A 138,451-nucleotide genomic window follows, 5' to 3' on the forward strand; every position below is an offset into this window, starting at 1 on the left:
GAGCAGGGGTACTCTGTGCATGTGGAGACAAATAGCACAGGCCTGGCATGCATGTAGGGCAGGGAGTGGTTAAAGGCACTGGCTGTCGACTCATACACATGACCTGAAATCTGCTTCTGGTTTAACCTGGCTCCATGAGCTAAGGCCTATTTTTTAGCCCTTTGGGATCTGTAAAATCAGAACAGTACCCACCTCACAGGGACATGAAAGCATTCAAATGAGCTGATGAAGATGAAGCCAGCACAGTCCAAGTGCTCACTCTGGAGTTATGGTTATCACAGGAAAGAGCCTCCTGCCCCCCCCCAACCCCTGTCACTTACTTAGCCCAAATGTGGCTGTAAGCTCCCCCAGTGGCTGGGCTTCTCTACCCAGGGTCCTGTCTGTCAGCCGTACCATACACCCCTGACCACAAGGTATCCAAGTGCACAGGGGTATGTGCCCATCAGCTGGGAAGGAGGCTGGCCTCAGATGGTGGCCTGTAGATCCCAGCTCTGCCATTTCCTGGCTGGGTGACCTCAAGCCAGTGGTCACTTACCCTTTTCAAGTCTTGTTTTCCCAGATTATGAAACAGGAAAAACTTCCTTCCTCGTGAGATAAGCACGTGCCATTAGCTATCAAGGACATTGGCACATAAATGAACTGCATGTGAATCCACACATGCGACTCCATTAAGACAGGATCACATGGATCTCTGGTGCCTTCCGGTTGGCCCCTCCTTAGGTCTGCGAGGGTAAGACCTGTCCTAAGGCTTTTGCAAATTGGCCAGAACTCATTTAACCACAGCATCATTTCATCAGAGGGCTGTATTAGAGACTGAACGTTTGTGCCCTCCGCCAGATTCCTGTGTTGAAACGCTAACCCCACTCTGATAGTGTTAGAGCGTGGTGCCTCTGGGAGGTGACTGGGTTATAAGGGTGGGGCCCCAGAGCTGTCATACCCTTTCCACTATGTGAGGTTATGGTGAGAAGACAGTCTCTGAGGAAGCTGGCACTTGCCTCACACCAAATTTGCCAGCACCTTGATCTCAGATGTCTATAGCCTCCAGCACCGTGAGAAATAAACACTTGTTTGAGCCACCCAGCCTGAACAGACAAAGACAGCTTTGATTCTTAACATATTTAATGAAACTCGAGCTTCAAAAACCAGTGAAATGCCTACCCCTATGGAGACAGGGAGCTGGTCATGGGACCTAGGTACCTGGAGGACATCCCAGTGGCTTTGAAGGCTCCAGCCAATCAAGACATTCAGTATTAGCCCTTCTGCCAACATCTGGCGGTGTGAAGCTGGGGTGGACAGTTGGCCTGATGTCGCCAGGAGTAGGATGCTGATGCTGCTATAGAGTAGGTGGGCTCCAGACCCCCGGCTTCTCACTTGCCTACTAAGCACAGCAGTCTAAAGCCTGGGACCTGGCAGGGCTTCTTTGGAGAAGGCAAAAAAGCCACAGCAGCAACACTTAGAAGAGAAGCAAGACCCTTCCCTCTCCCCACCCCATTTCCTCCTCTGAAGAAGAGCAACAGCTCCAGCTCCAGCATGGCACAGAACTCTGGTTGAGTCAGGCAAGCAGCCATGGTTGGGGCAGGTGAAGCAATGTGGGTCTCAGCAAGGAACCCCTCTGAAGGCAAGCAGTGGGTCCCAGGGCTCTGTTGCACACAGGACCCCACAACTGTGGCATCAGTTGCAATGATGTGCTACAGGGTGATCAGAGGGGCTGGGGCCCTGCCCAGCAGGAAGCAGGAAGGCCCTGATCCGGCAAGGGGAAGTAAAGGAAGTCCACAGCCACCTCTGTTACTCATTACTACTGAGACACCTGGGGACAGGCTATTCTTGGGAGATCAGGTTACCAGGATTCACAGGGCTGCCTGCTGGTGACAGGCATGTAAGTCACAGGGAAAGGCCGGGATCCAGGCCTCAGCTGTAGCAGCAGCTGGAAGAGGTAGAGCCACACAGTCACAATACACGCAGACTCAGAGTAGTAATACAAAATAGAACAGCTCAGAGCAGTCAGCTCCTCAGCGGAAGCTGTGTGGGCTGCCACTCCCTGCTTCTCCTGCAGTCACTCCATGATGTGTTCACTCCGTGATGTCTCCACCCCACCTCACATCCAGATGGGGCTGGATGGCACAGCAGATGAAGCCTGCTCCATGGCGGGGCAGCCTCACTGAAATGCATGCCTTTGTGGGGGAAGCAGGCGGATGCCTCGCCTCCCTCATGGTTCATGTCGTGGACTGCACGCGAGTCCCAGCTCTTCACCACACCCCCAGGAGTCTTAAGCGGAAATCAGTCTGAGTTCTTCAGGCAGGAGCAGCAGGAGTGGCCAGGGCAAGGAGGACCTTGTGTGAACAGAGGACCTCAGAAGCTGATGCCAAGGAGTGCAGAAGCCAAAGCCACCAAGGAAAGCAGACAGGCAGCAAGTGGCTGGAGAAGGCAGGCTCAGCACCCAGGCGAGAAGTCTGGGCCAGACTTCGAAGAAAGTTGTCTGCTGAAGCCAGCTGGGAGCCTGGGAAGGGCAGAGCTTCTGAGAAGCACAGGCTGCAGCACCAGGAGCTCCTGGGAACCCCTTCCTGCTGCTTCACTCCCCGTCATGCAGCAGGGGCTGGAAAGACAGGCAGATGCCCAGGAGTTAATGACAGGATGCAGGAGTCACACCAGGCCCAAGCCATTCAGACCCCTAACCTGCAGGGTGGTCCCCGCACAAGCCACCAAATCTCTCAGGGAAGTCCCAAGTCCTTGAGCCTGGTACATACCCCATCTCCCTACATCCCTTCAAGACCTGCTCCAAGCACTCAGCTTGTCACCAAGCACCCACCCCACTAAACTAGCCCCAAGGCTGGGAAAGAAATCACACACCCTTAGCATAGTCAAGTCCTTCCTTGGGGAAGATAAGGCCACACTTCACCTCACAGAACCACAGCAATTTGGGAGGGAAATTCTGTCTCTCAATGGACAGACCCTAGGGAGCCCCAGAGAGTTTCGCTGGGATAGGCTGTTTTAGGACCAGTGCTCCCCATCAGCCACCTGAACTCCACCCTCAAGCTACTTGGTTTCCCACTGTGCCACTGGGTTAGTCTTCTTGAGCCTTTCCTGGGAGATCCTTCTCTAGACCTGGCCCTGTCTCACCCTGGAATGTGGGACCAGAACCCATACCTGTCTGTCAGTCAGGATCCCTGGCTCTGGGCGCTTCCAAGATGAAGTCAGAAGGATGTAGAGCACCAGCAGCCCGAAAACCACCACCAGCATCCCGGTGCTGTTGGCAAAGACGGCCTCGCTGGGCAGGCTGGAGTATGACCTGTTGCTGTTTTTCCTGAAGATGACAAAACAGTGTGAGCTCTCAAGAGATTTTTCCACCTATTTCTGTCTAGTGAGAGACTCGATGTCACTAAGAGAGGGTGAGAAAACCTTCCTGGGGCCACGTGTGATCTGCAATTTTAACACCCTTTCTAAGTCCCTGCAAATATTTGTAAAATGGGCCAGGTGCAGTGGCTCACTGCTGTAATCCCAGCACTTTGGGAGGCCAAGGCATGAGGACTGCTTCATCCCAGGAGTTCGAGACCAGCCTGTGCAACATAGTGAGAGCCTGTCTCTACAAAAATAAAATTTAGATGGGTAAGGTGGTACATGTCTGTAGTCCTAGCTTACTTGGAAGGCTAAAATGGAAAGATCGCTTGAGTTCAGGAGTTTGATGCTGCAGTGAGCTATGGTCACACCATTGCTCTCCAACCTAGGCAGCAGAGTGAGATGCAATCTCTTTTTTTTTTTTTTTTTTGAGACGGATTTTCGCTCTTGTTACCCAGGCTGGAGTGCAATGGTGCAATCTTGGCTCACCGCAATCTCCGCCTCCTGGGTTCAGGCAATTCTCCTGCCTCAGCCTCCTGAGTAGCTGGGATTACAGGCATGCACCACCATGCCCAGCTAATTTTTTATATTTTTAGTAGAGACGGGGTTGACCAGGATGGTCTCTATCTCTTGACCTCGTGATCCACCCGCCTCAGCCTCCCAAAGTGCTGGGATTACAGGCTTGAGCCACCACGCCCGGTTGAGATGCAGTCTCTTATGGCCAGGGGTGGGGGTGAGGTGATAGAGAGGGTCTTGCTACGTTGCCCCGGCTGAACTCAAACTCCTGGGCTCATATAATCCTTCCACCTCAGCCTCCAAAGTAGCAGAGACTACAGATGCCTGCCACTGCATCCAGCTGTAATAACCTTTTACCCATGAGGAAACTGAAGCTCAAAGGAATGAAATCAACTTGCCCAAAGTTACATAATTAGTAAATGGCAAAGCCAAGATTGAAATCGAGGTCTGACCTCAAGTCCTAGTTGCTTTTCACTACACCCCATTGCCTCAGAATGGACAGCGGTGGCCAGGCGTGCAGGCTCTAGAGTCAGACTGCTTAACCTGTGTCCCAGCTCTGCCACTTACTAGCTGTGTGCCCTTGGGTCAGTTACATAACTCCTCTGTTCCCTCATTTTTTTTCCCCCTGAGCAGTCCTATTGCAGAATCTGTTCCCTCAACTGAAAATGGCAATGACAACAATACCAATGAGGTAGGGTGGTTGAGAGGATTAAATGTAAGGTGCTCAGGACAGTTCACACAGTAGGTGCTAAATCAAACTGATGCTCAACACGTATCTGCTGACCTACCAATTTCAACCTAAAGAAAGATCAATTCTGTTACCTTCAAGATCAGGAATGGGCCCAATCCCAAAAGATCTCCTCCCTTGGGTGAGTCCTATGATGATAGGGTGTGTCTTTTGAAGACCCTATTCCCTCCTCTTCACTTTAGAGTTGGGGACCCCACTACACTCACAAACTGAAGAAAAGCTTCTCATTGATGCCAGAAATGACGGATGCAATGGACAGAGAGAGGATGGCGGCTCCAAAAAAGACGTGGATAGGTTTTAGGAGGCTGCGCAGCCACATGGATGCCCAGGGCAGGAGGAAGACAGCAAAGCCCAGGAACCACTGTGGACAAAAGGGAGGACACACCTGACGGTGCTGTGTGTGACCACAGCACATCCGGTCACCCCACCCCACCAGTGCCTCCTCCCCATCTCCTTGGCTCTTCTTTCACAACTCACACCCTCCCACCAGCATTGCCCACCGCCAGGCATTGCCCACCGCCAGGCATTGCCCACCGCCATGCTGGCTTCCTCATTGTGGCCTGTTACCCACAAAACAAGAACAGTAAATTACAGGCTTAGCTATCATCCCACTCCCAGCAAACCCAATTGCCTTGTTTGTCTGCTTCCTTCCAGTCCTTGCTCAGAAAACTCCACACCTGCACAGGCCTGAGATCAGAATACGGAAACCACTTCTAGAATTCTTTTGGTTCACAGAGAGGTGGGAGTGGGGAAAGTGGGGGAGTGAGATGGCTGATTGAGTCAGCATAGTATGTGCCATGACAAAGTTAGCAGAGGGGGCTCTGGGAGGAGAGACAGGCAGTGGGAAGGATAAAAGGACAGGGTAAGGTCAGGCCACTGACTTCCCACAGCCCTTGAATAAATGTTGATTTGGCAGGATACGACCTGCAAGGCTCTCTCCAGGCAATAAGCAGAGGAATATTTGGTGCTCATACAAGTGAAGCCCCACCCAGAGCTCATGGCTCTGAGAACCCTGAGGAGGAGGGGAGAGAGAACCCACCTGGCAGGCGAAGAGGAAGACAGTGGTGATGCCCAGCCAGCTGTGCAGGGTGTAGAGGTTGGCAATCCTTCCATGGTTGTGAAACGTAAAGACAGCAACCAGCCCCACAACGGTGAGGACGAAGGCCATCAGGTGCAGTGCTGCATGGAGGAGTTTCCAGGGCAGCTTGGGCCCTACCCACGACTGAGGCAGACGGTACACCAGCGATGCTGCAGGAGAGAGTGGTCCCAGGGCTCAGCCTCCCCCCTCATGCCCATCCAGACATCAGGGAGTAACCCTGATAGGATCCGACACAGCTTCCCAGAAAGGGAACAGGAAATGCTAGAGCACTGGTACCAACTCCTTGGCGTCTTCTCTCGTCTAACGATTTGTGGGATAATAGCCATGTAGGGAGGAGGGGCTGGGTATGGTGGCTCATGCCTGTAATTCCAGCACATTTTGGGAAGCCAAAGTAGGAGGACTGCTTGAGGCCAGGAGTTTGAGGTTACAGTGAGTTACGATCATGCCACTGCAATCCAGCCTGGGCCACAGAGAGAAATGAATAAATAAATAGATTCAAATTAATAAGGAAGGAGGCCTGGGCATGGTGGCTCATGCCAGCACTTTAGAAGGAGTTCAAGACCAGCCTGGGCAACATAGCAAGATCCTGTCTCTACAAAAAATGAAAATAAAAAAATTAATTACCCAGGCGTGGCGGCACATGCCTGTACTCTCAGCAACTCAGGAGGCTGAGGTGAGAGGATCACTTGAGCCCAAGATTTCAAGGCTGCAGCAAGCTGTGGTCATTGCACTGCACTCTAGCCGGAGAAAGAGGGAAACTCTGTCTCTTTAAAAAAAAACAAAATGTGGCCGGGCACAGTGACTCACACTGTAATCCCAGCACTTTGGGAGGCCAAGGTGGGAGGATCATCTGAGGTCAGGAATTCGAGACCAGCCTGGCTAACATGGTAAAACCCCATTTCTACTAAAAATACAAAAAATTAGCCAGGTATGATGGTGCACGCCTGTAATCCCAGTTACTTTGGAGGCTGAGGCAAAAGTGCTTGAACCTGGGTGGTGGAGGTTGCAGTGAGCTGAGATCGTGCCATTGCACTCCAGCTTGGATCACAAGAGGGAAACTGTCTCCAAAAAAAAAAACCATGGAGGGGAAGCAGGTTTCTTGGACCTGTCATTATTCTATTTTTACAAAAATAAATTCAGCTTATTTGCAGTTTCTAGGCTAAAAAGCATTCTTACAGTCATTATTTCATCAAACTGAATTGTCACAACTGAGGCTGGCTGTCAAGAACACAGGCACTAAGGTCAGGCAACATAGGTCCAAATCCAGGCGCTGTCTCTTAGCTGTTTGGCCTCCCCTTCTAACTCTCAATTTCCTCGTCTGTAAAATGGATATAACAGTATAGCCCACCTTACAAACTTGCAAGAACAAAATGGGATGATACATGTGAACTGCACGTGGTAAACTGCCATGCATCAGTATTGCCATTTTACAAGTGGGGGAAATGAGGCTCACCTGGACCCCAAGGCACAGATTGGAAAGCATGGGGCAAAGATTACAAAGATGGATCCCACCCTAGGTGCGGTGGCTCACGCCTATAATCCCAGCACTTTGGGAGGCGGCAGAGTCGGGTGAATCACCTGAGGTCAGGTGTTCCAGCCCAGCCTGACCAACATAGTGAAACCTCGTCTCTACTAAAAAATACAAAAATTACCTGGGCATGGTGGCGAGCAACTGTAATCTCAGCTACTCAGGAGGCTGAGGCAGGAGAATGGCCTGAACCCAGGAGGTGGAGGTTTGCAGTAAGCTGAGATCACATCATTGTACTCTAGCCTGGGCAACAAGAATGAAATTCTAATCAAAAAAGAAAAAAGAAAAAAAAAAAATGGATCCCAGAAGAGCAGGCAAGTCCATGAAACGGTTCAATCTCTTGTTTTCTAGAGATGGAGTCATCAAACTACAGCTCAAAGGCCAAATCCAGCTCACGACCTACGTCTGCAAATAAGGCTTTATTGGAACATATAAGCCACACTCGTGTTTATGTGTTGTCTAAGGCTGTTCTCACAACACAGTGGCAGAGCTGAGTAGCTGCTACACAGATTACATGTTTGGCAAAACTCCATTATTTATCATCTGACCCTCTACAGAAAGTTTGCCAACTCCTGCCCTAGAGTATCTGTGAAGCCAACCTTCTGAGATGCCCCCAGTCTTAACCACTTCCTCCCCCAAATGACAGCTGGGTCCAGTGACAGCTCAACCTACCCTACCGCCATAGCCGCAAACCTAATACTGGAGAGGGAAAGTGCAGGTTGGCCCAGCCTGAGCCCTGTCCCACCTCCCTTGCTGACCTCTTACTCACCACCTCCGTAGAATACCACCATGCCAGCTACCATAAGCACTGGGTGCCAGTTGAACATGTAGATGCTGCCATTCCAGGCAAAGCCGCCACGCCAGTACTGCATCCAGTAGACAGTGAAGAGGATGCACATGGAGCCCAGGGACCCGAGCACCAGGCAGGACAGGTAGAACCATCCTGACGCCATTCTGATGACACAGTCCTAGAAGGAGGAGAAGTCACGAGCCTTCCCTGGCTCAGGTGTGCCCAGTACTCTGGCTAAAGGAGGTGACACTGATTCTGCTCCTGGCCTGTGGGATGGAATCTTTTTGCTTCAGTTCCCCTGCATCAGCCTAGGCACCGCCCCCTTGAGGCCTCAATGCCTGAGTGGGCCTGATCTTCAGTTACAATGACTGAGGCCACACCGCAGCACCTGGCAGTGCCCAGACAGAGGAGCAAGCTCAAGGCTGTGGCTGGCCCTGGAGAAGCCCAGATGCTAAAGCCCAGAGTCTTGGAATTAGTCTCCCCTCACAGGATCAGAGGATAAAGAATTACCACCTCATACCCCCCCAGGAAAAAAGGAACAAGAATCAAAGTCCAGGCTAAATCACCGAAATGCCCAGGCTCTGGGTTCTAACATGAGGAGGCAAAAATTACAATCTGAAAAGAGGAAATCCCCCACATTACACTAGACAGGAAAGAGTCCCGTGGGCTCCCACTTCCACAGAGAAGTTCTTCCCCTGAGAGTGAGCTCTATGGGGCTAGTCCTCATTGGAGAGGTAACCAAGCCTTCACTCCACTGCCCACACTCCACGCTTCTAACCAGGTGATGCCCCTCAGCTGTCTCCAGGCCTGAGACTTCTGCTTTCTCTTCCTCTGGGGAAAGTCCAGAAAAGAAAAGAGGAAGCAACAACTCATGGTCTAGAAAGCAAGAGGTTTATTTTGAGATTTCCACAAGTCCTTGATAAATCCAGAAACCAACTCTGGTTTCGGGAATGACAAATACTTAAAGCCCTGAGCAGTTGCTCTTAAATGCTAGGCAAGTGGGCAAAGCCACAGGACTGGCCCTGCTTTTAGCTAATATGTAAGCAGCTCGGGCCCAGAGCTCAAGGGAGTCACCCTGTCACATGGATTCACACCAAGAAGGCAACAATGTGGCTTCCTGCTTTGAGGCCCCTCATGCTGAACCAGCTAACAGAGAAGAAATAGCCAATAGCTCCCATGGAGGTAAAACACTTGACTGTTCACCTTTCGCCCTAATGATAGACTCAGAGAACTGGCCTGGGCTCCAGTTCCTGTGAAATGGGCACCTTGAGCAAATCACTTAACATTTGCAGGACTCACCTGCAAGAAAGCATGGCAATAAGAGTAACTGAACAATAAGAATATCGAACACCACCAGGTGTGGTGGCTCAGGCCTGTAATCCCAGCACTTTGGGAGGCCAAGGAGGGCAGATCACCTGAGGTCAGGAGTTCGAGACCAGCCTGACCATTATGATGAAACCCCATCTCTACTAAAAATACAAAAAAAAAAAAAAATTAGCCAGGTGTGGTGGCAGGCACCTGCGATCCCAGCTAGTTGGGAGGCTGAGACAGGTGAACTGCTTAAACTTGGGAGGTGGAGGTTGCAGTGAGCTGAGATCATGCCACTGCAATCCAGCCTGGACAAGAAGAGCAAGACTCTGTCTCAAAAAAGTACATATAATGAAGACACAAGATCCCATTTACTCCTCTTAACCCTGGGAGGCATATTTTCCATGAGAAAACTAAGACTCATAGAGATGAAGTAATCAGCATTAGGACCCAGTGAGTGGGTAGGGAGTTTCAAACCTTTCTATGTTTAGCCTCAAGGCCCATGATTCTTCCTTGACCACAGGTTGTTAGATCAAGTGAGTAAATGTATGTAGCACATTGTAGAAGTCAAGTATTAGAATTCTTGGCTGGGCACAGTGGCTCACGCCTGTAATCCAGCACTTTGGGCGGCCGAGACAGCTGGATCACCTGAGGTCAGGAGATGGAGACCAGCCTGATCAACATGATGAAACCCCATCTCTACTAAAAATACAAAATTAGCCAGGTGTGGTGGAACATGCCTGTAACCCCAGCTACTCGGGAGGCTGAGACAGAAGACTCACTTGAACAGGGGAAGCAGAGGTTGCAATGAGCTGAGATTGTGCCATTGCATTCCAGCCTGGACAATGAGAGTGAAACTCCATCTTAAAAAAAAGAATTTTTAGTCATTACCATCATAGCACTTGATTCTAACTGCTAACAAAAACCTGTGGCTCATGTTTCTCTTGCCCAGGCCTCTCAGTAGCCCTTAGCCATGCCATGCCAGCTATCCCCATACTAGGGGTCCACCTAATCAGGAAAAGACACCGGACTTTCACAAAGTGACCCAAGTTGGCAGTAATCTCTGAGAAAGGAAGGTCTGGCGAGGTCAGGACTGCTCACACCTGTAATACCACCATGTTGGGAGGCCATGGTGGGTGGATCACCTGATCGCCTGAGGTCGGGAGTTCAAGACCAGCCTGGCCAACATGGTGAAACCCCCATCTCTACTAAAAATACAAAAATGGCCGGGCATGGTGGCTCACGCCTGTAATCCCACCACTTTGGGAGGCCATGGCGGGTGGATCACCTGAGGTCAGGAGTTTGTGACCAGCCTGGCCAACATGAAAAATTCAGTAAGCAATGCTTAGTAGTGAAACCCCATCTCTACTAAAAATACAAAAATGGCTGGGCATGGTGGCTCACAAGAATAATCCCAGCACTTTGGCAGGCTGAGGTGGGCAGATCATGAGGTCAGGAATTTGAGACTATCCTGACCAACGTGGTGAAACCCTGTCTCTACTAAAAATACAAAAATTAGCTGGACTACATGCCTGTACTCGCAGCTACTCAGGAGGCTGAGGCAGGAGGATCACTTGAACCCAGGAGGTGGAGGTTACAGCGAGCTGAGATCGAGCCATTGCACTCTAGCCTAGGCGACAGAGTGAAACTCTGTCTCAAAAAAAAACACAAAAACAAAAATTATGTGGGTGTGGTGGCGCATGGGTGTGGTGGCGCGTGCCTGTAATCCCAACTACTAGGGAGGCTGAGGCAGGAGAATTGTTTCTTGAACCCAGGAGGCAGAGGTTGCAGTGAGCCAAGATCGTGCCATTGCACTCCAGCCTGGGCGAGAGAGCAAGACTCTGTCTCCAAAAAAAAAAAAAGAAAGGAAAGAAAGGAAAGAAAGAAAGAAAGAAAAGAAAAGAAAGAAGACGAAAGAAAGAAAGGAAGGTCCAAGGGCTGGGGAGAAGAGTTTCCTTGAAGCTGGCAGGAGAAAGTCATGCCACCAGCTTCCTAGAAGCTTTGTGACTCAACTGTGTAACTCAGAGATTTGCTACCCAGCCTCAGAACTGCCTCCTCAGTTCCTCCAAGGGCAGAGGACATTTCAGGTCACCATATATTCACCTAAAACACTCTCCATCCCTCACTGAAATATAAGAGATCTTGATCATCAGGCTCACTCATTTGACAGTATCTACCTCCACAACTGTTTTTTTTTTTTTTCTTTGCAAAAGGAAAAACTAAATGGAGTCCAAAAGGATCTGTAGCCACATAGTAGAAGCGGTCCTGGTTTACTGCTCTGTGACAGACTTAGAATAGACCCTGAACACACTTTCCTGACAGAGAGCTGGAAAGTTACATTGCTCTGCTCACAATACATAGATAAGCCCTCCTACTTCCTGAAATAGAGCAAAGCAGGAAAAAAGGAAGAATGCAGTGAAGGGCCAGCACAGTGATCCATGCCTGTAAACCCAGCATTTTTGGGGGAAGCTAAAGCAGGAGGATTACTTAAACCCAGGAGTTCCAGGCAGGGTACGGTGCCTCACACCTGTAATCCCAGCACTTTGGGAGACCTTGGCAGGTGGATTACCTCAAGTCAGGAGTTGGAGACCAGCCTGACAAGCATGGTGAAACCTTGTCTCTACTAAAAATACAAAAATTAGTTGGGTATGGTGGCATGTACCTGTAGTCCCAGCTACTTGGGAGACTGAGGCACGAGAATTGCTTGAATCCAGGAGGCAGAGGTTGTAGTGAGCCAAGATCGTGCCACTGCACTGCAGCCTGGGCGACAGAGATAGACTCTAAAAATAAATAAATACATAAATGCCCAGGAGTTCCAGGCCAGCCTGGGCAACAGCGAGCCTTCATCTCTACCAAAAAAAAAAAAAAATTAGCTGGGTTGGTGGTGTGCACCCGTAGTCTCAGCTACTCAGGAGGCTGAGGTGGGAGAATGGCTTGAGCCTAGGGAGGAGAAGGCTGAAGTGAGCCGAGATCGAACCACCGCACTCTAGCCTGTGTGACAGAGCTAGACTCTGTCTCAAAAACAAACAAACAAAAAGCAGTGAAAACTGCAAATGCTTGAAAATATCCTCTCATTTGTTCTAAGAGGTCAGTTTGGGCTGTGATCCCCGGGTGCCCTCACTTTGCAGAGCCCCAGGAGGCTCTGTTCTAAGGCAGGAGTCAACAAGCTCTTCTGTAAAGGTCCAGGTAATCAGTATTCTAGGCTTTGTAGAGCACATGGTCTCTGTCACAACTATGTCATCAATTCTGCCTGTGAAAGAGCAGCCACATACATATCTTAACAACTGAGCACGGCTCTGTTCCAGTAATATTTATTTATGGACACTGAAGCCTGAGTTTCAGACAATGTTCACATCACAAAATATTACTAATTCCTTGACAAAAAGGATTCTCCCGGCTGAGCTAAAACAGGTCAGGTACAGGGGTAAGAAATGCTAGTTCCCATCCCCTTAGTCTTAGAAAAAGGCTCTACAGCGTTACTTTTATAATTTAGAACTACAAATAAACGAAAGGGCAGAAAATCGTTGTTGCTCTCCGTCCCCGATGGACTGGGGTACTTTAAGAATCTTCAGGACCAGACTTAGAATACAAGTCCTAAACTCTCATCTTACAAATCAAAAACACTGTGACACTGGGGCCCAAAACAAAAAATTGACTTGGCCAAGGAAAGTAGCAGAGCTGGTGCAGGAATTCGGGTCCACTCCCTCTCAGCTCTGAGGATTCCTATTCTGTTAAAGTCGGAACTCAGGAGTGAGGGGTTCAATATTCCAGCCAAGGAGGCAGGTAAACAAGGTCGCCCTTAGCACCAGAATAATTACAGACCCAGACTTCAGCCTGTGCTCAGGTATGGCTCAGGTGTCCAAAGAACGGTTCCAGGCACTCGAGGGGTGATCCCTGACCCATCTGCTGGCTGCTCGTCCCAGCTAACAATGGGTGAAAACTGGGGCAAGGAGCTCCGTCTTTCTGCGCCCTCTGAAGAGCTTTCGTGCCTTTATAACCACTACCTTGGAAGAAAGAGGGCTGAGAAAGGCGCCCACTTCCTAAAAGAGAAACTTGGGCCGAGCAAGGGGGTCGCGACAGTGCGAAGCGAGATAGCAGCAGAGCCAGCATTCGAACCCAGGTCTCTGAACTCACAGCCCGGACTCTTTCTCACCCCTAACCACAGAAGGACGAAGTGGGGCCGGGATCTCTGGAACCCGTCTCTCGCCACCAGGCGCCGGAGCTACAGCTCCCGAAGATCCTAGGAAATGCAGAAGACACCTGCCCCCAACAACTGGCTGGCAATGCCAATCTAAAGCGGAGGGGCGGGCATAGCCTCGCCTTCCTATAGGCTCGCAGCATTTTCCGTGGCGCGCGAGGCCTCCTGGGAAGTGAAGTCCGGAACCCGGGGTGCCCCGCTCCCAAGACGCCAAGGTGATGGCACCCGAACTCCCGTTCCTCCTGGGCGTTTCTTCTCCAAATCCAAAGTCAGGGTCCAAGACTGCTGCGATGCATCAGCCCCGCCCCTCGTATCCCATCCTGAGGAGGCGGAAATGTTCAGGTGAACGCGCAGCCTCCCACCACTAGCCTGCCCTCAGCAAGGCCGCGCGCAGCGTGGGCGGGAGCCCTAAGTCAGTTAGTGGCTACGCCGTGAGGGCCCGGAGCAGGCCGGGCCCAGGACCGCAAAAGCTCCAACATGGCGGCCGGGCTGGCCATAGAGGGGAGAAAGACCGGACCCACGTCCGCCATCTACTTCCGGAATTTAAAGCCGGTTTCCGGAAGCCGGGAGGGTGTCCCCATGACAACCGACGTTGGGGTTTGGAGGTGAGAGTGGTTGATAAAGAGTGGGTTAAGTGACCAGAAGTCAGAATTTTTGGTGCTGTTGTTTTGGGCTTGGGCTTTATGCTTTGTTGTTGTTGTTTGCCAAGGAAGCCCCGTTTTTAAGTGGATTGGGAGGCGTGAGGAATACTGCTCCGGGTGCAAAGGGAAGGCGGCAGGTAGCGGTAGACGAATTAAAGAGCTTCATGAGCTTGCGAATCCCCACTGCCCTAAACTGGAGAGGATCGTCTTACGTAGAGAGAGCCTTGGGTGTTTCTGCATAACGGATCCTCAAAACAGCCCTAGTGAGTAGTGGTTAAGAGCAAGGGTTTGGCGTCACACTTAGTTATGAAGCCCGGTTCTGCTGACTTCAGACTTGGAGGAATGCCTTGAATTTTGACTCCTGTGTCCTTTCCTGTAGAATGGTAATAATTCTCATCTTGCAGTTGTAGGGAGGATTGAAGGGAATGATCTTGGTTGACAAGATTATCGTGGTGTGGGTACCTATTATTTAATGCGACCGGGTGCGGTGGCTCACACCTGTAATCCCAGCACTTTGGGAGGCCGAGGTGGGCGGATCATGAGGTCAGGAGATCGAGACCATCCTGGCAAACACGGTGAAACCCGATCTCTACTAAAAATACAAGAAATTAGCCAGCCGTGGTGGCACGTGCCTATAGTCCCAGCTACTCCGGAGGCTGAGGCAGGAGAATCGCATGAATCCGGGAGGCGGAGGTTGCAGTGAGCCGAGATCGCGCCACTGTACCCCAGCCTGGGCGACAGAGCGAGATTCCATCTCAAAAATATATATGTATATAAATACATATATATATATATATGTATTATTTAATGAATGTGGAAACCAGTTACATAACATCTAGTAGGTGGGATTTCACCAGCTGAGGTGGAGGAGGTGCCTTAACCTTCCAGAGCCTCTGCATAAAATGGGGATTATATGCATTATAATGGCTTCTTAAGATGGTTGTAGGATTAAGTAAGGTTAAAAATATGAAAAAAGCTTATAAATTGCGAAACATTTTACAGATGCTAATTTAATCACTAGCAGTCCAAAGCATTTTGAAATTTCTTTATAGATTTGGCACAGCAGCAGGGTCACAGGACACCTCCAGAGCAACCTGTGGGTGTTGGAATAGATGAAAAGAAAGACAGCTGCCTTAAACATAAAGCTTTCCAGGAGAGCCCTGTTTCCTCTCTGCTTTTTCTGCCTACAGCACTTCACACTTTTGTGCCAGCATTTTTCCTGCCAAAATATCAGTATATCAGTTAAAGAGACAGTTTAGTCCGGTAGTTAAGAGTACAGACTCTGGACCCAGGCTGCCTGGATCTGAATACCAGCTTTGCCACTTACTAATGATGTGACCTTGGACAAATTATTTTACCCCTCTTTGGCCTCAATTTTCTTATCTGTAAAATGGGGAAGGTAATAATGTATTATATCATCTACCTAGTGAGATTTAAATAATGTTCGTAAGGTTTAAATAATGTTTGTGCTTGTAGAACACTCCCTGGCACATTGTAACCAATGTATAAGGATTTGCTGCCATTTTTATTCCCACTGCTACTACATGACCAGGCAGTCTTTCTTCTCAGTAATACTACTAGATTCCTTTGGTTAGAGACAGCTCTGCATTTAGAAGTTTCCAGGCATGAAGAAAGGTTGCTGAAGGTCCTAGAAGTAATGACTTCTTGGGTTTTTTTTGGTTGCTGGTTTTGTTCACTAAAGTATCCCATGCAACTGGAATGGTGCCTGGCACACAGTAGGTCCTTAGTGTTTGTGGTATTGGTACATTTCTTTTTTTTCTTTTCTTTTTTTTTTTTTTTTGTTTTGTTTTTGAGATGAAGTCTCAGTCTGTTGCCCAAGCTGGAGTGCAGTGGCACCATCTTGGCTCACTACAACCTCCACCTCCTGGGTTCAAGTGATTCTCCTGCCTCGGCCTCCCAAGTAGCTGGGACTACAGGCATGAGCCACCACGCCCAGCTAATTTTTGTATTTTTAGTAGAGACGAGGTTTCCCTTTGTTGGCCAGGCTGGTCTCAAACTCCTGACCTCAGGTGATCCGCCTGCCTTGGCCTCCCAAAGTGCTGGGATTACAGGCATGAGCCACTGTGCCCAGCCCAGTCTCATACATTTCTAACCTTGCTTATCTTTTTGCCCCAACAGGTCCTTGTCTTAAAGCAAGGGAAACAGCTCTTATTCAAAGGAACTAGAAGCCTCTCCCTCAGTGGTGGGGAGATAACCAGGAGCTGTTTTCTGGGGGAATTGTGGGATGTGCCCTTGGGGGCCCAAGAAAACTGAAGGAAGATGCTCCAGACCAGTAACTACAGCCTGGTGCTCTCTCTGCAGTTCCTGCTGCTGTCCTATGACCTCTTTGTCAATTCCTTCTCAGAACTGCTCCGAAAGGCTCCTGTCGTCCAGCTCGTACTCTTCATGTGAGTGCAGTAAGGCATCTGGAAAGCTGAACCCAAGCAATTCAAAGGCCCTGACAGTCGTGATTTAGTGTCTTAAAGAGATTAATAGGCCGGGTGTGGTGGCTCACGCTCTTAATCCCAGAACTTTGGGAGGCCAAGGCAGGAGGATCTTTTGAGCCCAGGAGTTTGAGGACCTGCTTGAGCAACATAGCAAGACCCTGTCTCTACCTAATAAAATTTTTTTAAATTAGCTCAGCGTGGTGCCACACACCTGTAATGTCAGTGATTGAGGATGCTGAGGTGGAAGGATTGCTTAAGCTCAGGAGGTCAAGGCTACAGTGAGCCATGATCATGCCACAGTACTCCAACCGGGTGACAGAGAAAGACTCTATCTCAAAAAAAAAAAAAAAAAAAGAAACCAGTTATTGCTAGAACTGTATCAGGGAAGATAAAAGTTGGCATTGTCCTGGGTTCCTCCGTGGTGCATAGATAGGGTCACAGGTCCTGTTTGCATATACTTTTTTTTTTTTTGAGACAGGGTATGCTCTGTTGCCTAGGCTGGAGTGCAGTGGCGTGATCATGAGTCACTGTGACCTCAGCTTCCTGGCCTCAGGTGGTTCTCCCACTTCAACCTCTTTAGTAGCTGGGGCCACAAGCTTGCACCACCATGCCTAGCTAATTTTTTGTAGTGGTTTCGCCATGTTGCCCAGGCTGGTCCTGAACTCCTGGCCTCAAGTGATCTGCCCACCTTGGCCTCCCAGAGTGCAGGGATTACAGGTGTGAGCCATTATACCCAACCTTTATATACTTTCTAACAAGGGTTGGGGATAAGGGGAGAAGTTTACACAGGAAATTAGAGTCAGACTGCTGACCCTGTCATTTTCTCCATTTGTGAGTAGAAATGTTGTCTGCCATGAAAGAGGATTACAAAATGGCAGGACAAGCCGGGTGCGGTGGCTCACGCCTGTAATCCTAGCACTTTGCGAGGCTGGGGTAGGTGGATCACCTGAGGTCAGGAGTTCAAGACCAGCCTGGCCAACATGGTGAAACCCCATCTTTAAAAAATAAATTTAAAAAATGATATTAAAAGAAAAAAAAATGGTAGGACAACTATATTAATACTATATATGTAAAGCCCATAGGATGGAAACTGTTAGCATTAATTCTCCCCAATTTATAGACTCCATGAGGCAATCTCTAAGCTGGGCATGATCTTCCTTCATTCTACAAATATTCATTGGCCTACCACACAGTGTTCCGGATGCAGTGGTAAACCTGACAAGTTCCTGCTCTTGTGGGGTTTCCGTCCTAGTGGAGAAGGACAATGAATACCCAGAGAGAAATAAGATCGTTTCAGATAGTGATGTCATACAGTCGATATGGAGTCATTGGGGTAAGGAGAGGAGGGTTGCTTTTGGTAGTGGGGTTAAAGGAATGTCTTTCAGAACAGGGAACATTTGAACTGCAACTTGAATGGCACAAAGGTACCAGCCATGCAAAGATCAGGGAAGTACATTCTTATCTTGCTAGATGACATTGTCCGACAGGACCAGGTTATGTGACATGCAGGGCTGGCATTTTTTAGACAGAGAAGAAACCAGCTTTTCTTTCTTTTTTTTTTTTTTCTTTTGAGACAGAGTGTTGCTCTGTTGCCCAAGGCTGGAGTGCAGTGGTGCGATCTCAGCTCACTGCAACCTCTGCCTCCCGGGTTCAAGTGATTCTCCTGCCTCAGCCTCCTGAGTAGCTGGGATTACGAGCACCTGCCACCATGCCCGGCTAATTTTTGTATTTTTAGTAGAGATGGGGTTTCATCATATTGGCCAGGCTGATCTTGAACTCCTGACCTTGAGATCCGCCTGCCTCAGCCTCCCAAAGTGCTGGGATTACAGCCATGAGCCAGTGCACCCGGCAGAAACCAGCTTTTCAAAAGTGCCTAGTAGGTTTATGATTAATATGTTAAGAGTGTCAGATAGCCTGGGCAATATGGTAAGACCTCGTTTCTACTAAAAAAGAATTTTTTTTTTTGAGACAGAGTCTAGCTCTGTTGCCAGACTGGAGTGTAGTGGCACAATCTCAGCTCACTGCCCCCTGGGTTCAAGCAGTTCTGCCTCAGCCTGCCTAGTAGCTGGGAATATAGGTATGCACTACCATGCCTGGCTAATTTTTGTGTTTTTAGCAGAGACTGGGTTTTGCCATATTGGCCAGGCAGGTTTCAAACTCCAGACCTCAAGTGATCTGCCCACCTTGGCTTCCCAAAGTGCTGGGATTACAGGCATGAGCTAAAAATGTTTTTTAATGAGCTGAGTATAGTGGCACACACTTGTGGTCCTAACTACTCAGGAGGGTGAGGCAGGAGGATTACTTGAGCCCAGGAGATGAGGCTGCAGTGAACTATGATCATGCCACTGTACTCCAGCCTGGACAACAGAATGAGACCGTGTCTCAAAAAAAAAAAAAAGAGCTAGAGAATCTTCTACAGGAATAAGTATGGAAGAAATTTTTAAAAATAAAAAGAGTGTCAAAGCAGGAAAGCCTTGTCTGTGGACTGCAATCCAACTGTTGGAGCCAGTGAGTAATTTTAGCTTCCTGTCATTTGTTATCTGTGCAAGGGTTTAAGATATCAGATGCCTATCTCACAGGAAAGGACAGGCCTTGTGGTGTCCCTCAGGACGTAGGGCCTGCTCTTGGGTCCTCACGCAGGCCTCCATTGGATGTACTTTTTCTTATGTCTGCAGCATCCAGGATATTGCAGTCCTCTTCAACATCATCATCATTTTCCTCATGTTCTTCAACACCTTCGTCTTCCAGGCTGGCCTGGTCAACCTCCTGTTCCATAAGTTCAAAGGGACCATCATCCTGACAGCTGTGTACTTTGCCCTCAGCATCTCCCTTCATGTCTGGGTCATGGTAAGAGTGGAAGTCTGAATTCTTTTTTTAATTTGTATTTTAAATAGAGACGGGGTCCTACTACATTACTCAGGCTGATCTTGAACTCCTGAGCCCAAGCGATTCTCCTGTTTCTGCCTCCCAAAGTGTTGGATTTACAGGTGTCAGCCACTGCACCAGGCCTGAACTCTGAATTCTTGAATCCCTAAAGGGGTAGGGATATCTTTTCTTTGGGAACACAGCTTCATTCTTTGACATCTGACACAATCCTTCATAGGAAACAGGTGAAATGAAAGTGGTCTGGGCTGGAGCTATGTTGAAACACAGCCTTGTCTAAGAGTCACCGGACTCTTCCAGAACGTTCAGTTCACCTTTGCCCCAAACAGGCCTACCAGGGCTAAAACACGTAGTTGAATGTGTTTCATCATGAGCTATATGGGCAGGTGGATGTTGATACAGGTTATTCTTAGGCATCAGTGCCCCATGGCTAATTCTGCAGCAGTGGATTCTGGAAAGTAGCCAAGCAGGATTGCTGCTCGCCCTTGAGTGCTCCCTGCCCTCTGCCGAGTTCCCATCACTTTAACTAGGAGAACCAACCTCCAAGATGCCTCCCTTGGTTCTAACATAGGCCTCAGATCAGATCCAGTGTCCATGGTTTCAGATTTTTTCTGCTTCACAGATTTTTCCAGCTCTTTGGGTATCTCATATGTTTCTCATGTACTCATTTCAGTTGAACCCATTAAAACCTCAGGTTCTCTAGTCACTTCATTATGAAAGCCACCCAAAGCCCCTGTTAGGTTGCACGTGTGATTCTACAGAGTGAAGTAGAGCTCCCCGGAAACAGGCAGAGCAACCCCAGAGCCTCTGGTGCTTCCCCAAGAGGTTCTGTGCTCGGAGCCAAAATAGGTCCTGGCTTTACTATAAAGCCGTTAATCTCATTAAACCCTGAGTCCACCAAGGACTTTATCTGACAGGAGCTGAGCCAGCGATTTTTCAGGCAAGACAGTGACCAGCTGAACTCCTGAGATAATGAGTATATCGTTTCTCCTTGGCAAAGGTTATGGAATGAAAGAGGATAAATAACTTAGTTCACACTTCCTCCCTCAAAGTTAGAAGGATATTCCTTTTGCAGCAAAAAAGGAAGCTTGAGACTCCTTCGAGAAACACTTGTTAGAGTTGTAGAAAGGAGGGAGAGGTCAGCACGATTTTAAACCAACTGGCATCTCTGCAGCTAACCAAGTTGGAGATAATGGAGCCTCATGTGGCCATTAACCTTTCTGTGTCTCCTCATATCTCCCTCAGAACTTACGCTGGAAAAACTCCAACAGCTTCATATGGACAGATGGACTTCAAGCGCTGTTTGTATTCCAGAGACTAGGTAAGGACCAGAGCAGGGTCAGGCCTCTCTTGGGTCCCACGTCTGTCTCTTTCAGTGAGGGCCTTGATTCTGGCTTCCCAGCCCTGTCCCAGTCGGCCTGCAATGGTTGCGACAGCCGCACCAGGAACAGGAGGGATTTGTGCCTCTGCCCTTGCTGGGAGACCATGGGAAGTCAGGAGGCAGGGCTGCCCAGCCTCGTCAGGTTCTGTCTTACCCAGAAGTGACACTCAGCAGCACCCCTGAGGCTTCTCTTCTGCTTCCTCCCGCAGCAGCAGTGCTGTACTGCTACTTCTATAAACGGACAGCCGTGAGACTAGGTGACCCTCGCTTCTACCAGGACTCTTTGTGGCTGCGCAAGGAGTTCATGCAAGTTCGAAGGTGACCTCTTGTCACACTGATGGATGCTTTTCCTTCCTGATAGAAGCCACATTTGCTGCTCTGCAGGGAGAGTTTGCCCTATGCATGGGTCAACAGCTGGACTTTACAAGGAAGGTTCAGACCAGTTGTGTTCACCATTCAAAAAGGAAGATCCTCCCTCTTGCAAATTAGAGTGTTCCCCATCAGTCTCCAGTACAACATCCCTTCCTTGCCTCCTCCCTCTGTCCTACCCCTTTTCCTTCCCTTCCTTTCAGTACCATTCATTCTCCCTGACCCTTCTTTCTTGCCGAGGGTTCTGTGGCTCTTACCCTTGTGAAGCTCTTCCTTTAGCCTGGGACAGAAGGACCTCCCAGCCCCTACTTTCCTTGCACTACACACAAGTGACCAAAGGATTCGAAGAGTGATAGTTTTGTGCTCCTGACCGATCCCACCACAGACATTTAGATTTTTATACCCAAGGCACTTTTTTAAACATTTTATAAAGAGAATAAATTGAATTCTTGTTCCGTAAATGGTGGAGCCTCTCTGTCTCATGGTTAAGAGGCGTGCCAAGGTCTAACTTAGCATCTACTTGACCCAGAGGGAAGATTGAGCCACAGATGAAATACAGATCTTCATTGAGTTCCATTATGAGTACAGAGTATTTCAGCAGACATTCAAGATGGAATCTGATGCTGCATCCCCCACTCTTGGAGTTTCAGATTTCTGTTCTCTGTTCAGACTCTCCTTATCGGAAGCCTTAACTTCCCTCAGGAGAATAAAAATATTCCTTAGCCAGTTTTGGCAAGAGAAATTCTTTTTTTTTTTGAGACAGAGTTTCGCTCTTGTTACTCAGGCTGGAGTGCAATGGCGCAATCTCGGCTCACCGCAACCTCCGCCTCCTGGGTTCAGGTAGTTCTCCTGCCTCAGCCTCCTGAGTAGCTGGGATTACAGGCGCGCGCCACCATGCCCAGCTAATTTTTTGTATTTTTGGTAGAGACGGGGTTTCACCATGTTGACCAGGATGGTCTCGATCTCTTGACCTCGTGATCCACCCACCTCGGCCTCCCAAAGTGCTGGGATTACAGGCATGAGCCACCGCGCCCGGCCAAGAGAAATTCTTAAAATTCCTATGTTTATAGTATTAATCAGTTTTCTATCTCTTTTTCTTGTCTTTTTTTTTTTTTGACAGATTTTCACTCTTGTTGCCCAGGTTGGAGTGCAATAATTGGCACAATCTTGGCTCACCACAACCTCCACCACCCGGGTTCAAGTGATTCTCCCACCTCAGCCTCCTGAGTAGCTGGATTACAGGCATGTGCCACCGTGCCTGGCTAATTTTGTATTTTTAGTAGAGACGGGCATTCTCCATGTTGGTCAGGCTGGTCTCAAACTCCTGACCTCAGGTGATCAGCCTGCCTCAGCCTCCCAAAGTGCTGGGATTACAGGCGTGAGCCACCACACCCAGCTTCTATTTCTGCCTCTATTGTGTAACTGACCATCACCAAAGTTCAGGGGCACACAGCAATAAATAGCTGTCTGGCTCTCTGTCTTGGGGTTCAGCTGACCTGGGCTGAGTGGGTGATTTCAGAGGGCTCGCTCGTGTGTGTGGTCAGCTGCAGGTCCACTAGGTAGCTGTGATGGCCTTGGGATCCATTGGTGGTTGGCGAGCCTGCGTTGACCTCAGCTGGAATGACAGGTTACTCTGCTCTGGTTCACAGGATTTGCCTCCTGCAGACTAGCTTGGATCTGCTCAGACAACCGTGGCAGAGAAGGAAAGAACAAGCCCCAGTATGCAACTGCGTTTCAAGCCTGTGCTTGTATTGTGTGTCTTAGACTGAGCCCAGAAGCAAAGTGGGAACCACAAATTCCTTTTTTTGTTGTTTTTTTTTGAGATGGAGTCTTGCTGTGTCGCCCAGACTGGAGTATAGTGGCATGATCTCGGCTCACTGTAACCTCCGCCTCCTGGATTCAAGTAATTCTCCTGCCTCAGTCTCTGAAGTAGCTGGGAGTACAGGCGCCCGCCACCACACCTGGCTAATTTTTTTTTTTTTGTATTTTTAGTAGAGGGGTTTCACCTTGTTCGCCAGGCTGGTGTCAAACTCCTGACGTCAAGTAATCTGTCTGCCTCAGCCTCCCAAAGTGCTGGGATTATAGTCGTGAGCCACCGCATCCAGCCCACCAACCACAAGTTCTTAGACTCTGCTATAGAAACTGACGTGAGGCTAAAAGAGTTTGCCCAGACAAGGCTTCATTGGAGCTTAGGCCTGGGCATAGGGGACACAACACAAGTGAAAGAGAGTTCCCTCACTGACTCCAAAGAAAGCCTGCAGGGATCTTTTTCTTAGGCAAAGCGCTGGAATTGACCTTGAGTTGGGCAGGTGGGCTGGGCTGGGCAAAGCGCATGAGGGGTAGGGTGTGCAGGTCAGCATCTGGTCGTGAGGGTCATCTTGAATAATGGACTACCAGCTGGTCTGGCCAATGGCAGCAGGTCTGTATTCTTTCCTGAGGAGGGACACTCCACACACAATGTTGGTTTGATATTTTGAATCTCCTAAGGCCAGCTCCTGGAATTCTATTTTATTTATTTATTTTTTTGAAATAGAATCTTGCTCTTTGTTGCCCAGACTGGAGTGCAGTGGTGCAATCTCGGCTCACTGTAACCTCTGCCTTTCAGGTTCACGTGATTCTCCTGTTTCAGCCTCACAAATAGCTGGAACTACAGGTGCATACCACCACACCCAGCTAATTTTTGTATTTTTAGTAGACTGGGTTTCACTATGTTGGCCAGGATGGTCTTTGTTTCCTGACCTCGTAATCTGCCCATCTTGGCCTCCCAAAGTGCTGGGATTACAGGCGTGAGCCGCTGTGCCCGGCACCCAGAATTCTTTAAATAAAAGTCCTGGTTAAACATTGTGAGAGCACAAGAAGAATACAGAATCGCCATTTCCTTTGTATGACCAAAGCCTTGGCCTTAGTGGGTGCATCAGCAAGGGAGAGTTGTGGGTTTTGTGGTCAGTGGGAATACTTAGTGAAAGGATGCTGTAGTGGGCATAAGCTAAAGTCAAGCCCTGTCTCTATCTCAAAAGTACTACCAAGTTTCAGGGCCACAGGCATGGATACAGGGAGAATAAGAATAGGGGCCATTAATTCACCCAGTCTCACACCAGAAAGCTGCTCTGTGAAAGTTGTTCTTGCAACAGGTTGTTCAATGCAACAAGAAGAGCTGACGATCCCACCCAATACAGGATACATGAGACTTGTCAAGAGACTTGGACTCCCACACAGTAGCAGTGGGAGATTTCAACATCAGTATTAGATAGATCAATGAGGTAGAAAATTAACAAGGATATCCTGGACTTGAACTCAGATCCGGAACAAGTAAACTTAATAAACATTTATAGAACTCTCCACTTTAAACGCAGAAGATACACATTCTTATCAGTAACACATCACACCTACTCACAGGTTTAAATGAAATATTGGTTGGCCATTATTAAGCATGATTGATGGTATAAGGGAGATTTTCAATACCCTTTTTTAGACTGCATTCTAGCCTGGGCAATTAAGCAGCACTACCATTCTCTCTCCCCCTCGTCCTTTTCCTCTTTCTTCCTCTTCTTCATTCCTTTTTTTTTCTTTCTTTCAAAAAAAGGAAAATAAACTTGTTCTTCAGAGATGCTTTGGCAGGGTCTGCAAGCTTTTTTTTCTTTTTTTTTTTGAGAAGGGCCAGATAGTAAATATTTGAGGTTTTGCGGGTACAAACACTCAACCATGACACTGAAACATGAAAGCAACCACAGGCAGTAGGACACATAAGGAAAGGACAAACGTGGGTGATTGCAGCTGTGCTCCCTTGTGTGTGTGGCCAGCTGCAGGTCAGCCAGCCAGCTGTGATGGCCCTGGGATCCATTGGTGGTTGGCTAGCCTGCAATGACCTCAGCTGGGGGTTATCTCAGGATCCCAAACATCTCAGGACCCCCAAACTTATGCCAAAGGGAAAGTTAAGCCTGGAGACTGAGTCACAAAACATCACCCCCCTTTCCCAAATAGCTATAAGCAATTTTTTTATTTTTTTGAGACAGTCTTACTCTGTCTTCCAGGTTGGAGTCAGTGGTGCAGTCTGGGCTCACTGTGACCTCCACCTCCTGGATTCAAGTGATTCTCCTGCCTCAGCCTCCCAGATGGCTGGGACTAGAGGTGCATGCCACACAACTGGCTAATTTTTTTGTATTTTTAGTAGAGATGGGATTTCACCATATTGGCCAGGTTGGGATTCTTTTTGTGCTTTTTGGTTTTCTTTTTTTAGACGGAATCTTGTTCTGTCTCCAAGCTGGAGTGCAGTGGCACGATCTCGGCTCACTGCAACCTCTGCCTCCCAGGTTCAAATGATTCTCCTGCTTTAGCCTCCCGAGTAGCTGGGATTACAGGCACATGCCACCACGTTCAGCTAATTTTTGTGTTTTTATTAGAGATGGGGTTTCACCATGTTGGCCAGGATGGTCTCGATCTCCTGACCTCATGATCTGCCCGCCTTGGCCTTCCAAAGTGCTGGGATTACAGGCATGAGCCACCACGCCCAGCCTCAAATGAATTTCTGTTACTTCACAGCCTTGTGTCAAAGCATTATTCATTAGCCAGACCCCAGATTCCCAGGGAAAGGAAAAAGGCCTCAGGCATCCTTAGATGATGCCCTCACAAATTGTTCTGTGCAGGCTTTGAACCCTTTCAAGATGTATATGCTATAAAACAAGGACATGCCAATTGTTACTTTAGATCTGCAATCTAAGTCTAGCTCCTAAAATAAATGTTAGATTTCACACTGATGATGCTTGTGTTGATGAAAAAAGAAGCTGAACTCTAAAATATTTGAAGAGGATATTAATAAGGATATCCTGGACTTGAACTCAGTGATATTTGAAGAGACCTCAGGTGATATTTGAAGAGATTTATTATTCTGAGCCAATGTGAGGATCATGACCCATGACATAGCCCCAGGAGGTCCTGAGAACATTAAGAAGGAAGCAGGTGGTTGGGTTACAGCTTGATTTTATAGATTTTAGGGGGACAGAAGTTACAATCAGAGACATAAATCAATACACACAAGGTGCACATTGATTCCGCCCAGAAAGGACATCTCACAAGGGACACCTTGCCAGTCATAGGTGGATTTAAAGATTTCTGATTGGCAACTGGTTGAAAGGGTTAAATTCTGCCTAAAGAGTTGAAGTCCACAGAAATGTTTGCAGTTGAGATAATGAGGGGGTGTAGAAGGCAATTTTCTTGGTTTTGTTTTGTTTTGTTTTGAGATAGTCTTACTTTGTCTCCCAGTCTAGAATGCAGTGGCACGATCTCGACTCACTGCAACCTCTGCCTCCAAGCTTCAGGCAATTCTCCTGCCTCAGCCTCCCAAGTAGCTGGGACTACACTATCGGTACATACCACCACACCTGGCTAATTTTTGTGTTTTTAGTAGAGATGGGGTTTCACCATGTTGGCCAGGCTGGTCTCAAATTCCTGACCTCAGGTGATCCACCCACCTCAGCCTCCCAAAGTGCTGAGATTACAAACATGAGCCACCTTGTCCATCCAGAAAACATTCTTTCAAAACAAAACAAAACAAAAACTGTCCTTTAACAAAAGGTGAACAAGCCAGGCAAGATTGTGCCACTGCACTCCAGCCTGGGTAACAGAGTGAGACTCTGTCTCTAAAAAAAAAAAGGTGAACAATTGTGTCTGATTCCAAGCTTATTTAGAAGTCTTGCATAAAACAAGGTAAAAGCAACCAGGAAAGAAAAGAAATGTAAAGGAAGTTATAAAAACAAGGAAGTTTTTTTATTTTGTTTTGTTTTTTGGTAAGAAAGCTTAAAGAGAAATAATTCCATATGAGAAAGAATCTTGTATGGTAAATTTAGTCCTAGAGTAATATGACTGGTTGTTTAAGAAGGAAGCATGTTCAGAACAAACCAGAAAGTCCAAGCATTTCATGAACAATCTGTGTAAGTTACAATAAGAGGATTTATTTAAAGCCAAAAACTTGGCCAGGTGTGGTGGCTCACACCTGTAATTACAGCACTTTGGGAGGCCAAGGCAGGTGGATAATGAGGTCAGGAGTTCAAGACCAGCCTGGCCAAGATGGTCAAACCCCATCTCCACTAAAAATACAAAAATCAGCTGGGTGTGGTGGTGAGTGCCTGTAATCTCAGCTACTCAGGAGGCTGAGGCAGGAGAATCACTTGAACCCAGGAGACAGAGGTTGCAGGGAGCTGAGATCACGCCAGTGCACTCCAGCCTGGGTCACAGAGCAAGACTCCATCTCAAAAAATAAAATAAAAATAAAGCCAAAAACTTTTACCAGGCACAGTGGCTCACACTTATAATCCTAGCACTTTGGGAGGCCAAGGTGGGCAGATCACCTGAGGTCAGGAGTTCGAGACCAGCCTGGACAACATGGTGAAACCCAATCTCTACTAAAAACACAAAAATTAGGCAGGCAGGTGGCAGGTGCCTGTAATCCCAGCTACTAGGGAGGCTGAGGCAGGAGAATCACTTGAACTGGGGAGGCAGAGGCTGCAGTGAACCAAGATTTTGCCACTGTACTTCAGCTTGGGTAACAGAGCAAGAATGTTTAAAAATATATATATTTTTTATATGATCAAGTTGTCACATTATTATTAAGTTTTGGTATGCCTAGGAAAAAAACAGATTAAAAAAATTTTAATTAAGGTTATTACATCCACGTATCTGTCAATATGCACTTTTAAAATACTTGCAACATTAAGTTACAGGGCTTTGGCTCCTGGGTCTAAGAAGGACACCAACTCCTGCTAAATATTAAACACTGACAGCAATTGAAGCCCCACCTTCAGGCCGTATAGAAGATGCTGATCAGAGTAAACTGCGTTCTTGAAGCACAGGGCTGGAAATTAAAGCTATTCAACTCTTCAAGGCCCAGGGCCTACCAAGGAAGAGGTAGGCATATGCTATTGGAAAGGCTGATCTTGAGAGATAAAATAAGTTCAGTTTCTCTATAAATTAATCATTAATGTCAAAGGCATATGGATGCAAGACCAGCATTTGGGCCCCTGTGTCAGATTAACAAGGTTTTCTTGAAGCATTATTCCTTAATAAAAGTTATAAAGGCTTATGGAAGTTATATTTAATTGGCTTCATGCTATTTTTATTGGGGCTTATTGTTTGGAAAATTAAGTCTCCTCTCTCAAAGAATGAAGGTTTTCACTTTTTTTTTTTTTTTAGTCCTTGAGTTATCATTGGTTAAATGAATGACTTATTTTACAATGACCTGTGATAACCTTTGATATTTGACAAACTTTCCAAAATCAAATTATAAATGATGTCTTTTTCAGGTCTAATTAATCCTTTAAGATATTACTAATAGGTTCCCTAAAATCCAAAAATGACATATCTGGCTTACTTAGTATAAAAACTATAGAGGAAGCATTGTCAAATATAAAATGATGTTTTTGGTTTTATTTTGGCTGTATTTGTATAAATATGTTATTGGTATGTGTTCCAAAATTATGGGAGACTCCTAAATTCTTTTTTTTTTTTTTTTTTTTTGAGACAGTTTTGCTCTGTTGCCCAGGCTAGAGTGCAGTGGGGCAATCTTGGCTCACTGGAACCTCTGTCTATTGGGTTTAGGTCATTCCCCTGCCTCAGCCTCCCAAGTAGCTGGGATTACAGGCATCCACCACCACACTTGGCTAATTTTTGTATTTTTTTTTTTTTTTTTTTCAGTAAAGACAGAGTTTCACCATGTTGGCTAGGCTGGTCTTGAACTCCTGACCTTGGGTGATCCGCTTGTCTCAACCTCCCAAAATGCTGGGATTACAGGTGTGAGCCACCACACCCAGCCTTGGAAACTCCTATAATTCTGATATGATTTAGTGTACATTATCAGTAATAATTTTAATTATTCTGTTAAATTATTGTGTGCCACAGAGGTAACAAATTTCCTTGTCAATTTTGTCTTTGACTATGGCTGCCCTAAAACTTTTTGTCATCCATGGACAATTATTGTTTTGTTTTGGTCCTGTTTAGAAGACGGTTTTATGGTCAGCTATAAAACTCTAGGAAGGGTGCGGTGGCTCATGCCTGTAATCCCAGCACTTTGGGAGGCCAAGATGGATGGATCATGAGGTCAGGAGATTGAGACTATCCTGGGCAATAAAGTGTAACCCCATCTCTACGAAAAACATGAAAATTAGCTGGGTGTGGCAGCACATGCCTGTAATCCCAGCTACTCAAGAGGATGAGGCAGGAGAATCACTTGAATCTGGCAGACAGAAGTTGCAGTGAGCCAAGATCTCGCCACTGAACTCCAGCTTGGCAACAGAGCCAGATTCCATTTCAAAAAAAAAAAAAACAACAACAAAAAACTCATAACAGGTGCTCTTGAATACAGGTTTCTGATAACTTTGGAGATTGTGGCATCCAAATAGAGAAAAAACGTTCAGAACTCATGGAGAACTGAAATGTTCATGAAAATCAAGCAGAACAGGAATTAGGAGTCTAATAGGAGTCTGAAGTAATCTTTTTAACTTTATGCCTAAAATGTTGCTGATCCTTTGTTTTGTTTTTCAGAGTCAAGAAAATGTTTAAGCTATTTATACAGCTTTTAACAATTGAGTAAAGTATATGAACTAAACATGGAGCATATTTGTTTTCCTGGTTTCTCCAGAATTTGAAAACTATTTGTGAGTATTCTTTTTTTTTCTTTTTGAGATGGAGTTTCACTCTTGTTACCCAGGCTGGAGTGCAATGGTGCAATCTCAGCTCACTGCAACCTCTGTTTCCTGTTTCAAGTGAGTCTCCTGCCTCAGCCTCCCAAGTAGCTGGGATTACAGATGCCCACCACCATGCCCAGCTAATTTTTTGTGTTTTTAGTAGAGACAGTTTCACCATGTTGGCCACACTGGTCTCGAATTCCTGACCTCATGCGATCCACCTGCCTCGGCTTCCCAAAGTGCTGGGATTACAGGTGTGAGCCACCTTGTCCAGCTGTGAGTATTCTTAACTTATGACAATACAGTTATTTGCATATGTATAATAAGAATCTGTTATTATTTGTAACAGAATACAATTGGAGAAACTGGTTATTTTACCAAGGCTTTTCTTTAAGGAATCAAACTTGACTTTATGGAGCCAATAAAAGCCCCATGGGAAAACTTGCCCCATACTTTGTCCACACAGCCCCTGTACAAGGTTCCTGACCCGAAGCAAGTAAAGAATGTCACTTTCTGACAGGCCCAGGAACCCCAAGTTTATCTTGTGGAACCTCAAGAGGAGAGGAGCATGCAACTGATAGGTATGTGATGGCACAATTCATGGCTGCACTCGGCTTTTAAAAAGTTTTATCTGAGATTCTTTTTATGAAACTAAGTTCCATCAAAGTCACTTTAAAAGCCTATGTAAAAAATAATTAGGCCGGGTGCGGTGGCTCATGCCTGAAATCCCAGCACTTTGGGAGGCCAAGGCAGGTGGATCACCTGAGGTCAGGAGTTCAAGACCAGCCTGGCCAACATGGTGAAACACTGTCTGTACTAAAAATACAAAAATTAGCCGGGCACTGTAGTGGGCGCCTGTAATCCCAGCTACTAGGCACTTGAGCCTAGGAGGCAGAGGTTGCAGTGAGCTGAGATCGTGTCACTGCACTACAGCCTGGACGACAGAGCAAGATTCTGTCTCAAAAAAAAAAAAAATTACTCCGCCAGCCACAGTGACTCATGCCTGTAATCCCAGCACTTTGAGAGGCCGAGGTGGGTAGATCAACTGAGGTCAAGTGTTCAAAAGCAGCCTAGACAACATGGTGAAACCTCATCTCTACTAAAAATACAAAATGTAGCCAGGCATGGTGGTGCATGCCTGCAATCCCAGCTACTCGGTAGGCTGAGGTGGGAGAATTGCTTGAACCTGGGAGGCAGAGGCTGCAGTGAGCTGAGATTGTGCCACTGCACTCCAGCCTGGGCAACAGAGCGAGACTCCATCTCAAAAAAAAAGAATGTAATAAATCGTCTGTTATCTACCTTTGACCTGGAAGCCCCCTCCTCTGCTTAGAGTTGTCCCACCTTTCTGGACCAAACCAATGTACATCTTACACATACTGACTGACATCTCATGTCTCCCTAAAATGTATAAAACCAACCTGTGCACTGACCACCTTGAGCACGTGTTGTCAGGACCTCCTGAGGCTGTGTTACAGGTGTGTGTCCTCGACCTTGGCAAAATAAACGTTCTAAATTAACTGAGACCTGTCTCAAATTTTCTGGGTTCACACTAATTTGGTGATCCAAGATTTGTTTTCCTTTCACACTGGTCAGTTGTGCCTGAATTCCAAAGGGAGGAGAGTATAATGAGCATGTCCAAACACTCCTTCCAATCATGACCTGAACCAGTTTTTCAGGTTTAGTTTGGAATCCCCTTGGCTGATAGGAGAGTTCATTCAGTCTGTTGGGGTGAGGAAGGAGACCTAAGCATCTAAGACCACCTCCCCCTTGACTTACACGTTTCATTTCAACAAGAGAAGTAAAGGCAGGCAGACTGAGTGCCACCTTAATCACCCTCCTGCAGATCACAGGCATGGTGTGGAGGAATCTCTCTGGGAGGCATTGTTTTTCCTTAAACAGAATCAAACCCCCACCCCACGCCTACTCCATGGACCAAGACCCTTTCCCATGTAATTTCTAAAGCTGTAAACCTAAGACCCTTGCACGTGTAATGTCTAGAGTTCTAAGCCTTTAGAGGTGGGGGGACTTTCTTTGTTAGACGAGCTTGCTGTTAGGCAGCTACGCCGCCTTGTTCCCGGCCGAATCACCCCTTCCTTCCCAGTCCCGTGTTTGAGAGGTCTGCTTTGTGGCCTTTTTCCTGCTTCAGGGGGACTTAGAATCTTACTGTTGGTCTACACCAGGGAGGGCATGGAAACTGCCTGGCTCTTTCCTATACACTGCCCTACACATCTCTTCCATCTGGCTGTTCTAGACTTCTTTCCTTTTATAATAAACCAGCAATCTAGCAAATAAAGTTTTCCAAAGTTCTCTGAGCCATCCTAACACATTATTATACCCAAGGAGAGGGTTGTGGGAATCTCTGATTCATACCCAGTGAGTCAGAAGTACCAGAGCCCCAGACTTGTGATTAGCATTTGAAGTGGAGTCAGTCTCATGAGCCTGAGCCTTTCTTAACCTGGGGACTCTGGTGCTAACTCCATGGAGTCAGAATTGAATCGAATTGTAGGACTCCCAGCTGGTGTTGAATAATGTGTCTGTGTGGGAAAACCTCCCGCACATACCACCATCATATCTGGCTAATTTTGATTTTTTTGTGGAGATGGGGCCTCCCACTGTTACCCAGGCTGGTATCAAACTCCTAACCTAAAGCAATCCTCCTGCCTGGGCTTCCAGGAGAATGCTGGGATTACAAACATGACCCACTGCACCTGGTGGAAAAAAGCACTTTGAAAGGGCTTAGAGACTTCCATTCTTCTGACAAATGCTCTAGTCAGGAACTAGAAAAGCCAGATAAAATTTTTGTTAAAATCATATGTATATGATTTTTGGTTTGAGGCTTTTTTTTTTTTTGAGATGCAGTTTTGCTCTTGTTACCCAGGCTGGAGTGCAGTGGCGCAATATATATATACACACATGTAATATGTATGTAAAATATATATTATATATATTATACATATAATATATATATATTATACTTTTAGTAGAGATGGGTTTTTGCCATGTTGGCAAGGATGGTCTCAAACTCTTGGCCTCAGGTGATCCACCTGCCTCAGCCTCCCAAGGTGTTGGGATTACAGGCGCGAGCCAGCGTGCCCAGCCTAAATTTAAAAAATGTATATTTTTAATAGTCTCAGAGAGGTGGTGAACCAAGAGGGAACAGCAGTCTTAAAATTCTAGAGTAGGGAGAATCATAGAGAAGCTGGCAGTTGCAGCAGGATTCTCCCTGGGGCATTTGCTCATTCCGCCATTGAGCAACAGGCTAAGAATCCAAGCACTGCCCAGACAAGGTTGCAGAGAAGCCAGCTGAGCTGAGTCATCTCATAACACTGGAGGAAGAAAGTTGGGGAGTCAAAGAGCGTTTAAAACAACAGATGTTTGACTGGGCGCGGCGGCTCACGCCTCTAATCCCAGCACTTTGGGAGGCCAAAGTGGGTGGATCACGAGGTCAAGAGATGGAGACCATCCTGGTCAACATGGTGAAAACCCATCTCTACTAAAAATACAAAAATTAGCTGGGCATGGTAGCACACGCCTGTAGTCCCAGCCACTCGGGAGGCTGAGGCAGGAGAATTGCTTGAACCCAGAAGGCAGAGGTTGCAGTGAGCCAAGATGGTGCCATTGCACTCCAGCCTGGGTAATAATATCGAAACTCCATCTCAAAAAAATAAAAATAAAAAATAAAAGAACAGATTTTTCCCTTAGGATATTTACCAAATTCTGAAGCTGTGTAGAACTAGAGGCTATAAAAATCTAAACCTACGGCCGGGTGCAGTGGCTCACACCTGTAATCCCAGTGCTTTGGGAGGCCGAGGTGAGCAGATCATCTGAGGCTAGGAGTTCAAGACCAGCCTGGTTAACATGGTGAGACCCTCACTCTACTAAAAATGCAAAAATTAGCCCAGCCTGGTGGCATGTGCCTGTAATCCCAGCTACTTGGAAGGCTGAGGCAAGAGAATCACTTGAACCCAAGAGGCAGAGGTTGCAGTGAGCTGAGATTGCACCACTGCACTCCAGTCTGGGTGACAGAGTGAGATTCCATCTCAAAAATAAAGAAATGAATAAAAATTTAATCCTCAAACCACCGAAAAGCAGTGTAGGATTTTTGACTGACAGGGATGAAGATTAGAATTTAGGACCCACCAGGGCAAAGGGATGGGCAAACACACAGGGCTTTCATTTGAATGAGCAGGAGGGCTCCTTAATGGAAACAGAATGAAACTGGTGGACTGAAATTTGTCAAAATGTAGTGCAGCCTCAAACCATAAAGTCCTTGATGGGGTTAAAGTGATCCACGCCCCTTCTATCTGTCTAGCGAGGAAAGTGTGGAAGAAAAAACATCTGTAAGTTTTTATAGACAATTTCTGGGTCTAATAAAAATTACTTGCTGAGAGATAGGGCCATCTCAATAAAACAAGAGAAAAACTAGGAAATAGAAACAGGTGATCCAAATATTAAAGAAGACAGATAAGGAGTCAACTATGATATGCTTAAGAAAATAGAGGAAAACAAAAATTAGGCGCGGTGGTGCGTGCCTGTAACCCCAGCTACTTGGGAGGCTGAGGCATGACAATCTCTTGAACCCAGGAGGCAGAGGTTCCAGTGAGCTGAGATCGTGCCACTGCACCCCGGTCTGGGCAACAACAGTGAAATGCCATCTCAAAAAAAAAAAAAGAAGGAAAAGAAAATAGAGGAAAATATGGAGGAAACAGACAAAATATCATCAACCTAAAATAAAAGGATCAGAATGTGGTTTAAAGAGAGTTTATTCAAGAGCAAAATTTCTGGCCAGATGAAGCTTTGCCTAAGGTCAGGAGTTCGAGACCATGCCTGTAATCCCAGCACTTTGGGAGACTGAGGAGGGTGGATCACTTGAGTTTGAGACCAGCATGGGCAATATAGGGAAACTCCCATCTCTTTTTTAAAATTTAGTCATTGATTTTTTTTAGTAGAGACAGGGTTTCACCATGGTGGCCAGATGGTCTCGATCCCTTGACCTGTGATCACCCGCCTCGGGCTCCCAAAGTGCTGGAATTATAGGCGTGAGCCACTGCACCCGGCCAGGAAACTCCCATTTCTACAGAAAAATTTTAAAAATTAGCTGGGCGTGGTGGTTTGCATTTGTAGTCCCAGCTACTCAGGAGGCTGAGGTGGAAGGATTGCTTGTGTCCAGGAGGTTGAGGCTGCAGTAAGCTGTGACTGCACCGCTGCACCCCAGGCTAGGCGGCAGAGCAAGATCTTCAAACTGAACTGACAAAGGGGTGGTTATAAAATTGTTCGTCAGGAATTCTCATTGGTTTACAGAAGTCACGTTGGTTCGTGATTGGCCATACCTTGTTGTACTATAGGTTTATAGTATTTTATGGCTCTTTGGCGTCAGTCTAGAGTCCACATAGCAAGTGGCTTCAAGAGTTAATTATTTAGCTCAAGGGGGAATGAGACGTGAATGTGGCTATGTTTTTATATGTCTTTGTGAAATTGATAATTTAAAGAGACTCACATTCCTCAGATAAAATATTTTTCTCCTTCTCAGTTTTTTTTTTTTTAAGACAGAGTCTGGCTCTGTCACCCAGGCTGGAGTGCAGTGGCGAGATCACGGCTCACTGCAACCTCTGCCTCCCAGGTTCAAGTGATTCTCCTGACTCAGTCTCCCAAGTAGCTGGGATTACAGGTACCCATCACCACACCTGGCAATTTCTTTTGTATTTTTAGTAGAGATGGGGTTTCTCCTTGTAGGCCAGGTTGATCTTGAACTCCTGACCTCAGGTGATCTGCCCGCCTCGGCCTCCCAAAGTGCTGGGATTACAGGCGTGAGCCACTGCATCTGACCATAAAGATTATTTTTAATGTTTTTCTTTTCTTTTTCCTTTTTTTGCCATATTGGAGTTCAGTGGCACAATCTCAGCTCACTACAACCTCTGCCTCCCAGGTTCAAGTGATTCTCCTGCCTCAGCCTCCCAAGTAGCTGGGATTACAGGCATGTGCCACCATGCCCAGCTAATTACTGTATTTTTAGTAGAGATGGGGTTTCACCATGTTGGCCAAGATGGTCTCGATCTCTTGATCTTGTGATCCACCTGCCTCGGCCTCCAAAAGTGCTGGCATTACAGGAGTGAGTCACTATGCCCAGCTGATCCCAGCACTTATGGAGGCTGAGGCAGGAGGATCACTTGAGCCCAGGAGTTTGAGACCAGGCTGGACAATATAGCAAGACCTCGTCTCTATTAAAAAGAAAAAAATTAACTAGGTTTGGTGACTCATGCCTGCAAGTCCTAGCTTACTTGGGAGACTGAGGCAGGAGGATCCCTTGAGCCCAGGAGGTCAAGGCTGCAGTGAGCCGTGATTGCACCACTGCACTCCAGCCTGGGCAAGAGAGCAAGACCCTGTCTGAAAAAAATTTTTTTAATGGAAAAATAAAAAAGTATTAAACTATCACAAGAGAGGAATTAGCAGGAAGCAAAAAGGAATGTACCCAAGGAAGGACAAACTCAGTAGAGTCCCCACCCCCAAAGGCTAGAGCTCAGACTTCACTGCATGCCACTCACTTCACCGATTTGCCTGGGCCAGAGCTGGTTCATAGTTGCCAGGCAAGAAACAACTCTCAGGCCAGAAGCTAAGGCTGGTGGGAGGTGCCCAGGGCACATGGGGAGGCCACCTACCCAGAGCACACAGCACCCCCACTAGGAGGCCCCTAGGAAGCAACCTTCTCTGTCACAGGTGAGCCCTGGCTGTCAGGTAGATGCATCAAAAGAGCTGGAGTGCCCCATGTGCTTGGAGTGCACGGTGTCCACACAGGGCATGGAGGATGGGAATCAGCCCTCTGGGACGCACAAGAACTGAGATTGGTGAGCAGACGCACCAAGGAAGTTGGGGCACAGCTATGGGCACACGTTGTCCATGACTAGAGGGCTTTGGGGAAAACCATCCATGGCATAGGTAAGCCAAGACTAGAGGGCAGGTGCACAGAGTTAGGGAGCTGCCCCCCGTGTAGGGCCTGGAGCAAGTGGCAGCCTTGACAGGGAGTCCACAGCAAGTTGGTCACCCGGCGTGGACTAGATCTGCAAAGTTGCCAAGGGAGTGCCAGCTTTGGACACACAGATCTCCCAAGGCACATGCCCTGCTGATGAACTATGGAGCAAGGACCTCCATAGCTGGAGCACACTGTAACCAGAGACAAGGCCTTTCCTTCCTCCAATTTCCCTCTAGCATCCTCTGCTGACAAGGCCTAACATTGTACTCATTGTAGGGAGAAATGCTTTGAGTCCAGTTACTATCCCATAAGAGACACTGAATGGTAAATAATGAAGCTGAGAGGGAAAAAACAGGTAACTGGCAGAGACCAGGCTTTCAGCTACTCCACTACCAGCTGCACTCTTTTTTTTTTTTTTTTTGGAGGTTTCAGTGGGACGGGAGAATCACAAGGAATCAGGTGTTCAGAGGAATGTATGGAGTAGAGGTGAGGAACTAGGATGTTGAAAAGTAAAAAAAGGAGAGAAGGAGAGGAAGAAAGAGGAAGAAAAAGAGGGAGAGAGAACAGGAATATTGCTTCATTCTAAAAATGGGTATTAATAATGGCCGATCAATATTTTGTGTATTTAAAATGGAGAACTCTATAAATATTTATTGAGTTTACTTGTTCTGGATCTGAGTTGAAGTCCTGGATATCCTTATTAATTTTCTGTCTCGTTGAGTCTAAATCTCATTATGGGTCTTATGTATCTGGGTATTAAGATCTCTTATTGTTGCATTGATCCTTTTACCACTGTATCTTTGTTGCTTTGAAATCTATTTTATCAAATGTGAGAATTGCAACTCCTGCTTTTTGTTTATTTATTTATTTTTGCTCTCCATTTGGTTGGTAAAATATTCTCCAACCCTTTGTTTTGAGACTTTGTGTATCTTTGGATATTACCATTAGGTTTTGGCTGTATCTCTTGATTGGGGGATTTAGTCGATTTAAATTTAGGGTTACTGCCATTTGATGTTAACTGGCTATTTTATCCATTCGTTGATGTAAATTCTTCTTTATGTTGATGCTCTTTACTTTTTGGTATATTTTTAGAAAGGCTCATACTGGTTGTTCCTTTCTATGTATAATGCTTCTTTCAGAAGTTTTTGTAAAGCAGGCCTGGTGGTAATAAAATCTCTGAGTACTTGCTTGTTCATAAAAGATTTTATTTTTCCTTCAATTGTGAAGCTTAGTTTGGCAGGATATGAGATTCTAGGCTGAAAGTTCTGTTCTTTAAGTATATTGAATATCGGCCCCCACTCTCTTCTGGTTTGTAGGGTTTCCGCTGAGAGATCTGCTGTAAGTCTGATAGGCTTCCCTTTATGGGTAACCTGGCCTTTCTCTCTGGCTGCCCTTAGTATTTTCTCCTTCCTTTCAATCCTGGTGAATCTAATGATTATGTGCCTTGGGGTTGCTCTTCTTGAGGAATATCTTTGTGGTGTTCTCTGTATTACCTGGGGTTGAATAGTGTCCTGCTTTGCTAGATTGGGAAAATTTTCCTGGATAATATACTGAAAAGTATTTTCCAGCTTGGATTCATTCTCTCCATCACATTCAGGTACACCAATCAAACATAGATTGGGTCTTTTCACATAGTCCCATATTTCTTGGAGACTTTGCTCATTCCTTTTCATCCTTTTTTCTCTATTCTTGTCTTGTCGTTTTATTTCATTAAGTTGGTCTTCGACCTCTGATATCCTTTCTTCTGCTTGATCCATTCTGCTATTTAAACTTGTGCATATTTCACTAAGTTCTCGTGTTGTATTTTTCAACTTCTTTAGTTCATTTATGTTCCTCTCTATATTGTCTATTCTTTTCAGCATTTCATCAAACCTTTTTTCAAAGTTCTTAGTTTCTTTACATTGGGTTAGAACAGGTTCCTTTAATTCCCAGAAGTTTCTTATCATCCACCTTCTGAAGCCTACTTCAGATAATGGAACACAGTCCTTTTCCATCAGGGCTTGTTCCGTTGCTGATGAGGAACTGCAATCCCCTGTAGAGGGAGAGGGGTTCTGATTTTGGGTATGCTCGGCCTTCTTAGGCTGGTTTTTCCCTTTGTTATAAATTTATCCATCTGTCGTCTTTACAATTACCGCCTTTCTAATTAGGTTTCTGAGTGGACGTCCAATTTATTGATTCCCAGTGCTGGGATTCAAGCAACCCACTGCACCAGCCACAATAGCAGCGATAAGACTGATGGTGCTCTTCTGCCTGGGAATCTCTGGTCTGGCTTCCTTCTTGAGTCCGCAACAAGCGGCTCTGCCTTCCCGGAGCTCCAAACACCGGTCAGTAAGGGAACCGCGCCTTGGTGCGGCAGCTCTTCATGCAGAGTAAACGGTACTGGTTCTCTTTTTTTTTTTTTTTTTGAGACAGAGTCTCGCTCTGTTACCCAGGCTTGAGTGCAGCAGCACGATCTCAGCTCACTGAGTTCGTGCTTGCCGGGTTCAAGCCATTCTCCTGCCTCAGCCTCCTGAGTAGCCAGGACTACAGGCACCCGCCACCATGCGCAGCTAATTTTTTGTATTTTTAGTAGAGACAGGGTTCCACCTTGTTAGCCAGGATGGTCTTGATCTCCTAACCTCATGATCTGCCCACCTTGGCATCCCAAAGTGCTGGGATTACAGGTGTGAGCCATGGCGCCCAGCCCTATTTATTTATTTTTTTGAGAGAGTCTCGCTCTGTCGCCCAGGCTGGAGTGCAGTGGCATGATCTTGGCTCACTGCCACCTCTGCCTCCCGGATTCCAGCGATTCTCCTGCCTCAGTCTCCTGAGTAGCTGAGATTACAGGTGCCCACCACCACGCCCAGCTAATTTTTGTATTTTTAGTAGAGATGGAGTTTCACCTTGTTAGCCAGGCTGGTCTTAAACTCCTGACCTTGTGATCCACCCACCTCAGCCTCCCAAAGTGCTGGGATTACAGGTGTGAGCCACTGTGCCTGGCCTCATATGCACTCTTTACACAAGTTTTCAACTCCCCTAGTAGCTACATTCCTACTAACAAGATACCTCCTCTCTAAAAGTGAAGAAGTTCTCAGCATTCCCCCAAATGATAAGACACACAGTCCAAACAGGCACTGTATCCACAGCTGGCTAAATCAGACACGATCACATTCTACATTCTGTTACCTAAAAACTAGATAGTAAAGTTGACCTCTAACAATTTGTACATAAAAAGGGAAGCAAAAAGAGGACATGGTCAGTACATACAAATAAACACATGCATGTAAGAAGCAAAGAAGAATATGCATCGCAACTATAGTCCTTGTTTTTGGAATTGATCATTTTTGTAACTAATCAGGGTCATAGTTGAATCTATAGTTTTTAGAAAATCTGAAGGCTGGGCCAGGCGCAGTGGCTCATGCCTGTAATCGCAGCATTTTCGGAGGCCAAGGTGGGTGGATCACAAGGTCAGGAGTTAAAGATCAGCCTGGCCAATATGGTGACACCCCATCTCTATTAAAAATAGAAAACTTAGCTAGGCGAGGTGGTGGGCACCTGTAGTCCCAGCTACACAGGAGGCTGAGGAAGGAGAATCGCTTGAACCAGGGAGGCTAAGGTTGCAGTGGGCCAAGATCCTGCCACTGCACTCCAGCCTGGGTAACAGAGTGACTCCGTCTCAAAAAAAGAAAAGAAAAAGGAAAAAAAATCTAGGCCAGGCGCGGTGGCTCATGCCTGTAATTCCAGCACTTTGGGAGGCCGAGGCGGGAGGATCACTTGAGATTGGGAGTTCAAGACCAGCCTGACCAACACGGAGAAACCTTGTCTCTACTAAAAATACAATATTAGCTAGGCATGGTGGTACATGCCTGTAATCCCAGCTATTCGGGAGGCTGAGGCAGGAGAATCACTTGAACCCGGGAGGCAGAGGTTGCGGTGAGCCGAGATTGCGCCATTGCACTCCAGCCTGGGCAACAAGAGCTAACCTCTGTCCCGCCGCCCCCACCCAAAAAAAAAAAGAAGAAAGAAAAATCCGAAGGCTGCGCAGGAACCAGCAAGAGAGCCTCTTTGTTTCTGCAATAGCCCTCTAGTGCCCTCTGCTGACAAAGCTTAACATTGCACTCACTAAAAGGGATAAATGCTTAGTGTAGACCCAGTTATCATGAAACAGGTACTGGGGTTGAATCTGGAGCTGAGAGGCAATGTATTGATGACTGCCATAGGAAGAAATCACTAAATGTCCAGAAATTAAATAAGGCCGGGCGCTGTGGCTCACGCCTATAATCCTAGCACTTTGGGAGGCTGACGTGGGCGGATCACTTGAGCTCAAGAATTCGAGACCAGCTTGGGCAACATGGCAAAACCCCATCGCTACTAAAAATAGAAAAATTAGCCGGGTGTGGTGGCCGGCGCCTGTAGCCCCAGCTACTCGGGAAGCCGAGGCTCAAGAATAGCTTGAGCCTGAAAGGCAGAGGTTGCAGTGAGCCGAGATGGAGCCACTGCACTGAAGTCTGGGTGACAGAGACTGTCTCAAAATAAAATAAATAAAATAAGGCCGGGTGCAGTGGCTCACGCCTGTAATCCCAGCACTTTGGGAGGCTGAAGTGGGCAGATCATGAGTTCAGGAGTTCGAGACCAGCTTGGCCAACATGGTGAAACCTTGTGTCTACTAAAAACACAAAAAATTAGCTGGGCATGGTGGCACATGCCTGTAATCCTAGCTACTCGGGAGACTGAGGCAGGAGAATTGCTTGAGCCCAGGAGATGGAGGCTGTGGTGATCTAAGATTATGCCTGGGCAACAGAGTGAGACTCCGTCTCAAAAAACAAAAACAAAACAAAAAACTAAAGAGAGTAGGAAGAAGGAAATTATAACGAGCAGAAACCTGTAAAATAGAAAACAAATAAACAATGAAGAAAAAGAAAGTCAAAAGCTGGGGGGGTTTTTTTTGGCTGGGCAAGGTGGCTCACACTTGTAATCCCAGGGAGGCTGAGGAGGGCAGATCACGAGGTCAGGAGTTCAAGACCACCCTGGCCAATATGGTGAAACACCGTCTCTACCAAAAACACAAAAACTTAGCTGGGCATGGTGGCACATGCCTGTAGTCCTAGGTACTTGGGAGCCTGAGGCAGAAGAATCACTTGAACCTGGAGGTGGAGGTTGGAGAGAGCCAAGATCACGACACTGCACTCCAGCCTGGGTGACAGAGTGAGATTCCGTCTCAAAAAACAAACAAACAAAAAAAGAGTATCTACAAAAAATATCTCTAGTCACCATATTAACAGCAAGATACTGAATGCTTCCCCTGAGGTCAGGAACAAGACAAGACTATACATCATCACCACTTCTAGTCAACATTACACTAACAGTCCTATCCAGTGCAATCATGCAAAGAAAAAGAAAAAAATGGAAGGTATAGAGACTGAGAAGGAGTAAGTAAAAACGTCTTTATTTGCTGCTCATGTGGTCATGTACGTAACAAGCCTCCCAGAGATAATCAACTTAGCGAGGGCACTGGCTGTTGGGACAGTCTTGCATGGGTCCTAAGCATCCCTGCATGTTCTTACTGTGTCAAACCAAAAAGCCTGTCTCCTGATACTGAGCACACAAGCAATTAAGTAGACCGAAGTGACCACAGTGTGATGGCAGTGTAATTTCTCCCTCCCCAGCGGAAGGGGCCTAGCTTTATTTGCTGCTTGCTAAAAAAGGTACTGAGCTTTTGGCTCTGGGCTCCACCAAGCTGTGGCATAACTTCTTCTTTTTTTTTTTTTTTTGATTTTTAACACATCTTATTTTATTCAGATAGCAGTCTGATCACACGTGGTCCAACAACACTCAAATAATAAATCAAATTTAATCAGATGTTAAAAAGATTGGTCTTCAAACATCATAGCCAATGATGCCACGCTTGCCTATGATCTCTCCGACATAAAACCACATCAACACCTCAGTGGCCACCAAACCATTCAGCACAGCTTCCTTAACTGTGAGTTGTTTGAAGCTACCAGTCTGAGCACTATTGACTATTTCTTTCAGGCTCTGAATAGCTCTAGGGATCTCAGCAGGGGTGGGAGGAATCAGCTCAACCTTGGCGTAGTACCAAAATGTGGCCAACTGAGGCTTCGAATAAGTCACAGCAGCGTTCACCAGCGCCGGGGTCTTCTCCACAAGGTTACGGATAAATTGGGCCATGGTTCTGGGATGGAAAGTCCGTCGCCCCGAACGGCCGGCTGAATGTGGCATAACTTCTTGAGTGCAGGACCAGCTGGGCTCATTGGGAGCAGGGGCCCAGGTCGCCATGCTGATGACCTGCTGTTTGCCATGCTGTCAGTAGTCTGGCCTCACTGTCAGCTTTTGGCATCTATGAAGTTGTGGTATACTCTGACATAGGTTAGCAACATTTTTCCTAAAGGGTCAGATGGTATTTAAAGCTGTTGGCCATGCAGTCTCTGTTGCAACCAACTACTTAACCTTGCAATAACAGCATGAAAGCAGCATTATATAACATGTAAGTAGGTACTTGATGATGTTCTCCAAGACACTTTTAATTACAAAAACAAGCAGCTGGCCCACTTTCTTTCCATATGAGGCTCAGAGCAGGAACTCGTCTAACTTCTCTTGGCTTGTAGGCAGCAGAGATGGGGCTGCAGAATCCGGATCCCTTTCCACCTCAATCTCTCTGCTTTCCTACTGACCCTAAATAATGCATTTAAGGGCCTCCTTACCCTCCAGCTTGCAGTTAAGTTGTACCAGCCGGAGATACACGTAGAGATCAGAGAGCGAAGGGAGATAGAGGTCCCTGATATTTCTTCACTAGCCTCCTAGACTGTGGGGACTCCTAGTGGTAGGTAGGCCTTCTACACACAACCAGCTTCAGGGAATTGTTTCAGGCCCTTCTCTTTTAAGCCTAGAAGTACCAATTACAGCCCCATCCCATCCCAGTTAGCCAGCAGTAAAGCATTTTACTTAAAGCTTAGTCACTCTTGGTCTGACCTGGCACAGCGACTCATGCTTATAATCCCAGCACTTTGGGAGGCCAAGGTGGGCGAACTGCCTGAGGTCAGGAGTTCAAGACCAGCCTGACCAACATGGTGAAACCCCCCCCTTTGTACTAAAAATACAAAAAAAAAAAAGATTAGCTGGGCATGGTGGTGGGTGCCTGTAATACCAGCTACTGGGGAAGCTGAGGCTGGAGAATCGCTTGAACCCAGGAGGCGGAGGCTGCAATGACCAGAGATCATACCATTGCACTCCAGGCTGGGTGACAAGAGTGAAACTCCATCTCAAAAAATAAATAATGAGTAAAATGACGTTTAGTCACTCTTCTCAGGTTACCTGGTTGGAGTGTGACCTCTGTTTCCTGCACAATGGGCTAACAGCCAAGTCAGCCTGAGTCCTCTCAAAACCCTTCCTTATGCACTCCCCTGCCTGCAGCAACACCTTCCCCACCTCCTGTCCCCCTGCCCCCAGACGGAGTATCACTGTCACCCAGGCTGGAGTGCAGCGGCATGATCTCAGCTCACTGCAACCCAACCTCTGTCTCCCAGGTTCCAGCGATTCTCCTGCCTCAGCCTCCCAAGTAGCTGGAACTACTGGTGCACACCACCATGCCCGGCTAATTTTTGTATTTTTAATAAAGATGGAGTTTCGCCATGCTGGCCAGGATGGTTTCCAACTCCCGACCTCAAGTGATCCACCAACCTCAGTCTCCCAAAGTGCTGGGATTACAGGTGTGAGCTACCGCACCCAGCCAGCAACATGCTTTTACCGCTCAAAATCCGAATCAGGAGGCTTTGAAGCCCAGCTCACAGGCCGTCTTTTGGAAACTAACTTCGATTTCCATGTGGGAGCACTTTGTCCTCTCAGCTCTCACTGAACCACTTTATGTATCACGTGGTGACTCGTTTCAATTTGTGCTCCAGGAAAGGACGCTCTATTTCCCTGGTGTCTCTACCTGCTACTAAATAGGCCGCAGAAAAAAACCAATGCTGGCGGGGCACAGTGGCTCATGCCTGTAATCCCAGGACTTTGGGAGGCCGAGGTGGGTAGATCACCTGAGGTCAGGAGTTCGCGACCAGGCTAGGCAACATAGTGAAACCCCATCTCCACTAAAAATACAAAAATTAGCTGGGCATGGTGGCAGGTGCCTGTAATCCCAGCTACTCAGGAGGCTGAGGTGGGAGAATCGCCTGAACCCGGGAGGAGGTCGCAATGAGTCGAGATTGCGCCGCTGGTCCAGACTGGGTAACGAACGAAACTCCGTCTCAAAAGAAAAGAAAAAAAGAAACCAATGCTAACCCCCACCCCGCATTTGCAGAGATCCGTCGCGCACACCGTTTATCGTTTCCGATGAAAAAGGGGAATGGTGGGACTAGGACTTATTTGCCAATCCTGATCATATTGTCACAGCTGGCCACTTCCGCCCAACGCCCGGTAGCCCGAGAGCCTCTGGGGTCCTCCCCCACACCCCCGAGGTCCTGCAGACGACGGCGTCGTGGGCGGCCACTGTTTTAGGTCTGGAACTGGAACATCAAGCGAGAGTCACTTGCCGCCAGGCCCGGGTTCTTCCCGCTCGGGTTGGGCACAGAGCGCCGCGTGCGGTCGGAGAGCCCGGAAGCGCAGGCCGCTCCGTCCCCGTTTCCGGCAGCGCCTCGCTGCTCCTGGAGCCGCGGTGGTAGCGTACGCAGTTTCCATGGGGACTGAAGATGGCGCCGCGAGGTGAGATTCTGGAGGTGTGTGAGTCGCTGGTCCCTTTCCCTTCGGCCCCTCCCTCCCACCTCTGTCCCAGAGCTTGACCTAAACCCTCCTTTCTCAAGCGTTAGGGACTTGGCGCCTCCCTGGTCCAAAGCGGGCTTCCGCGGCCCCGCCCAGCCTGGGTGCCTGAAGGTCTCCGGGTGCGGGGCTCAGATAGCTACACATCCTCGGCTGGGCCTCTTCTAGGCTGGCTCAGGTACGAATATGTGGATCTCCGCGCCCCAACTTCCCCTCCCAAATAGTGACAGGGAGAGATCTTTGATCTCAGTTACCTCTTAACTTGTATCCCTGAAGCCGAAGGATCGAGTTTCACGGTGATTCCTGGGAAAGGAGGGAAGCCCCCTCCACACTCACCTCCGTACCCTCACCCCACTCATTATCAGCAACCAGAAGTGCCCCTAAGTGGCCGGTCCCATTAGTCCACTGCCCCTAGTTTTCCCCAAAGTAGATACCAACCCCTTCGAGGAGCCGAGAGGGAGCCGCCCTCCTGCCCATCCCACTTCTCTGTGCTCCTTTTTCAGGGAAACGGTTGTCCTCCACCCCCCTGGAAATCCTATTCTTTCTGAACGGGTGGTATAATACTACCTATTTCCTGCTGGAACTTTTCATGTTTCTGTATAAAGGTAAGGAAGGCTTGAGGCTTAGACACAGCATCTTTCCCCCACTTCAGGTCAGAGCCGTCTCCTACCAAGAACCTTTTTTGCCCTATGCAGTTCTTTGTCGCTGCAAGGCAGGCCTCCTCATCAGATGGCTTATTTGAGTACGATCCCACAGGTAGCCCCTCAGCAAGAATTTCTTGAATTTGGGAAACAGGGCCTTTCAGTTCTGACTCCGCCCACATTGCTGCTCTTTGCTGAGCTCAGCTGTAAGCCCATTGGTGACCCTCAGAAACTTCAGTGGCCTGTGTACCCTGTATATCCAATCATTTTGGAGAGTGGAGTCCCCAGAGACTTTTGGAGTTAGGGGTAAAATGCGGTAATAATGAGCCGGGGTTGGTTGCACTGTGAGTTTATGTATCCTGCAGCTGTAACACCCACCTCCTAACTAGTTCATGGACAGCTGAGACAGATGTCCTCTTTTTCCCAAGTGTGTGGCAGTCCTTGTGGGTGCCGTTATCTGTTGTTTGCAAACTCTGGCTTTTGTATTGGCAGGTCTCCTGCTACCATATCCAAAAGCTAACCTAGCACTGGATGTGGTGATGCTCCTCCTTTACCTTGGAATTGAAGTAATTCGCCTGTTTTTTGGTGAGTGTCGTCCAGAGAATATTTCCACTCCTTATGAGACAAACTGTAACTTGATTAACAAGAAAAGTACATAACCTAGGTTAACTATCAAAGATTGGATCTGGAGGTATATCCCTTTACTCCCTCTCTGAAGTTTCAAGTTGCTGCTTCTTAATTGGGTCAACATTTACCTGTTCGTTGCTCTCTAAGGCTAGAGATCAGCAATAGCATGGGATATTAGATGATTGATTCCTTTTCAGCTGCCTAACTGCAAGAAGAGTGCCTGGTTCCTCTCACTAGCTTTCTTGGGGAATAGGTTCAGTTATAACTCCATGTCAGGGAGGCAGTATATCCTGCACAGATCAGTCCCAAGATCCCTGACAATTCTCTGAATAAGGATCTCTCGTAGGATTTTATTTTATTTAATTGGAGTTTTGTTCTGTTGCCAAGCTGGAGTGACGTGGCATGATCTCGGCTAACTGTAACCTCTGCCTCCCCGGTTCAAGTGATTCTCCTGCCTCAGCCTCCTGAGTAGCTGGGACTAGGTAGTAGGTGTGTGCCACCACACCAGCTAATCTTTGTATTTTTAGTAGAGATGGGGTTTCACCATGTTGGTCAGGCTGGTCACGAACTCCTGACCCCATGATCCCCCTGGCTTGGCCTTGCAAAGTGCTGGGATTACAGGCATGAGCCACCTTGCGAGGACTGATTTGTGTGTTACAGGCCAGATTTGTTTGTTTTTGAGACGGAGTTTCACTTTTGTTTTCCAGGCTGGAGTGTAATGGCATGATCTTGGCTTCCTGCAACCTCTGCCTCCCAGGTTCAAGCGACTCTCCTGCCTCAGCCTCCCGAGTAGCTGGGATTACAGGCATGCACCACCATGCCTGGCTAATTGTATATTTTTAGTAGAGATGGGGTTTCTCCATGTTGGCTAGGCTGGCCTTGAACTCACGACCTCAGGTGATCCGCCCACCTCGGCCTCCCAAAGTGCTGGGATTACAGGCGTGAGCCACCATGCCCAGCCAGGACTTTTTTTTTTTTGAGACGGAGTTTCGCTCTTGTTGCCCAGGCTGGAGTGCAATGGCGCATTCTTGGCTCACTGCAACCTCCGCCTCCTGGGTTCAACAATTCTCCTGTCTCAGCCTCCCAAGTAGCTGGGACTACAGGCATGTGCCACCATGCCTGGCTAATTTTTTGTATTTAATAGAGACAGGGTTTCACCATGTTTGCCAGGACGGTCTCCATCTCTTGACCTTGTGCTCCACCCGCCTCGGCCTCCCAAAGTGCTGGGATTACAGGCGTGAGCCACCGCGCCCGGCCAGGATTTTTTTTTTTAGCATTTATTTATTTGAGACAGAGTCTCACTCTGTCACCTAGGCTGGAGTACAGTGGTGCGATTATAGCTCACAGCAGCCTTGAAGCCCTGGGTTCAAGCAGTCCTCCCACTTCAGCCCTGAGTAGCTGGGACCACAGGCGTGTGACACCATGCCTGGCTAATTTTGAATTTTTTGTGGAGACAGTGTGTTACCTTGTTGCCCAGGCTTCTCTTAAACTCCTGGCCTCAAGCAATCCTCCCACTTTGGCCTTGCCAAGGTGCTGGGATTACAGGCATGAGCCAACATTCCTGGCCTGTAGGACAAGTTTTATAACCCCAGAAATACAGAGCAAAACCGTTATTTGTTAGAATATGTCATCCCTGAAATCAAAGTTAAAGCAGAAACTTAGGAACAAAATACTTGGAACATATATAAGAAAGGATAGCCGGGCGCGGTGGCTCACACCTGTAATCCCAGCACTTTGGGAAGCCAAGACGGGTGGATCGTGAGGTCAAGAGATCGAGACCATCCTGGTCAACATGGTGAAACCCTGTCTCTACTAAAAATACAAAAAAATTAGCTGGGCATGGTGGTGCATGCCTGTTGTCCCAGCTAATCGGGAGGCTGAGGCAGGAGAATTGCCTGAACCCAGGAGGCGGAGGTTGCAGTGAGCTGAGAACGCGCCATTGCACTCTAGCCTGGGTAACAAGAGTGAAACTCCGTCTCAAAAAAAAAAGAAAGGATAAAAGAAGGCTCACATAAGTCACTAAGGAAAAGACAAAATAACTTAAAAAAATTGGCAGGGCACGGTGGCTCATACCTGTAATCCCAGCACTTTGGGAGGCTGGAGCAGGTGGATCATTTGAGGTAAAGAGTTCGAGACCAGCTTGGCCAACATGGTAAAAATACAAGAATACAGTCTCTACTAAAAATACAAAAATTAGCCAGGCATGGGTGGCAGGCGCCTGTAATCCCAGCTACTAGGCAGGCTGAGGCAGGAGAATTGCTTGAACCGGGAGGTGGAGGTTACAGTGAGCCAAGATTATCCACTACACTCCAGCCTGGGTGACAAAGTGAGATTCAAAAACAAAAAAATTGGTAAGGGACATTAATAGGTAGTTCATATAAAAATGATTACAGAGAACCAGTCAAACTTGACAAGATGCTCAAACTCACTAATAAAAATCAAATTGAAACAAAGTAACATTTTTCACCCATCAGACTGGCTAAGATAAAGATTGGCAACACCCAGTTGTGAGTATGGGGAACAGATTGTTATACACTTCCGTGGTAATTGAGCTTAGTACAACTCTTTTTGGTAATAGTTATTACCATATAAAATTTGTAGTCTTAGCCCCAACAATTTCACTTCTAAAACTAGATTAAAATAAAAAAGGGCCGGTGCGGTGGCTCTTGCCTGTAATCCCAGCACTTTGGGAGGCCAAGGCGGGTGGATCAAGAGGTCAAGATATCGAGACCATCCTAGACAACATGGTGAAACCCCGTCTCTACTAAAAATACAAAAAATTAGCTGGGCACGGTGGCGCGTGCCTGTAATCCCAGCTACTCAAGAGGGTGAGGCAGGAGAATTGCCTGAACCCACGAGGCGGAGGTTGCGGTGAGCCGAGATCATGCCATTGCACTCCAGCCTGGGTAACAAGAGTGAAACTTCGTCTCAAAAAAAAAAAATAATAATAATAATAATAAATCTTCAGGGTGTAGGGACATGGAAGCCTTTCATTTTCTTTCTTTCTTTTTTCTTTTTGTGTTTTTAGAGACGGTTTCTCCATGTTGGTCAGGCTGGTCTCAAACTCCCGACCTCAGGTAATCTGACCGCTTTGGCCTCCCAGAGTGTTGGGATTACAGGCATGAGCCACCGTGCTCTGCCTTTTTTTATTTTTGTAAAGTAGAGACAGGTTTTCCGCATGGTCTCGAACTCCTGACCTTGTGATCCACCTGCCTCAGCCTCCCAAAGTGCTGGGATTACAGAATGTGAACCACTGCACCTGGCTGAGGTCTTTCACTTTCTATATTCTCAAAAATTAAGTTTGTGTGTTGAAAAATTTTAAATGATTATATGTTTTTTTTATAATTAAAAAAAAATTTCTTTTCCCCAAATAAAGATCCTGTTGTCCCTTGAGTGGGAAATGACTGGAAGCAAGACCTCTGGATTAAGTGACTTTAATCTTGTAACTCTCCCAAAGCCTCAAACGTTTAGTACAGTGGGACCCCATTTATAAATCTGCCCACTCCCACTCAGGATCTTTTCCTTTGCCTTGCCATTCCATCACATCTCCTCCACCTTTCCCCTGGGCTAGGAAAAGCAGATCATTTGGAGATGACTCCATAGGCTGTGTCTGACAGGTACAAAGGGAAACCTCTGCCAACGAAAGATGCCACTCAGTATTAGCGTAGCCTTGACCTTCCCATCTGCCATGATGGCCTCCTATTACCTGCTGCTGCAGACCTACGTACTCCGCCTGGAAGCCATCATGAACGGCATCTTGCTCTTCTTCTGTGGCTCAGAGCTGTTGCTTGAGGTGCTCACCTTGGCTGCTTTCTCCAGGTACTGCTGCTGAGGGACCATTCACTAAAGGGTTGGGTTCCCCTCGCAGGGAGGGATTCAGTATTCTTTTGAAGCCTACGGGATCTAGAAGACTTTTTTCTAGAGGGGGAAAGGGGTGTCTATGGGATTGCCTTTCCTGTTTAGAGCAGGCAGAACGTTTCCCACTCGGGGAAGATACTCTCCCTGTTTTGGGGGGCCAGGAGGCTTGGAATATAGAACAGTTGAGTCTAGCCGCTCTCGTTCACTGGTCTTTTAACATTTTCTTTCTTTCTTTCTGCCATCAGTATGGACAGGATTTGAAGTACAAGATTTCAGCCAGCAGCCCATCAGGCTGATACCACACATATTGCTTCTGGTACTTTAGCCACACCGGTGAGAATTGGAGGGGAAAGTTGTCCTGAGAAAGGCTGTGTGGCTTTTCTTCAGCACAGACATTTGGGCAAGCAACGTGGCATAAGGCCAGTGGGTACCATCTTCTAAACCAGGATCATCAGTCCAAGAGACTCTTCTACACTCCAGTATAGGGAGGGGCAAGGTTATTCCCATCCTGGCCCTTCTCAGAACCAGTTCCCTGCTGACCTCAAGTTCTCCTCTTTGATCACCGTGGCCAGAACATCTCGTGTGGACCATCGAGGCTCCTTGGGCTTCAAGCAGGACCTGAGCCACATGCTCCCTCCCACACGAGCATAGAGAGCCTCAGGTTGGTAGGCTTCCAGAGCAATGCAAAAGCCTCTTACCCTAATCCTCAGAGACTGAGCTCTAGAACTTTTTTAGTAGCTCATAGTGTTATTTTTCTACTCTCATCATGATACAAACTTTATTTTATAATAAATACATATTTTCTGTAGTGGGGGTTGCAGCCTTTCCTTATGGCACCTGTCCCTAGAATTCATCCACTGCAAGAGAGGGTTGTGACTATCCCAGCGGTTTGTTCTCACAGGCTTTGCTTAGTGATACAATGTGGACACAAAGGCAGTGATGACCACTGATTTTCTTCCCCAGGCTGCAGCCTAAATTCGTCTCTAAATGCACTGCCATCCTCTTTATCTTCATCCAGTATCTCATCGTGCAAAAGACTGCTTATATGCCTCACTCTGCCCCAGTGTCAGCATCTTGTCTCCCTCTTCTTACAGATAATGTTAGCTCTTTTCCAGTGGGCCATGTGTAACTGGAAGAAGCATATTCGAAACTAACTAAATTGTTTTTGTTTTTTTGAGACAAGGTCTCACTGTGTCATCCAGGCTGCAGCACAGTGGCATGATCTTGGCTCACTGCAACCTTCGCCTCTCTGGCTCAAGTGATCCTCCTGCATCAGCTTCCCAAGTAGCTGGGACTACAGGCATGCACCACCATGCCTGGCTAATTTTCCTTTTTTCTTTTATTTCGAGACAGAGTCTCGCTCTGTCATCCAGGCTGGAGTGCAGTGATGCAATCTCAGCTCACTGCAACCTCCGCCTCCCAGGTTCAAGCTATTCTGCCTCAACCTCCTGAGTAGCTGGGACTACAGGGCATGCGTCATCATGCCCTGCCAATTTTTTTTGTATTTTTAATAGAGGGGGATTCACCATGCTGGCCAGGCTGGTCTTGAACTCCTGATCTCCTGACTCGCCTGCCTTGGCCTCCCAAAGTGCTGGGATTACAGGAGTCTACCACCACACCTGGCCCACTAATTTTGGTATTTATTGTAAAGATGGGTCTCACTATGTTGCTCAGGCTGGTCTCTTAACTCCTGGGCTCAAGTGATCCTCTCACCTCTACCTCCTAAGGTGCTGGGATTACAGGTACAAGCCACTGCACCCAGCTTTTTTTTTTTTTTGAGATGCAGTCTTGCTCTGTTGCCAGGCTGGAGTGCAGTGGTGCGATCTCAGTTCACAACCTCTGCCTCCCGGGTTTAAGAGTTCCCCCATGTCAGCCTCCTGAGTAGCTGGGACTACAGGTATGTGCCACCAAAGCCAGCTAATTTTTTGTATTTTAGTAGAGCTGGGGTTTCTCCATGTTGGCTAGGCTGGTCTCAATCTCCTGACCTCGTGATCCATCTGTCTCAGCCTCCTGAAGTGATGGGATTACAGACATGAGCCACTACGCCTGGAGGCTGATTTTTTTTTTTTTGTCATTTATTTTAATATTTTGAGGCCTGGCCCAGTGGCTTATGCTTATGATCCCAACACTGTGGGAGGCTGAAGCAGGATGATCACGTGAGTCCAGGAATTCGTGACCAGCCTAGGTAATATGGTGAGAACTTTGTCTCTACAAAAAAATTTTTAAATTAGCCAGGTGTAGTGATGCACACCTGTAGTCGCAGCTACTCAGGAGGCTGTGGCAGGAGGATACCTTGAGCCCAGGAGGTCAAGACTGCAGTGAGCTGTTGTGCCATTGTAGTCCAGCTTGTGCATGAGTGTGACCCTATCTCAAAAATAAAATTTTGAGTTAACATAAAAGGAACACTGTTTTCTTCTTTGAGGCAGAGTCCCACTCTGTCACCAGGCTGAAGTACAGTGGTGAAATCTCAGCTCACTGCAACCTCCGCCTTCCGTGTTCAAGTGATTCTCCTGCCTCAGCCTCCCAAATAGCTGGGACTACAGGCACACACCACCATGCCCAGCTAATTTTTGTATTTTTTTTAGTTGAGACGGGGTTTCATCACGTTGGCCAGGATGGTCTCGATCTCTGGACCTCATGGCCTGCCTTGGCCTCCCAAAGTGCTGGGATCATAGGCGTTAGCCACTGTGCCCGGCAAGAACATTTTTTTTTAAGCCGGAGAACTGTCACTCTAGATCAATGTATACTTTCTTTCTCCAAGTAAGCATCTTTAAAATTATTCCTCATCTTCCTTGGTAGTGGCCATGTTTTTTAGCCCCAAGAAGCCACGAGGAGCCATAACAGAACCCACTTCAGAAAACCTTGAGGCCCTTGTCTGCTCTCAGATAAATCCTAGATTTTCTGCTCTTACTCAAAGTAAAAAGTAACTTTAAGCATTCTGTGCTGGCTTGTAACCCTCATTTTCTATGATCAAGCGCATTCTCATCCTGAGGGGCTCTGCTGTCCGAAGGACTGATCCTTTTTGTTTCCTGCCCCTTCTGTGCCCTTGCCTCCCAGCTGCCCTTGAGGACTATCCAAAAACCAGAGTAGACAGGTCTAATCAACCATGAAACAGTAACAAAACCTTCAAACCTTCGACAGGAACTGCCGTGATAATCACAAATCCCACTAATACGAATTTTCTGCTACTGTGTCCCTACTTTGAAGAAATCACTGGTATCAATCTGGAAGAGAGCCCATTCTGTATGGCCTGTTTAATTTAGAGGTTTACGGGTTAAGCTCACCCAGTAATAGTGATAAATGATTGGAAGGCTCAATTGGAAGTTTAAAGGTGCCTTATAAAATCCATGTTAGAATTTAAAGGGACCTACCTTAGAGATCAACCAAGTCTAATCCCCTACTTTGCAGGCTTAGAGGTGAGGAAGTGACATAACCAGCACCATACACCTGTATTAACAGGTGGAACTAGAAATCTTGCCTTAGGAGTCTGTCTGGAGCAGGGAAATTCCATTTCCCCATGCTTGAGGATGAGGATGATGGGTGAAAATGAGGCTGTGATTAGGAATAGGCAGTCCCCTCACTCAGTGGGTTAAGTAGATGTTTAGTGCATTGTGCTTCCTGTGGGTTGCTTGATAAATGTTCATTTTTCCTGATGCTTGTTGGAGCCACCTGTGTAGATGCAGTTAGTCCATGAGTAGAACAGACAACAGAAACAGGCAGTGCAGGACAGGAATCAATGTAGCTAGTTTATCAGTTATCATGGTGAGAGGCTGTGCTCACTAGTCAAGGGAAGCCGCTTTACAGTCCACACAGTCCTGGAGGCACCAACTTTCTGAGACAGTGGAGAGAGCTGAGCAAAGCAACAGGCCCTGCTCATGAGCTGGCAGAGGCCCGCTCAGCTACTCACACTCATGGCTAGAACCAGCAAGTGACTGCAGTGGTCCCGCCCAGTTTAAGAAGCGTTTAGGACACAGATTCAGGTTCCAGCTCCATACCATGGCAGCAGCTTGTGGAAACTAATAATCATCCAGTGCCTGGCAGTGTATTTCATTCATACAACGATCCTATGAGGCAGAAGGAAATTAATCCGAAGTCATGTGTCCGAGGGCATTCAGCTTAGAAATGGAATTGGGATTCGAACCTAGAGTAACCCTAAGGTCCTTCCTTTTCTACACCACCATGGCACCTCCTAGATGAAGCTGAATGTATTTGCCTCTAAGCTACCAGTCCTCACAAACTGAGTTTACAAAAGTCATCTGGGGCACGAAAACCAGATGCCTAGACCTTAAGTAGAGATCGCTACAGCTCAGGAACAGGTGTTTTGGCAAGCATGACAAACTACTAAGATGTGGGTTACCATGGAACCCAACTTACATTTTGAGAGAGATTCCAAGTATTTTTTTCCTCCTTTCCTTCAAGTTTCACATCATTGTAGACTCCCTACAGAATCTCTTCTCCTAAAGCTTGTTTATACACTGATCTTGCCATTTCTGGTACTGATACACATTATCCTCTGGTCTGTGGTTCACTTTTTAAAAATCATTGAACCCTCCTGCACCTGGCTTTTTAAAGCCAAAATCTTTTCTGGAGCCCCAAGATCACCCCCACAATATACTTTCCTCATATTTAGGTAGTTTACAAAACACATTTGTTATTTCTGATGTGTGGAAGGCAGAAGTTATTTTCATCTTGCAGGTGAAAAAGACCGGGTTACGCTGCTTGTCCATATTTAGGCAGGCAGTGAACTAGCCACTAGCAGTTGGGTCTTGTAACACCTATCGAAGGATTCTTCCCTTCCTGAACTTGATGACACTGGAATTTAACTGTATAACATAGAACATTTGCTCTGAAAGTCTTAGGAATCTTGAAGGGTAAAGGATGACTTGGAAGTTTTCTTTAATCAGCTGTTTCGATGATGGCCAAGGAAAAAATTTAAACCCGAAGGAATGCCTCCAAAGGTCTGCACTAGAGGTCTCCTAGGAGGCCTCCACAGTCAACCAAAGCCATGTATATCACTGCCTGACATGCAATCCTGGCTAAGAACTTGGGGTTTCACAGTCATCCGAGTGTCTACATCAGCCCATGCCCATGCCCCAGACACCTCAACAAATCTATTCAATGCAGAATCCATAAAACAGCTCACACCCCATTTATTATTTAAAAATATTTTGTTACAAAAGGAAAAAAATACAATGCAGTATAAAAGATTGACAGCGTCATCAAGTTTATTACACAATTTTCAACCTATCAGAAAGACAAACAAATCACCGACAACAGGGGGACGGGACCTTGGCCTTTTTGAGGGGTGTTTTTTTTTCCTTTTGCTATCAGGAAATAAAACTAAAAATTGTGTCATTGAGTAAAAACAAAACAAAAATGGGGAGAAAAAAATTCTCCGGGTAAACAGCATTTCTGATATTCTATATATATTTTTCCTTAAACTGTCACCTTGTTTTTCTCTACGTTTTAAAAGACACCCGGAGTTGCTCTCAATAAGCACATCACTTAACACTTGGCCGGTTGGGTGGGGTGCCATGTTCTGAAGTGGAGGTGGGGATGGGGTTGGGGGACAGGGGAAAAAAAGCTCCAACCTGTAGCCTCTGTCCCAAGGGAATGTGCCTCTCCAACCCTGCGGGGGACTCCCTCAGTAACTGAGGGCTACATGAGAAACGTGCTGGGAACAGAGGAAGGGTTTAGTCCAATTCAGTCTCTCTCCTCTGAGCCAGAAGGGTCTCTAGTGACCCAATGTCTCACATGCCAAGTCTCATCTTAGATGCCACGTCCCATGTTAGATGTCAGATGCCCTGTAGATGCATGCAGAAGTAGCATCACCCCATGGGTACCGCAGGACCCGGGTGCTGCCTCCTCCTCCAGCAGCAACCACATAACAATTTGGATGTTATAAAAGAGCAATTCCATTTGCCTGTAGAGAAAATGGCCCCCAGAGTGGGGTTCTTAGAACTCTGAGCTGAGTTCATTCAAGTCGGGCTCCGTTTCTTCTGGCTCCGCATCTGAGGCAGGAAGTATCTCCAGGCAGAGTGAGGAGCTATTAAGCCAACAGTCAAAAGGTGAAAAGACACCAAATTTGTGACTTTACCTGCATTCTAGTGCCAGGTTATCCCACAGTAAGTAAAAGTATGTACCTGGGGGATGCAAGCCCACACTTACATCAAACCTGAAAAAAAGAAAAGCCTATGGAAGTAGGCCATATCCTGCCCAACTTGCCTCTTTCCCCATTCCTCCTGGTACTTCACAAGGGTTCTTCATTGCTGAGGTCCCAATGTCCCCATCTCCCAATGGGCAGTACCTTCCTCTAAAACAAGGAAGTAGCCTTCTGGGGGAAGGGCTCCATGTATTAAATGGAAAAGCCCCAGGGAAAGGGAACAACTAAGAGCTGGTTATTGCAAGAGGTAACCAAGCACTAAGCAGCAGAGGGTGGTAACTGGCTCTGCCAGGCTTCCCAGCAGAAAGCAACCTCATGGGCCTTCTCTGCTTAGGAGGGGCAAGTCCACTGAGAAGGCTAGGCAGCACAGAGTTGAGAGTTCAGCCCTCTGGGAGGTCAAGGAACTAAACCGTCAATATGTGAGAGGGAAAGCAAGAACAGAAGTAGCTTTTCATAAGGTAATTTCTGTTCTCATGGTCCCTCCTCAAAGAGCTGGGAAGGTAGTAAAGGAGTTAAACAAAGAAGTGGTATGTTAGCAGGGGGTTTGGACCCTCTTGGCCCCATTAAATCTAGTGCTGAGGGCAGGACCCTGGGCATATTTTGGCACACCCAGTCATTCTCCTAGATCCCACACGGAGGATCTATTTTCTTTGGGAAGGAAGTCTTCCCATCAACCTCACCATTGAAGTGCTCCCGGAGAATCAGAAACTCATACGTTTTCTTGGACAAAGCACCATTCTCTATGGAGACCAGGGGCCTGGACATGTTCTTTGCTTCCTGTCTGTCACCCCTCCCAATCACACGAAGTCTTTAGGTTTTTTTCCCCTGGCAAACAGGAGGTGTGGAATTGGGAGGGCTGCCAAACAGTTTTCAATCCTGTAGGGCAGAGGGTATTCCCTGTGTATCTGGAGGGAGTTAGGGGTTTGGAGAAAAGGGAAGGGGGTGTGGGGTGGCCTCCGTCCTTTAGTCCTGATCAAGGTGAGGAGATGCAAGTCCATTAAAAAAACATTTGCTTCCAACCAGACTCCTGCAATGAGAACATCAGAAGAAAGAAAACACAAGTTAGAGGTTACTTTCTGACTGATAGGGGCTTATATAAAACACACTGACATTATCTAACACTACAACATAAATAGTAGGGTATGCAGACACAGAATGCAAGCCTGGAAAAACAAAGCAGAAGCTACAGTAAGTAGAGATAAAAAAAAGCAGTGATATCCACTTTAAAGATTAGGTGAAAAAGCCGGACGCAGTGGCTCACACCTGTAATCCCAGCCCTTTGGGAGGCTGAGGCAGGAGGATCACCTGAGGTCAGGAGTTCAAGACCAGCCTGACCAACATGGTGAAACCCTGACTTTAAAAAAAAAAGAAGATTAGGTGAAAAAAACACAATGAAATGAGGTCTCTGAAAGTTTGACTGAAAAGGACACTTTGGCTGCAAAAGTATGGATACTGTGACATTTCAAGAAAAGCTGCTAAAAGAGAGTAAGATGAGTTTAAATACAGGTTCAGAAATCAATTCTGTGCAAGTCATAGCTTACCTTAAAGGGAAGGGGGAAAAATCTGGAAATGGGAGGTTTAGTGGTGAGAAAACGATTGTGCACACAAACAAATCCATGAATCCCCAAACACCAAAGAGGCCCTAGCAGGCAGGATGCACATACACAGGAAACTCTTAAATCCTTTTTTTCCCTTTTAAAAGAGCCCTTAAAAAGTGTCTTTATGAGTATGTGTGTGCACAAACACAGCCCCAGAGATTTTCTAAGATACAGTAAAACTCAAGAGATTTTAAGTCTTTCCCCACATGGCAGCCACAGGTGAGGAACCAGGAAACATACTAACACTAAGCCGGAGTCACGTGGCCAAGCCAGTACAGAAAGCAGAGCATGAAGAAACCTCAATGCAGTTAAGAACTTATACCCAAAAGGGTCTATTAAGTCACCTGTCACATGGCCATGAAACCAAGTTCCTAGTACACTCAAGCCCTATTCCGATGCTGCAATATGGAACACCACACTGCATTATGCAGGTGGTGGTATGGCCAGTCTGACCATATAAAACAGAATTAATAGTCAAAGGGAAAATGAGGAATTGGAATTTCTCCTAATGCCCAAACCGGCAACACAGCCTACATACAAATGTTTACTCTTTATATAAGTACTTCTGTAAAGTGACCTTACACCTACAACCTGCCTGATCCTTTTACACACTGAAATGACAGGATTTTCAGCTTGGCTCCTCAGCATCTCTATGGCCTCAGCCTTCCTGGCCTACCTAAACACTTATGCAGGCTGGTATTTGTCCCATTTTCTCTAAGGGAAAACTGAAGCCCTCAGTGCACTCAATGTCATACCATTAGGGGTTCTCAATCTTTGAATTCGATCCAAATTGAAGAGAAAGCTCAGTTTTCAATGGCTAATGAGGATAAGAATGAGGTGAGAATGACTATTTTTCAGTAGGATGGATGTCCTGAAATAATGAGATAACTGACATAGTTGAGAACTACAAATAGTCAAAGACACAGGTTGCAGAGGATTACTTGTGCACCAAGAGAAAGAAGTAAGACACAGCACTCAATTCTTAAATCTCCATAGCTACATTTTGGTGCCAATGTTGGAATGTGGGCAGAAATCAGAAATTGGCTAATTCAGTGGGCCAATCAGCCTTTAAGCCCCAGAACTAGACCCTATGCTGGGAGAAAATGGATAAAGAAGGCTACTGTTGTATTGCCACCTCTGGACAAAACACACCTTTCACTCTCAGGGAACACCTGTTCATAGAATATAAATACAATTCATTTCTAACTAAAAGGTTGCTATAAATGAGGGCCATGTACCATCTTTACAACATGAAACCTCCTAAGCCATAAGTTGGCCACTAAGATGGAATCAAGAGTCCTTAGGGTGAGAATGTAAGAAATTGACATTTTTGGGGTGCTTGATTCAGTTCTTTCAGACTGTATTATTCAGATGAAATAACCACCATATTTAAGGGGTGACTGGGAAAAGTGGGGAAGTAGAAAATCTGCCTCAGAGTTAAGTTTCCCCATCGTGTCATGGGCCTACATAAGTCCAGCTACTTTTGTATTTTTGGTAGAGACGGGTGTTTTGCCATGTTACCCAGGCTGGTCCCTGAGCTCATGGAATCCATCCTTCTTGGCCTCCCAAAGTGCTGAAATTATAGGCATGAGCCACTGTGCCTGACCCCGTTTTATAAGTAGAAGAAATAAGGCAAAGTGACAGCTAAAGACTCAGGTTGAGATGTTTAATTCTCTATAACTAGATAAAGACAGTTGCAGGTGGGAAAAAAAAGAAAAAAGACAAAAAAAGAAAAAAAGGGGAGATGTTTAATTCTCAAACTACTACTGGATTAATGGGTCTCGCTGATAATTTCCCTGTCATAAGGTTGTCAGGAGCAAAGCTATCAGGAATGGTGACATGCAATTATCTTCTAACTACTAAACTGAATGCAGCTCCAAAGATGACAGTCCATGCTCTGCACAGGTCAATCACCACCTTCCTGGTCACTCTTATCCCAGTCAGCTCCCAAGGACATACACTGTAGCCTACGTGTGGTTTTCAGCCCACAAGTAACACTAGCAACTGTGCAGACCCAAACAAGAAAAGGGAAATGTTGCTACTACTACAGATGAGACAGGACTGAACCAAGACCTACTCTAATGCCTGCCCTCCTGCCCATCTGAGACTGAATTAGGTCAAAGTTGTTTGTGGTCTCCATCTATGTTAGTGTCTGCCTTTCCAGAGGGTATGTGGTCATCTCCCCAAACTCAACCTGTTGCAAAATCTAGAAGGAAGTACCTAGAACCCACAGACTAACTGTTGATTCTACATGGGTTATCCTAGATTTCAATGATGTTCAACAGTCTAGGATTCTGTGGAATAAATGAGCAACTAACGAGAGAGACAAAAAAATATGAGTAATTTTTCATCTTCCCACTTATTTGCCTCTTTTGGAAGAAGACAAAAACAATTCCTCACTATAAATCTGTTTAAGATAATGGCTAAAGAACAAGCTAGAAGGCAGTAAGTAGCCAAACCTAAAAGGAGTATTTTGGTTTGTTAGTAGGTTGTCACTACTAAAATACTGCAGAATTTTCCAACTATTGACATTCCAGCTATTGCTCATGAACTATCCGGGCTCACAGGTGGTGACAGTTTCTTTTTTCTTCTTTGTCCAGACATCACCATCCCAAAGACACCAACACAATTCCTATGCTTTCCCCTCACCTTCCTTTTCAATTACCATGACTTTAGATCAATCAAACAGGCAAAAGATCAAGGACATCTTCTTAATGTACGTGATGTGAGACAGAAAAATGGGAAGTCCTAGAGACTTATAAATCTGCAACCACAAAACTGAGAAAAGACCCTGAAGTTACCTAGGTCATGCAGTAGCCTCCAGAAACTTCAGATAGACCCCTAGCCAGAGTCTGGCCTATTTTAAAGATTTCCATAGAAGCAGAGTCAACACCTGCTCCTGTATACTTATATACTAGAAATAATCTTTCCAGCTTTCCTTCAGTTGAGATTGCTAAGCTGGTGCGATGCAACCTAAAGATACAGCACCTCCCCCTGCCACTGACTCTCTACCAATATGGAGCCTAAGAATGAAAGCAAAAGAGAAAAGCAGAGCTGAAAGATGCAGACAGACAAAGTCTGGAAAGACACAGACAGAGCCCCTGGATGCACTGATCTTAACTGAACTTCTCCATTACTTAACAGTTTCTCTCTCAACCTTCCTGCTTTCATTTTGCTTCAAAAGAAAATATGGCCAATTGCAGCAGCTTCATGCCTGTAATCCCACAGCACATTGGGAGGCTGAGGCAGGAGGATCACCTGAGGCCAGGAGTTCAAGACCAGCCTGGGCAAAATACTGAGACTCTATGAAAGATTTGAAAATTATCCCTCAGGTGGTTAAGGCAGGAGGATCACTTGAGCCCAGGAGGCTGATGTTACAGAGCCATGATGGTGCCTGGGTTCAAGCAATTTTCCTGCCTTAGCCTCCTGAGCAGCTGGGACTACAGTCGCTTGCCACCATACCTGCTAATTTTTTAGCCAGTGGCAGCCAGGACAGCATACTCCAGCCTGGATGAAAGAGCAAGACACCGTGTCTATTAAAAAAATAAAAATTAAAAAAAAAAAAACAGGCCAGGTATGGTGGCTCATGCCTGTAATCCCAGCACTTTGGGAGGCCAAGGCAGGTGGATCACCTAAGGTCAGGAGTTCAAGACCAGCCTGGCCAATACGGTGAAACCCTGTCTCTACTAAATACACAAAACTTAGCCAGGCATGGTGGTGCGTGCCTGTAATCCTAGCTACGAGGGGGTGTGAGGAAGGAGGATCGCTTGAATCTGGGAGGTGGAGGTTGCAGTGAGCCAAGATTGTGCCACTGCACTTCAGCCTGGGTGACAGAGCGAGACTCTGCGTCTCAAAACAAAACAAACCACCTCATCAGTGAGTCTTTTCCAAAAGCGAAAACCCTTCCATTGAAGTTAATTATCCATCATAAAGCCTCTAAAGCTGTTAAAGATAATTTTTCCAGATCAGCTTTCTCCTCTCTGACTAAAGCATATTAATTTTCAAAATCTTATAAACAAATTTTTATTTATTTATTTTTTAAGAGATGGAGTCTTGGCCAGGTGTGGTGGCTCACACCTGTAACCCCAGGACTTTGGGAGGCTGAGGTGGGCAGATCACAAGGTCAGGAGTTCGAGACCAACCTGACCAATATGGTGAAACCCTATCTCTAATAAAAATAAAAAAATTAGCAGGCATGGTCGCACACCTGTAGTCCCAGCTGCTCAGGAGGCTGAGGCAGGAGAATCGCTTGAACCCAGGAAGCAGTGGTTGCAGTGAGCCGAGATCATGCTACTGCACTCCAGCCTAGGTGACAAAGTGAGACTCCATCTTGGAGGAGAGAAAAAAAAAGAGATAAAAGAGATGGGGTTTCACTATACTGCTCAGGTTGGTCTCACACTCCTGTTCAAGTGATCCTCTGGCCTCTGCCTCCCAAAGTGCTGGGATTACCAGTGTGAGCCACATCTGCCCCTCCTCCCCACCTTTTCTGAGACACGGTCTCACTGTCACTCAGACTGGATAACAGTGGTATAATCACCAATCACTGTAGCCTCAACCTCCCAGGCTAGAGCAATCCTCCCACCTCCACCTCCTGAGTAGCTGGAACCACCAGGTGTGTACCACCACACTTGGCTAATTTTTTTATTTTTTGTAGAGACAGGGCCTCCCTATGTTGCCCAGGCTGGTCTTGAACTTCTGGGCTCAAGTAATCCTCCCATCTCAGCCTCCCAGAGTGCTGGAATTATAGGTGTGAGCCACTGCACCCAGCCTAATTGTTAAAATCAATGTTGCACCTTGAAAACTAAGTAGGCAATGGCCTTACTACAATTTTCCTATTTTTTTTTTTTTTTTGAGACAGTCTCGTTCTGTTGCCATTGAGTGCAATGGTGTGATCTCAGCTCACTATAACCTCTGCTTCCCAGGTTCAAGCGATTCTCCTACCACAGCTTCCTGAGTAGCTAGAATTACAGGCACATGCCACCATGCCTGTAATGGCTAATTTTTGTATTTTTAGTAGAGATGAGGTTTCACTATGATGGTCATGCTGGTCTTGAACTCCTGACCTTGTGATCCACTGCACCTAGCCTGATTTTTTTTTTAATTGAAAGTTCCTAATAACAATGGCTATCAATTATTCAGAACTCACTATGTGACAGGTACCATGAGTGCTAAGTAGTCTACATGGAGTCTTTCACTAAAACTTAGCAAGTCATTTGGGACAGTTACTTTTATTATCTTCATTTACAAATGAAGAAACTGTGGAACAGAAAGTAATATGGCCATTAGTGGAGGAACTGGGATTCAAATTGGTGCTTGAATATACACACCACGCTCACTCAGATACCAGGTTAAGGTAGTCAAGAAATAAGCAGCAAGAGCTGAATCTCAGGGTTGACTCCCCACAAATCTGCAGGAAATCTGCCCCTACCCTTGCTGCATTTACTTTTGCTTTAGAGAGAGAGAACTCTTCACTGTAAATCTTTTTTTCATAAAAGATCCCCTAGCAGCCAGGAACGGGGCTTCTTCCCACCTTTCTCAGTGGTGCCGGTCCCGTTCTCTATCCCGGTGTCTCTCGTGCTCCCGGTTCCTTTCTTGGAAATAATCATCATGCCGATCTTCATTATGAAGCAGATCCCGGTGCCTCCTGCTGCTCTCCCGGGACCGGCTAGGTGACCTTTCCCGGGACCGATGTCTTTTCCTATTAGAAAGATCATTCAGCCTCACTCAGATGGCCTATCACATTCTTTCCAAGAGTATGGTGTTTTGGTGTCTTTGAATATTTGCCTAAGCTACTCCTCTATTACTTTATCATGGGACCACTGTCTGAGGATTTTAGCTCTTTGAGGACTAGTCTTTTTTGGGAAAATGACTAACAAATCTATTTGCTGAGAACATAATATATCAGGCATAGTGCTAATAATTTTGTATGCATTATCTGACCTAATCTTTACAACAGGCCTGTAAGATAAACACCACCACTGTCCCTTTTTTTAAAAATGAGAAAGCTGAGGCTTGGAAAGTTGACTAACTTCCATATGCAAGAAGGCCACACAGATAACAGCAGAACTGGGATTCCAATCCAAGCTTGTAGGGCTCCAAAGCCCATGTTCTTAACAATACCCATGTGTATGAGCCCACTGCCTCACCCACCAGATTCCAGATGTTACAACACTTATTAATGAAAGTATCTGATTCGTTTCTTCCCCATAAAGACATGAAGGCTAAGGTCCAGACTTGCGGCCAGATCCTTCCCAGATTCCCTGAGCTCCATCTATCCCCACTCCCTATCCTTGGAAGAGTGCTGCTCAGGGCTGGTAGGTGAGGATGCAATCACCAACTCACCTGGAAGAGCTCCCACTGGCACCCACGCTGTAGGACTTGGCTTCAATGCCATGAAGACAGTCCTTAAGAGAGGAGATGAGGACACGGCAACGCTCATCATTGGCGACCCGGGACTGTTTGATAACCGCAATGGCTGTGAGCAGCGTCTCAATTGCGTCACTGTAATCCCCTGATGAATGGGAAAGGCCAACGATGAGGACAGATGGTAAACTAACCGACCAAAAGGAGAGCTCAGGCAGACACAAACCAAGAGTAGCTGGCTGTCCCAAGCAACCACAGTAACACAGATGAGGCAGCCATTGCAGGTCTAAAACTGGATGATACCTATGCTCCAGCGGTTTAGAATCTCACAGATGTTGTCAGATGAACAAACTGACGCTGTCCAGGGGCTATTTGACAATATCTATTAAACAATGTGCATATTTTTGAGCCAGCAATTCTACTAAACATTTTTTACTTCTGGCCGGGCACAGTGGCTTACGCCTGTAATCCCAACACTTTGGGAGGCCGAGGTGGGTGGAGCACCTGAGGTCGGGAGTTTTGAAACCAGCCTGACCAACATGGTAAAACCCTGTCTCTATTAAAAATACAAAATTAGCCAGGCGTGGTGGCACATGCCTGTAATCCCAGCTACTCGGGAGGCTGAGGCAGGAGAATTGTTTGAACCCGGGAGGCAGCCGAGATTACATCACTGCACTCCAGCCTGAGCAACAAGAGTGAAACTCCGTCTCAAAAAAAATTTTTTTTTCTATTTTTGTTCACAAGTGTGTATGTTTAACAGTGTTTTAATGTTGCTTGTTATACTATCTTCAATAGGATCTGGCTATATTGGTTCTACAGAATATTACATAGTTGTTAAAAAGCAGGAGGTAAACAAAGTAATCCATGTAAAGCCCTCAGCACAGTGCCAGACACACAGTAAGGATCAATAAATATTGTCAGCTGATACAATACGTGTCCAGAATATATTAATACAAACAAGTTTCAAAACCATGTCCCGTTTTTGTGAAAATAAAAATTATATATACTGTCACATGCACAGAAAAAATTCTGGAGCAACAGATACTAAACCATACAAAGTGGTCTTATTGGTTGTCCTTGTATAAAGGACTATTTTATTTTTGAAAAGTCTTGTTTTATCATCCAGGCTGGAATGCAGTGGTATGATCACAGTTCACTGCTTTCTTGAACTCCTGGGCTCAAGCCATTGTCCTGCCTCAGCCTCCCCAGAAGCTGGGACTACAGGTGCATGCCACTGCACCCAGCTTAGTTTTCAAAATCTTCTTGTAGAGATGGGTTCTCACTATGCTGACCAGGCTGGTCTCAAATTCCTGGCCTCAAGTGATTCTCCCGCCCAGGCCTCCTAGAGTGCTGGGATTATAGGTATGAGCGACTACACCCTATGAGACTTTTTAAACAATATGTTTACAAATTACTTTTAATCAACAATAGATGTATGTGTGTATATATATGTTATATATAAAAATAAGTGTGTAGTATATGTGTGAACTAAAAAAATTATCAGGTGCAGTGGCTCACACATGTAATCCCAGCACTTTGGGAGGATGAGGTGGACGGATTACTTGAGGCCAGAGTTCCGAGACCAGCTTGGCCAACATGGTAAAACTGGGTCTCTACTAAAAATACAAAAATTAGCCAGTTGTCGTGGTATGCACCTGTAATCTCAGCTATTCGGGAGGCTGAGGCAGGAGAACTGCTTAAATCCGGGAGGGAGAGGTTGCACTGAGGTGGTATCACACAAGTGCTCCTCCAGCCTAGGCAATGGAATGAGACTCCGTCTCAAGGAAAAAAAAAATTATGCTGTCATCTAAAACTAGGCCTTTCATTTCCCAACTCTGAACAATGCTTGGCTCAGGGATAGTGGTCATGGGGTGGGTACCTGCACTTTGCTTTTCCAAGCTAAGTCAAGAGCATTAAGGACAGAAGATAATACAAAGAAAACATGAATCTAGACAGCGGTCCAGTGAAAATGAAGCCTGGCAGCTTCATCTGTGCAAGGCAACAGGGATAGAAACTACTGGAGCAACTGTCCAGTGGAGTCCCAAGAACATGAAGACTCCATCCTGGCAGGAATCGTTGCCTGTTTTTGTAGGCAACTTCAGTGAGTATTTGTGGTTTGAATGAATGTAATGAAAACAACAAAAAACGAAGTTTTTTTTCAGTTAGTGATCATCTTAGTGTGAAAGGGTTGATGAGAAAAAAGGGGCAATGAGTACTTTCTTCATACTGCTCTGTGTATTTAACCCATTACAATGAGCATATAATACTTTTAAATTTGAAAATACCTTTTTTTTTTTTTTTTTTTTTTTGCAGACAACAGTTTCACTCTGTCGCCCAGGTTGGAATGCAGTGGCACAATCTCTGCTCACCACAACCTCCACCTCCCAGGCTCAAGCAATTCTTGTGCCTCTCCTCCCAAGTAGCTGGGACTACAGGTGCATGCCACCATGCCAAGCTTATTTTTGTATTATTAGTAGAGACAGGGAATTTTGCCATATTAGCCAGGCTGGTCGTGAACTACTGACCTCAAGTGATTCACCTGCTTTGGCCTCCCAAAGTGCTGGGATTACAGGCATGAACCATCGCCCCCGGCCTAAAAAGATTACTTTAAATGTCAATGGAGATTTTTCTGGTGGGAAAAAAAATGAAGCGAACATATATTATATACTTTCTGTCTTTAACCTACTCTGTGGATTCAAGTTTGGCAAGATGATGCAAAGATGAAAAATGAGGGAAAGCAGATGATAATATTTAGGGCTAACTTCTTTTTTTTTTTGAGACAGAGTCTCACTCCGTTGCCCAGGTTGGAGCGCAGTGGCTCGATCTCGGCTCACCGCAACCTCTACCTCCCGGGTTCAAGCGATTCTTTTGCTTCAACCTCCCAAGTGGCTGGGATAACAGGTGCCCACCACCACGCCTAGCTAATTTTTGTATTTTTAGTAGAGACAGGGTTTCACCATGTTGGCCAGGATGGTATGGATCTCTTGACCTTGTGTTCTGCCCACCTCTGCGTCCCAAAATGCTGGAATACAGGGATGAGCCACTGCGCCTGGCCTTTTTTTTTTTTTAGATGGAGTCTTCCTCTGTTGCCCAGGCTGGAATGCAGTGGCATGATCTTGGCTTACTGTAACATCCGCCTCCCAAGTTCAAACCATTCTCCTGCCTCAGCTTCCTGAGTATCTGGGATTATAGGCATGTGCCACTGTGCCTGGCTATTTTTTATATTTTTAGTAGAGACAGGGTTTCACCATGTTGGTCAGGCTAGTCTTGAACTCCTGACCTTGTAATCTGCCCACCTCAGCCTCCCAAAGTGCTGGAATTACAGGCCTGAACCACTGAGCCGGGCCAGAGCTAACTTACCTCTTAAGAAATCTGTTTATCTACAAACATGTATATTCACGTAGGGGAACTCACAGGAAGGAAGTGAATATGACTAATGTCATGATATAAAAACTGAACCAGAACTCTGAAACTTCCTGTAGCCTCTTCTTTCAAAAAACAAAGGTATTATGGTCAGGGGTTTCGGAATCATGGCTGCTGGTTCTGCTCACGTAATACCGACAGTAGGGCAAAGGTTAGCTGTAAGGGCATATAATGCCTTAAGATGACACCCAATAGACTTGCCTCTTTTAAGATAGGCTACCCGCTCTGCTTAAGACTCCCAAATGTAATCAGATTTCATATCAAACCATTATCTAGGCTGGACACGGTGACTCACAGATGTAATCCCAGCACATTGGGAGGCCAAGGCAGGTGGATCACTTGAGGTCAGGAGTTCAAGACCAGCCTGGCTAATATGGTGAAACCCCATCTCTACAAAAAATATCAAAATTAGCTGGGCATGGTGGCAGGTGCCTGTAATCCCAGGTACTTGGGAGGCTGAGGTAGGAGAATTGCTTGAACCCTAGTGGTGGTGGCTGCAGTGAGCCAAGATTGCACCACTGCACTCCAACCTGGGCGACAGAGCAAAACTCCCTCTCAAAACAAACAAATTAAAAAAAAAACAACCCACATTATCTAGTCTGTATCTGGAATTGGGTCTACTACACAGACACTAGATCTAAAGATCAACCATTGAGATCGAGATTTCCACAAGATAGGAATTTCATTTTATAACAAATACCACAACGAGATAGTATTAATTATTTATATTCTAGGCATTAAGTTGGTTTTCATGAGGGCAGGCCTAGACACAGGAGCTTCCTCAAGGCCAAGAAAGCAGGTTATATATTGCTTTTCCAAGTGTGCCACCTTGATATCTACAGCACTCCAACTTTATCTTGTTGAACTTCTGCCAGTTGGAATGACAAAATAAGGAAAAAAACTAAAGGTTAAGGAAAAGGCAGCAAAGGTAAGCACGAATTACCTGCACTGGCTCCAGATACCGCTTTGGAAATGGCACTGCTGGAAATTGCTCTGTTTCGCTTCATGATATCTTCAAATTCAGCTTCACTCACTGTAGAGGGTGGAGGACCCGAATCTCGGCTGTACAAAGAGAATACCATCCTTGATTGCTCACACCTCGTTACTGTTATGGTATTCTACAATACTTTTGTAATTCTGGCATAATATAGAACAATGTTAGTCATCTGTAGCATTCATAGCAGCTGCCTGAAGCATTTAATTTAATTAAGCACCTTAAAGGGGGATATGAGGGACATGGTTTGCGTCAAGTGGTTAACATGCAATACAAACATGAAATAAAAACACTAACAAACAGACAGTAAACTATTTCCCAGGAATCAATGCTATGACAACAGTGTGTCCATAAGGGAAAGAGCAAGCAATCAGTGCTCACTTTCTCAGGGAGAATAAAATGCTTAATACATTTATTTACCCTGGCTCAGATCTGAAAGGAACAAGATAGTCCTTACCTGCCATGGTGGTTATAGGGGGCAGAGGCCTTCATGTAAGTATCTGGTGGAGGCCCCACTGTAGCGTTTGGTGGGGGGAAGAAGGCTGGATTGAGGTGAAGGGCAGGTGGGATGGCCCCAGGGGGAGGTACAGCAAGATGAGGAGGTAATCGAGGAGGTGGGGGCATGAGATGCTGGTAGTGGATACCAGGAGGAGGAGGAGGGACCCCAAAGCTTGAGGAGAGAGGTGGTGGGGGTGGAATTGGTGGTGGAGGCAGACCCATCAGGGGAAGGGCTGAAGGAGGACGATTGAAGTAGGGCAGCACACTGGGGGGCTTATCCACACGAGCAGATGAGGGTACTAGGTTCTCAGAGGGTGTGGCCCGTCCATCAGCAGAATCACTAGAATCTCGAGAATGGGCCCGTGGAGGTATTCCTATGAAGCAAAACAGAACTAACGTTACTGCCCAGGCTTTATACAAACCCATAGGACCAGCTCATCCTGCAGGAGTTATCAGACACCATACAGAGGAAGCTGACTAAAGTGTCTGAGAAACAAGGTAAAATCATCTACTGCCTTTTCTTTGGCTTCAGAGGTCAGAAGCAAATCAGTGAAGATATATATCCAAAATACAATATTGTCCTAAATCCTGTCAAAGAATGTTTTTCATCCAGAACTCCAAAAGTACTTCAGAACACATTTAATTCATCCTTACATATGTGTTCTATTTTTAAATGTAGGATCCTAACGGCCCACAAGGAAATGACAGTGTTCACTGATGTTCAGGTAAATTGCAGTTGACTTGAAACCCCATATCTCCTGAAGAGTTAAGGATCTCTCTCCTTAGACTAATACTAGTTAACCTCTTCCTGCTGCACACTTAAAATGTTCTCTTTGCCAAGGGGCATTGAATAGGGAATTTAGGGGAAGAGAAGGAGTGGCAGGAACTGAATAGCACTTATATTTACATACTAAAATGAGTAATCAGGGTGAGAAAGACACACACATGAAAAGTAGACAATTGGAGGTTAAGAGAAACTTGGGAGATAAGCCAACAAAAGATCTGCCCACAGAATGAACAGATGGCACATAGCTGACAGTAAGGATGTTTAGCAAAAGCTTGCTACAAAACAAGTCTCAAATCTGGGGAACTCCCGTTACATTTCAATGGCCAAAATCTTCTACAACTCAGGGCAGCCTACTAGAAACACCATCACCTCATGGTGATGTGCACAGTGCAGGAGCTCAGACCGTGTTTTAAACAGCTGGAAGCATGGCTTCTGACACTGTCATGTCACTTGGCTAAACTTGCTCCTCTCCAGTTTAATAGTCTAAGCCTGGTTAATGGGGAATCCAACAGAAGAACAGGATCACATGGGCTCTGTAGGGGTCTTGGAGATAGAAAGATGCCACTGGCATCAGGTGTGGAAGGAAAGAGTGCTCCTTAAATTAGAACATGACAGTTAACCCCAATTCCTGAGTAAAGCCTAAGGTGGAATCAATTATGTTGACAACCACCTAGATTTTTGTATTACAGAACAATGCCAGTGCTGTCTTGTTCTTCATGTCTCAAACACATGGCAAATGGCTCTTTTTTTTTTTTTTGGAGACAGAGTCTTGCTCTGTCGCCAGGCTGGAGTGGAATGGCACAATCTCGGCTCACTGCAATCTCCGCCTCCTGGGTTCAAGCCATTCTCCTGCCTCAGTCTCCAGAGTAGCTGGGACTACAGGTGTATGCCACCACGCCCAGCTAATTTTTGTATTTTTTAGTAGAGACGGGGTTTCACCATGTTGGCTAGGTTGGTCTCGATCTTTTGACCTCGTGATCCGCCTGCCTTGGCCTCCCAAAGTGCTGGGATTACAGGCGTGAGCCACTGCACCCGGCCGCAAATGGCTCTTTCCTAGAGTTCTCTTAAACTGAAGAACAAAAAGGTATTAGGCAAGTGTAATCTGACAGCTAAACACCTTCCCAGCTACTACCGTTTTCACATTTGCAAGGGTTCTATTTTGTATCTATGGCTGTAAGTCCCAAAAGAGGCAACCGCTTTTATGCAGAGGAAGCTCACCAGCTTTACTTAGTAAATTAACAGAGGCTAGGTCCATCAACATGACAGAGAAGAAAAACAGCACTCAGTTACCACAATCTTTTCAGCAAAGAAAGGTAACATGAAAAGCAGCTGAGTAGAAGTAGGAATGTTACTCCCAATACAGCTGTAAAGTTACACACCTAAGGAAAGCCAGGGGTGAATTACAGAGAGACTCCAAAACAGAGGGTACCTGAAAACATGACTTGTCAAGGAAGAAAAGTGTGTCCTTTCTAACATGGAGCAGTAAGAATTCACACCAAATCTATCAAGGCTGTCAATCTAGTTAAAAGAACAGCTGTTCCTATGCAGGAGCAAAGTGGCCTTATTTCTACCTGGAGGATACACGCAATCAATACAAGACACTATTTTGAGCCTGGATCCAAGCAGCAACAGAACATTGGTGATGAAACTTTGCTGTTATTTCCCTTACAGCAAAAGAAAATAAAGGTGGTTGGCTGTTTCAGGGAGGGCCTTGTAAGGTGGCTGCACTTTATGAGGTCAGGAAAATCCAAGGTCTGGTCCTTAGGTTCAGAAACTTGCTTCAACTGGGGTGACTGGGCCCTAGGAGCCTAATTCATGCTAACCAAACTCACGAAAGACTGATTCATAAACCAGAACACAATTTATTAATTTACAATGAGAAATATAACTGCCCAAGCAGACCAGTATACTTGTTGGCCGGTCAGCGCATTCTCTTCCCAGTAGGAGAGCCTAATTGGTAAACTAAATTAACATCAGAAAGGGGCTTAGTGAGTACAGTCAGAATAAAGGGAGTAAGATGAATGTAAAGGAAACTGTCATCAAACTAAGGTAGTCTGATTTAACACTCTCTTTTGTTTTGCTTTTTTTGTTTGTTTGTTTTTGAGAAAGAGTCTCACTATGTCGCCCAGGCTAGAGGGCAGTGGTGCAATCTTGACTCATTGCAACCTCCACCTCCTGGGTTCAAGAGATTCTCCTGCCTCGGTCTCCCAAGTAGCTGGGATTACAGGCACATACCACCATGTCCAGCTAATTTTTGTATTCTTAGTAGAGATGGGGTTTTACCATGTTGGACAGGCTGGTCTCGAACTCTTGACCTTATGATCTGCCAGCCTTGGACTACCAAAGCGCTGGGATTATAGGTGTGAGGCACCGTGCCTGGCCTGTAACTTTCTTTACTAATGGAATATACCTGCCAAGCAGACTAAACATTTGGTAGTCAAAAGAGCACCCTCTCCCCTGCACAATGCTAGAGAAATGTTCAGTTCTCATTCTCCAACACTCCTTTTGGGTGATTCCTTACGGTATCCTTCCAATGTACGTTTATGAATAGATTATAGCCACCTTTATATATCTTAAGTTACATTTTAGGGTGGCTGCTTCTTGATAATTTATAGAGAAGCACATCTTAAAAATCAAGCCCATTCACCATATGCTTATTTTTAGATAGAAACATAGAATTTAGGTTGATGGAACTTTAAACAGCATGTCCCTAGTCCAGATGGGCCAACAGGCCCTAGGCAGTAAAGTGACTAGGCCAAGGTCACACAATGAGTTAGCGGTAGAACCAAACTACAACCTGAACCTAGCACAGTGCTCTTTCTCCTACACAAACCTATTTTGGGAACTACTTGTTGATCATGACACCACTCAAAACCACCATCACCCTCCCCTAAACTCATCCACACTGTAGGATGAGCCTACACCACAGAAAACAAACCCACAAACATCCCCCCCTTCATACAGATGGTCTCCACGTACCCCCTCTTGGGACTCGGACACACTCACGTTTCCGAGCCTGTGCCTCAAACTGTGACAGGTTCTGCCGGGTGGCCGGCCTCACGTCCACTTTTTCTCCATTAAGAACTTTTCCTGGTAGGAGTTCCAACAATTTGTGGACAGAATTTTCAGAGGCTACCACCACCTCAGCATACCTTAGGAAAGAAAAATTAAAAATGAATGAAATCTGTACATAACCAAGAGAAGAAAAAAGAAATTCTTTCACTTTTAGTAAAAAGTGGTAAAGCAAAGGACTTCTTGCTAAACACACACACACACACACACACACACACGCACACACACAGCATTACTAACAACAAAGAGACAGCCTAAATGTTTATTTTTTTTTTTTCAAATTAAAAATCAGTATTCTTCGCCCCTTAATAGATGGGTGTTCTACTACAATGCAGCTAGGTCCCTTTCTAAGGCAGTTTGCCAAAACCAATGCAGTAAGCTGGGCCAGGGGTGGGAGGCATTAAAATCCAGGGCCAAAATATAGTGCAGATCTGTTATCCCAATGGTTACAAATTAAAGAGGGCTTCTCAAATCCAGACCTCACCCTTTGGACTGGCCATTTGCTCGATTCTCTGCAAATTTCAACTCCACCACATCATAGACTCCTATAGAGCGAATAACCTGGATCAGCTGCTGGTCTGTGGTCCACTGGGGCCGGCAAGATGGAAAAGGAAGAGATGTCAAGAGCTACCTCCCCCACCCACTGCCCCACCAATGTCCCAAACCCTGCCCCCAAAACTAGGATTCTAGTCACAACTAAGTCCCCCCCAGAGGAAACTCAAAAGCCTGGAAATATTTCAATTAGTACAGACTTTTCTTATTGTCCTCACCCACACAGAATTCCAAACCCACTCACCCCCAATCCCCATCTTTAGAGATTAAGAAGATTAAAACTTATTGTAACTTTGACTGCCATTTGAGCTGGCTGGTCATCAGTTCAAACACTGACTGCTAGCAACTTTTTAATTATAGATCAGACAGGCTAGAGTTGACCATTGCCAGAACTTCCCCCACAGAAAATACATTTCCTAATTTGGAAAAACCACCTCCACCACCAGCCCGAAAACATCACAAAATAACTTGCAGAACAACAGTCACCACCTACCCCAAGTATATTAGAGTTATCAAGGTCTTTAATCCCCATCACCCACCATTATCACAGGACCATCTAATGACCACCAAGAGTTCAAGGTGTTCACTCTGAAATCTCGTCCCACAGATGACCCTGCTAGACATAAAGCCCCAGGGTCAGGGGCAGTAACAAGATGGCAGAAAAAGCAACTACCCACTTAATCATTGCTTTCTTCGGCACCAGTACGTCCTCAGGATAGTTCTCTTTCAGAGATCAATCCAACCTGATCCCAGGAAAAAGAAATCCAACCCCATCAGAGCACAAAACAGTGCAACAGTGGTTTCTGAAAATGCCATCACCTCCCAGTGCTCTCCCTCCAACCCACCCATAACCATTTTTGGTTACCCACACTCACCCAGGAGAAGCTGCCCACATAGACGGCAGCTCGTCTATTACGCAGGCCACTGTAGGTATACAGAATTGCAGGGGTCTTGTTGTTGGGCTTGGGAGATGGCTCCTGGCGAACAGGAGGAGGTGGCTCAGTGCTGCTGCTTCTGTCATCTGAAGGCTGTGAGGTGGCTGTCAGCACATCATCATACAGGTCAATCTGATCTGTATTATTGAACTCTGGGTCCTAAGAGATGAGGGGTTGGCAAAAGTAGGTTTGCAAACTTCATTTTGTTCATTCTATTTCACTCTAGTTTATTAGAATCCGGTTAAATACTTGGTAAAACATGTATAAAACTCCCTTGTCCTACCCTAGGAAACAAAGTAAGAAAAACCTCCCGTTGAAACTGTATCACTTAATTATGCTCATGTACATTTTCACCCTTCAAGATTCTGTTAACAATCTGTAAAGTTTCTGGCTTTAGCCACCGGTAAGAATCAAAATGCACTAGGTGATTAAGCAAGCAAACAAAGATTATGCAATGAGATGCATGGGCTGCTGTTATCAATAAGTCAGCTTCTAAAGACATCTAAAATATGCTGACGAAAACGTATTTTCAACATCTTATGCTATTTCCAAAATCAACTGTTACATAAAATTCACTATTCTATTTAATAACAAATTTATTTAGAAATAGCATGCAGAAGAAAAGCATGAAAGTGGGTACAAAAATGCAAAAAAGATCGGGAGTTACTGATTTAAATCCCTTGATTGGTACACGATTTACCAATGCTCTAAAGCTACTTGTATGCAATCAATTTTTCCATCACAGAAATAAAAAAATAAATCAAAAGGGAAGGGAATAATAACAACAGGGGTTTTCCCCTAAGTTATATTTCTCGAATGACATGCAGACCCAATGCATTACCATGACATGTGTCTAGGAGACTTTAAGAACCTGTATCATAAGCTGTGTCATAGTAAGCATTTACAATATGAACATTATGGGAGATGTGCAAAATATACATTCTATGTGATGTATTTATATATATACCAAAACCACGAAAACTACAACTACTACTACTATATGGAACCTAATGTTTAAGGTTTTACAGAGAGGGTGCAGGAGCTCACACCTGTATCCCAGCAGTTTGGGATGCAGAGACAGATGGATTGCTTGGGCCCAAGAGTTTGAGACCAGCATGAGCCACATGGTGAAATCCCACCTCTACAATAAATACAAAAATTAGCCAGGCATGGTGGCACATGCCTATAGTCCCAGCTATTCAAGAGGCAGGAGAATCACTTGAGCCCAGGAGACTGAGGTTGCAGTGAGCCATGAGTGGATCACTGCATTCCAGCCTGGGCAACAGAGGGAGACCCTGTAACCAAAATAATAATAATAATAAAGTGCTCAGGATTCTACAGTTATCTCAGAGAAATCTTAAGGATAAGACAACTATTTTATTTTCACAGAAGAATTAGACAAAACATTCAAACAATGTTAAACATAATGCTGCCAAAATAACAGATACAGCAAGTAGTTCAGTGTTATTAAGGATGCCATGGCAGTTTCCTATCATTGCTATTCTTTTAAAGAGGGAATAAAGGAAACACCTAAGTTGAGTAACTTGTTTAGTACCTGAAGAAACAGTTTCTCCAAGACAACTAAAGACATATGGCTCTCATACCTTTCTCCCTCCAATACCACAGCAAGAACTGCTAATTCTTAAGTGAGACTGAAGAAGACTTACTAAAAAATGTACTCTTAGACTTTTTGTAATTCTTGTATTATAAGAACCTTTGGAAACAATCTTTTAGTTTCTAAATTAGGAAGAAAATGCACACTATGAGAATAACCTTGGGTTGTTCTGACAGAGAAGGGGGAAGGATTCTACTTCCTGAAGCATATAAATAATTTCAAATATTACAAACAATCTAAGAAATCCACCAGCCGGGCTTAACCCTTGTAAAAATGTTAGAAAAAGAATAGCAAGAGAGAGTCAACTTTTAGGGGGCAACTTAAAAACAAGAAAAGGAATCAGTGAGGCAAATAAGCACAGGAAACTTGTTCCATGTAGTCAAACCCATAAAAAGGGTCAGCATGTAAAGAATGAGGAGAGAAGCTAACGCTGGAAAGGATAGGGTGGATAATAAATAAGGTTAGGTCAGCTGGGGCTAATAACTGGGTGATATTTTGTGTGCAAGTAAATCACCATAAAATATTTCATAGCTCTTATGTCTCACACCATCCCAACTCTAGACAAATCACTCTTTCATTCAGGTACCAGGTATGAAGAGTTGCTCCTGTGGTTCATGGTAGAGAAAAGATTTACATAAGTTACTTAATCCTATCCAATGCTGGAATCCTTGGAAAGCACTACTTCACACCAAGATTCTTTTTTTTTTTTTGAGATAGAGTCTCACTTTGTCAACCAGTTTGGAGTGCAGTGGTGTGATCTCGGCTCACTGCAACCTCTACCATCTGGGTTCAAGTGATTCTCCTGCCTCAGCCTCCCTAGTAGCTGGGATTACAGGTGTGCATCACCACGCATGGCTAATTTTTTTATTTTTTAGTAGAGACAGGGTTTCACCATGTTGGCCAGGCTGGTCTCATATTCAGTGATCTGCCCACCTCGGCCTCTCAAAGTGCTGGGATTACAGGCATGAGTCACCATGCCCAGTCTTCATTTTTTTAATTCAAGGATTTTCAAATGAAGCTTAAAGGGAATAAGAAAATACATCATCTTAGATAATCAAATGGAAACAAACTGAGATTCCTTTCCATGCAGTATCTGTAATTTGGATGTATGTGTCTAATAGTTGTAATGTAAAAATTATCACCGAAAACTGAGTAGTGGACTAACACGCAGATTTTGACAGCTCAGAGACCACATGCATCACCAGGAAACCCTTCATACTACTAGCTTAGGCAACCAATTTACCCTTTTAAGATCCCTTAAAGAATAGAACAATCTAACACTTTCAGAAACAAAAGGATTCAATGAATACAAAATTATCACAAGATTTAAATGGTCTCGGTGGGCCACAGAGCCTCAGTTCAAAAAAACTAGTGGGAACTACACAGGGCAAGTCTCTTGAGGGTTCTACCTAACAAACAAGTTATCAAATTGTTTGTTTGTATTTCAATCCCCTATCATCATTCATCTTACTTGTTCAGCCAGTAAAACAGAAACACAGATAAGGGCCTGAGATTTTGCTGGTGATTTATGCAGTAATAAAGTAAAACCAAATTCTACAAATTAAGAGGAAAGTATATTGTACATGCACTGATGTTCAAAGTTTCATTCCAGGGAGATTAAACATTAAATATATATTTAATATTGAATGACTATCTCAAAGAATTTTGTGTTCAACAGCACAGAAAAAACTGTGACTGTCTTATGAAACTTCTTGCTTCTCTGTAAACAAGAGAGAACATGTGTGATTTTCAATTTAAATAAGATCTTCTCCACTTGTCTGCTCAAAGTTCCCACCCACCACCCTCTTCTTCCTGATATCCCACTGAGGGAAGTAACTAGCCCAGGATTCATTTTTCTCAGATATATAAGCAATCAACTTGATATCATTGTTTCTTTTATTTTTAAAAATTATTTCTTACAATTTAGTACATTTCTTTCTTAAAAATTTATTTTTGAGATGGAATCTTGCTCTGTCGCCCAGGCTGGAGTGTAGTGGTGTGATCCTGGCTCACAGCAACCTCCGCCTCCTGGGTTCAAGTGATTCTCTTGTCTCAGCCTCCCAAATAGCTGGGATTACAGGAGCATGCCACCATGCCTGGTTAATTTTTGTATTTTTAGTAGAGACAGTGTTTCATCGTATTGGTGAGGCTGGTCTCAAACTTCTGACCTCAGGTGATTTGCCAGCTTTGGCCTCCCAAAGTGTTGGGATTAGCCCATTGTTTCTTTTAATTGTAACCAAGGTTTAATAAAGAATTATGACTTTATAATGACCATTTCCACAGCTCTCGCTTCACACCCTCATTGCTCTTCACTGTACTCTGCGTTGTGATTGTCCACCACCCCTACCCACCACGAGTGGAATCTGTTCTGAGTAAAGAGACGTACCTTTTTTTCCCCTTTTACCTCACTAGTCCTGGCAAAGTGCTTAGCAAACACAATTAGCTCAATAAATACTTGCTGATGGGAGGAAAGAAGAGAACTGGGCACACTGTGTAAAGCCTGTCTCAGTATAAGACAAACTCCCAGCAGAGCAACCACTCTCAGTCACCTTTCCAGAGTTCTTCTCCCTGGCCCAAGAGAGCCAGTGTGAATCCCAGGACTCCCAATATGACAGAAATAAAGTAGCTCTGGCAAAAAAGGTTTTTGCAGCAAATGCTCTACGAGATCAGAGAGTAAGCACCATAGGGTTCCATCTAGGAAAAATATTAAATATCCTTGGGGAGCAAAGTACACATGAAGGGCATCTTGTGCATGGGCCAGCTTGGGGCATATCAGTAACATTCTTAAATCATTCTAAAACACAATTGAGACCACTGTCTCTATTTGTTTTTTGAAGGTAGTAAAAGTCTGATTCAAAGGAATATGAAAAAACTCAGGAAAACAATGGTTTTGTAACTAAAATAACATATGGTACTTTTCTCTTTCATCCACAATTATTAGACTTAATGAAACAATTTTTTTGCCGGGCGTTGTGGCTCACACCTGTAATCCCAGCACTTTGGGAGGCTGAAGGGAGCGGATCACAAGGTCAGGCATTCGAGACCAGCCTGGTCAACATGGTGAAACCCTGACTCTACTAAAAATATAAAAATTAGCCAGGTGTGGTGGTACACGCCTGTAGGCCCAGGTACTAAGGAGGCTGAGGCAGGAAAATCGCTTGAACCCGGGAGGCAGAGGTTGCAGTGAGCCAAGATCCAGCCACTAAACTCCAGCCTGGATGACAGAGCAAGACTCCATCTCAAAAAATAAATAAATAAATTCATGTATTTAAGACAATCAGCAGCTATATTTAAAGGACTTCACAATTTACCAGAGAAGAGACAAGAAACCTGCCATTAAAAAGTATAATTGGTGAAGCTGTATAATAGGTACAAGGTCATTACACTATTCTACTTTTGTGTATGGCTTATACATTTCCTTGTTACAAATCCATAATGCATCAAAAAATAGATTTTAACGTAAGGTTATGCCAAGTGAAAAACAGATGGCATGAATCCACCTCTTCTGTTGCCTCATATCAAAGTCAGGGTCCAACCAGGTAACTTTCCTTTCCTAGCCCATTCATTACATGCTTTTGCCAGGTCCCTATGTATACCCACTGGAAGATGCCAATGGGAAGAGCCAGCTTACCTAGGTAGAATAGTGCTGAAAATAACCCAGGCAAGATATTATTAAGTTTTAAATAGAAACTTTGGAACATTCTTGAGAATTGACCTCAAGATTGAAAAACTGAACTGCATGGAAGATTTTTTTGTTTGGTTTTTAAGAGTCAGGGTCGCCGGGCACAGTGGCTCATGCCTGTAATCCCAGCACTTTGGGAGGCTGAGGCGTGTGGATCATGAGGTCAAGGGATCGAGACCATCTTGGTGAACATGGTGAAACCCCATCTCTACTAAAAATACAAAAAAATAGCTGGGCACGGTGGCGCGCACCTGTAGTCCCAGCTACTCAGGAGGCTGAGGGAGGAGAATTGCCTGAACCCAGGAGGTGGAGGTTGCCGTGAGCCAAGATCGCGCCATTGTACTCCAGCCTGGGTAACAAGAGCAAAACTGTTAAAAAAAAAAAAAAAATGAATCAGGGTCTTGCTGTTGCCCAGGACAGAGTGCAGTGGCCCAATCATGGCTCACTGCAGCCTTAAACTTCTGGGCTCAGGGAGTACTTCCTATCTCACTCTCCAGAGTAGATGAGACTACAGGCACAAGCCATCACATCTGGTTGCTTTTTTTTTTTTTTACATTTTTGTAGAGACTGGGTCTTGCTATGTTGTCTGGGCTGGTACTGAATTCCTGGCTTTAAGCAATCTTCCCACCTCAGCCTTTAAAGCAGTTGATATTACAGTCAAGAGCCACCACGCCCAGCTATAGGTAAGTTTTTGTATAATGTTCCCCGGTACAATAAAAACAAATCCAACTAAGGGTATGTGCATGGATCTGTCTCTGTCTTTTAACTGGTTTGTCTAATGTCTTTACCCTTTTATTCCTTCTAGAAAGACTAAAGTTAATCAGTAAAACTATACCAAAATGTTTGTGGACGTCTCATGACTGGAGTCAACCTACTTATAAAAGGAAGTAAAACTTAATTGGAATGGAGTTGAAAATCAATGTTAAAAGTTATCTTTTCTACTTTGCACTGTCATGGTGGAGGGGCTACACTTCTCCAGCTGCAGTTTGAGAATGCAAAGGAACAGGTATCAGCACCGTCCTCATGAGTACTGTAGCAATGTACTTTTGATTTTTAAGTGGGGTTAGTCTGACATCCATCCAACTTTGGCTTCCTGGGGAGTAAATTCCACAGGTTGATTCACTATTCTACTACAGGTTTTTATTTGCTCTTAAATAAAAGCCTTTAAAATTAAGCCTGGAGCCTCAAATTAACATAAAGCGGAACGGCGAGTAGTCTTTAAAGTTTCTGCAGGAGAAAAATTTTAGACCGGATAGATGCGTGTTCAAGCCTAGGACTCGTACAGCTTGAAACCACTGCAAGTTTGCTGAAAATGATTCCTCACATAATCAAGGAAAATCCCAAAGCTCCTGACGACCCCTCACCTGGTTGAACTCCTCGTCTGCATATATATCAATCAAGTCCACTCCTTCTGACATGGCTCCGGAAGGAAGATCGCGAGCCCGGAGGATGGACAAAGTAAGGAAGATGCCACTGCGGGATTCGGAAAAACGCAAGAATGAGAAGGCATGAGGGTCCTGGGCTGGGAGGAGGGCCCTGGGTTGGGAGAAGGGCAATGGTTGCTAACCTCCCATCTCCAGAGACACAGCATCCCAGCGGCCCCAGCTCGGCCCCACCCGCTCCGCCCCGCCCCCGGCCTCGCGCCGCCCCCCGCTCTCCCAGGCCGCCGGGGGTCGCTGCCCATCACCCTCGGGCCCGACCCGAGTAGCGCCGCGTCGGCGCCGCAGCTGCCTATGGCGCGACGAAAAAGTCCCACCCGCGGTTCCTAGGGGCCCAAGGACCGCGTTGCGAAGAATGACCGCAGTGAAGCCCACAGCTCCTGTCCGCCGCACCTGCCTAGGCCTCAAGGCGGCTCCGGCCAGGCCCCTGGGGGTCGGGCAGCTCCAGCCGCCTCTGCTTCCCACCCAGGCCTACTCTTCGCCCTCAGCTAGGCCCGCCCCGCTCCCTCCCCACGAACCCGGCCCGGCACTCTCTGCCCCCTCCCTCAAAGGCCCGCGCCTCCCTCCGCCCGCCGACTCCGGCCGTCCCATCTCAACCGACCCCCTCCCCGCCTCAGCGCCGACCCCGACCCCTCTTCCGGCCCAGCCTGCCCCCGGCCGCGCGCCCCCGTTACCGGGAATATGGCGGCGGCGGCGGCGAGTCCGGACTAGGCCCGAAGCGCGCGAACCGCTCTCCGCCCCAGGTCCCGCCCCCCCGCCGCCGGCGTCACACGCGCAGCTACTTCCGGCATACGCAGGGACGCAACTTCCGCCTCAGGTCCTCCCTGGCTGCCGTAGTCAGCTGGCTGTTCGGCTGGGAGTTCCCGGAAGTGTTCGAGCAGCCGGTTTCCGATGCTGGTGGGGAAAATGGCTGTGGCTACCGTGTTCTCTACTTCGACGCGGGTGAGGGGAAAGTTCTAGCGTCCGAGGCGGGCGGCAGCGGGGACTGCGCTTTGTCTTCCTCTGTGGTCTCTACTGTGGGAAGCGTCCAACTGCCCGATAGCCCAGGGCAAGGACAGGCCCAGATTGAGGCCATCCTGCAGCTCAGGAAAAAAGGTCACTTCCATTCTTTGGTGAGCCTACTGTATGCGGGTCTGGTAATATCTGGTTAAACCATCAGTCATCTTCCAAGACCCAATTCACCTCTCACCTACGTCCCAGGCGGGGTTAGCCGAACTCCTCTGGGCGCCTCTTCTCCCCGGTCTTTAGTCTTTAATGCCTTTCATGGTTTCACGTAATATCTTGAGCTCTTTCTGTTTTGTTTATAACTGACACATAATTGTACATGTTTGCGGGGAGTACAGTATAGTATTTTAATACGTATGTTCCTTGTATAATGATCAGATCAGGGTAGTTAGCATGTCCAATGTCTGTCACCTCAAACCTTTATCATTTCTTTGTGGTGATAACTTTCAAGATCTTTCTCTAGCCACCTTGACCTATACAGAACAATGTTATTAGTGTAGTCACTCTAGTCACTCTACTGTGTAATAGAACACTAGAATTTATTGTTTTTTTTTTTTTTTGAGACGGAGTGTCTCCCTGTCACCTAGGCTGGAGTGCAGTGGCGCGATCTCGGCTCACTGCAACCTTTGCCTCCCAGGTGCAAGCAATTCTCCTGTTTCAGCCTCCCAAGTAGCTGGGACTACAGGTGCGTGCCACCACGCTTGGCTAATTTTTGTATTTTCAGTAGAGACAGGGTTTCACCATATTGGCGAGGCTGGTCTCGAACTCCTGATCTCGTGATCTGCCTGCTTCTGCCTCCCCAAGTGCTGGGATTACAGGAGTGAGCCACTGTGCCCGGCCTAGAACTTATTCTGTTTTTTCCCCTAGCCTTCTGTTGTAAAATAACTAACTTTGCTTCTGTCTTCCTCTCCTAACTCCATCCTTATCTTTATTCTTTTTTTTTTTCCTAGAGAACCAGGAACTCGATCTTTATTCTTTTTTGATGTAGGTGTTTACACTGTAAACTTCCTTCTTAGTACTGCTTTTGTTGCATCTCCTAATTTTGTATATGTTGGGTTTTAGTTTGTCTCAGGATATTTTCTTTTTGTTTGTTTTTTGTTGTTTTTCTTTTTTGTAGAGACAGGGTCTCACTATGTTGCCTAGGCTGTTCTTGAACTCCTGGCCTGAAGTGATCCTCCCACCTCAGCTTCCCAAAAGGTGCTGGGATTACTGGCATGAGCCACCATTCCTGGCGTGTCTCAAGATATTTTCTAATTTTCCCTTTGATGTCTTTTTTGACTCATTGATTGTTCAAGAGTGTGTTGTTTAATTTCCAAATATTTGTGGATTTTCCAGCTTTTCTTCTATTGATCAGGTTTTAATAAAATATGTCTCTTGTACAGCATATAGTTGAATTTAAAAAGAAAAAATTCAGTCAGTCTCTTCATGTCTTTTGATTGGGGAGTTTAATCCATTTATACTTAAAGTAAATAGTGGCTGAGGTGGGTGGTTCATGTGAGTCCCGGAGATTGAGACCAGCCTGGGCAACATGGCAAAACCCCTTCTCTACTAAAAAAACTTAGCCTGGTGTGGTAGTGCACACCTGTAGTCCCAGCTACTTGGGAGGCTGAGGTGGGAAGATCACCTGAGCCTGTGAAGTTAAGGCTGCAGTGTGCCTTGATTTTGCCACTGCACTCCAGTCTGCACATCAGGAGTGAGACCTGGTCTCAAAAAATAAAATAGGGAAGTACAGTCATTCCTTTGTTTGTATCCATGGGATGACTGACGTAGGACCTGCTGTGGATATCAAAATCTGTAGATGCTCAATCTCTTACATAAAACGCATAATATTTGCATATAACCTACACACATCCTTCCATGTACTTTAAATCATTTTTAGATTACTTATAATACCTAATACAATGTCAAGGCTATGTAAATAGTTGTTGTACTATATCTTAATTGTTGTATTATTTGTTTGTTTTTGTTCTTTTTTGAGACCGAGTCTTGCTCTGTCACCCAGGCTGGAATGCAGTGTTGTTATCTTGGCTCACTGCAACCTCTGTCTCCTGGGTTCAAGCAATTCTCCTGCCTCAGCCTTCCGAATAGCTGGGATTACAGTTGTGTGCCACCACACCTGGCTAATTTTTGTATTTGTAGTAGAGATAGGGTTTCACCATCTTGGCCAGGGTGGTCTCGAGCACCTGACCTCGTGATCCGCCTGCCTCAGCCTCTCAAAGTGCTGGGATTAACAAGCGTGAGCCATTGTACCAGGCCCATGAGCTTTATATTTTCAAATGATTTTCTTCTGCTGTCTAGCATCTTTTCTACTTGAAGGACTCTTTTTAGCACTTCTTGTGAGGCAGGTCTAGCGGTGATGAACTCCGTACCTTTTTTCTGGTAAAATCTTTATTTCTCCTACATTTTTAAAGCACAGCTCTGCCACATTCAGTATATTTGGTTGGCATTTTTTTTCTTTCAGCATCTTGAATTATATTATCCCACTCTTAGCCAGCAAAGTTTCTGTTGAGAAATCTGATAGTCTTTTGGAGGCTGCCTCATATGCAATGAGTTGCTTTTTCTCTTGCTGCTTCCAAAATTTTGTCTTTGTTTAGTGTCTTGGAAACCTTTATTCTTAGAGTTTTGGGGTTTTGTTGTTTGTTGTTGTTTTTGTTGCTCTATCTAGGCTGCATTTTTTGTTTGTTTGTTTGTTTGAGATGGAGTCTCAGTCTGTTGCCCTGACTGGAGTGCCGTTGCCCGATCTCAGCTCATTGCAGACTCTGTCTACCGGATTCAAGTGAGTCTCGCCTCAGCTTCCTGAGTAGCTGGGACTACAGGATACCATGCCCGGCTAATCTTAGTATATTTAGTAGAGACAGGGTTTCACTATGTTGGCCGGGCTGGCCTTGGCCTCAGGTGATCTGCCCGCTTAGGTCTCCCAAAGTGCTGGGATTACAGGCCTCACTGGCTTTTTTTTTTTTTTTTTTTTTATAATTATAGAGCTATTCATGGCTAAGACAAGTACATTCTTTTTTTAATTTTTTTTTTTTTTTTTGCCAATCAGTTTGCGCTTATAAGGTTGCTCAGGTTAGCCTTGAACTCATGACCTTGCCTTCGCAAGCGCCACAACCTCTGGCCGGAGCCACTTTAGACCCCGACAAGTACATTCTAATACAAATTTCCAGTGACAATTTCTTTAACGCATCTCATACCGGTATCACACAATTCCCTGGAGCTATGTGACACCCATTATTGTTTCTTTTATGGAATGCTTCCTTGATACTAACAGAAAAAATGGGTGAAATTTGGCTAAAATGTTAAGAGATCCTAATTATTAGAACAGTTTCCTTGTACTGATAATGATAGTCTTCCCCATCTGCGTTCATTTCTGTAGAAATTAGTCAACCATGTTATTTTATTACAGAAAGTAGGAATCCCTGCTTTCAGTCTGCATCAGAATCTCTTCGAGGGTTGTTAAAAATGCATTTGCCAGGGCGCAATCCTAGAGATTCCGATCCGGAATGTTTATGGTGGAGCTTGGGAGTCTGAATTTTCATTGCATGCTGGATTAGTTTACTAGGGCAGCTATAAACTGTGTGGTGTCAACAACAGAAATTCGTTTTCTCATAGTCCTGGAGGCTAGAAGTTCAAGAGCAAGGTGCTGGCAGGTTTGGTTTCTTTCGAGGCCTCACTCCTTGGCTTGCAGATGTCCACCTTTTCACTGTGTCCTCACATTTCTCTGTGCATGCACATCCCTGGTGACTCTTTTCTGACTTTTTAAAGAGATAGGGTCTTGCTTTGTTGCTTAGGCTGTACTTTAACTCTTGGGTTCAAGCAATCTTCCCACTTCGGCCTCCCAAGTAGCTGGGACTACATGCACATGCCTGGGACTACAGGCCCAGCTTTTTCTGACTTTTGACAGTTTGATTAAAATACGTCTGAATGTAGACTTCTTTGGGCTCACGCTAATTGAGATCTGTTGGGCTTGAATCTGGATGTCTACTTCTTTCTCCGACTTTGGGGGTTTCAGCCATTATGTCATTTTTTTGAGACAGAGTCTCACTCTGTTGCCAAGGCAGGAGTGCAATGGCACAATCTCAGCTCACTACAACCTCTGCCTCCTGGGTTCAAGCAATTCTCCCACCTCAGCCTCCCCAGTAGCTGGGATTACAGGCATGTGCCATCACACCTGGCTACTTTTTGTATTTTTAGTAGAGACAGGGTTTTTCCATTGTGGCCAGGCTGGTCTTGAACTCCTAACTCAGGTGATCTACCCACCTCAGCCTCCCAGAGTGCTGGGATTATAGGCATGAGCCACTGAGCCTGGCCAATTATATCTTCTAATAAGCTTTCTCCCCCTGTCTTTCTCCTATGGGACTCTCATAATACCTATATTGATCTCCTTGATGGAGTTCCATAAGTCCCTAAGACGTTATTCATTCTTTTCCATTTTTTTAAAAATCCTGACTAATTTCATATGACCTGTCTTTGAGTTTGCTGACTCTTTCTGCTGCTTGATCAGGTCTACTATGGATCTCTAGTGAATTTATGTATTTTAATTTTTATTTATTTCTTTTTAATTCAGTCTCCGTAGAGACTGTCAAAAATTGCCAATGCCGACTATATTTCAAGTCGTCATGGCGGGGTATTGGGAAAAGTTTTCAATTAGCAGTAATCGCACCTCAGATAAAGCTCATTGGCTATGATACTGCCACTGCGCAAAGCTTATTATTTTTATTTTTTAGAGATGGGGTCTCACTATGTTGCCCAGGCTGGTTCTCCAACTCCTGAGCTCAAGTGATCTTCCAGCCTCAGCCTCCCAGAGTGCTGGGATTACCTACGTGAGCCTCCATGCCTGGCTTTCTCTAGTGATTTTTTCAATTCATTTACTGTACTCTTCAGTTCCAAAATTTTCATCTGGTTATTTTTTAATGTTTTCTGCCTTTATATTGATAGTCTCATTTGTTCAAGCATCACTTTCCCAAGCTCATTGAACATCTTTATTATGGCTGGTTTGAATTCTTTATCAGGTGATTTATATACTTCTGTTTCTTTAAGGTTAGTTTCTGGAGATTTATTTCGTTTCTTTAATTGGGCCATGTTTCCCTGTTTATTCATGTACTTGGTAACTTGTACCAGTGATTTCTGCATTTGAAAAATCTTCTGTCTCTCCCAGTTTTTATGGTCTATCTTTGTACTTTGTGATTGGCCTTCACCAGTCAGCATGGATAGAGATTCTGAGGGCCTCTCAGTCCTTTCCTGAGGATATGTCTTTTCTGGATTTGTGGGTGTGAATTCCCAATTAGAGGGATTTGCTTGTGGTTTCCTTTTTCAGGAGCTCATAATCTCTTGCTCCCTCTAGTGTCTGCCTATGATACTGCAGTTTTTCTGGAGCTGCTGCAAGTCTCCCAGATATCTTATTCAGTGGCCCCCAGACTTTTACCAGAGTATGCCATGTCCCATCAGTATCCCAAGCTAGGCAAGAGTCCCTCAGGTAGCTCCCCCAGAAGACAGAATGTTAGATGCACACTCCACCCCCCCCACAAACGCTGGGAGAGGCCACTGGACTGTATTGACCTTTCTCTACTGTTTCAGGGATCCTTTGGATCAGCAGCAAGCCACCCAGCTGTTTTGTTCTAAATGTTCCCCAGGCATCCAGAGTATGCTATATCTTATCAAGTGCTTAGAGACAGAAACCAGTCCCCCACAGAGCCCCTGAAAAGTTAGAATGTTGGATGTACATTGCACCTCTTTCCCTCCCTAGGGAGAAGCTGGGAGGTGGGAGTTTGCTCCTGGTTGTTCTGCCCTGAGCCAAGGATGAGTGATGAGTGAGTGCCTGCTTGCCAGTCTAAACTGTCACCTTTGTTATCCGTGGTCCTCAACCTGCTGCCCTTTTCTGTCAGTACTTAAATTCAAACAAAACCAAAACCTGATCCCCTCAAAAGTCCAAACTATACTTTTCAGTCTTCTCTTTCTGTCTCAGGTAGAACCTAGGAGCTGGGGATTATCTCATGATCATGATTGGGCAGGGAGGGGAGAGACTATGTCAAATGAGTGCTACAAATTTTTCTGCTGGGTTTGATGCAGCTGGTTTTGTCCTCACCTGGGGTATAGGAGCCTCTTATTGGTTTCTGGATTTCTCACAGGGAATTGGTTTGTTGCTGTTGGTTCAGTGTCTCCAGGGAGGAGGATCTGGGGCTTCCTAGTCCATCATCTTTACCTCTTGCTGAGGTCACCACCTGCACACCATGTCTTGATAGTTTATCCCCTTCTCTGGATTGGGTGCCTCTGAAGGATTAGGGGTCATGCTGTCTCTGTGTGCTCAGGATTTGACACAGGTGAATGACTAGATTATAAACCATACTGTAAGAATTGTAAGAGGGTGCAAAGGAAGGAAATATTATTTCTGCTGGGATAGTTTCTGGAAAGGCCCTAGTTAAGGACACGTTTCTAGTCAGGACTGGGTTTTAATTCTGATTGCTGTTACTGTTTGGGCTTTTGGGGTGAGTTAGTGAACCTCCCTGAGCCTCTGTTTCCTTGGCTGTAAAGTGGGGACAATATCAGCATAACTTCTTTTCTTTTTGGGGGCGGGACAGGTCTTACTCTGTTGCCCAGCTGGAATGCAGTGGTACCATCACAGCTCACTACAGCTTCGACCTTCCTGGGCTCAGGTGATCTTCCCACTTCAGCCTCCTGAGTAGCTGGGACTACAGGCACCATTGTGGGACTACTCCACAATGCCTGGCTAATTTTTGTATATTTTATAGAGATAGGGTCTCGCTACGTTGCCCAGGCTGGTCTCGAACTCCTGACCTCAAGTGATCCTCCTGCCTCAGCCTCCTAAAGTGCTGGGATTACAGGTGTGAGCCAGCATGCCTGGCCAGCAGCATAATTTCCTAATGACTAAACGTGATTGAATGTATTTGGCACCCAGTATGCATTAAGTAAATGATACTGTTGATAGTCATCATTACTATAAAGATGTTTGTGGTTTGTTTCAGATGCTTGTCCTGTCAAGGCACAGTCTGTTGTCTCCTTTGCTCAGTGGGACATCATTCAAACGCTTCTACAGAGGTGACAGCCCAACAGATTCCCAAAAGGACATGATTGAAATCCCTTTGCCCCCATGGCAGGAGAGAACTGATGAATCCATAGAAATCAAAAGAGCCCGCCTGCTCTATGAGAGCAGAAAGAGGGGAATGTTGGAAAACTGCATTCTCCTTAGGTATGGGACTAGGAGTTTTTTGTTTTTTTGTTTTTTGTTTTTAAATTCAGGCAGCCTCCTGAGCCAGAACAGGTTCAGAGAGACTCCCAGGAATAGGAGTCTTGGTGTCACTTTTCTTTGATTAGACACAGCCTTTTCAACCTCTTTTTCTTTTTTTTCTTTCTTGTTTTTAGTCTTTTTGCTAAAGAACATCTGCAGCACATGACGGAGAAGCAGCTGAACCTCTATGACCGCCTAATTAATGAGCCTAGTAATGACTGGGATATTTACTACTGGGCTACAGGTACTGGGCATGATAAGCAGCATAATGTGAAAATAGTTTAGGCTGATTTGAGTCTAGAATTGTATCCTAGATAATTTTTTCTTTTTCTTTTTTTTGCAATAGAGTTTCGCTCTTGTTGGTCAGGCTGGAGTGCAATGGCGCGATCTTGGCTCACCGCGATCTTTGCCCCCTGGCTTCAAGCAATTCTCCTGCCTCAGCCTCCCAAGTAGCTGGGATTACAGGCATGTGCCACCATACCTGGCTAATTTTGTGTTTTTAGTAGAGACAGGGTTTCTCCATCTTGGTCAGGCTGGTCTCGAACTCCCGACCTCAGGCAATCTACCCACCTCAGCCTCCCAAAGTGTTGGGATTACAGGCATAAGCCACCGCTCCCAGCTTGTAATTTTTTTCCTTGTATTCATAAAGTAAACACTCAATCCACTGTTCAAATTTTTGTTAAGTGTACAAAATTTGTTTTATCAGTTAAGGTTTTTTATCTGCAAGACAGAGTAGAAACTTGCCTAACTTAAGCAAAAAGGAATTTAGTGGAAGGGTATATGAAGCTCACAGTATCAAAGGTTGAAGAAGAACCAGGCTGGGAATGGAGTGGAACCAGACAACTAAGTCTGCATAGCCAGAGCTCCTCAGTAGTTTCATTCTGGCCAAGCGTGGTGGCTCGGCTCATGCCTATAATCTGAGCACTTTGGGAGTCTGAGGTGGATGGATCACTTGAGGTTAGAAGCTTGAGACCAGCCTGGCCAACACAGTGAAACCCTATCTCTACAAAAAGAAAAACTAGCCAGGCATGGTGGCAAGCACCTGCAGTCCCAGCTACTCAGGAGGCTAAGGCAGGAGAATTGCTTGAGACTGGGAGAGAGATTGCAATAAGCTGAGATTGCACTACTGCACTCCAGCCTGGGCAACAGAGTAAGACTACGTTTCAAAAAAAAAATTCACTGGGGCACTGCCTTTATGAAGAATGATTTCTAACTATGTATAGTTAGGATTCACTTTGGCTATGAGTACAAATCCAAAACAATAATGGCTTAAACAAGGTAGAACTATCTCTCTCGTGATAGAAGTCCAGAGGAAGGCATACTCCAGAGCTCATAGAGAGGCTTCAGAAAGTCACGTCCGGATTCCTCCTGACTTGCTGCTCTTTTACCCCAGCATGGTTATCCACTCCATGGTCCAGGATAGCTGCTGGGGCTGCCCTGTTCACACTTCACCCAGGAAAAACGTGTGTGGAAGTGTATACTCCTTCTTTGTAGATCTCTCTCAGGAATTATGTATCATTCTTCCAGTTATTTTTCTGCTGGCCACAGCTTAGTTACATGGCTACATTTAGCCATAAGGAAAATAATATAGTCCATTCTATCTGCCCAGCTTTCTTGGAGATTCTGTTATCAACGAAAATTGGATACTAAGGGATGTGTCATTCCTTTCTGCCACATTCTAGGTCTCCTCTTTTTATGTCTCCCTTTGTACTTATATCAGAAAGGAGCAGCCATTGTCTGTGGGTTCCAGGTATGAAGAGAGAAGACAGTGTCTGGAGGCTTATACAATCACTGGAAAGCTGACAAAGTCCAAATAGTTACTTTCCAACCCTTTACAGAACAAGTTTGCCCCAACTTAGCATAATGCATTTGAGATTCATATCCCTGTTGTTGCTTGTATCAACAGTTCATTCTTTTGTGGTGTTGAGTAATATTCCATCATGTAAGTGTACCACAGTCTGTTCATCTGTTGACCAATTGAGGGATATTATGATTGTTTCCTGGTTTAGGTTATTATGAGTACAGCCCCTGTAAACATTTGCATACAGAATTTGTGAACATAGGTTTTAATTTTTCTTCAGTGAATCCTCAGGAGAAGGATTTGCTAGGTCACATGGTAAGTGTATATGTTTAACGTTATAATAATGCTGAGCGTGGTAGCCCATGCCTATGATCTCAGCACTTTGGGAGACTGAGACAGGTGGATCACTTGCGGCCAGGAGTTCAAGACCAGCCTGGTCAGCATGGCAAAACCTCGTCTCTACTAAAAATACAAAAATTAGCTAGATGTAGTGGTGTGCCCAGCTACTTTGGAGGCTAAGGGAAGAGAATCGCTTGAATCCAGGAGGTGGAGGTTGCAATGAGCCAAGATCACGCTGCTGCACTCCAGCCTGAGCAACAGAGTGAGACTTTCTCAAAAAAACAAATATGGCCAGGTGTGGTGGCTGATGCCTGTAATCCCAGCACTTTGGGAGGCCGAGGCAGGTGGACCACGAGGTCAGGAGATCAAGACCATCCTGCCTAACATGGTGAAACCTTGTACTAAAAATACAAAAAATTAGCTGAGCATGGTGGTGGGCGCCTATAGTCCCAGCTACTCAGGAGGCTGAGGCAGGAGAGTCGCTTGAACCTGGGAGGCAGAGGTTGCAGTGAGCCAAGATTGTGCCACCACACTCCAGCCTAGGCAGTAGAACGAGACTCCATCTCAAAATAATAGTAATAATAAAATTTTAAAAATAAATAAATAGAACTTGTAATGAGGTTTTCCTGTAATAGGTAACTATAGAAAGTTTTTTTCTATAATGGAAATATAGATAGTAAATACAGATAGTGAATATTTTAGGCTTTGTAGGCCATACAGTCTCTCTTATAACCACTCACCTCTGCCTTTGTAGCATGAGAGCAGCCAAAGGCAACAGACAGACAAATGAGTGTGATTGTGTTCTAATAAAACCTTATTTGTGGACACTGAAATTTGAATCTCATATTGTTTTCACCGGTCACAAAATATACTTTTGATTCTTTTCTCCCTCAACCATTAAAAAAATCATTCTTGACTAGATGCAGTGGCTCACACCTGTAATTCCAGCACTTTGGGAGGCTAGGCGGAGGATCTCTTGAGGCCAAGAGTTTGGGACCAGCCTGGACAATGTAGACCCCCTGTCTCCAAAAATGAAAATAAATTAGCCGGGCTTGGTGGTGCACACTGTATTCCCAGCTATGTGGAGGATCACTTGAGCCCAGGAGTTCAGAGACTGCAGTGAGCTATGATCACGCCACTGCCTTCCAGCCTGGGCAAGAGTGAGACCCCATCTCTAAAAATCATTCTTAGCTCACAGGGCAAAACTTACAGGGACAAATCAGTGATTGCCAGGGAGCTGAACGTGAAGGGAGGGGTTGGTGTTCCACATCTTTGACAGCACTTTGTATTGTCAGGGTTTTTTGTTTCTAGCCATTCCAAGAAGTATATATTGGTACATCACTATCGTTTTAATCGGCATGTCCCTAATGACTAATAATATTGAAGGTCTTTTCAAGGGCTTATCAGCCCATTATGTCTATTTGGTGATGTGTCTCTTTAAATTCCTCTCCCACCCCCACCTCTCTTTTTAAATTTTGAGACAGGATCTCACTCTGTCACCGAGGCAGGAGTGCAGTGGTGCAATCATGGCTCAATGCAGGCTCCACCTCCTGGGCTCAAGTAATCCTTCCACCTCAGCCTCCAGAGTAGCGGGGACTACAGGCCTGTGCCACCATGCCCAGCTAATTTTTTTTTTTTTTTGTACTTTTTTGTGGAAATGAGGTTTTGCCATGTTGCCCAGGCTGGTCTCAAACTCCTGAGCTCAAGTGATCCACCTGCCTCAGCCTCCCAAAGTGCTGGGATTACAGGTGTGAGCCATCATGTCTGGCTAGAGTTTCCATTTTGAATGATATTTTCACTGGATATGGAATTCGAGGGTCAGGATGCTTTTTCTTCCTTTAAGTGGACATACTTCTCCCGCCAGCTCTTAGTGTATGAGATCGGGTAGTCAGCAGTTCTGCCGGGTCTGGGCTTTGGTTTCGCCGTGATACCTTCAGTGCGTTACCAGCTTCATATTTCCTTTCGTGTTACTATGTGCTGTTTTCTGATTTCCATAGTTTGTGACAAGAGGTCTGCAGTATCTTTGTTCCTCTCTATGTATCTTCTCTTTTGGAGTCTTTTCAATATTTTGTCTGGTTTCTAGCTGTTTGAGTGTGCTGTGTCTAGGTATTTGATATTTATCGTGTGTTTGGGTTCTCTGGGCGTTAGAGATCTCTGTTTCCATGTTTTATTGTTGAAAAATTCTCAGCCGTTAATCCCTTCAGATTTCTTCTGCTTTGTTTTCTCCTCCTTTTCCTTCTAGGATTCTAGTTATACTTAGTTAAATGGTTTAATATTGTCCAAAAGCTTTTGTGGGGGTTTTTGTTTGTTTTATTTTTGAGACAGTCTTGCTATGTCACCCAGGCTGGAGTGCAGTGGCGTGATCTTGGCTCACTGCAACCTCTGTCTCTTGGGTTCAAGCAATTCTTGTACCTCAGCCTCCCAAGCAGCTGGGACCACAGGCATGTGCCACCATGCCTCGCTAATGTTTTTATATTTTAGTAGAGACAGGGTTTCACCATGTTGGCCAGGCTGGTCTCGAACTCCTGGCCTCAAGTGATACACCCGCCTCAGCCCCTTAAAGTTGTGGGATTACAGGCGAAAAAACACCACGCCCGGTCTGTCCCAACAGCTTTTGGATTCTCTGTTTTGTGTGTTTTACTTTTTTCTCTTTGTGTATCAGTTTGGGTAATTAGATAATGTCTATTGACCTCTCTTCCACTAATTCTTTCCTTGATTATGTCAGATCTCATGATGAGCCTGTTGAAATCATTCTGCGTATCTGCTACTGTATTTATTTTTAGCTTTTCCATCTGACTTTTGGAGTTTCCAACTCTCTGCTGGAATTCCTCATCTGTTCATACATTTTGTCTGCTTTTTCCACTGATGCCTTTAATATTAGTCATAGTCATTTTCTATTCCCTGTCTCATAGTTCTAACATCTGGGTCATCCCTCAATCTGTTTCTGTTGATTTCTTTTTTTTTTTTTTTTTTTTTTTTTTTTGAGACGGAGTTTTGCTCTTACTACCCAGACTAGAATGCAGTGGTGCGATCTTGGGTCACTGCACTGGGTTCAAGCAATTCTCCTGCCTCAGCCTCCCGAGTAGCTGGGATTACAGGCTGCGCCACCACGCCCAGCTGAATTTTGTATTTTTAGTAGAGACGGGGTTTCATCATGTTGACCAGGATGGTCTTGATCTCTTGACCTTGTGATCCACCCGCCTCAGCCTCCCGAAGTGCTGGGATTATAGGCGTGAGCCACTGCGCCCAGCTGTTTCTGTTGATTTCTTTGTCCCTTGATAGTGTGGTGTGTTTTCCTCTTTCGCGTGTATGCCTCTCATAATTTTCTATTGAATATTAGACATCGGGATAAGACAGTAAAGACTGAGGTTTGTATTGATGCTTACAATCGGGGATGCTTCTGCTGCTGTACTGTAGTGTGGGGATGAAGCCAGTGAGCTGGGAGGTAAGCTCAGCTTGGGTTTGGTTTTTGCTTTGGTTGCTTTCATTGCATCACCAGTCTCGAGTGTTAACCTATGCTTAGGGTGGAAGCTGTTTCAGAGGTTTCTTAAGAGAGCTCTTGTTGTACCTTCGGCTCTCAGCCTTCCCCGATTTCTGTGTCTCAGAGGGAATCTTTGTGTTCTTGCTTTCCCCCAGTGCAGTAGTAGCCTTCCTGTTGCTTTCCACTTGGTGCTTGTTAGTTAAGGGGAGGAGAGATTGGAGGGCACTCTGTTATCCTGGTCTAGCCTTAGTCCCAGGTAGCCCCTTTGGTCCTGGGTCTTGGAGCTGGGATTTCTCAGTGATAGTACCTCTCCCGTAGGGGTAGAGGAAAAGAGTCCAGCCTGGGCTTTATGCTTTTTTTTTTTTTTCCTGAGACAGGGTCTCGTTCTGTTGCCCAAGCTGGAGTGTAGTGGAGCAATCTTAGCTCACTGCATCTTTGAATTTGTCTCAAGCCATCCTCTTGTTTCAGCCTCCCAAGTAGGTAGGACGACAGGTGCATGCCACCATGCCCAGCTGTTTTGTTCGTTTTGTAGAAATGGGGTCCCAGCTGGTTTCAAACTCCTGGTCTCAAGCAGTTCTGCCTTGGGCTCCCAAAGCACTAGGATATGCATTTTTTTTTTGGCCACATTGGCTCTTCCCCTCCTCCTGGCTTTCATCATTGAGGGAGGCTCTTTCCGGCCTCCTGCTTTCTACCCAGTCTTTGTCAGGAGCACACCTTTGTGAGAAGAACCTGTGAGTGGGTGTATATTCCATTTGTGTCTGTGATTTAATTTTAAATTTTATTTATTTATTTTTTGAGACAGTTTCGCTCTTGTAGCCCAGGCTGGAGTGCAGTGGCACAATCTTGGCTCACTGCAACCTCTACCTCCCAGGTTCAAGCAATTCTCCTGCCTCAGCCTCCCGAGTAGCTAGGATCACAGGTGCCTTCCACCATATCCAGCTAATTTTTTGTATTTTTGGTAGAGATGGGGTTTCACTGTGTTGGTCAGGCTGGACTTGAACTCCTGACCTCAGGTGATCCACCTGCCTTGGCCTTCCAAATTGCTGGGATTATAGGCGTGAGCCACTGTGCCCAGCGTGTCTGTGGTTTTATACACTCATGCTAGCCCACGTGTTTGACGGTTCATCACAAATTGAGTGGTGCAGACCTGCATTCCCAGCTGCCCTGGAGGCTGAGGCAGCAGGATCGCTGGAACCCAGGAGCTCTGGACTGCAGTGCATTATTCCAGTCAGTTGTCTGCTGTAAGCTCAGCATCAATATGTTGACCTCCCAGAATCAGGAGACCACTAGATTCCCTCAGGAGGGGTGAACCAGCCTCCGTTGGAAATGAACAGGTCAAAATTCCTGTGCTGATCAGTAGTGGAACAGCATCTGTGAGTAGCCACTGCAGTCCACCCTGGGCAACATAAGGCTAACCCTGTCTGTATTGATTTAAAAAATTTTTTAGCTGAATTCCTTTTAGCAGTTTGTATGATGTCCAGTGTCTCTTCTTCCTCTGCCTGCCACAGGTGAGCAAGTGCATGGCTCTAGTTTCTCTTTTGAAGGGCCTCTTTTTCCTTAGGTTTTATCTGTTGGGTTGCCCTGTGACCTCAGCTCTCTGATATCTTTGAGAAAAGTCATGATATTTGTAATTTATCTGGCTTTTTCTTGTTACAGTGAGTGTGATATTATTTCCAACTTTCTACATGCTTGTGGGAAGCCAAAACCTCTTTGATCTTATTTTGACTGTCATATGAAAAGAGCACTCACTAGGTGCCAGGCCCTGTGCTGAGTAAGGGAGAATCTGACTTGGTTTTGAGGAATTCTCTCTTCTGGCTTCGTACCTAGTCTTGGTGGAAGAGTAATTCTGGAGCACATTGCCTTGGCTTTGGCAACTGGCATCTTAAATAAGTGTCCCGAGGGTGTTGAGAAAGGTCGGAGGGAGCAGCGCGTGCCAGACCCGCTGCTGTAGACTGAGGCTGGCCTTCTCATTCTTCTGATTCGGTGCCTTTGATGTCCATTCACTTAAATCTGGTTCTCTAGTTTCATGTCAGTTCTGTGTGCCTCTAATATCCTTCTAATACGTTCCTTTTTGCTTAAGTTTACTAGAGTTATTAGTTTCTGTCTCTTAAAACTGAGGACCTCTAACTGATAGACAAAGTAGAGAGAGCTTTTGTTTCAAAAAATGTATACATTAGAAGGGAAAACACAGTGTCTGGGAGACAATGGAATTGCCAAATGTAAAGCAAAATAGTACAGCCAAGATTGTGTGGCCAGGGGTCAGCAAACTTGCTCATAAAGGACCAGGTAGTAAATATTTCACGTGCAGTCATTTGGTCTCTGTTGCAAGTACCCAGTTCTGCTGTCGTAACACAAAAGCATCATGGATAATATGTAAACCATTGGGAGCAGATGTTGTAATGAAACGACTTGCAAATGTAGGCTCACACAGTTTGCCACCCCCTGGTATAGGCTAACATCGTGTATATTTAGAAGAAGGGTGGAAACAGTCTATATATCCATCTGTGGTTCTTGGCCAGTGTTTCAAGTTTTAAGATTCTCATACCTGAGCGTTGACTGACTATGGCATAATTTTTTCTGCCCACTCTTCTCTTGCAGAAGCTAAACCAGCCCCAGAAATATTTGAAAATGAAGTCATGGCACTGCTGAGAGACTTTGCTAAAAACAAAAACAAAGAGCAGAGGCTGCGTGCCCCAGATCTTGAATACCTCTTTGAAAAGCCACGTTGAGCTGTGCCCCACGGCCTGGCAAAGGAGTTCAGTCTGCGGACGGGAACTGCTTATGATGGACCTTAGCCCTGGCTTCCGGCTTTTCCTTAGATGCCCAACTGCCCCACCCAAGACCATCAGTCCTTCCTCAACTGATGGACACAACCCTCTCCTAGGACATACATGTAAATGTGCAGTGTGACTCATTCTCATACTTTTTTTTCAGTTCTGAGCCTCAAAAGTGATTCTTAAGCAGTGCTGGCATGCAGGCCTGCCGGCTTTGTCTGGCCGCTGTCTCTAGAGGCGAGTCTGCCACGAGAGGGCACTGCAGACGAAGCAATTGTGCTTGCGCATTGCCTCAGCCCAAGTGTACTCAAAAGAGGCAGCCAGCTGTGCGAGCTGTAAGGCAAGCCACCCTCCCTCCCCGCAGCCCCCTGCCCGCAGTGGCCCAGGGCTTCGTTGAAGTGGAACTCCCCCGCTTCCAACCTGGTATGGCTCCTTCTGCAAGGGAAGCTGATCCCAGGCTCCTGAGCTGAATCCTTCAAAGGCACAGCAGGCAGAATGAGGGCCATGGGCAGGAATGGCGTGGGCATGCAGCTTAAGAGCCAACATCTTCATCATTGGGTTTTCTTTAAAATGTGCACTTTGTAAATTGAAAGAGAATTATTAAAGAATACCGAAAAAAGGAAATTTACAATTCCCCAGCCCTCACAATTATTTTGTCTTTTCTCATATAACCCATAGTCATATGTTTATAGAGTTTTACAAGTTCACAATTACAGATTTTATTTTCATGTAGCACTATAGAAAACTTCTCCTCATTCCTACAGTCTTTACAATGATTTTAGTTGACTAAATAATAATACATAAATAATACATTAGAATGAATTAGAAGTGTTTTTAGCTCTAGGGCTGTATGAGTTCAGTGTTGCTGGTGGTGCCCTCCCTGGAGGGGTTTTACCCTCAGAGCTGTAATCTAGGCAGAAGAATCGGTCACCCAAACGGGACCAGGTGCATCTAAAGGTGTTGACCAGGAGAAGTTCGGCCGGATTTGATGAGCAGGTGGGTGGTGACTACAGGAGCTGCTCACAGGGAAGATGGACGTACATGTTTCCAGCATTGTTGAGCTCCAGGGTTCCTACAGAGCCACCCCATGGTTCATACCTCCTCTTCAGTATCCCTGGCTAAGGAGGGAAGGGAGGTACCCTGGGATGTACCCAGGAGAGAATGTTAAGCCTTTACTTAATCACAGTAAAGCCTCACAGCACTGCTCCAGACAAGTGGTGTTATGCTTATTTTATAGATAAGAAAGTGGACTTAGAGAGAGTAAGTAATTTGTCCAAGGTCAAGTAGCTATTGAGTCGAAAAAGCAGAATTTAGTATAGCTCAGTCTGCCTCCAAAGCCCCTGAACTTTCTACTACAACACACTGCCTTACTGCAGAAAGTTTATTAGAAGTCTCTATTTGGAAAAGCTGTGGCAAATAAACACGACAGTTGTGAGGCGTGACCTGTATGTTACATGGTGGGTAGGAATCTGCCAGGTGCTTTGCAAAGTGAGTAGATCTGAACTTGGCCACCCAGTGAAGCTCTTGTGAGGAAGCAGTGCAGTGCAGTACACTCGTTACACATTCAAATCCTGGCTCTGCTGCTTACCTGCTGGGTACATGAATTGACCTTAGCCTCAGTTGCCTCATCTGTAAAATGGGGATGATAAGGCTTCCTATCTCAGCCAGTTGATGAAATGAGATGAAACACACAAAGCTCTTACATGGTAACTTATACAGTACGTACTCTGTAGATGTGAATGTCAGCATTTAGTCATAGCCTCAGTCTGAGACTTAAAACCTGTCCCTAATACAAATTGCCTGGCATATCAGTGAGGTCACAATAGCTACATGCAGGGTGTCTCATCTGCAGGTTGGAAAGCTGAGCCTATTAATAGAATCACAGAGTGTCTTACCCCCAGTGAAAACTAGAGAGAAAACAGACCCTGGTGACAAGACCTTTGATGGAAAAAACGCACTCTCCCCTAAGCAAGGAATGGAAGTGAGACTCGCAGAAGCAGGGCAGGCGAGGGAGGAGACGTCACCCTGGGAGCTTGCTAAAGACTCTGGCTATTCTCTTGGGCTGCATTTGATGTACCAGGGGAGAATGTTAAGCAGGCCTGGAGTTTATATATAGACATAGATCTGGACTGTACGAAGTGCACATGAATTGGGCGGTGACTTACCCATTTATCCTTTGCACGTTATGCAACAAACCCGTCACCAAGGATGCAGTTGGAACTTTTCTCTCCCTCGGGTTTGATCCCTTCTTAGCCTGATTTTGTCTTATTTAACACAATATTCGGTTGCTGCCATTTTCACCTGGGAATGGCATGCTTCTAGAGGGATTGTTTTCCTCCCAGGCTGCTGGATTGTGTCATCTTTGAAAATGAAGGATCTTGCTAAGTTCAGCTGCTCAGTGTCAGGCCCAGGGCTGCTATTTAAACAGTTTTTCCCTTTATTAGGCATTAAGTAAAACTAGGCCGGCCACAGTGCATTTTTTAGAAATTAACAAACATGTAGCAAGGGCCAGCAGCCCCCCAAGGATCCATGATTAACAGAAGCTAGACTCATTCCTTTTACTTTGACACATCCCTGCTCACTGACCTCATTCAGAGCCTGCGCGGGGCAGATGAGCGTCTGGCCCTGTCCTGACTGACTCAAGTGGTTTTGTGAGTCCTGCACAGACTCCCCGCGTGACACCTTAAATTGGGTCAGGAAAAGCTGTTCTCTTCCCATTGTTTCCTCTGAATCATTCTAAGTCTTAAACATCCATAAGCCAAACACCTTGCACTAGAGCTGTCTGTGCCTTAGATAGAGTGTGTCTTTTGGGGGTCATTGTAGAAGCACCTCTTACTGGCTTTGAGCATTATCTGGAGGTCATCTGATATGTCTCTTCTGCTCCAGCCAGGGTGGCACCAGCACAGACCTGGTTCATATTTTGAAACATCACCGGGAAAAGATTCTGCAGGGATAGTTGAGGTCTCACATTTATCCTTCAGTCCATCTGTAGCTATTTGTGGCTAGACAAAGAAGGACGGTTTGATAAGCGGAAACAGCCTTAAATGGCAAGCAGGTCTGTGAGATTTTTGAGCTGACAGCCCCCCTTAATAGTATGTCTTACAGTATCTGAGGACAGTGGACTCACCGTCCAGCAGCTGTCGAGTTGATGACACTGATCAGCACCCAGTTAAGCCACCTCCTGACACCTCAGTTTCCCAGTGAGCCCTCTGGGAATGAGGAGTGGTGTTTGAATTTTCCCGGCAGGGAAGATGGCATTGGTGGGATAGGTGTGTTAGCAGTTTGTTAGAGGGTTGTAGAAGGTTTAAGCTATCCAAGACAACATCAGTCTAAAGGAGATGAGTACACTTGTCATCACCAGCAGCTGCAAGAGTTAAAGCCTTGTGTTGGATCCCAAATCTTCTCAGACCCCAGATATTCCCTTTTTTTTTTTTTTTTTTTTTGAGACAGGGTCTCACTGTTGCCCAGGCTGGAGTGCAGTGGTAGGCTCTTGACTCAATGTAACCTCCACCTCCTGGGTTCAAGCGATTTCATGCCTCAGCCACCCGAGTTGCTGGGATTACAGGTGCATGCCACCATGCCTGGCTAAGTTTTGTGTTTTCAGTAGAGACAGAGTTTCACCATGTTGACCAAGGTGATCTCAAACTCCAGATCTCATGTAATCCACCTGCCTCTGCCTCCCAAAGTGCCAAATATTCCTTTTAAAGAGGAGAATGTTTCTTTAAGAAGGGGATTGTATAATCTGTCATGAGATTAGAGTATAAAAGGAAAAAAGTGGGGGAGGGTGGATATATCATTTTCTGTAACAACATATCACAGCGTGGAACTTTCAGCGAGTGAGGACGTTAAGATGTACATTCTGCTTTCCAGTGGATTTCAGGTGATGTAGCTAATGTTTAATAAAATGTTCTCTCTGGCGATGCCCTGGAACTCATGCTTAGGGGGATGAGCAGAGGAGTTAAGAGGAGGTGTTTAGGAATCAGGCCTAAGCTAGAATCCTGGAGCTCCCGTTCATCAGCTGGTGACCTTAGGCACATTATTTAACCTCTAAATGCTTCTGTTTCTCATCCGTGAAAAGAAAGGAACCTGACCTCAGAGTCGGGATAAGGACTTAAGTCCTGCACCTGGAGAGCTTAGTATAGCCCCCGTCCCCCTAGTAACACTCAGTGTAGTGGTAACTGCTAATAGTTAGGCTCGTTGTGTACCCAACACTGCTGAGAGCTTTACATGGATTCCCATAATACTGTGAGATAGGTGCAATGATTACTCCCCTCTTTGAGATGAGGAAAGTGAGGCTCAGTGAGATGAAGTTGGTAGCTCAAAGTTACAGATAGGAAGTGATGGGGCTAGGGTTTGAAGCCAGGCAGTGGGCCCCAGGGCCCATGCACTTAGGCACCATGTGCTACCCTGCCTCAAAAGGACAACTGTCATCATCTCTCTTCTTTTTTTTTTTGAGACAGAGTTTTGCTCGTTACCCAGGCTGGAGTGCAATGGCGCCATCTCGGCTCACCGCAACCTCTGCCTCCTGGGTTCAAGCAATTCTCCTGCCTCAGCCTCCCGAGTAGCTGGGATTACAGGCATGCACCACCATGCCCAGCTAATTTTTTGTATTTTTAGTAGAGACAGGGTTTCACCATGTTGACCAGGATGGTCTGGATCTGTTGACCTCGTGATCCACCCGCCTCGGCCTCCCAAAGTGCTGGGATTACAGGCGTGAGCCACCGCACCCGGCCCCATCATCTCTCTTCTAACAACCTCTCATCTTGAATCTTGTCTTGGTCCATGGAAGACTACTGGTGTAGATGACTTGGCACAGATTGGGCCACCGTTTCCTGGTTCCCTATGGGACCCAGGGACCATGACTCACAGAGACCATGTCACACCCTCAGCAGCTCCAGACTTAACCACCTGAGCCTTCCAAGGAGGACACGTGCAGCCTAGCTCTCCAGATGAGTTTGGAGGTCAGAGACTTCTTGTGGATTTAGAAGGGAGCCGGAGGAAGGGCTCAAGTTCTGCCCTGATTTGAGGGTTTTCTCCTTACCCTGAGCAGCAGAGATGAGCTCTGATGCTTTCTGGACCTTCCCATTACTGGCTGTCCTTTCTCTCCAAGTGGGAGGCTGGCTCTGAGAGTGGGATGCGCCTGTCAGGAAACTCACATATACCTCATTCCAGGATCTCAAGATGAGCTGCACAACCTCTGTCGCACCCACTGGCTCCAGTGCCTTTGCTGGCAAACTAGTGCTGGTCCCTCCAAGGGCCCAAGGCTCTGAAGCCAGGGCCTCTGTGAGCAGGACTCTCACTCAGCTGTTTCTCTGGGCTCCCATCCCTCAGCAGTCATGCAGAGGTGAGAAGGTTTCCGGAGATGTTGTGTTAGATACTATGTTTCCAGCAGAAGCAGAAACAGGTAGTTGTTTTGGTCCAAATAGGAAACGTGATGCTTAGAAATCTAATTGAAAAGATACACTGTCATGGTCTTCACTAAATGCTGGGGGTAGAGAAGAATGCATCTTGTCTGCCCCTGAGGAACTCAGTGTTCTTCATGCTTTATTTCATCGATTGCCAAGCAGTTGTCTGCACTAGCACAATGTGCTACAGCCAGTGCCGGACACAGAAGACGCGGGGATCAATGCGATAGAGCGCATGCCCCAGAGGTCCTCTGAAAAGGGGATAAGTGAGAGGAAGGCATGCAAAGATCTGTCTGTGGGGCTCAGGCACTGACCTCGTGAGAGCAGGCAGCAGGACATCTAGCCTTGTATGCCAGCTCTATCCTCACAGCAGGGACGAGGCCACCAGGCCACTGAGCTCTGAAACACCTACTTTTAATATGGAAATAACTTCTTTTGTTCTGAATTCACCCCCAGCAATCAGTTATGAATGTCTGATAGATTTCTTTTTTTTAGAGACCCGGTCTCACTCTGCCACCCAGGCTGGAGTGCAGTGGTGTGATTGACTCCTGGACTCAAGGAATCCCTTGCCTCAGCCTCCTAAGAAGCTAGGATTACAGGTGCATGCCACCATACCCAGCTGATTTTTAAAAAAATTTTATTTTGGGTCTGGCACGGTGGCTCACACCTGTAATCCCAGCACTTTGGGAGATCATGAGGTCAGGAGTTTGAGACCAGCCTGACCAACACAGTGAAACCCTGTCTCTACTAAAAATACAAAAATTAGCCAGGTGTGGTGGCATGTGCCTGTAATCCCAGCTACTCAGAAGACTGAGAGAGGAGAATCGCTTGAACCTGGGAGGTGGAAACTGCAGTGAGCTGAGATCATACCATTGCACTTCAGCCTGGGAGACAGGGCGAGACTCCGTCTAAAAAAAAAGTTTATTTTATAGAGACAGGAGCTTGCTGTGTTGCCCAGGCTGGTCTCAAACTCCTGGCTTCCTCTCACCTTGGCCTCCCAAAGCACTGGGATTGCAGGGATGAGCCACTGAGCCAGCTCTTCTGGTAGATTCTTAATCCCTGTGTCCATGCTGTTCACCATATAGCTTTTCAGGGCTTTCTGCCCTGATGCTGGGGTGAACTCATTGCCTTGGTCAATGAGATATCAATCACTGTGAAGCAAGCATAACCTTGAAAAGCACGTCCCCTTTAGCTCTTGTACCCCTGCCACCACCTGAGAACCTGCCCATGGTAGGCTCCTGGAGGATGAGTCGTGTCTCCCAGTCACCCCAGTTGCCTCAGCCAGTCAGCTGACAGTTAAGTGAGCCCAGTAAAGGCCAGAAGAATTATCTGGCCAAATGCTGTCCAAATTGTGAACTCACAGACTTTTAAGCTAAGGAAATGCTCTCAAGTTTTTATTTTAAGCTCTCAAGTTTTGGGGTCATCTGTTATGCAGCATTATTGGAGCAATCGGTAACGGATATGGATGGCAACGGGGCTTTCCATTTAGATTTGCTTTTTAGGGAGAAAAGTCACTGGCCAGCATGAGTGACCATCCTTTGTTCCCTGGATGGGTGAGTCTCTCATTTTTATTTTTTTTTTTAGAGACAGGGTTTCGCCATGTTGGCCAGGCTGGTCTCGAACTCCTGACCCCAGGTGATCCGCCTGCCTCAGCCTCTCAAAGTGCTAGGATTACAGGCGTGAGCCACTGCGCCCGGCCTGAATTTTCTTTTCTTTCTTTTTTTTTTTTTTTTTTTTGTGAGATGGAGTCTACTCTGTTGCCCAAGCTGGAGTGCAGTGGCGTGATCTCGGCTCACTGCAACCTCCGCCTCCCGGATTCAAGCGATTCTCTGGCCTCAGCCGCCTGAGTAGTTGGGACTACAAGCATGTGCCACCATGCCTGGCAATTTTTATGTTTTTGGTAGAGGTGGGGTTTCACCACGTTGACCAGGCTGATCTCGAACTCCTAACCTCATGATCCGCCTGCCTCAGCCTCTCAAAGTGCTAGGATTACAGGCGTGAGCCACTGCACCCAGCCTGAATTTTCTTTTCTTTCTTTTTTTTTTTTTTTTTTTGTGAGATGGAGTCTACTGTGTTGCCCTGGCTGGCGCAGTCTCGGCTCACTGCAACCTCTGCCTCCCGGATTCAAGCGATTCTCTGGCCTCAGCCTCCTGAGTAGTTGGGACTACAGGCATGTACCACCATGCCCGGCAATTTTTATGTTTTTGGTAGAGGTGGGGTTTCACCATGTTGACCAGGCTGATCTCGAACTCCTAACCTTGTGATCCACCAGCCTCAGGCTCCCGAGGTGCTGGGATTACAGGTGTGAGCCCCTGCGCTGGGCCTTGAATTTTTAAAACAGCAGTTGCCTAGTATATATCAGACTCTTGTGAACTTAGTATAGCAATCTTACATGAACACATGTGATTCCTACTGGTCTATTTGAACAGCAGCAATAACATTTACTGAGCACTTATTCCAGAGCAGACATTCGGCTAACACCGTACATGACTTGTCCTGCTAAGTCCATAGCAGCCTGATGAAGTTGCTTATATTGTTGTCTTCATTTTGCCAATGAGGAAACAGGCCCAGAGAGGTTGAGCTACTTACCCATGGTGACAGTAGCTTAGCACTTGGGCAGAAGCAAACAGACTGATACAGGACCCTTGAAAAGTTGGAGGTCTGTGTTCTGCATTAGCAAAATGTCTGCTAAAACTACTGCCTCTGTGACTTGGGAGGGTATCCCATGTGCTTTCTAGGCTGACAGCCAAAGGCAACGAGGTTGGAAAGCAGTAAACTCGTTGTCTCTCTTGGCTACTGTGGGCTGTATTTGCTGAGGATTTATAGGGAAGGGTTGAGCTCAGGCGAGGATTACCTGGTGTTTGAGCAGTAATGAAAGGAAATAAAGTCCAGAAACCCAGGGTCTTTCAGGGTTGGAAAATCTGCTACACCCCATATAGGAAGAGATGAGATATAAGACTCATCTGGGCAACAAGAGCCCAGTAAAACTTTTCTCTTGGATGCAGTTACTCGGGACAAGGGTCAGGTTAAAGGTGGGCCTCCTATTTATTGCTCCAAGTAGCCTTAAGCTGGCCATTGACTAGAAAGGGAGAGACATGGAGATTGAACAGGCAAAACATATTGCATTGCTAAGGAACCAGGAGCCAGCCCTTCCGACAGTTCCAGCCATAAAGCAACCTTTGGGTCTCCAATCACCCATGAGCAGGAGGGACGGAGCTCAGCCCCCAATGAAGGCAGGCTCTGCCACTGCCATTTCAGCTGTAGCCAGAGAAGATGATGGAGAAGGAAGAATGTCCCAGAGAGAAGAGCCAGGGCTAATGTGAAGAGTGGATAAGGACAGTGTCTCCCGGAGAGCAGCACTGGGGCTTAATGAAGCGGTCACCCCTGAGTCCCACCCCTGGCCCACCACTGTGTGTGGTGGGGTGAGGGGGCAACTTATTTGTCTTTTTGGTCATGGCTCACTGGACTGAGAAGAGCCACATTGGATGAGAAGCCCATCACCAGAGACCCCGGGCTTTGAGCCAGATAGAGGGACTAGATAGGACTCTGGAGGGTGAAAAGAAAAACTTGATGGTTTGGCAAACGGAAGGGTGGATTGTGGCAGAGATGATGGTATCCACCCACCACACCATTTGTTCTTCCTGAGCACATAGAAAGATTTCCTATAGCATCCAGGAAATGCCCTGAGCATGTGGGAAATTAGGAGACTCTCCGGGCCGGGCGCAGTGGCTCACGCCTATAATCCCAGCACTTTGGGAGGCCAAGGCAGACAGATCACTTGAGGTCAGGAGTTCTAGACCAGCCTGGCCAACATGGTGAAATCCTGCCTCTAACAAAAATGTAAAAAATTAGCTGGGTGTGGTGGTGGGCGCCTATAATCCCAGCTACTCCGGAGCCTGAGGCAGGAGAATCACTTGAACCCAGGAGACAGAGGTTGCAGTGAGCCAAGATTGTGCCACTGCACTCTAGCCTGGGCAACAGAACGAGAGTCCGTCTCAAAAAAAAAAAAAAAAAAAGAAGGAGCCTCCCTGATAACAATGCTGGTGTGGTGTGATTGAGTCTGGCTGATAGAGTGTGAGTGAAAGCAGCGAAAGCCCCTTCCAGGCCTGGCCCCTGGAAACATCTTGAGTGGGCTCAGCCTGCTGTTACCCTGCTGCAGACATCCCAGAGCCCGCAAGTCCAGACAGTGTGGGACATGAAGGAGGAGGGTCACCTAAACTCTTGCAAAGTGCTTGTAAATGAGAAAGAAGCCTTTACCCCTAAGTCAGGGGGATTTCATGCTTTATTCATTTCCTTCTCATTGCCTGTTCAATTCTGACAGCATTTCTTAGTGTAGCAGCCTCACAGGATATCAATGGCACATTTCAGTATATCAGACCTCATCTTGGCCAGACCCTCATTTCTGGGCTCCATCTTCTAAGATGGTTGGTCCTTCAACCTCATCCTTTTCAGAATTCCTCCTGGTGCAGGACCTTTGCACTTGCTGCATGTCTGGCCAATCCGCTCCCTCATGCTCCACAACGACTAGGTCAACCCTCCCAGCCATTCCTCATACCTGTGACTTTTCCTTCTCTCCATTCTCAGATGACCTCACCGACTTCCTTCAGAGGACATTGAAGCCCTCAGAGAGAATCTCCCTTACCTTCCCGCATCTGCACCATTCTCCTCTGACACAGGGACTTTGGGCTCTGCCCTTACCTTGCTCTGCACTATCAGTAGCAGCCTGCCTTTGGAATGCTCATCTGTCTTACTCAGCTCAGTCCTACCCCCAAGCCCCGGCTTCTTTGTCAAATCCAGTGACTCTACTTTTTCTCTTTTTTTAGATGGAGACTTGCTCTGTCCCCCAGGCTGGAGTGCAGTGGTGTAATCTTGGCTCACTGCAACCTCTGCCTCCCGGGTTCCAGCAGTTCTCCTGCCTCAGCCTTTTGAGTAGTTGGGACTACAGGTGTGCGCCACCATGCCTGGCTAATTTTTGTATTTTTAGTGGAGATGGGGTTTCACCATATTGGCCAGGCTGGTCTTGAACTCCTGACCTAAAGGGATCCACCTAGCTCAGCCTCCCTAAGTGCTGGGATTACAGGCATGAGCCACTGCACTGGGCCGACTCTTCTTTTCCTTTCCTCCCCTTCATAATCTAGCTTCTCCAAGGGGTTGACTACACTTGTCTCCACTTTCTTAAAATCTCACTCATTCTTTATCTTAATCTATCCAGGTTTCTATTTCATTACGCTATGAAAGCATCTCTCACTAAGGTCACCTCTGACCTCCATTTTGCTAATCCAACAGACTTAATTCAAGTTTTATCTTTGCCTCTGACCAATTATGGACACTCCAGTTCCGTTGATATTCATGATTCTGTTTCCTTCGGCCTCTCCAGCCATGCCTCTGCCTCTGTGAAGCACACCATCCTCTTCCCAGTCATTCTATTTGGAGTTCCTCACAATGCTCTCTCTCCTAGGAGCCTCCTCTCTTTGGATATTCTCTCTAGTGATCTTACCCGTAGCAGGGTATCCATCACTGCCTGTATGTGGACAGTTCTCACATCTTCTTCTGAGCTCCAGCTTGCATATTCAACTGCCAACTTGACTCCTCCTTTGAAGGAGGCTGAAAAACCCTTCAAACTCAACCAGGCCACCCTCCTTGCCTGTTCTACTCACCAAAAACTCCCTCGTCTTCTTGAGAGTCTCGGTGAAGGGCATCAGCAATCATGCAGTTGCTCAAGCTAGGAATTGTCCTAAGCTGCTCCTTCTCTCTCCATGCCCATCACCAAGACCTGTTGACTTGGCTCCAAATAGTTCTTGAATCCATCACTTCTTCCTATCTCTAGCACCGTCATGCTACTCTCATCTCTCTGATGGACAATGGGTAGGGCCCCTGATCTGCCTTCATCATCTGGCATTCCCTTGAATCTTGTCTCTGCCTGCAGCTCCCAAATGAGTGTGCAGTTAACCCTTGAACAACAGGGGTTAGAAGAGCCAACCCCTGCATAGTCGAAAATCTGCATACAGCTTTTGATTCTCAAGAAACTTTACTAAGAGCCTACTGTTGACCAGAAGCCTTACTGAGAACACAGTCGATTAACACGTTTCGTTTTGTTTTGTGTTTTGAGACAGAGTCTCGCTCTGTCCCAGGCTGGAGTGCAATGGCGCTGTCTTGGCTCACTGCAACCTCCGCCTCGCGGGTTCAAGCAATTCTCCTGCTTCAGCCTCCCGAGAAGCTGGGATTACAGGTGCCCACCATCATACCTGGCTAATTTTTGTATTTTTACTAGAGATGGGGTTTCGCCATGTTGGCCACGCTGGTCTCAAACTCCTGATCTTGTGATCAGTCTGCCTTGGCCTCACAAAGTCCTGGGATTACAGGCGTGAGCCACCGCACCTGGCCTGATTAACATGTATTTTATGTTATATGTATTATATACTATATTCTTAGAATAGAGTTAGCTAGAGAAGTGAAATACTGCCTGGGAATACTGGGTGCCGTAGGCTTTTTAAAAAATTAAATAAATAAATAAATAAAAGAAATGAAATACTATTAAGAAAATCAGGTCAGGCACAGCATCCCACACCTGTAATTAGCTTTGGGAGGCTAAGGCAGCAGTATCGCTTGAGGCCAGGAGTTGGAGACCAGTCCGGACAGCAAAGGGAGATCCCAGCTCTGCAAAAAATATTTTAAAGTTAGCCAAGTGTGGTGGCATACCTTGTAGTCCCAGCTACTGGGGGTCTGGGGCAGGAGGTTGAGGCTACAGTGAGCTATGATCACACCATTGCCCTCCAGCCTAGACAACAGAGTCTCTTAAAAACATCATAAAGGGGCCGGGCGCGGTGGCTTGCGCCTGTAATCCCAGCACTTTGGGAGGCCGAGGCAGGTGGATCATGAGGTCAAGAGATCGAGACCATCCTGGTCAACATGGTGAAACCCCGTCTCTACTAAAAATACAAAAAATTAGCTGGGCATGGTGGCGCGTGCCTATAATCCCAGGTACTCAGGAGGCTGAGGCAGGAGAATTGCCTGAACCCAGGAGGTGAAGGTTGCAGTGAGCTGAGATCGCGCCATTGCACTCTATCCTGGGTAACAAGAGTGAAACTCCGTCTCAAAAAAAAAAAAATCATAAAGAAGGAAAAATCTATTTACTATTCATTAAGTGGAAGTGGATCATCATAAAGCCTTTACCTTTGCTGTCCACCTCGAGTAGGCTGAGGAAGTGGAAGAAGAGGATGGGTTGGTTGTGCTGTCTCGGGGGTGACAGAGGTGGAAGAAAATCTGTGTATAAGGCCAGCTGCAGTGGTTCACATCTGTAATCCCAGCACTTTGGGAGGCTGAGGTGGGAGCTCAGGGCCGACAGAGGTGAAAGAAAATCTATGCATAAGGCCAGGTGCAGTGGCTCACACCTGTAGTCCCAGCACTTTGGGAGGCTGAGGTGGGAGGATTGCTTGAGCCCAGGTGTTCAAGATCAGCCTAACAACATGGTGAGACCCTGTCTCTACAAAAAATATTTTTTAAAAAGATAGCTAGGCATGACCGGGCATGGTGGCTCAGACCTGTAATCCCAGCACTTTGGGAGGCTGAGGCGAGCGGATCACCTGAGGTCAGGAGTTTGAGATGAGCTTGGATAACATGGTGAAACCCCATTTCTACTAAAAATTTTAAAAATCAGCTGGGCGTGGTGAGGCATGCCTGTAATCCCAGCTACTCTGGAGGCTGAGGCAGGAGAACTGCTTGAACCCAGGAAGCTGAGGTTGCAGTGAGCCCTGATGGCACCATTGCACTCCAGCGTGGGCAACAAGAGCAAAACTCCGTCTCCAAAAAAAAAAAAAAAAAAAAAAGCTAGGCATGGTGGCATGCACCTGTGGTCCCAGCTACTTGGGAGACTGAGGTTGGCGGATTGTTTGAGCCCCATGGGTTGAGGGTGCAGGGAGCCATAATCACACCACTGCACGCCAGCCTGAGCCAAGATCATGCCACTGCATCCAGCCTGGTGGGTGACAGCAAGGCTCCATCTCAAAAAAAAAAAAGAAAAAAAAGAAACGAGTAAAACAAAATCAATTGATGGATCCATCTGATTTCAGAGCTGAGAGTAAACCTTTCTACTAGCAAGAACTGAGAACTACGGGTGCAGCAGTCAGAGGCCTCTTGGGCCTCCCGCTAAGATGAGAGATAATGTTTTCCCTCCCCAGCTGAGTGTGCCTGAAGGATTAGTCCCAGCCTTCCAGGTGGCTGGATGCCCTGTGGCTGGGGAGAAGAGTTTTAATGAATTAGATCTGTCTCTCTCGTGTGAAGTGGAGAGTTCTTGGTTCTCTGCCCAGGCCTCTGGAAGACCTGGGATGTTAAAAGAAGCAAACTCCCAAGCCCAGGCGTGCTCCAGGGAATAGAAGCTGCATCACACAGTCCTGGAGCCCGGGGCTCCAAGATCTGTCCACCCCCGCCGAGGGTGGGCATTACATTTCTCAAGAGGAGGATGTGCTGGAGAAGCAGAAATAGTTGGCCGTCCTCAGTGACTGTGTGGGTGCTCAGTACTGGCTCTCTCTTCTTCCTTACTCCCCATTCAATCTGGTGGCCCTTCTTTGACTCTCTCCCACAGCCTAGCCCCACTGCTCACACATATATACTCCCTGCTCCAGTTGTATTCTTCAAACGGTTTTCCTAGATGGGAATGTCCTCTGCTTTTCTCCCCTCTGTGCGAGGGAGGTGCCGCTTACTGAGGCGTCCAAATTATGCTCTCCCTGGGTTCTCTCATTCACACTCACAAATCTCCCTTCGGAGGAGACTGTATCAATCCTATTGCCTACATGAGGCTTGTCCAAGGTCACACCCCGAGGAGGCTGCAGGGCTGAAATTTAAACCCAGGTTGCCCTAGAGATTGTGTTGTTCCCAACGTCCTACTCATCATCCCGGACTTAGCCCATTCACTCACTGCCTTCATGAGCTTTGCGGGATCTGTGACCATTGATACTGACATTTACTTACTCTCTTTTCTTAAATAGATCCCCTTTTTTAATTTAGATGAATTACTTTTAAAAGGAAACTATATCACAACTGTAAATGAAAAAATCACATCAATAGTGTCACTTGCCAAAATTAAAACTCCAAAAACAAACACATTCAATATTATTAAAGTTTTTTGAGGGAATCTGTGGGGATCGCTCCCGTGTGAGGCCCCTAGGAAATGGGCCTTGCCTTACGGTGAGCTTGAGCCCAGACACAGATCCCTGGTTGGGGGAGTCGAGCTGAGGGAAAGCAGGAACCGAGAGAGGAACTATATGTTATTCAAAATAATTAACAGACATTACTTTATGGATATGAGGACTTGCAAGGCATTGTGACCACTTTCGGCTCCTTATGGTTTATTGCTTGATTGTGTTCATTTTGGACCCTTGTTACCTTCATTGTAAAATATTAACTTAAGTATTTATACTTGGTAACTTACCGTAACTTACTGGGTGTAACTGTAACTTACTTACCATAGCTTACAGGGAGTAACTGTAACTTACTTACCATAGCTTACAGGGCGTGACTGTAACTTACTTACCTTGACCTATTGGGCGTAACCTACTTACTGGAAGTAACCTACTTACTGGACTTAACCTACTTACTGGACTTAACTTACTTACTGGGCGTAACTTAGTGGGCGTAACTTGCTTACTGTAACTTAAATACATTGATCTGGTGTAAACAACTTTGACTTCAGAAAAGTGTATAATGAAACGTATTGCAAAAATAAAATGGCTGCTTGGACATAGCCTAAGCCAGCCCTCCAGACTCTGCTTTCCTTTATTCTTTCACTCCCGCGCACTCTCTCCCTCAGGTTGAATGAGACTACGTTGGCGGTCTCGGGGACTCCTGCAGGTCGGTAGTCCCCCGGCAGACATGCCGGACCCCAACAGTTTTTTTTTTAACATGTTACTATAAAAAATTTCAAACATAAAGCTGAAGTTGAAAAAGTTTTACAATGAGCACTGGTATAGCCTCCACCTAGATTCTACCCTTCACTTTTTTTTTTTTTTTTTTGAGACAGGCTTTCACTCTGTTGCCCAGACTGGAGTGCAGAGGTGTGATCATAGCTCATTGCAGCCTCAAACTCCTGGGATCAAGAGATCCTCCAATTTCAGCCTCCCAAGTAGCTGGGACTATAGGCATGCACCACCACACCCAGGGTTTCACAATGTTGCCCAGGCTGGTCTCAAACTCCTGGGTTCAAGCGATCTGCCTACCTCCGCCTCGCAAAGAGCTGGGATTACAGGCGTGAGCCACTGTGCCAGCCTACCCTTAATTTCTTACTCTGCTGGGCTCTTCACATATCAGCTTATCTTTCCATCCCTCTCTCCACCCATTAGTCCATCTCCTTTTTGGTACATTTCAAAGCACATTGCAGACATCAGAGCACTCTCGCTAAATGCTTCACAATGTATGTTATTAACCATAATTCAATACTGAAACTTTATTCTTTTGCTATAAAATTTATATACAATGAAATTCACATAGCTTAAGTGTATGTTTGCTGAGTTTTGACAAAGGCTTACACCAGACTCCTACTGAGATGGAGGCATTGCTATCACCCCTGAAAGTTCCCTCTTGCTCCATCTCAGTGCCCAACCACACCTCCCAGCTCCAGACAACTTTGTCTCTGGTTTTGTCTACCCTAGATTATTGTCATCTGGATTTCATATGGATTGAATCATACAGTTTGTGTTCTTTTATGTGTGTCTGCTTTTACTCCACATAATTTTGTTTTGAGACGAGGTCTCACTATATTGCACAGAGTGGTCTTGAACTCCTGGCTTCAAGCAATCCTCCCTCCTCAGCCTCCTGAGTAGCTGGGATTCCACATGTGAGCCACCTCGCCCAACTGGCATGCTGTTTTTAAGGTAGAGCTATGTTATTGCACACATTGGTAATGTGTTCATTGTGGGGTTGTACTCGGTTGTATGACGCTACCTCTGTCTAGTCCATCAGTGCTCCTACTGGTGGATACCTGGGCTGCTTCCAGGTTTCGGTTATTATGTTTGCTTATTTATTTATTTTTGAGATGGCCCTACTCTGTTACCCAGGCTGGAGTGCAGTGGTGCAATCATGGCTCATTGCAGCATTGATTTCCTGGGCTCAAGGGGTCCTCCCCTTCGACCTCCCAAGTAACCAGAACTAGACTAGAGGTGCGTGCCACCATGCCTGGCTAATTTTTGTATTTTTGTAGAGAGGGGCGTCTCCCTATGTTTAGCTCCTAGGCTCCAGCGATCTTCCCACCTTGGCCTCCCGAAGTGTTGGGATCACAGGCGGGAGTTACCAGGGCTGGCCTAAGTTTTGGATTATTATGCATAAAGATACTACAAGTAACTCTTTTTTTGTGAATTTATTATTTTTATTTTGAGTAAGTATATCAGAGTAGAATTGCTGTGTCATGAGGTAGATATATGTCTAGTTTAAAAGAAACTGCCAAAGAAGCATCCAAAGGGGAGGTACCATTTTACACCCGCACTAGCTATGTGTGTTACCCCACCACGTTGCCAACAATTGGTATTGTCAGTCTTCTAACTTTTAGCCGTTCTGGTGGGTGTGTAGCAGTGCCACATTGTGGTTTTAATGTGCATTTCCGTAATGATGAATCGTGTTGATACTTTTTCACATTATTCATGTATCTTCTTTTGTAGAGTATCCGTTTGTCTTTTGCCCATTTTAAAATTTGATTATTGTCATTTTTTTCCTTTTTCAAGACAGTGTCTTGCTCTGTTGTCCAGGCAAGAGAGCAGTGGTGCAATCACACTTCACTGCAGCCTCAACCTCCTGGGCTCAACTGATGCTCTCATCTCAGCCTCCCAAGCAGCTGGGACCACAGTCATGTGCCAACACACCTGCATCATTTTTCAATTTTTGTAGAGATGAGGTCTCCCTCATCTATATTGCCCAGGCTGGTCTCAAACTCCTGAGCTCAATGATCCTCCTACCTTCGCCTCCCAAACTGCTAAGATTACAGTCATGAGCCATTGTGCCCAGCCTGTTGTCATTATTTTTGTATTTTTTGGTAGAGAGGGGGTGTATTAGTCCATTCTGGTGTTGCTATAAAGAACTACCTGAGATGGGGGCCAGGCGCGGTGGCTCAAGCCTGTAATCCCAGCACTTTGGGAGGCCAAGGGGGGTGGATCACAAGGTCAAGAGATCAAGACCATCTTGGTCAACAAGGTGAAACCCCATCTCCACTAAAAATACAAAAAAAATTAGCTGGCATGGCGGCTCGTGCCTGTAATCCCAGCTAGTCAGGAGGCTGAGGCAGGAGAATTGCCTGAACCCAGGAGGTGGAGGTTGTGGTGAGCTGAGATAGCGCCATTGCACTCCAGCCTGGGTAACAAGAGTGAAACTCTGTCTCAACAACAACAAAAACAAAAACAAAAATAAAACTACCCGAGACTGGGTAATTTATAAAGAAAAGAGGTTTAATTGACACTCAGTTGTACGGGAAGCATGGCTTGGGAGGCCTCAGGAAATTTACCGTCATGGCAGAAGGTGAAGGGGAAGCAGGCACGCCTTGCATGGCCAGAGGAGGAGGAGGAAGAGAGTGAAGGAGAGGTCCTACACACTTTTAAACAACCAGATCTCCTGGTCTATCATGGTCTATTTATTTATTTATTTTTTTTTTGAGATGGAGTTTCGCTCTTGTTACCCAGGCTGGAGTGCAATGGCGTGATCTCGGCTCACCGCAACCTCCACCTCCTGGGTTCAGGCAATTCTCCTGCCTCAGCCTCCTGAGTAGCTGGGATTACAGGCACGCACCACCATGCCCAGCTAATTTTTTGTATTTTTAGTAGAGACGGGGTTTCACCATGTTGACCAGGATAGTATCGATCTCTTGACCTTGTGATCCACCTGCCTCAGCCTTCCGAAGTGCTGGGATTACAGGCTTGAGCCACCTTGCCCATCCGGCTCAAGGGAAAGGGGAAGGGGAAGACCATTTATCATGGTCTATTAAAAAACAAACAAACAAAAAACCAGAGAGAACTCACTATCAGGATAACAGCAAGGGGGAAATCTACTCCCATGATCCAGCCACCTCCCACCATGCCCCTCCTCCAACACTGGGGATTACAGTTCAACAGGATTTGGGTGGGGACACAAATTCAAACCATATTGTAGGGTTTTGTCATGTTGCCCAGCTGGTCTCAAACTCCTAGAGCTCAAGAAATCTGCCTGCCTCAGTCTTCCAAAGTGCTGGGATCAAAGGCATGAGCCACTGCATCCAGCTGTGGTCATTCTTTATATATCTTGCGTACCAGTCCTTTGCCACGTGTGTTTGGAAATATTTTTGCCTAGTCCATGATTTGTCTTTCTCCTCTCCTCTCCCCTCCCCTCCCCTTCCCTTCTTCCCTTTCCTCCTTCCCTTTCCTCCCTTTCTTCCCCTTCCCTCCCCTTCCTCCTCCCCCTCCCCTTCCTCTTCCCCTTCCCCTTTCCCTTCCCTTCAGCCTTTCTTAAAGGGTCTCACTATGTCAACCAGGTTGGAGCGCAGCAGCATGGCCATAACTCACTGAGCCTCCAAATCCTGGGCTCAGGTGATCCTCCCACCTCTACCTCTCATGTAGTAGAGACCACAGGCATACACACTATCACACCTGGCTAATTAAAAAGAAATTTTTTTTTGCAAGGAGACAAGGTCTGACTATGTGGCCCAGGCTGACCTTAAACTCCTGGGCTCAAGGGATCCTTCCTTCCTGGGCTCTTAAAGTGCTAGGATTACAGGCGTGAGCCACTGCCTCAGCTGCATCATTTATTTATTTATTTATTTTAATTGTTTTGAGACAGTTTTACTCTGTCACCCAGGCTAGAGTGTAGTGGCATGATCTTAGCTCACTGCCACCTCTGCCTCCCACATTCAAGTGTTTCTCCTGCATGCCACCATGCCCAGCTAATTTTTTTTGTTATTATTAGTAGAGATGGGGTTTCGTTGTGTTGACCAAGCTGGTCTCAAACTCCTGACCTCAAGTGATCCACCTACCTCGGCCTCCCAAAGTGCTGGGATTACAGGTGTGAACCACCATGCTCAAACCTCATCATTTATTTTAAAAATCTTATTTCCCTATTGGATTGTTTGGCATCTCATCAAAAGACCTATGTGTGACTATAAAAACAAATGTAAAACAACCACAATGATGTCATTAAATTTAATTTTTTTTTAAATAAAATGTTTAGGCTGGACACAGTGGCTCATGCCCACAATTCCAGCACTTTGGGAAGCCAAGACAGGTAGATCACTTCAGCCCAGGAGTTCAAGACCAACCTGGGCAACAAGGCAAGACTATGTTTCTACAAAAAAATATATTAACCAGGCATGATGGCATATGCCTATAGTCCCAGTTACTATGGAGGCTGAGGTGGGAGGATCACTTGAACCTGGGAGATCCAGATGGCAGAGAGCTGTGATTGTGCCACTGAAGTCACACCTGAGTGCCAGAGCAAGACCCTGTCTCACAAAAATTTGTTTAAAATAAACTATTTGGCCGGACATGGTGACTCACAACTGTAATCTCAGTGCTTTGGAAGGCCGAGGCGAGTGGATCACTTGAGGTCCAGAGTTCAAAGACCAACCTGGCCAACATGGCAAAACCCCATCTCTCAAAAATTAGCTGGGCATGGTGGTGGGTGCCTATAATCCCAGCTATTTGGGAGGCTGAGGCAGGAAAATTGCTTGAACCCAGGAGGTAGAGGTCTCAGTGAACCAAGATCACAGCACTGCACTCCAGCCTGGGTGACACAGTGAGACTCCATCCCAGAAAAAAAAAAATTAAGTGAAAATAAAGTGTGAGTAAAGTAGTCTGATAAAAATTCATGTTTAAAAGTCAGTTCCTCGCTGAGAAAAATGGAACTGATTGTGACTAGGCTGTTATAAAAGGGTGCTCAGTTTGATGTCATTTATATCAAAAATGAAGACAAAATTCTTCATCAGAAGACAACTTTTTCTTAAACTTTGATATTAACCAGGATTGAGAATGCCAAAGCTAGATGCATGTGGGTGGAGAGAGCAAAAGATTGTAACCGCCTTCTCTGAGTATTTATTAGTTTGTCACATAAAAAATGGTTGCCAAGGCCAGGCAGTGGCTCGTGCCTATAATTGCAGCACTTTGGGAAGCTGAGGCAGGCGGATCACTTGAGGTCAGGAGTTTGAGACCAGCCTGACCAAAATGGCAAAATCTTGTCTGTACTAAAAATACAAAAATTAGCCGGGCATGGTGGTGGGCACCTGTAATCCCAGCTACTCGGGAGGCTGAGGCAGGAGAATCGCTGGAACCCAGGAGGCAGAGGTTGCAGTAAGCCAAGATCATGCCACTGCACTCCAGCCTGGGTGACAGGGTGAGTGAGACTCTGTCTCAAAAAAAAAAAAAGAGAGATTGTGAATATGCAAAGGTAACAAACGCTTCATCGCAGTGATATATGTATAAGGTCAGCGCTCAGAAATCCACACCGGAGGTCCCTGCCACATACATCATCCACTGACAGTGCCTTGGGAGGTTCAGGGAACTGGGTCACATGCTCTGTGTCCCAGTCAGTGTCAGGAAGACAGCCAAGACAATGCTTCCTTTAGCCAATCAATATCTTCCTTAGTCTTATCCTGAGACTGATATGCACTTATCATGTGTGAAGCATACTTCTCATTTATCTCATTTATTTCTCATTATGAGAGCAAAGGCACTCTTATCAGATCCACTTTATAGTTCTTTTTTTTTTTCAGCTGGAGTCTTGCTCTGTCCCCAGGCTGGAGTGCAATGGTGCAGTCTTGGCTCACTGCAACCTCCGCCTCCCAGGTTCAAGTGATTCTCCTGCCTCAGCCTCCCAAGTTGCTGGGATTACAGGCATGTGCCACCACACCTGGCTAATTGTTTTGTATTTTTGGTATTTTGGTCAGACTGGTCTCGAGCTTCTGACCTCAGGTGATCCACCTGCCTCGGCCTCCCAAAGTGCTGAGATTATAGGCATGAGCCACCTCGCCCGGCCAGACCCACTTTAACTGAGAAACTGACGTGCAGAAGTCATGCAACTTACCCAGCTTGGCTCAGCTGGTTAGTGGGGGGGAGGGACTTGGAGCCAAGTAGCCTGGTTGTGTGGCCACCTTTAACCCCTCTGCTCTATTGCCTTCTCCTGAGAAGAGGGGTTTGGTGTGCTGGTTACTTGAATTTAAAACCGTAACTTTAAATTTTTAAAGTTTAACAAAATTTTTTTTTAATAAGAGGAAAGGTCTTACTCGTCACCCAGGCTGGGGTGCTGTGGTGTGATCCTGGCTCACTACAGCCTCAACCTCCTGGGCTCAAACGATCCTCCTACCTCAGCCTCCTGAGCAGCTAGGACCACCAGGTCCAGCTAACTATTTTGCTTTTTGTAGAGATGTGGTCTCCCTTTGTTGACTAGGCTGGTCTCGACCTCCTGAGCTCAAGTGATCCTCCTGCCTCAGCCTCCCAAAATGCTGGGATTAATGATGTGAGCCATCGTGGCCAGCTACTTCATTTATTTATTCAGAGACAGGATCTCCTGGCTGGAATGCAGTGGTGTGATCATGGCTCACTGCAGCCTTGACCTCCTGGGCTCAGGTGGTCCTCCCACCTCAGCCTCCCCAGTAGCAGGCACCACCACACCTGGCTAATTTTGCAGAGATGTGTTCTTCCTGTGTTGCCTGGTATAGTTTGGCTTTGTCCCCACCCAAATCCCATCTTCAATTGTAGCTTTCATAACATAATTCCCATGTGTCATGGGAGGGACGTGGTGGGAGGTAACTGAATCATGGGGGTGGGTCTTTTCTGTGCTGTTCTCATGGTAGTGAATACGTCTCATGAGATCTGATAATTCTTTGAAGGGGAAGTCCCCAAGCTCTCTTGTCTGCCGCCGCGATGTGACTTTGCTCTTCATTCGCCGTCAGCCATGACTGTGAAGCCTCCCCAGCCATGTGGAACAGTGAGTCAGTTAAGCCTCTTTCCATTATAAATTACCCAGCCTCGGGTATGTCTTTATTAGCAGCATGAGAACAGACTAATACATTGCCCAAGCTAGTCTTGAACTCCTGGGCTCAAGTGATCCCTCCCTCCTTGGCCTCCCAAAGTGCTGAACTACAGATGTGAGCCACCCCGTCCAGCCCAGAAATTTTCTCACAGTTCCGGAAGCTGGAAAGCCCAGGATCAGGTTGTCAGCAGGGTTTGCTTTCTAGTGAAGACCCTCCTCCTGGCTCACAGCCTTCTCGCATGGCAGGAAGACAGCTCCAGCATCTCTTCCTCTAAGGACATCAGCTCCATTGGATCCGGGCTCTGTCCTGTGACCTCATTTCACTTTAATCGCCTCCTTAAAGGCCTTGTCTCCAGTGATGGCATGGTGGGAGGGCTAGGGCTTCGTCATATAAATTTGTAGTGGGGCACAGTTCAGTCTCTTCCTTTCCTCTAAAAGGAAGTGAGAGCTCCGGAGGGTCACACAGTGGCAGTTAAATGCTTGTCCTGGACACGACACTTTCTTCACTACTGCTCACAACCATTTGACCAGAACTGGTCACAAAGCTCCACAGGGAGCTGGGAAGTGCAGTTCATTCTGTGTCCCAATGGTGAGGACTCAGAAATAAGGCTGAGCAGCATTGATTTCCACCATTGTGATAAACTTTTGAAACTTTACTAGGGCAGGGCCTGTCCTGTGTGCTTTCTAGAATTAGGTGCTGGGGACCAATGAGGGAAGGTATTTATTTATTTATGAGACGGAGTCTTGCTCTGTTGCCCAGGCTGGAGTGCAGTGGCACAATATTGGCTCACTGCAACCTCTGCCTCCTGGGTTCAAGCAGTTCTCCCTGCCTCAGCCTCCCAAGTAGCTGGGATTACAGGTGCCCATGACCATGCCCAGCTAATTTTTGTATTTTTAGTAGAGATGGGATTTCACCATGTTGGTCAGACTGGTCTCGAACTTCTGACCTTGTGATCTGCCCACCTCTGCCTCCCAGAGTGATGGGATTACAGATGTGAGCCACCACATCCAGCTGGGAGAAGGTTTTATGCAAGAAAATGGCATGTTCTGAAGTGGATCTCAACAGGTGAGAATGAGACCATCCTAGCATTGAGCTGACATGCTGTGTAAACTTCTAGAAGCATCTTCACATCTCTGAGCCTTTGTATACATCTCTATAAAACATGGCCAATGCGGCTGGGCATGGTGGCTTATGACTCTAATCCCAGCACTTTGGGGGGCCAAGGGGGTCAGATCACTTGAGGTCAGGAGTTCAAGACCAGCCTCGCCAACATGGTAAAACCTCGTCTCTACTAAAAATACAAAATTAGCCAGAAATCGCTTGAAACCGGAAGGTGGAGGTTTCAGTGAGCCAAGTCTCTTGCCACTGCACTCCAGAGAGAGACTCTGTCTCAAAAAAAACATATGGACGATGCTTCTGGTGCACCACATGAATAAAGCACACAGCGCTGAGACCTGGCCATTGGAGGGGCAGCATTGCATTGTGGCTAAGTTTGCAGGTTTTGGAGTTGGCCAGGCCTGCATTTGAATGTTACTCTGCTGCTTTTTGTTTCTGTGCCTGTGTGTGTGTGTGTGTGTGAGAGAGAGAGAGAGAGAGAGACAGAGTGACAGAGAGAGAGAGACAGAGACTATGCTAAGCAATCACATTACATAGAAATAACTGGAATTGGAACCCAGGCACGTCAGCCTCCAATAAGCGTGCTTGTACTGTTACCCTACATGGCCCTTAGGCTAGCCCAGAGAGATTATTTATTTATTTGTTTATTTAAAAACTTTTTTGAGATGGAGTCTTCCTCTGTAACCCAGGGTGGTATGTAGTGCTGCAGTCTCAGCTCACTGCAGCCTCCACCTTCCAGGCTCAGGCAATCCTCCCACCTCAGCCTCCCAAGTAGCTGGGACCATAGAAACACACCACTACACTTGGCTAATTTTTTTTTTTTTTGGTAGAGATAGGCTTTTGCCATGTTGCCCAGGCTGGTCACGGATTCCTGAGCTCAGGCAATCCGCTTGCCTCAGCCTCTCAAAGCGCCGGGATTATATGCATAAGCCACCGAGCCCGGCCCCGATTATGACTGTCTCCTACTGCTAGTTCCATGGAGGGAAAGGACCATATATACATTTCATTCCATTCTGTTCCTTGTTTTAGCACAGTTCCTGGCACATAGCTGGTGCTCATTAAATGTTCATTGCATGACTAATTGACCGATGAAATAAATGAAGGTAGAAGCTCTTTATGAAGCTGCCTGTGCTGGATCCAAGGCCATTAACATCTGTTGCAAATGGAAGTTGTTAATAAGACTCCACAAGTCAGTGGAAATGTTTCTGTGTGTTATGAGATTATCTCTCTTTTTTTTTTTTGAGACAGGGTCTCACTCTGTTGCCCAGGCTGGGGTGCAGTGGCGAGATCTCAGTTCGCTGTAGCCTTGTTCTCCCAGGCTCAGGTGATTCTGCCACCTCAGCCTCCCAGGTAGCTAGAACCACAGGCGCATGCCACCACACCCAGATCATTTTTTTGTATTTTTAGTAGAGACAGGGTTTCTCCATGTTGTCCAGGCTGGTGTGAAACATGGACTCAAGCAATCCACCCACTTCGGCCTTCAAAGTGCTGGGATTACAGGCGTGAGCCACTATGCCTGGTTTTTTTTTTTTTTTAATTAACTTTTAAAAATTTTAAATTTGAGACAGGGTCTTGCTATGTTGGCCCGGATAGTCTCAAACTCCTGGCCTCAAACAGTCCTCCCACCTCAGCCTCCCAAAGTGCTGGGATTATAGGTCTGAGCCACTGCACCCAGCCACAAGATTCTCTTGAAACCACAAATTTACCACACTTTCTAGATGTTTCCTCTCCCTCCTATGCATGATATAGTTAGCTACTGTCTTTCTGATAGGAAGGGGTACCAGTCAGGTTATGCTGGACTATGATAATAAAGAAACCCCCAGATCTCAGCGACTTAACAACGCAAGGCTTATTTCTCATTGGTGCCAAGTCCAGCATGAATTGGGCCGCTGTTCAGGACAGCTCCTTTCTGTGGCGGCCCAGCGGTCCAGGCTCTGCCATCTCAACACGTGGTCTCCACGGTTGCTACTAAAGGGAATGAGAAAGTGTGGATAACTCACATTCACTTGCAACCCGGAAGCAACATGTGACACTTCTCAGAGCCCTTGGGCCAGAGCTAGTCACATGTTCCTGTGGAACTGCAAGGAGCCTGGGAGGTGCGGTTCCCCCTGGTACCCAGGAGGGAGAGGAGAACCAGCTCTGGCTGAGCCTTAAGTGTCTCTGCTACAGTCTGTTCTGCTGGTCTCCGCGTCCCACATTGGATTCACTCTTCTTCCTACACACAACACGCACCATAAAACCCCTTTCCAAGAGAGAAAACCCAGAGTGATGCGCAGCTCCTGCGTCCAGCCAGGGTCTAATGGGTTGCCCTGGGGTCTCTTTATGAGGTCTAGAGGTGGCCCTTTTTGGTCCATAGACCAAAAGGAATTTTAAAAAGTGACCTGTTGGGTGTGGTGGCTCACACCTGTAATCCCAGCACTTTGGGAGGCCAAGGCAGGTGGATCACCTGAGGACAGGAGTTTGAGACCAGCCTGGCCAACATGGAGAAATCCTGTCTCTACTAAAAAGTGCAAAATTTAGTCAGGCATGGTGGTGCACACCTGTAATCCTAGCTACTAGCAAGGCTGAGGCAGGAGAATCGCTTGAGCCTGGGAGGCAGAGGTTGCAGTGAGCCGAGATCGCGCCACTGCACTCCAGTCTGGGTGACAGAGCAAGACTCTAACTAAAAAAAAAAAAAAGTTACCTGTTCCCCACTCCCCACGCCGTACACAGAGGTAGAGTAGGGGCAAGGGCAGGGGCAGGAAAACCAGAGTAAGGGCACCCCAGGAAGTGGGTGCTGGGGCTGCTGGGCAGACCTTGCGGAGGATAGGGAAGTTTCTGCCACTGCTGTCTGGAAGGAACTCCCTTCGTCGCTGCCTCAGGACTCCCTCATTTGAGGCTTTTTCCCTACCTTACCCTCCTGGATCGCATCTGAAGCAGGAATTGTGTGCTCCACCCTCCTTGAGGGTTGTGTAGATTTCTCAGCCTAGTTCCTGCCCATGGAAGTTTTAAGTGTCAAATAGTCACAGTCTTTTTAAAGACCAGGCTCATGGCCAGACACGGTGGCTCATGCCTGTTGTTCCAGCGACTTGGGAGGCTGAGGCGGGAGGATCTATTGAGCCCAGGAGGTTGAGGCCACAGTGAGCTATGGCTGCGCCGCTGCATCCCATCTTGGTGACAGAGCAAGACCTTTTCTCATTTCTTTTTTCTGAGATGGAATATTGCTCTTGTTGGCCAGGCTGGAGTGCAATGGCACAATCTCAGCTCACCTCAACCTCTACTTCCTGGGTTCAAGTGATTCTCCTGCCTCAGACTCCCAAATAGCTGGGATTATAGGCGTGCGCCACCATGCCCAGCTAATTTTGTATTTTTAGTAGAGATGGGATTTCTCAATGTTGGTCAAGGTAGTCTCGAACTCCTGACCTCTGGTGATCTGCCTGCCTTGGCCTCCCAAAGTGCTGGGATTACAGGCGTGAGCCACCACGCCTATCCAGCAAGACCCTTTCACACATACACACACACACACACACACACACACACACACACACACACACACAAAAGGCTCATGGTGTTTTGGGCATGACTGTTTTCTTAAAATTCCAGTAGGCCTCTCATCTGTGTGCTTCCAGTGAGTTTCACATGCCTGGATGTGACAGTTAATTTGTGTGGGTTACTGGGTACTCGGGTATGTGATCGAGTATTCTTCTGGGTGTTTCTCTGAGGATGCTTTTGGGAGAAATTGACATTTAAATTGGTAGACTGAGTGAAGTGGACTGTCCCCCTCACAGGGGTGGACTTCACGTAATCAGCTGAAGGCCTGAATACAACAAAAAGCCTTATCCTCTCCTGAGTGAAAGGAAATTCTTTCTGCCTGGCTGCCTTCAAACTGGGGCGCGGGCTTTTCTCCTGACTTGTATGGCAACATCGGCTCTTCCTGAGTCTCAAGCCTTCTGGCCTTGGGACAGGAACTACGTCAGCTCTCTTGTTTCTCAGCCCTCTGGACTTACTCTGGAACTAAGCCATTGGCTTTCCTGGGTCTTCAGCTTGCCAGCCAACTCATCCTGAAGATCTTGGGACCCGCCAGCCTTCCTAATTATGTGGCCCAATTCCTTTTTTTTTTTTTTTTTTTGAGATGGGGTCTTGCTCTGTTGCCCAGGCTGGAGTGCAATGGCACGTTTATGGCTCACTGCAGCCTCAACCTCCAGGGCTTGAGTGATCCTCCTACCTCAGCCTCCCAAGTAGCTGGGACTACTGGCATGTGCCACCGTGCCCAACTAATTTAAGACAAATTTTTCGTAGAGATGGACTCTCACTGTGTTGCTCAGGCTGGTCTTGAACTCAACTCAAGCAATCCTCTGTTTCAGCCTCCCAAAGTGCTGGGATTACAGGCGTCCCTGGCCCAGCCGGAGCCAATTCCCTGTAATAAATCTGTCTCTCTCTGTCTCTCGTGTGTGTGCACGTTCTGTTTCACTGGAGAATGCTGACTAATACAGAATCACATCCTAATTTACTTCCCAAGAAGTTCTCAAATCTTCATTTCTTTGCTTGTGCCGCAGTAGCAAACAAAACCCGAGCCTCAGAGGCTTAATGCAGCAAGGTTTATCCCCATGTCACATCCCAGTGCGCTGCAGAAGAAGCAGCTCCGGGGCCGCTGACTCCATGCAGTGACTCAGAGATCCAGCCTGCTTCCATCTCTTGATTCTTCCATCCCAAGTGTGATTTCTACCCACAGAGAATGGAAAACTTACACCCACCCCTAAGTACTCAGACTGGGAGTGGCACTGCTCAATTCCACCCACAGAACCAGCCAGGTGGCCCTCATCTAACTGCAAGGAAGGCAGAAAAATGTAATGATAATCATAAACATTTCTTGAGTGCTTTCTCTGTGCCAGGCTGTGTGCTAAGCATGTAAATATTGTCTTTTCCGTATTCCAAGCCTAAGTCTCTTAAAGCTGTACTGTGACCTCACCATATAGCGACAGAAACAGGCTCAGAGAAGGAAGTGGTCTGGGGCACATACCTCATAAAGGCAGGGCTGCAGATTTGAACCCGGGTCTCTGTGCATTGGAAACCCACCCCTCGACCCCTGTCCTGGTTTCCTGCTGATCTCCGCCGAGAATACCGTCATTCCGTCTGAGGATTGGGGTTGGCTTCTTATTTTTTGCTCCATCTCATTTCGTCTTCCCCAGGAGTCATGAATTTTTAAATCTTGTGTGAGATCAACAAGTCCACCCAGAGGAGACAGTAAAGAACAGAACAGGGAGGAACAGAACAGCCATCAAATACGAAGGGTAGAGTCTTCCAGGAAATACCCACCAAGCGGGAAGCTAACCACAAGTGAGGCCAGGATCGTGGGAGCGGGGAGGGAGAGCAATCTGATCGTCAGGGGAATCATTTTCTTTTAGGAAAGAGAGAGGGAGATGGGACTTAGCCATTAGACGCGGGCTATTTCAGTTCCTGGTAATGACACAGCTCAGTGAATAGAGCCCTCAAAGCACTTTCGGAAGGTGGGCTCCAAGCCTGGGCAGCTCTCCTGCCTTAATCGCTGCAAGTCACAGAGCAGAGAAGCTGGAAATGGGCAAAATCTATGACAGCGAGGCTTGCCTGTGGGCCGCTCCCTGGACCCAACCTGTGACCCATGGTCATTACGTCACCCACCACCCCTCGGTGCCACTGTGCAGGTGCTACGCTGAAGACCCTTCTTTCAGTTCATTCTCACAACAGCCCAGTGCGTGGTGGCTCACGCCTGTAATCCCAGCATTTTGGGAGACTAAGGCAAGAAGAATTGCTTGAACCTGGCAGGCGGAGGTTGTAGTGAGCCGAGATCCCACCACTACACTCCAGCCCGGGTGACAGAGCAAGACTCTGTCTCAAAAAACAAAAACAAAAACAAAAAAAGCAAGGACAGAGTCAGTTCCACGGTAGAGGTGACCTGACTGAGGCTCATTTTGCAGGCGTTAAAATTGTTCTCCCAGTTTTCAGTCATGTCCGAACAAATCAGAGTCCCTGTGACTGGAGCAGCTGGTCAGATTGCATATTCATTGCTGTACAGTATTGGAAATGGATCTGTCTTTGGTAAAGACCAGCCTGTAATTCTTATGCTGTTGGATACCACCCCCATGATGGGTGTCCTGGATGGTGTCCTAATGGAACTTCAAGACTGTGCCCTTCCCCTCCTGAAAGATGTCATCGCAACAGATAAAGAAGAGGTTGCCTTCAAAGACCTGGATGTGGCCATTCTCGTAGGCTCCATGCCAAGAAGGGAGGGCATGGAGAGAAAAGATTTACTGAAAGCAAACGTGAAAATCTTCAAATCCCAGGGTGCAGCCTTGGATAAATACGCAAAGAAGTCAGTTAAGGTTATTGTTGTGGGTAATCCAGCCAATACCAACTGCCTGACTGCCTCCAAGTCAGCTCCATCCATCCCCAAGGAGAACTTCAGTTGCTTGACCCGTTTGGATCACAACCGAGCTAAAGCTCAAATTGCTCTTAAACTTGGTGTGACTGCTAATGATGTAAAGAATGTCATTATCTGGGGAAACCGTTCCTCAACTCAGTATCCAGATGTCAACCATGCCAAGGTGAAATTGCAAGGAAAGGAAGTTGGTGTTTATGAAGCTCTGAAAGATGACAACTGGCTCAAGGGAGAATTTGTCACAGGAGAGTTTGTGTCCATGGGTGTTATCTCTGATGGCAATTCCTATGGTGTTCCTGATGATCTGCTCTACTCATTCCCTGTTGTAATCAAGAATAAGACCTGGAAGTTCGTTGAAGGTCTCCCTATTAATGATTTCTCACGTGAGAAGATGGATCTTACTGCAAAGGAGCTGACAGAAGAAAAAGAAACTGCTTTTGAATTTCTTTCCTCTGCCTGACTAGACAATAATGTTACTAACTGCCTCAAAGCTGAAGAATCTAAATGTCGTCTTTGACTCAAGTACCAAATGATAATAATGCTATACTTAAATAAATTGTGAAAAACAACACATTTTAAAAATTATGTGCTTCTTGGTACAGGTTTGTGAATGACAATTTATCATCATGCTGTTACTGTGCATTCTAAATAAATATATATTCAAATGAAAAAAAAAAAAAAAAAAAAAGCAAGGACAGTGAGGTGCGGGGAGATGGAGCCTGTATCCCCTGGCCGGTCTGTGAAGGAGCTGGGATCCGAACCAGTCAGCAGAGCCCCAAAGCCTTAACCTACACTAGGCCACTCAGACCTAGCAGCTTTTGGACTCCTTTTCCCAACTCAGTTACCAAAACACCCTTGAAGCAGCTGAGCCCATGAAGCGGGGCAGCCCCCACCCCCAGGACTAGATAAAAAGGTGGTCGCACAAATCCAGGCCTCCCCACTCTTCCCGATTGCAGGGAAGACAGGGCCCCATGGGCTTGGCGTCCTCCCGTAAGCTCTTCTCTGCCATGATCCCCTTTGTGCTGCCCCAGCTTCAACTGCTACCCTGAAAGGGTCACTTGGAGCAGCTGAGCTTAGGGCACCTCAACTGCGTGAGCTTTCTTGGGGGCTCAGAAGCACCTGGGTTGGGAACGGTGCTCTGGTGGGCAGGATGAGGGCTTCAGTGAGCTCTGCTGTCCTTGTGGCCACCTTGGAGTCTGGCTTGGAAGAAACTCCCTGTGCAGGTCCAGCCAGCCCAGAGGCCAGGCTGAATGTGCGCTGCCATGAGACAGACTCCCCTCTATGCCCCCCGTAATACGGCAGAGGGGAAGCACCTTGGAAGGGGGTAGGCTGGTGTCCTGCTATTTCACAGACAGATGGTGGGAGAGGGGTGCAGGGGGAGGGGACCTGGAGCCAGCCATCACTTCAGTATATGAAGACAGAGCTCCAAGTCCTGCAGGCCGAACAAACAACACATCTCAGACTGGAGACAAGCGAGCCAAACCTCCTATCTGGCTGGCTCCACCCCGTCTTTTTGCTCGAAGCTGGATCAGAGGGAGGCAGTTAATTAAGAAAGGTCACAAAGCGTTATCTGTGCCAGAGCCAGATCTCAAAGCCAAGTCAAAAGAGGCTCAGAAAGGGGCAGGGATGTGACCTCAGTTCACCTGAAGCCAAGAAACATTACTCTAGGCTTGTCCCAGCCTCCAGCTTGGGAATTTCGAAAGTAGGAGTATAATTTCCCTCTCCCTGCCGCCCCCAGCCTCCTGGGCTGCGAGCGCTCAGCGCTCTTAGCTGCATTCCAGGGGTCTGTTTCCCATTTCTCAATCATCTTAGCTGATTTGAACAATTTTAGGCCTTTCTTCTATGAATTTTCCACCCAGCAGTGCCCAGCACAAACTGAGGACCATGAGAGGGATGAACTTTTTTTTTTTTTTGAGATGGAGTCTTACTCTCCCATCCAGGCTGGAGCGCAGTGGTGCGATCTCAGCTCATCGCAACCTCCACCTCCCGGGTTCAAGTGTCTCTCCTACCTCAGCCTCCCAAGTAGCTAGGATTACAGGCATGTGCCACCACGCCCGGCTAGTTTTATATTTTTAGTAGAGACAGGGTTTCTCCATGTTGGTCAGGCTGGTCTCAAACTCCTGACCTTAGGTGATCTGCCCACTTTGACCTCTCAAAGTGCTAGGATTACAGGCGTGAGCCACGTCATCCAGCCTTGATTAACTTTTTAAAAGGATTTTTAAGCCCAGCACGGTGGCTAACACCTATAATCCCAGCACTTTGGGAGGCTGAGGCAGGAGGATCCCTCAAAGCCAGGAATTTGAGACCAGCCTGGGCAACAAAGCAAGACCCTGTCTTTATAAATAATTTTTCTAATCTTTATTTTTTAATTTTTTTCTTTATAGAGGTAATCAAGTTGAGAAGAAATTTAAAAAGACAGTCATCGGAGGTCAGATTTTGAAAATAGGTCAGAGAACCTCTAGCTCAACCTTTGGGGCAATATCAAAGTGGTCAGCAGCATGACCTGTGAAGCCAGGATGTCTGGGTCCAAATAATGGCTTCTCCCCTCACTAGCTGTGTGAACTTGGACAAGTTATGCAGACTCTCTGTGTCTGAGTTTGTTCATAATAAAATGGAGGAGCCGATACCACCCACCATGTAGGAATGCGATGAAGTGTAGTTGTGCTAATCATGGGAAGTGCTTGGAAGCAGTGCCTGGTACCTAACACACCGGTGAAAGTTTTCTATTATTGTCATCCTGTCAAGCGTCTGCTTGAATGCCTCCTGGGATGGGGAACTCACTCTCCCCAGGGCAGCGTTTTCCCCTATTGGATTGTTTAGCGTGTTAGGACTCTTTTCTATCCATTACACTGAAGTATGCCAACCTGTCTCTTCCCTACAAGAGCCCTGGCTTCCCTCTGAGGGCAGCCATAAAGACCCATGTCAACCAAAGCCAAACAACACACACTTAGTGGTATGTGTCTCATTCACTTGAGTTAATCCTCCTTCGGGGAACTGCAGCCCACACAGCCCAGCACACGAGTGCAGACATCTGTCTCTGTTCAGGACTCAGTAGTCAGTGGTGCTGTGCTCTGGCCTCAGAAGCTTGTTAGGGCCTACCCCATCCATCCCAGCTAAGGAGCTCTATGGGCTGAGGCTCAGCATGTCCCCTCACTGGGTCCTCTCTGCTAACCCAGTGTATCTGTAGCCTCTACCTTCTTACAGGAGGGAAACAGGGGAATCTGTTTTTTTGTTGTTGTTATTGTTTTGTTACTGTTTTTGTTTTTGTTTTTTTTTGAGATGGAGTCTCGCTCTGTCACCCAGGCTGGAGTGCAGTGGCATAATCTCGGCTCACTGCAACCTCCGCCTCCCAGGTTCAAGCAGTTCTCCCTGCCTCAGCCTTCCGAGTAGCTGGGATTACGGGCACCTGCCACCATGCCCAGCTACTTTTTGTATTCTTAGTAGAGACCGGGTTTTGCCATGTTGGCCAGGCCGGTCTCAAACTCCTGTCCTTAGGTGATCCGCCTGCCTCAGCCTATAATCCCAAAGTGCTGGATTAGAGGTGTGAGCCACCGAACTGGCCGGAAACAGGGGAATCTTACTGCCTAGGACTGGGAAGGGCTAGAAAGGAGGAGGCAGTTGCCCATCTGGCCAGGGCAGTCCATTCCTTTGGAAAATCATCGAGCTTCACCAAGGGCTAAGAGCCCAGTGCTACTGTCCCAGCGCTTTCTGGAAAATTGGCTGGTTTGTTCCAAAGGGCGGGGCATAGATTCCAGGGTCAGAGCTGAGTTTGAATCCTAACTCCACCCCTCCCTGTCTGCGAGCCCTCAAGCAGCTTCCTCATATGTAAAATGGGCACAATTACAGTAGTTCTCATCATAGGGCTGGGAGGGAAAAGCGATGAGGTGACTCGTAGCTCAGTTCTGGCACAAGAAAGTGCTTGATAAATGGGGATGGATATGGGAAAGGAGTGGCGTTGGATAAGGCAGGCCTAGATTTTCCAATATGAAAGGACTTTTAGTCTGTTCCTTCATTTTGCAGACAGAAGGACGGAGGTTCACATGACAGGTCCAAAAGTCACACTGCGGTTGGGTCATCTGGCACCTGGGCTCCTGCTCCTTGTGGACTCCAGCGCTTGCCCTCCCGGGACACTCCTTACCCAGACCGGCCCCTTCTGTCCTGGAGGGAGGGGAGAGTGAGGCTTGGTGGGGGCCTGTGGCCAGGGCGACGGAGCTGCTCTGTCCCCCACTCCTCGGACCGGCCCCCAACTCTTAGGGGATGCACCTGCGGCATCTCCTGTAGTTACGAGTTATGGCCGCTGGGTGTCGCCACACAGCAAAAAACCCACAGGCCGTCGGGAGGACAGGACCTAATGGGAGCTCTGACGAGACAGCGCCTCCAGATCCTGATCGCCAACCCCTGAATTCCTGCCCAGGTCGTTGGTCCGCTACAGACTACCTGCCAGGTGCTGGATCCACACTCTCGCTAAACCTGCCAGCGGCGCTGAGGTGGGTGCAGTCACATCCCTTGTGAAGATGGGGATATGGGGGCGTGAAGAGGATAAGTATCTCATCAGAGGTGACAGGTGGGATTTGAACCACACTCTTACACCTACTGCGGCTTCTTGGCCCCACAGTAACGGTACCTGGTTCACAGAGTAGTTTGAGGGATTATACGACGTAGTGTGTGTTAAAGGGCTTGGCACAGATCTAGCTGCAGCGGAACATAATAAACATTGATTGACCCAGAGGCAGAAGAGCGGGATCCAGATCCACCCACGTTTGAATCTCAACACGGCTATTTTCTTAATGCGAGATCTCTGGAGTCAAGCCGCTCTTGTTCCCCCGGCGAAAATGGGGATAATCATAGATACCTGAAGAGCCGCTCAGTGGATGGAGGTAGAGGATGTAAAGTGTCTGCTGAGAAGTGGGTACTTAATGGAACTGAGTGTTCGGGATTATCTTTTATTTTATGTCATGTAGACGGCAACTCTTTCTGGGCCTGTGGAGGAGGCCGGAGGTCAGGGCTGGAGCCCTGGGGCGGGGCCTTGCACAGGCAGCTCCTGGCCCTCCCCTCAGTGGGCCCTGGCCTAAAAGGGCTCAGAAGCCTGGGGACGCTGTTGCTAGGCGCCAGTTGCTAGGTTACATACACACTGTTTCTCCTACATGGCCACCTCCAGGAGTGCTGGCTTCTCCGGAGCAGCTCTGCCACCTGCAGCCTCTCCCTGACCTCAGAGCCTCTGCAGAGGAAAGGTGAGGGTGGGGCCGCTGTGGTTGGGCCTCAGGGAGAGCCCAGCCAACTCCCAGGGCAGGCAGGCAAGGTTAGAAGCAGGCAAGGCCAGGGGAGCTGAGGGAGAGAGAGGAGCGGGGGGCTGGGAGTGAGCATCCCAGCCTGACTTCTTGGGTGGGGGGCCAAGAATTCCCCAGGCAAGAGGTTGTCAGCTCATTCATTCTGAGAGGTCCGTCTGTAAAGTTCAGGTCGGGGGCAGGGAGTCAAATGCCCTAGGTCTTAATCCTGGCACTATCACCCATTATGAGCAAATTCTTTATCATTTGGAACCTCACTGCCCTGGCAGTAAATGGGGACAGGAAGAGTTAATAATAAGGTGTGAAAGCCGGACTCTGGCTCACGCCTATAATCCCAGCACTTTGGGAGGCTGAGTCGCTTGGATCAGAAGGTCAGGAGTTCGAGATCAGCCTGGCCAATATGGTGAAACCCCGTCTCTATTAAAAATACAAAAATTAGCTGGGCGCAGTGGTACGCACCTGTAATCCCAGCTACTCGGGAGGCTGAGGCAGGAGAATTGCTTGAACCCTGGGGGCAGAGATGCAGTGAGCCGAGATCGCGCCACTGCACTCCAGCCTGGGTGACAGAGCAAGACTCCATTGAAAATAAATAAATAAATAAGGTGTGGAAAGTGAAATGAGACAGGAGGACTCTTAGGATAAGTGTGGATGATCAGTTTCGTCTTCAGTTTAGGGATGTGGGAGCAGAACCAGAGGGACAGAGGCCTGGGAGAAGGGGCCAGCTGCGTGGGATGTGGGGGGCAGATCTTCACCCCTTTGGGCTTCTGAGCCAGACTTGGGACCCACAAGGCTCCCCGTGCTTCCTTTCCAGGCCCCCTGGGGCCCTGCCCCACGGCATCATGATGGGGAAACTCCCCCTGGGGGCCGTCTCCCCTTATGTGAAGATGAGTTCGGGGGGCTCCACAGACCCCCTGAAATTCTATGCCACCAGCTACTGCACAGCCTATGGTGAGGGCACCTATGTGCAGGAGCCTGCCCCGGGCTGGGGCAGGAAGGGAGGGGCTCTTTTTGAGGGAGGAGGACCCCCTCTGGCTTTCACACTGTAGCACAAGACCATCCTCTGAATCCCTCTGTCCCTGAGCCCTGTCTGGTGGCTCCCTTCTCTGATTCTGTCCCTGCAGTTCTGTCACTGTGATTTGGCCACACTGAGCTTGTCCCTAGCCCACCCACTCCATTTCCTGCCACACAGTCCTGAAAGGCCAGGCTTTCAAGGCTCCGGCCCGTGGCTCTGAGCCCTCCCCTGTCACTGTGATCCCCGGACCCTTAGGAGGACATGGGCCCTGCCTGGGAAGCCCTGCCTGTTTTTGACCCTGGGGCCTGTCTCTCGCAGGTCGGGAGGATTTCAAGCCCCGGGTAGGCAGTCACACAGGCACCGGCTACAAATCAAATTTCCGGCCCATGGTCTCATGCCAAGCCAGCCTGGAGGACTTAGACAACCCGGCCATGGGGTACAGTCCCAGCCCCTGCCCTGCTCATCAGACCAACTCCTGGCTTTGTGGATGGGGACCCGGAGCCTTGCCTGGCATCCTGGGTGGCTCAGGGCACGGAGGACCCCTGAGCCATCTGTGGGAGGGTGCAGGGCGGAGGGAAGCTCCTGGACAGGGGACCTCTAGCTCAGCCTAACCCTCAGGGAACAAGCCCGGGACCATTTCCAGTCCACGAGCAGCCAGAGTTACCGCCCCCTGGAGGTGCCAGATGGCAAGCAGGCCCTGCCCTGGAGCATGTACCAGACCAGCTCAGGCTATGGGCGGGAGCAGCACTGTGCGGGCCCCCCGACCAAGGAGGTCAGTGCTGGGCCAGGGCTGGGAAAGTGGAACCCTAGGGTGGGGTGGGGCTGGGGCTGCACTGCCAACAGTTGGTCAAGGTGGAGGTGACAGGGCTTGGAGCAGCTGCATTGTAGGAATGGCATCCACTCCTCTTTCTCCCCTCTGTCCTCATCCTTATCCCCACCCTCCCCACCACCTCCATTGCCTGCCCCAGCCCTAGCCCCACCATGACCTCCACCTCCATTTCCATCCCCATGCCTGCCCCCATTCCCATGACCCCCACACTCCTGTGCACACCTGCGAGCCCCATGGCCGTCCCTACCACCACCACTGCCCTCCACCGTTGACATCATTACCCCTACCTTTTATCTTTTCCATTTCTTTTTTTTTTTTGAGATGGAGTCTTACACTGTCACCCAGGCTAGAGTGGAATGGCGCAATCTTGGCTCACGGCAACCTCTGCCTCCTGGGTTCAAGCAATTCTTCTGCCTCAGCCTCCCTTGCCATCATGCTTAGCTAAGTTTCGTATTTTTGTAGAGACAGGGTTTCATCACATTGGCCAGGCTGGTCTTGAACCACTGACCTCAGGTGATTTGCCTGCCTTTGCCTCCCAAAGTGCAGGGATTACAGGCATGAGCCACTGCGCCCAGGCCATCTTTTTCATTTCTTTATTTTATTATTTACTTATTTATTTACTTTTGAGATGGGGTTTCGCTATGTTAGCCAAGCTGGTCTCGAACTGCTGACCTCAGGTGATCCTTCCACCTCAGCCTCCCAAAGTGCAGGGATTACAGGTGTGAGCTCCAGTGCCCGGGCCATCTTTTTTATTTCTATCCTCATTGTTACCACCATTCCTATCATCAGCACCACCACCAGAATGGACAGTCATTCATTCATCCACCCTGTCTGTTCTGAATATCTCCTTCATATTTGGAGATAATAAGAGTCCGTGGAGTGTGGGGGTGGGAAATACAACGAGGGAGAAGTAGGGAGGAAGAGAAGTGAAGGAGTTGCAGGCTGGGTGCGGTGGCTCCCGCCTGTAATCCCAGCACTTTGGGGAGCCGAAGTGGGTGGATCACTTGAGGTCAGGAGTTCAAGACCAGTCTGGCCAACATGGTGAAACCCTGCCTCTACTAAAAATACAAAAATTAGCTGGGCTTGGTGTCCAGTGCCTGTAATCTCAGCTACTCGGGATGCTAAGGCAGGAGAATCACTTGAACCTGGGAGGTGGAGGTTGCAGTGAGGCCGAGATTGCCTGGGCAACAGAGTAAGACTTCGTCTCAAAAAAAAAAGGGGCTGGACATGGTGGCTCATACCTGTAGTTCCAGCGCTTTGAGAGGCCAAGTTGGCCTATCACTTGAGGCCAGGAGTTTGAGACCAGCCTGGTCAACGTGGTAAAACCCCATCTCTACCAAAAAAATACAAAACATTGAACTGGGCTTGGTGGCTTGCGTCTGTAGTCCCAGCTGCTTGGGAGGCTGAGGCATAAGAACTGACTGAACCTGGGAGGTGGAGGCTTGCGGTAATTTGAGATACGCCACTGCACTCCAGCCTGGGCAACAGAGTGAGACTCTGTCTCAAAACAAAAGAAGTAATAAATAAATAGATAAGAAGTGAAGGAGTTGCCTGTGCAGATCGGGAGGTTGGGAAGAGCTTGCTAAGCAGGCCTGGACAAAGGCTTGAGGGAGGCCAGCACCTCCAGATGCAGCTGTGTGAGGGACAAGTGGTCCAGGCAGTGCCAACCACAGGTGCAAAGGCGCTGAGGTGGGGCAGAAGGAGACAGGCGGCTGGAGCTGGGTGAGGCGCTCAGGTCCTTGTGAGCCACCAGCAGGACGTGGAATTCCCTGTGAACGTGATGGAAGGCTGCAGGGCTCTGAGCAGGGAAGGGACGGGCAGGTTTCCTTGTAAAGGGACCCCTAGAGGGCGGCTCTGCAGATACTGTGCTCTGTAAAGGACAAGGGCACAATCAATCAGTCAGGTAGTGACTGCCGCCCCCTTGACTGTCACTGGCCCTTCTTCTTCCCAGGTCCGGAAGGTCCATTTCGACACCCAGGAGCATGGGCCTCAGGCCATCACAGGGCTGGAGCCCAGGGAAGTGCCCCTCCTCCACCAGCAGCAGGGCCAGGACTCGCTGGAGCAGGAGAACTTCCGATACGTGAGTGACAGTTGGCTAAGGGCTTTGGGGTGGGGCAGAGGAGCCACACCCACCACCTCCTCCCACCTCAAGACAGGCGTTGCACTGACTCACCCAAGAAGCCAACTCAGTATGGACGCAGGGCGCCCAGAAAGATGGGAGAGCAAAGGGTTCGACATTGGCTCTTTCCAAAACACCATCAATGTGGCTTCTCTCGATTTAATGCTGATGCTCTTCCCCTGCCTTCTTCCTCTCGCTCTTGGCCCCTCCTGTTCTGGGTCCCTCAGGACTCCCCATTCATTACCAGGAGTCTGGCATGCTGTGTGACGTGGTAGTCACAGTCACAGAGGCACTGTGCTCCTGTGCTGGAATTCCTGGCCTTGCCATGCTCCACCCCAGAGAGACCCCTGTGTCCAGGGTGTGTACTGGCCCATGCAGGCCTCCTCAGAGCACAGATAACCAACCCAGGCGCCCTTCCACTGCTGCCGCACGCCTTCGGGGCCCTGGTGGCTCGGTGCCCCCATTCCTGAGACCTCTGTGTTCCAGGGCCCACGCTTCATGACTTCGGAGTACAATTCCAAGTATCTGAGGGAGCCTCCAGACCAGCCAGGTAGGCCCTGTCTGAACTCACAGCTCCCTTCCAATCACCCTCCCTACTTCCCACCCCAAGGGGCCTGGAGCTGGCCTAGGACTAAGAAGGCACCAGTGGAAGAAAGAAGGACGCTCAGGCAGCTGGAGGGACGCGCCTCTCTGGGGCTGACCTCGATGCCTTGGGCTTCCCAGGAGGGCGGCTTGGCCAGCGCATGCCCTTCCTGCTGCTTCTTCTCCTGTCCTCGGGCCTGGACACTGGAATCCTCACCC

At 46.8% G+C, this 138,451-nt stretch overlaps 7 protein-coding genes, 1 non-coding gene and 1 pseudogene across 61 annotated transcripts in view; 5 read left to right on the plus strand and 4 right to left on the minus strand.

The window, feature by feature from the left end:
- Positions 1–1,101: 1,101 nt before the first annotated feature.
- On the minus strand, positions 1,102–13,580 carry CYB561A3 (cytochrome b561 family member A3). 17 transcript variants are annotated; one of them, XM_054240964.2, is made up of 8 exons: positions 13,476–13,580; positions 11,985–12,082; positions 10,105–10,185; positions 7,994–8,192; positions 5,637–5,845; positions 4,804–4,958; positions 3,145–3,301; positions 1,102–1,924 (listed from the first exon to the last, which is right to left on the minus strand). In XM_054240964.2, exons 3-8 carry the CDS (start codon positions 10,183–10,185, stop codon positions 1,838–1,840), a joined length of 888 nt encoding a protein of 295 aa, XP_054096939.1. In that variant the 5' UTR covers positions 11,985–12,082; positions 13,476–13,580; the 3' UTR covers positions 1,102–1,837. The 17 variants fall into 17 exon arrangements, with proteins under 17 accessions (XP_054096939.1, XP_078197280.1, XP_054096938.1 ...); XM_078341154.1 differs by having other exon boundaries at positions 1,102–2,593; positions 11,985–12,102; XM_054240963.2 differs by having other exon boundaries at positions 11,985–12,102; positions 13,457–13,580.
- Positions 13,581–13,673: 93 nt separating this feature from the next.
- TMEM138 (transmembrane protein 138) lies at positions 13,674–29,837 on the plus strand. 17 transcript variants are annotated; one of them, XM_054240968.2, is made up of 7 exons: positions 13,714–14,125; positions 14,230–14,544; positions 16,301–16,569; positions 19,284–19,455; positions 20,737–20,812; positions 21,082–21,190; positions 22,891–24,846. In XM_054240968.2, exons 3-7 carry the CDS (start codon positions 16,442–16,444, stop codon positions 23,003–23,005), a joined length of 600 nt encoding a protein of 199 aa, XP_054096943.1. In that variant the 5' UTR covers positions 13,714–14,125; positions 14,230–14,544; positions 16,301–16,441; the 3' UTR covers positions 23,006–24,846. The 17 variants fall into 17 exon arrangements, 15 of the variants coding, with proteins under 15 accessions (XP_054096944.1, XP_078197289.1, XP_054096943.1 ...); XM_054240967.2 differs by having other exon boundaries at positions 14,079–14,125; positions 14,230–14,424; XM_054240969.2 differs by lacking the exon at positions 14,230–14,544 and having other exon boundaries at positions 13,674–13,735.
- Positions 29,838–42,694: 12,857 nt separating this feature from the next.
- On the minus strand, positions 42,695–43,174 carry LOC100405644 (ATP synthase F(0) complex subunit g, mitochondrial). The gene has a single exon (XM_017978184.4). It carries the CDS (start codon positions 43,157–43,159, stop codon positions 42,740–42,742), a length of 420 nt encoding a protein of 139 aa, XP_017833673.2. The 5' UTR covers positions 43,160–43,174; the 3' UTR covers positions 42,695–42,739.
- A 2,370-nt stretch (positions 43,175–45,544) lies between these two features.
- TMEM216 (transmembrane protein 216) lies at positions 45,545–53,696 on the plus strand. Of its 7 annotated transcripts, none has more exons than XM_035262884.3 (6): positions 45,545–45,591; positions 45,676–45,809; positions 46,135–46,236; positions 46,765–46,857; positions 50,517–50,718; positions 51,003–53,696. In XM_035262884.3, exons 3-6 carry the CDS (start codon positions 46,221–46,223, stop codon positions 51,016–51,018), a joined length of 327 nt encoding a protein of 108 aa, XP_035118775.1. In that variant the 5' UTR covers positions 45,545–45,591; positions 45,676–45,809; positions 46,135–46,220; the 3' UTR covers positions 51,019–53,696. The 7 variants fall into 7 exon arrangements, with proteins under 7 accessions (XP_035118775.1, XP_035118776.1, XP_035118774.1 ...); XM_035262885.3 differs by having other exon boundaries at positions 45,545–45,577; XM_035262883.3 differs by lacking the exon at positions 45,676–45,809.
- A 2,268-nt stretch (positions 53,697–55,964) lies between these two features.
- Positions 55,965–82,634, minus strand: CPSF7 (cleavage and polyadenylation specific factor 7). Of its 10 annotated transcripts, none has more exons than XM_078341173.1 (11): positions 82,553–82,634; positions 81,804–81,912; positions 75,083–75,301; positions 74,747–74,820; positions 74,140–74,243; positions 73,590–73,735; positions 69,756–70,170; positions 69,248–69,366; positions 64,861–65,029; positions 64,049–64,216; positions 55,965–57,947 (listed from the first exon to the last, which is right to left on the minus strand). In XM_078341173.1, exons 4-10 carry the CDS (start codon positions 74,747–74,749, stop codon positions 64,054–64,056), a joined length of 1,119 nt encoding a protein of 372 aa, XP_078197299.1. In that variant the 5' UTR covers positions 74,750–74,820; positions 75,083–75,301; positions 81,804–81,912; positions 82,553–82,634; the 3' UTR covers positions 55,965–57,947; positions 64,049–64,053. The 10 variants fall into 10 exon arrangements, with proteins under 10 accessions (XP_078197299.1, XP_078197298.1, XP_078197296.1 ...); XM_078341172.1 differs by having other exon boundaries at positions 74,747–74,823; XM_078341170.1 differs by having other exon boundaries at positions 73,563–73,735; positions 74,747–74,823.
- Positions 82,635–82,743: 109 nt separating this feature from the next.
- SDHAF2 (succinate dehydrogenase complex assembly factor 2) lies at positions 82,744–99,145 on the plus strand. 3 transcript variants are annotated; one of them, XM_035262897.3, is made up of 4 exons: positions 82,744–82,973; positions 89,864–90,087; positions 90,261–90,370; positions 98,346–99,145. In XM_035262897.3, the coding sequence occupies exons 2-4, from the start codon at positions 89,864–89,866 to the stop codon at positions 98,474–98,476; spliced, it is 465 nt and encodes a 154-aa protein (XP_035118788.1). In that variant the 5' UTR covers positions 82,744–82,973; the 3' UTR covers positions 98,477–99,145. The 3 variants fall into 3 exon arrangements, with proteins under 3 accessions (XP_035118788.1, XP_002755456.1, XP_009006546.1); XM_002755410.7 differs by having other exon boundaries at positions 82,744–82,820; XM_009008298.5 differs by having other exon boundaries at positions 82,758–82,990.
- Positions 87,448–87,588, minus strand: LOC118145853 (U4 spliceosomal RNA). Its single transcript, XR_004731349.1, has one exon. It is a non-coding gene; the product is annotated as a U4 spliceosomal RNA (small nuclear RNA).
- A 28,765-nt stretch (positions 99,146–127,910) lies between the features above and the next one.
- Positions 127,911–128,987, plus strand: LOC100388491 (malate dehydrogenase, cytoplasmic pseudogene; annotated as a pseudogene). Its single transcript, XR_013523457.1, has one exon. The product of XR_013523457.1 is annotated as a malate dehydrogenase, cytoplasmic pseudogene (transcript).
- A 3,693-nt stretch (positions 128,988–132,680) lies between these two features.
- Positions 132,681–138,451, plus strand: part of SAXO4 (stabilizer of axonemal microtubules 4) — a 10,705-nt gene continuing 4,934 nt past the window's right edge. Inside the window, exons 1-6 of one of the 4 annotated variants that reach the window (XM_078341174.1) lie at positions 132,749–132,892; positions 134,502–134,638; positions 135,021–135,138; positions 135,321–135,474; positions 137,483–137,611; positions 138,137–138,200. In XM_078341174.1, the coding sequence (XP_078197300.1) occupies positions 134,530–134,638; positions 135,021–135,138; positions 135,321–135,474; positions 137,483–137,611; positions 138,137–138,200 (574 nt within the window). In that variant the 5' untranslated portion in view covers positions 132,749–132,892; positions 134,502–134,529. Of the gene's footprint in view, positions 132,893–133,538; positions 133,637–133,957; positions 134,062–134,501; positions 134,639–135,020; positions 135,139–135,320; positions 135,475–137,482; positions 137,612–138,136; positions 138,201–138,451 lie in introns of those variants that run through there. The other 3 variants (XM_035262900.3, XM_035262901.3, XM_035262899.3) reach the window with 3 other exon arrangements.

This window comes from Callithrix jacchus, chromosome 10 (genome assembly GCF_049354715.1).
Source record: "Callithrix jacchus isolate 240 chromosome 10, calJac240_pri, whole genome shotgun sequence".
Taxonomy (NCBI): Eukaryota; Metazoa; Chordata; class Mammalia; order Primates; family Cebidae; genus Callithrix; species Callithrix jacchus.

What these genes read in the sequence shown, in the direction of transcription:
- CPSF7 (XM_002755409.7), bottom strand. Translation starts at nt 81,857, where the DNA reads ATGTCAGAAGGAGTGGACTTGATTGATATATATGCAGACGAGGAGTTC. An exon ending in GGTATCTGGAGCCAGTGCAG is followed by an intron (nt 65,030 to 69,247) that starts GTAATTCGTGCT and finishes CCCATTCATCAG; the next exon opens with GGGATTACAGTGACGCAATT. An exon ending in GCCAGTGGGAGCTCTTCCAG is followed by an intron (nt 64,217 to 64,860) that starts GTGAGTTGGTGA and finishes TCTTTCTAATAG; the next exon opens with GAAAAGACATCGGTCCCGGG.
- TMEM216 (XM_035262882.3), top strand. An exon ending in TTTCATGTTTCTGTATAAAG is followed by an intron (nt 46,237 to 46,764) that starts GTAAGGAAGGCT and finishes TTGTATTGGCAG; the next exon opens with GTCTCCTGCTACCATATCCA. An exon ending in AGTAATTCGCCTGTTTTTTG is followed by an intron (nt 46,858 to 50,516) that starts GTGAGTGTCGTC and finishes TGTGTCTGACAG; the next exon opens with GTACAAAGGGAAACCTCTGC.
- CYB561A3 (XM_035262865.2), bottom strand. Translation starts at nt 10,185, where the DNA reads ATGGAGTTTCACTCTCATTGTCCAGGCTGGAATGCAATGGCACAATCT. An exon ending in GAGAAGCTTTTCTTCAGTTT is followed by an intron (nt 3,302 to 4,803) that starts GTGAGTGTAGTG and finishes TGTCATCTTCAG; the next exon opens with GAAAAACAGCAACAGGTCAT. An exon ending in GGATCCTGACTGACAGACAG is followed by an intron (nt 1,925 to 3,144) that starts GTATGGGTTCTG and finishes TACCTCTTCCAG; the next exon opens with CTGCTGCTACAGCTGAGGCC.
- LOC100405644 (XM_017978184.4), bottom strand. Translation starts at nt 43,159, where the DNA reads ATGGCGACCTGGGCCCCTGCTCCCAATGAGCCCAGCTGGTCCTGCACT.
- TMEM138 (XM_054240969.2), top strand. Translation starts at nt 16,442, where the DNA reads ATGCTCCAGACCAGTAACTACAGCCTGGTGCTCTCTCTGCAGTTCCTG. An exon ending in CCCTTCATGTCTGGGTCATG is followed by an intron (nt 19,456 to 20,736) that starts GTAAGAGTGGAA and finishes TATCTCCCTCAG; the next exon opens with AACTTACGCTGGAAAAACTC. An exon ending in GAGTTCATGCAAGTTCGAAG is followed by an intron (nt 21,191 to 22,890) that starts GTGACCTCTTGT and finishes TCTGGTTCACAG; the next exon opens with GATTTGCCTCCTGCAGACTA.
- SDHAF2 (XM_002755410.7), top strand. Translation starts at nt 82,770, where the DNA reads ATGCTGGTGGGGAAAATGGCTGTGGCTACCGTGTTCTCTACTTCGACG. An exon ending in TGTTCTCTACTTCGACGCGG is followed by an intron (nt 82,821 to 89,863) that starts GTGAGGGGAAAG and finishes GGTTTGTTTCAG; the next exon opens with ATGCTTGTCCTGTCAAGGCA. An exon ending in TATTTACTACTGGGCTACAG is followed by an intron (nt 90,371 to 98,345) that starts GTACTGGGCATG and finishes CTTCTCTTGCAG; the next exon opens with AAGCTAAACCAGCCCCAGAA.